The 144179-nt window shown below is 44.3% G+C and overlaps 2 protein-coding genes and 1 long non-coding RNA gene across 11 annotated transcripts; 2 read left to right on the top strand and 1 right to left on the bottom strand.

The window, feature by feature from the left end:
- Positions 1–32748: 32748 nt before the first annotated feature.
- On the top strand, positions 32749–34743 carry LOC309873931. Its single transcript, XR_014316760.1, has 3 exons — positions 32749–32850; positions 33800–33870; positions 34540–34743. It is a non-coding gene; the product is annotated as an uncharacterized lncRNA (long non-coding RNA).
- Positions 34744–42198: 7455 nt separating this feature from the next.
- Positions 42199–47022, top strand: LSM8 (LSM8 homolog, U6 small nuclear RNA associated). Its single transcript, XM_082751557.1, has 4 exons — positions 42199–42300; positions 42669–42709; positions 45017–45144; positions 46744–47022. Exons 1-4 carry the CDS (start codon positions 42270–42272, stop codon positions 46832–46834), a joined length of 291 nt encoding a protein of 96 aa, XP_082607683.1. The 5' UTR covers positions 42199–42269; the 3' UTR covers positions 46835–47022.
- A 6542-nt stretch (positions 47023–53564) lies between these two features.
- ANKRD26 (ankyrin repeat domain containing 26) lies at positions 53565–112421 on the bottom strand. 9 transcript variants are annotated; one of them, XM_082784896.1, is made up of 38 exons: positions 112157–112421; positions 110623–110737; positions 110238–110411; positions 110020–110126; positions 109406–109543; positions 104268–104416; positions 99316–99349; positions 99163–99235; positions 97832–97892; positions 96059–97077; positions 95213–95357; positions 94148–94209; positions 92874–92985; positions 91251–91279; positions 91076–91142; positions 90941–90985; positions 88549–88634; positions 85526–86521; positions 84459–84694; positions 83502–83657; positions 81899–81932; positions 81519–81657; positions 80143–80356; positions 79694–79877; positions 77982–78128; positions 75791–76747; positions 73856–74008; positions 72973–73148; positions 72678–72771; positions 70972–71049; positions 69453–69587; positions 68512–68624; positions 67950–68091; positions 66334–66615; positions 65396–65631; positions 64334–64580; positions 56309–56354; positions 53565–54881 (listed from the first exon to the last, which is right to left on the bottom strand). In XM_082784896.1, the coding sequence occupies exons 1-38, from the start codon at positions 112372–112374 to the stop codon at positions 54733–54735; spliced, it is 7548 nt and encodes a 2515-aa protein (XP_082641022.1). In that variant the 5' UTR covers positions 112375–112421; the 3' UTR covers positions 53565–54732. The 9 variants fall into 9 exon arrangements, with proteins under 9 accessions (XP_082641022.1, XP_082641024.1, XP_082641023.1 ...); XM_082784898.1 differs by having other exon boundaries at positions 85589–86521; XM_082784897.1 differs by having other exon boundaries at positions 99163–99232.
- Positions 112422–144179: the final 31758 nt, after the last annotated feature.

Raw genomic sequence — 144179 nt, 5'->3', positions numbered from 1 at the left:
GGGTCCTGCACCTAGGGAAGAATAACCCCAAGAACCAACACATGCTGGGGGCTGACCTGCTGGAGAGCAGCTCTGCAGAGAAGGACCTGGGAGTCCTTGTGGACTGCAGGCTGACCATGAGCCAACAATGTGCCTTTGTGGCCAAGAAGGCCAATGGTATCCTGGGATGCATTCAGAAAAGTGTTGCCACCAGGTCAAGGGAGGTGATCCTTCCCCTCTGCTCATCCCTGGTGAGGCCACACCTGGAGTATTGTGTCCAGTTCTGGGCTCCTCAGTACAAGGGGGACATTGAACTACTGGAGCAAGTCCAGAGGAGGGTTACTAAGATGATTAGAGGACTGGAGCACCTGTCATACAAGGACAGGCTGAGGGACCTGGGCCTGTTTAGCCTGGAAAAGAGAAGACTGAGGGGGGACCTTATTAATGTATATAAATATATGAGGTGAGGGTGTTGAGAGGATGGAGCCAGACTTTTCAGTTGTGCCCAGCAACAGGACAAGAGGCAATGGGCACAAACTGAAGCACAGGAGGTTCTGGTTGAATATGATAGGGCACTTCATTACTGTGAGGGTGAGAACACTGGAACAGGTTGTCCAGAGACGTTGTGGAGTCTCCTTCTCTGGAGATATTAAAAACCCACCTGGATGCCATCCTATGCAACATGCTTTTGGTGACCCTGCTCAGAAGGGGGGTTGGACTACATGATCTTCAGAGGTCCCTTCCAACCTCAGCCATTCTGTGATTCTGTCAACAGTGCTTGACACTGGTTGCTCATCCCCATTAGACACTTGTTAGTTTGTTTACCAGGTACAAAATATCTTTTCTGCGGTGCATCTTATGAATGCACCACTGAACTCATTTAGCAGTGAAGGAAAAGTATTTTTATCACACACCCCATCTCACTGACTACATTCTTTCCTAAATACCTCTGTGTATTCTGCTTTTCCCCATACAAGATACTACATATGTGATTCCTAGTCTTTATTGTCCATGTCTTCTTCACTTATTCTAGCCTACAGTATACTGGGCCTATCAGGAGCTGGCACTGCATCTGTAGAGAACATTCAAATTGTCATGCTGACAGTGTTAAAATAACCTATTCAATTTACACCATTTACTAGTCCTGGTGCTCTCATTCTAGACTTAGTTAAATGGAAATATTCTGTATAATTTTTCTTTACATAGTAATCTTAATGTAGGTTTTGTTCTCATTACAGTTTTTATCAGGCAGATAGAATTCTGATCCCTTTTTGTTCTCATTAAAATGTATTAGATAAATGGATTAATTGTGTGCAAGTGTCTAGTCTCTTAAGCTCTTTGTAGGAAGAATCAGCCAAAATCTCTCTGAATGAGAAAGGGTAAGCTGTTGTTGGGTATTATGGCTGTTTTTATTTATTTATTTATTTTTATAACTGCCTTCCTGAAGAATGGCAAGGTTTCTAAATAATGATCATTTTCCTCCAGGCAGTGTCTCCTTGAGGGCTGTGTCATATTTGTCTGTCACAGTCACCCTGTATTATTCCAGATGATGGAAAATTACATGACTGAGCAAAGGTGGTAGCATGTTACACAGGGATTTGGGGTAAAGAAACACTTCCTCTGGCTGTACTTAAGTAAAGCTCTTCCTGTCCCTTAGGTCTGAAGTATATGTTCCCTAGAAAGGAACTAGAGTCTAATATAAAAACAATAAAAACATAGGGATACACTAGTAGGTTCTGCAAATCTCTTTGCTCAAAGATTTTGGACCTATGAAATGAATAAAATATTCTTCCTTTTGTTCTTCTACAAGGTCTTGTTTTTGTTTTCTGTTCTTTTCTTTGTTTTTGAATTTAGAAACGTAACAGCTTTTATCTAAAGAATATAAAAAATACACTCACTGAAATGCAGACTTGGGAAAACAGGCAAGTAAGCACTTCAAAACCTTATTTTGTAAATAAACACAAAATCTAGGCACTCACCCATTTTCTTAACTTGAGTTAAACCATAAATACTGCAGTAGGGTTCAAGAAGTATTTGCACTGAATCATACTACCAGAGAAGAGGTAACAGATGGATGTCATCGTAACCTATATCTGAGTCAGACACTCAAGACTTCTTTGCTAGTAGAAATTCATCCCTCAGTAAAGCGTATCTTTAAAACAGGTCCAGTGATTCATGTTCTAGAAATGCCTACATCTCTTCTTGACTAGAAAGGAAGATCTAGAATAGCAGAAAGGTGTAGGTGAAATGGAGCTATTTATAAAGTTATGTGAGATGGATCCTATCACAGAGTATTACTATGACTTAAACTTATCCCAAAAAAGAAAAGGAAAATTTTAACTTCGCACACAATACCCATACACACATGGAAAACAAGGAGCCAAATTTAACCTCTTGTTCCTTTACTGAGCTTGGCACATACTAAAATGCTAGTTTCAGTGACAATGGTCTGGAGTTTTGTCAAACTGAAGAGAAAATGCTGAAAGCAAAGAGGGAAAAATACATTTTTCCATTTTTCTTCTGCATTTCTTCTGAAGGTAGACATCCTAGTTGGAGTTAAGCCTTAGCACACTGTTCATTTTAGAATAGGCAAGGCAAAGCTTACACCTAAATTAGAGCTTATATATAAATACTGCAAAGGAAAACCTTTGGTTTGGATTTGTATAAATTTAGTGATTAGAAAGAGCATCTATTCCCACAAAGCAACTCTCGGGGAAGTACTTTCCTATACAGGCTTGTGCCAGAGATATAAGCAATTTTAAAACTTTGAAATAAATATGTGCTGATCCTATTTAAGAGCCAGCATATACCTGTAACTTGTTTAATAGACCATTGTTTTCCATGTTCTTGCCAAAATCTCTACTCCATTTGCTTCCAAGCAAGCTTTCAAGTTTCCCCATCTACAAATACCTTATATGCTTAATTCTGGGAACACATTCAGACCTTGCAGCCATGTTGGTGTGTCACTGTCTTGAAGTCTGCATGGCTGTCAAGAGTCTGAATAGGATGTATCCTGGAATGTGTGTAAACATCCCTTTGATAACCTTGGAATTTGGTGTACAGCTCACCACCAAAGCAAAATAACTGCCTGCTGCAGGAGGAACCTGAGAACCTACCTACGAAAGGAGTTGTGGTGGGTCTAATTCCTTAGAAGAAGAACTCCTACAAGCAGCTCATAATTCAAAGATTCTTGCCTTCGCCAGCAAGAAAAGTGGTCACCAGTTAAATGTCTGAAATTATGCACCCTCCCAGGCCTCAACAAAGAACTATACGCTTCTTACTGTTTTCTCATGCAGCTCTGAGCAGCAGCCAGTTCCAGGGCTGCATGGCAGCACCCTATCAGTGCTCACCCTGAGCCAACTCAGCCAAACCTTGTGAGTGAAGGATGTAGTCAGGGCCCTGACAGCACAGTAATGAAGAACACCTCTTTCCATTTCCTTTCATATAGAAGTGCATCAGATTTGCACCCTGCTGTGAATACCTGTGTCCTGCACTTCACACAGTCCCCTGCTTTCCAGCTGCCACTTTCACGGGGTTACAGGAATAGAATCAGCCCCAGCACAAAGGTTGATGCCCTACACCTATGCATCCCCAGATCAGAGGAACAGAGAGAAGGTGTTCCCTGATAGACAGCAGAGTTGAGTCTGATGTCAGCACTGCAGAGGAAAAGCAAGAAGTGAGGAATAGTAAGGGAAAATTATTCCTGCCTAAAATTATTCCTGCCCCACCGTGAATCATGTCTAGACTGTATTCTCTAAGATTGCTTGATCTCAGTGATATACCTCATGATCCCATGAAATATGGAAGATGATGTAAAATAGGAATTTCATAAAGAGAAGCAACATTCCACTATGATTATAATCTTCAGCAATGTAGTAGACACAGTGTGTATATTGGGAATGAGTAGTATCATACTTTGTCTTAATACTGTCTACAGGCTGCCACTGAGTAATAATTAAATAAAATTAAAAAAAAAAAAAATGCCTTTGTGTAATGCTGGGGCTAATATTTTATATACAGATAAGTAGGAGTGAGGAAGGAACAGAATGATACTACTTGTCTGCTAAATCAGGCAAAATTGATCAATCCAGACTCTTTCATATGTAAAGAAAGAACATTTTGCTCACTAGAGGGTAAAAATAGGATTCATAGCATTAGAATACTAGAAATAACCTAATGTAGATCTTTTCACCATATAGTATTTTTGAAAAGTACATATAGTCTTGTTCTGTCCTAAGGAATTGTGTTGTTTTATTTACTGTTACAAGTGGGCACATGTTCCATGTTATGATCCTGTAGCTTCAAATAAACTGTATGGCTAATACTGCATAAAGCTATTTAACAAGATTCAAAACATTTAACTGCATCTATGTAAGAATCAGTCTCCATATAAGAATGCATTATCACAGAATCACAGAATTGTCTAGGTTGGAAGAGACCTCAAGATCAAGTCCAACCTCTGACCTAACACTAACAGTCCTCCACTAAACCACATCACTAAGTTAAACATCTAAATGTCTTTTAAAGACCTCCAGGGATGGTGACTCCACCACTTCCCTGGGCAGCCCATAAAACACCCCTGGCGCACCTTTAGCCCGTTCCCCCTCGTCCTTTCACCAGGCACATGGGAGAATAGACCAACCCCCACCTCACTACAGCCTCCTTTAATGTACTTGCTCTTTATGAGCAATAAGGTCACCCCTGAGCCTCCTTTTCTCCAGGCTGAACAAGCCCAGCTCCCTCAGCCGCTCCTCGTAGGACTTGTTCTCCAGACCCCTCACCAGCTTCGTCACCCTTCTCTGGACTCGCTCAAGCACCTCGATGTCCTTCTTGTAGTGAGGGGCCCAAAACTGAACACAGTACTTGAGGTGCGGCCTCACCAGAGCTGAGTACAGGGGGACAATCACTTCCCTAGACCTGCTGGTCTATTTATAATATTATGAATGTTATGAATCACTGTGGATATTAGCAAGTCTTAAAAAGTCTCTACTCTGCTAAATAAAATAAAATAAAATAAAATAAAATAAAATAAAATAAAATAAAATAAAATAAAATAAAATAAAATAAAATAAAATAAAATATTCTGAAAAGAAAACTTCCTTAAATTTCAGATGTCAGTATCTCATAGTCCCTGCATCTTCACGTGTACTTTCCTGACCTCTGCTAAAGCCAGTCTTCTGTCCAGTATCCACCAGTTATATTGAGAACTGTTCCAGTTTTATACTGCATCTGATAACAAGAGTGAATCCTCTTATGGGGTAACTACTGCAACCATCAGTTCAACATCCAAGCTCCTCAAGGTCTTAGCCTCTGTAGTGACGGGATTTTACATGTATGATACAATGGCAGCTTTCTTCCATACGGACATTTTGCTTTAAAAGTACCATAAATAGGTGAAGTCCTGGTTTGCTGTTTTTGTTGTTGTTTGTTTTTGTGTGTTGCATAGTATGTTTTTTCCTCAGGATTGTTTCATTCCATGATGGAGAGATATATGAAGGGCACTCTGTTCTAGAGGTAGGAGCCCTTTGACCTGCAGCTATTCTGCTACTTGTTTCTGTGTAGCTATTAAGTGAATTAAGTGATACTAATGTATGCTTCTTATTTCCCAGGAGTAAAAGAAAATACATCCTGAAACACTTACTTTCCTTAAATGAAAATTACAGCCTTGGAAGAGGCAATGTAACCCCTGCATTTCCAGCCCAACAGTGAAGGGGCTTCTCTTCTCAAATGGGGTTTTCTCCAAATGGAAAAGGGAGTAGTACAACACTCACACAGTATTGCAATGCTCTCACACCTCTTATGCTCTGCTAATGTGCAAATTACTAGCCAAATGGCATTTTGAGGAAGACACCTGTAATTACCATAGTCAAGGAAAGACAACATAGCTGCACTTATTTGAGCTTTGAACCAACAAGGTATTTAATCACAAAATGACTTTTCAGTGTGAGACCGGAACCATTATTTTCAAGTGAGAAGACAAGGAAATACTTAACCGTTTTTCTAGATCAGGACTATGAATTGCACTATAAATTACAGTGCTAAGGAGATAATCATGCCTTTCCACGTGATACTTCAAGAAAGGGAAAAATGATTGGTAGAGGAATGGGGCCTTACGGAAAAAAAAAAAAAAGAAAAAAAAAAAAAAAGTAGTGGAAAAAGGGAAGGGGTGGACTCTCTGTGGAAAAATATAGAAATATAGACAACTTAAATATGCAAGTAGTTGACTGTTCACTTCATACGACCCTTGCACAAAAGAAATCTCTGAAGGAGTATGAAGTAAAATACAAGGTTGCAATCCAGATGTAGCATTCCATATAGAGCCACTCATGATCTTGAAAACGTGCAGCCTTAGAGTATCACAGAATCATAGAATGGCTTAGATTGGAAATGACCTTAAAGATCATCTAGTTCCAACCCCCCTGCCTTAGGCAGGGATGGCACCCACTAGATCAGGTTGCCCAAAGCCCCATCCAGCCTGGTCTTGAACAGGATTGCAGGGATTGGGCATCCACAGCTTCTCTGGGCAATGTGTTCCAGTGCCTCACCATCCTCAGAGTGAAGAATTTTCTCTTAACTTCTAATCTAAATCTCCTCTCTTTTAGTTTAAAATCATTCCCCCTTGGCCTATCATTAACTGCCCAAACAAAAAGTTGCTCTCCATCTTCTAATAAGCCCCCTTTAAGTATTGAAAAGCCACAATAAGGTCTCTCTGAAGACTTCTCTTCCTCAGGCTGAACATCCCCAACTCAATCAGTCTTTCTTCACAGAGAGGTGCTCTAGCCCTCTGATTATCTTTGTGATCCTCCTCTGGACCTGCTGTAATAGATCCACATTCTTGTTTTGCTGAAGGATGTAGAATAGATCTTTCAGCTGATAAAATGATATGCTTCTGAAGCAGGATCAACTCACACCATCCACACAGGAATCTGTAGTGAGGGTTAATAAAGCTGGAGGAAACAGAGGAGAATATTACCACTACAACAGAAGAATTTGTTCCTAGAGATCTTTAATGTCAAAATCTTAAAGTAAGTTAGTTCTAAAAGCACTGATGGAATCTGGATGGGTAGATAAGTGGTAACACATACAGCAAGTAGATTTTAAATTAAATTTTAATTTAAATATAATAAATTTATATTACATTTAAATTTTAAATTAAATTTAAAAGAGAGAAACAAGATGAAAGAAAAAAAAAGAAAAAAGAAAAAAAAGAAAAGAAAAGAAAAAAGAAAAAAAGAAAAAAGAAAAAAAAAGGAGAAGAGAGAGAAGAGAAGAGAGAGAGAGAGAGAAGAGAAGAGAAGAGAAGAGAAGAGAAGAGAAGAGAAGAGAAGAGAAGAGAAGAGAAGAGAAGAGAAGAGAAGAGAGAAGGAGAGAGAGAAGGAAGAGAAGAGAAGAGAAGAGAAGAGAAGAGAAGAGAAGAGAAGAGAAGAGAGAAAAGAAAAGAAAAGAAAAGAAAAGAAAGAAAGAAAAGAAAAGAAAAGAAAAGAAAAGAAAAGAAAAGAAAAGAAAAGAAAGAAAAGAAAGAAAGAAAAGAAAAGAAAAGAAAAGAAAAGAAAAGAAAAGAAAAGAAAAGAGGAAGGGGAAGGGGAAGGGGAAGGGGAAGGGGAAGGGAAAAAGCTACACAGAGAGGAAGTGGCTTAAGGCAATGGGAAGTGCTGAAATATTTGTGTAAGAGATTACAATACCCTCAGGAGGTGTTTTTGATATTGTTATAAATGGCTCAGGATTCAAATTAGGATTAAATAAATAAATAGGATTTATTGAAAGAATATAAAGGAATAGAGGTAAGCAAACAGTGCTGGGTGCACCGGGAGTCTCTCCGCTCCACCAGGACGCACACCAGTTACATCAAGCAGCTGATTTTTATGCTTCTAGACTAATACATATTCATTACTACTTCTAAAAAAATAGATTATTAAAATTAGCTTCCGGGGTGCAGTCCCTCCTACTGGAGCATGTGCAGTCTCCTCTGGGGTCTCTTCTGGGGGTCTCTAGGGGTCTTTCATGCTGAAGGCTCGTAGTCTTCCTCTCCCCCTTTGTACTTACTGGGCACCATGCCAAGTTTATAGAACATCCTCTTCAAGTCTTGTCTCCCAGCCGTCCTTCAGCTTCTTTCTCCTTCCTCTTTATCTCTCGGCCCCCCCTAACCAGATACCAAAGATCCACATAGTATCCCATAACAGTCACTAGTTGTTATCAGTTGTTCTGAAACTCCCAGACACATGAGTAATTAAAACATTCTTCCCCAGCCATTCACAGACACATCTATAGCAGTGTTAGAAATAGAAGTCCGGAATAACAAAAGCAAACAGGTTCATAAATTTAAGAAGTGATAAATTGACTAGAATGAGGGGGAGACTGGGACACACTGCATCTGTGGTTCAAGAATTAAATTGCCAGTGCAGGGCCCAGAGGCAGACAGGATTCAAACAGAATTGTTCTTTATGGACACGAATTGTTAAAACATTCCTCACAATATTACCAAAGTTAATAAGTAATTCAAGAGCTTCGCTCCCAAAGCTGCTGGAAAAAAGACTGAATATCTAAAGAACTGAATTCTAATCAGCATTCTTATACTGTCAAAGAATTTGGTATTGTCTTCTCTGTGCACCCAAATTGCTTACAGCATCAGAAATACTAGCACAAGAACCTTCATTGTCATCTTAATTTTTTTTTAGTACCCAAGAATTATGGAGTTTTTTGAAAACTGTAATGGAATGTACCTGGAAGAGGGGAAAAGAATCAAAAAAATAATAATAATAATTCCTTGTTAGAGGTCAATCTCTAATATCCAGGCAGCCTGGTCTTGTAAAAGAGAGAGGTAGAGAGAAGTCATGCTTATCTTCTGTTCTTCTGTCTCAATATCCATATATCACCTGTGCTGAAGTAATACAACTACACTTCTTAATGATTTAACAGACAAGAAAAAAAAAATCCACTCCCACTCATGTTATCTATGGTATAAAGCCTGCATATCATTGTGTTTTGACATATAAAGAAGAAATTATATCCTATATTTATTATGAATGCTGGGTTTGGTGATATTCTGGTGATACTCTTCTCTAAAAGTGGATTTTATTCTGTTAATATTATTCTCTAAAAGTGGAATGTCAATATTGCTGAAAATGTGGTAAGAGTATTGCTGAAAATATCCTGTAGTAGTTAACAAATAATAAATATTTAAAATTTCTCACTGACATTTTGGAACAGCAAAATCTCGGTAATCTACATGAATGATCAGGGGATCAAATTATTGAAGAAATATATGAACAAAGCAAAGTGATTTATAACCCAAAGTTATTTATTTATTTGTTGATAACAGTTTTGCTCCTTATACAACAATTTGTGATAAAGAAGTAGAATTTTATTTATTTTATCTATTTATTTTATTTTATTTATTATTTTATTTATTTATTTATTTTGGCAGAATATATTCTGTTATATATGTTCATCTGATTCGTGTCAGTATGGAACAGTACTAGGGCTGCATGGTATGATGAATGTGACCTTCTGTCTTACATACCCTTGTATAACCACAAGTCTAAGAAAAACAGAATGGTTAATGTATATAGTTCTTGTACCTTGACTTTGGTTTCTTCCCTTTCCTCCCAGTGTCCCAGTCTCCCCCTCATTATAGTCAAATTATCAAATCTCCCGAAATATTCCTCAAATCCATGAGCCTATTTGCTTTTGTTATTCCGAACTCTTATTTCTAACAGTTGCAGCCTTATTTGTCTTCTTTGTGGTTGATTTAGCACTGCTATAGATGTGACTGGAGTGTCCCTGTGAATGGCCTGTGAGGAATGTTTTAACTACTCGTGAAGTGTCAATAAGAGAGCTATTTGTGTTTGTATGTTCTTTCTTTGAAGTCTTTGATGCCTGGGGGGTTCAGAACACCTGCTAACAACTAGTGACTGTTATGGCTTCTGAATAGGACACTATGCAAGCCTCTGGTATCTGGCCAGGTGGCCAGGAGATTAAGAAGAAGAAGAAAAAAAAGAAGCTGGAGGACGGCTAGGAGACAAGACCTGCAGGGGATGCTGTGTAAACTTGACACACTGCCAAGGAGTACAAAGGGGAAGGACAAGAAAAAAACTTGGAGAGGAAGACTACGAGCCTTCAGCATGAAAGACCCCTAGAGACCCCCAGAGGGACCACCGGAGACTGATGCGCATGCCCCAGTAGGAGGGACTGCACCCCGGAAGCTAATTATAATAACCCATTTTTTTTAGAAGTAGTAATGAATATGTATTAGTCTAGGAGCATAAAAATCAGCTACTTGATGTAACTGGTGTGTGTCCTGGTAGAGCAGAGACTCCCGGTGCACCCAGCACTGTTTGCTTACCTCTATTCTTTTAATAAATCCTATTTTTTATTTAATTCTACTTTGGGACTGAGCGAATTTATAACAATCTGGGGGCTCGTCTGGGATGGCTATGGTTCCTGAATTCTGATTTGATCTAGGAGTGGTGCCCCACCATTTGGTGGCTCCTTTTTGAGTCAGGTTGGGACGAATGCCATCTTGAACCTGAATAAAGGTAAGCAAAGAATTTGATTTTTTGAGCTCCCTTGCCAGCGGCAGCATTGTTGGTTTTTTTTGCCCGTATTTCTGCACGCGAAGATCCGGACGAAGACGACGATGATTGCTAATCTGGCATGACAATGAAGAGGCAAAATTTAGATTGTATGTGTGAAAATAGTAAGACAGAATATGATAATTAAATACAAATGTTGAGCTGCTATGATCATTGTGTAGAATAGCTGCACTGCTGAACCTATCTGCTCTTTTAGCGGGTCTACCATAAACCTGTGCTGATTCACAAATAAATAAATAAAAAGGAAATTGGCTGTGGAAGTTGTGCCTATGGAAATTGAGCAGGAAGCTAACTGGGGGATGCCTACACTGATGAACAGGGACTGACCGTGGCTTCTCTCTGCTCTGCCTTAGCACAGGAAGCAAACAGCCATACCTGTACAACGCAGTGCTGCAGTGAGTGGGAGCAGACAGAGTTGTGCCACTCTGGCAGACAGGGGTGGGGTGTTTCACCCTCATCTATCCTGGAAAGTGATGCAAAAAAACTTACCTCTGTCTGCACCCATGCATATGGGTCTGCCTATTTCCTCATCTAAAGAGACATGGGAAGAGCTTGCTACCTCCTAGGAAATGTGGTCGCAGCCCAGATCGACTCATGCTGGCAGCAGACTCTGGGAGGGGTTTCTGGGCCAGATGACAACTCCACATCAGCCAAGCTGTGGGCTCCCAGGCAGCACAGCAGGACTTCACAGCCTGAGGAAAGAGCTCCTGTGCATGGCAGGGCTTCACAGGTCTCAAACAGAGAGGAATTAGCATGCTTTAACCTCGCCCCCCTCTCTTCTTTATTAAATAGACATATACATGGACTGTAAATAAAAGAATTCACCAGGGAAATTACTTTCTGTGTCACTAGCTTTTCTATAGACTCTCTTTCCAAAGGCCTGAAAAGACTAATACTGAGCAAACAGGCAAAAATAATTAACCTCTTTGCCCTTCCAATTGATCAGCTGTGACCATCCTCCCTTTTCTTTGGCTAGTCATTTTTGAAATGACTTTCTTATAGTTTACTGCTGGTTGCTGCATGGGAAATAATGAGAACTACTGATGTATAAACAGCTTATAATTAATGATCTGAGATCTTCAAAAAGCCAAGCCAAAGAGTCAGAGATGCAATCTCAGTCCTTAGCACACGTCCAGTAAAAGTGACCAGCTCAGGGACAGAGCCCAGCATCCCACTTGGCAACAATCTGCTCTGGCAGGATTAAACCCTTAATCATAAAATATTTTGCATGCAGAAAAACAGTTCTTATGCTAAAATTAAACAGTTTGAACAAATATAGGTTTGTGTTTCTAGTGACCCAGCTGCATAGCTTTGTAGATATTCACAGGTAACATATAATGTACTTCTGCCTGTACTGTATACCCCTTTTAAAACTGCTTATTAAAGTGGGGGTGGAGCTAGTTCTAACCTTGTGTTAAAAATAAACCTCTCAAGATGCCACAGATCTCTCAGGAATCTCTCAGTATTCAAAAAAAAAAAAAAAAAAAAAAAAAAAAAAGACATTTTAATTCCATAATCTTCTTCTGAAGATTTTAACCAATGAATTGTGGAAAAGGTTGGAAAGTATTTTATAATAATTGTTTCATATGAAATTTAATGCTCTTTCACTGATGGTTATGTGCTGTGGCCTAGGCTGATCTGCTGTGTATCATCTTAATTAAAAAACCTACATGCTCCATTCTTCCAATACCACCTTGACAGTTCACAGAAATATTCTGCATCCAGTTTCTAGCCAGAGTAAAGGCAGAAGAAATCAGAGGTCATACAGACATCTGTGATGACAGCAGGGTTTTGCTTGGTGATGTCCCACATCTCACAGATGGTGATGGCACTAAGCATTTTGGAGTGTAAGGGCTGCTGAAGTGAGGAGGGAAATGGAGCCTTGCTTAGGTTCACGGGCAATGCTACTTTCTGGAAGCAGAAGGGGTAACCATGGCAAGCAAGAAGGTTAGCATGACCATGGAAATTGCTTTCCTGAGAGTGTATCACAGGTCCTATCTTCAGATCTGATGAAAATGGTCTTGGAGAAAAGAGACAAGGGGAGTGTAGATTTGGATGATTTGTTATCTAGGTTGTGTGGATTTCCAATGCTTTGGAAATGTTTGACAGGTGAGCACCTTGTCACCTGGCTGCTCCAGTGCTGGGACACCGGAGCCAATAGTCTGGAATTAGAGGGCAGGGAAGCCAGGTGGCTGGGATCCCTTGCTAGAGATGCAGGTATTGACAAAGCAATTGGAAATGGAGCACCAGGCTACAGCCTCTGGAGGTGTCTCCTGTCAGCTGTGAAGGAAAGGTATCCCTTCAAGGAAGAACTTGTATGTCTACCAGGCAAGTGGACCACTATGAAGAAGGGAATACAGTACCTGAGGGAATTAGCCATATGAGAGGTGATTTATAGGGACCTAGACAATGAACAAATATCCACAGATCCAGATAAAGTCAAGTGTACAAGACCCATGTGGCGGAAGTTTGTGCGGAGTGCACTATCATCATATGCCAGCTCATTGGCCATAAGGATCCGGAAAGACCATGAGGAACCCACGGTGGATGAATTGGCTAAACAACTCTGGCAGTACGAAGAAAGTCTCTCCTTTACCCTACAGGCCTGCATCTCAGCTGTGGAGAAACTTTCTAAAGAGGTCCAACAACTCAAAAAGAATTTATCTTCCTCCGACCTGTGCAAACCAGTGTCTCAGCTATCAGGGGTAGGCATCCTTCTGTGCAAGGAAGACAATATAGTGGGTACAAAACCCATGCCACCCTGTGGTTTTACCTATGTGATCATGGAGAGGACATGAGAAAATGGGATGAAAAACATACCTCGACCCTACAGGCACAGGTACGTGAGCTGCAGGGGAAAACGATCGGAAAAAAGGTGTTCTCTGAGAAACTTGCTGCTCCAACTTCCAGCAGGCAGTCCTTTAAACACAGAAACGAAGATTCTGACCAGGACTAGAGGGACCCTGCCTCCAGCCAGGGGGAGGAAACGGAAAATCAAGTTTATTGGACTGTGTGGATTCAATGGCCTGGCACATCAGATGCACAGAAGTATAAGGCTTTAGTAGACACCTGTGCACAGTATACTGTAATGCCATCAAGCTATAGAGGGCCAGAACCCATCTGTATTTATGGGGTGATGAGGGCTTCCCAGCAGTTAACTGTATCGGAAACTGAAGTGAGTCTAACTGGGAATGAGTGGCAAAAGCATCGTATTGTGACTGGCCCGGATGCTCTACGCACCCTTGGCATAGACTGTCTCAGGATAGGATATTTCAAGGACCCAAAAGGGTTCCACTGGGCTTTTGGCATAGCTGCCTTAAAGACAGAGGACACTAAATAGTTGCCTATCTTGCCTGGTCTCTTGGAGGACCCTTCTGTTGCAGGGTTGCTGGTTGTCGAAGAACAGCAGGTGCCACAACTACAACTACAACTAGCACTACCACAACTGTGCACCAGCAGCAATATCACACCAACCGAGACTCCCTGATTCCCATCCATAAGCTAATTCATCAACTGGAGAGCCAAGGAGTGATCAGCAAGACTCATTCACCTTTTAATAGTCCTATATGGCCAGTGCGAAAGTCTAATAGTGAGTGGAGACTAACAGTGGACTATCGTGGCCTGAATGAAATCACGCCACTGCTGAATGCAGCAGTGCTGGAACACTCTAGAACTCCAGTACAAACTAGAATCAAAGGCAGCCAAGTGATATGCCACAGTTGATATCACTAATGCATTTTTCTCCATCCCTTTAGCAGCAGCAGTGCTGGACACAGTTTGCCTTTACTTTGAGGGGTGTCCAATACACCTGGAATAGATTGCCCCAGTGGTGGAAACACAGCCCTACCACTTGCCATGGACTGATCCAGTCTGCACTGGTGTAGGGGGAAGCTCCTGAACACCTGCAGTACATCAATAACATCATTGTGTGGGGTGACACAACAGAGAAATTTTTTGAGAAAGGGAAGAAAATAGTCCAAATCCTTCTAAAGGCTGGTTTTGCCGTAAAACAAAGTCAAAGGACCTGTACAAGAGATACAGTTTTTAGGAATAAAATGGCAAGACGGACGTCATCAAATCATCTTTTTTGCCTATGTCCCTCTTTGTGAGGTGACCCCTCTCATCAAGTAAAGGACCAATGTTTTCTCAAGTCCTCCTTTTGCTGTTAACATATTAAAATATATATATATATATATATATATTGTCTTCCATAGTACTAGCCAGCTTCACCTCTAATTGAGTTTTGGCCACATGAATTTTCTTCCTACAAAGGTGAAGAGCATCTCTATAGCCCTCCAATGTCACCTGACCTCACTTCCTGCAGCCATACACTTTCTTTTTCCACCTAAGTTCTAGAAGATCCCTAATCAGCCTGCTTGACTTCCAACAATTTGGAATTGCCCTAACCTTTGCTCTTAAGAGGTGGTACTTGAAAAGTGACCAGTACTCATGGACCTTCAAAAACAGGTTTCTTGGGGACTTTACTAACTAGTTCTCTGAGTAGCCTGAACTCTACTCTCCCCAATGCATTGACTTTTTGGTGTCAGCTTTCCTGCTTTAAATTCAACTACTTCATGGTCACTATGGCCAAGACAGCCAACATTTTATATAAGCCTAACATTTTATGTATACATGCTTATTCAACTATATATGCACATATGTGTGTGTGTAAAGAAAGCAACAAATAGAATCATAGAATACTGCCTTGCAATAGAATACTTGCCAGGGCAGTATTCTATGTAGGTAATAGTATAGCATTAGTAATAGTAGGTAATAATGTAGTATTCTATGTAAGGTCCTTTACAGGGGACCACTGTATTTTGAAATACATAGAAAAGAAGCTCCAATCTTTGAAACTGAGAAAAACATGACTGATTTGGGATTATTCCCTTAAAAACGTCCCTAGTGGAAACTAAACAGACAAAAAAGTAAATATATGGCATAATGCGTAACAGTGGCACCCAGAGATGGAACAAAGAAATGCATACAATTATTTCATATAATTTAAATGTTATTCTTCGTAGATTATTAATATTTTTATTACCAAAACTAATCCTTTCATTAGGTCATGTAAGATTCATACCCCATATTTATTTTTTTTCTTTAGCATAACATTTTTCTGAGTCATCTGCAACTACAGAAATCAATACTTTTAAACACCTAATGCTGCAAAACATATTTAACCTACACTTTCCAGTCTTTATATTGCATGGATGATTATTTGCTTACCTGCCTTTTAATTACATTAAAAATGCATTCACCAATTGTAATCCTGCATTTTAGGGAGATGTTGCAATTTCATTAAACACCTTAGTATTTATTGCTTATTTGCCTCTTACTGTAGTTACTGAAAAGATAGTTGTTCTTCAATAATTACTGGTAGGCCAATAAAAGCCTGTTTTTCCTCTACTTATGGATCAAAGTTTTATACAGAAAATAAAAAATAAAATTAAAAAAAATAATAAAAACAAAGTTATATATGCAGTACAGCACTCCCTGCCTTTTGCAGAAAGATCTGTACTGCAAGTCAATTTGATATTTAAATGTGAGGTGAGAAACAAGTGCTTGTAACAACTGCCAGGTGCCAGAATGGGGAAGGGTGGTAACAAACAGCTAACTGCATTCAGCAAACTGTTCAATACTAACCCCATCTACTCACCACCACAAAAAAAAAAAAAAAAAAAAAAAAAAAAAAAAAAAAGGAGTAACTGGCTTGCTGTGTAAACAACAGATGCAGCCAGAGCCAGTCAACCACCAGCCATGGAGAAAGAAGTGTTACCTCACTATTTCTAGCTATTCATTTTAATTAGTTATAAAAATGCCTCACTTATGCCTCACTTCAAGAGAATAATTTCTTTAGGTCACTCTTTTTTATGTCACTCTTATAGCTACCTGGAAGTTTCTCAGCTTCTCTCAGATGTTTAAAGGACCATTATTACAGACAATAGCAATAACCACTACAAGGCTTAATTATTAAATGAGTCTTTTACTTTCATTCTATGATACTAAAATTTTAAACTAAGCACACTGAAAATTATTTGTAAGTGAAGATGGTCTTAAGAGTACTGGAAACCACAATCCTTGGACCCAAGACACAACTGAATTTCAAACCCTCCCACCCTCAGCAAATTAAAACAAAACAAAACAAAACAAAACAACAACAAAAACAAACAAACAAACAGACTGTTGTTCCTTAATAATATTAGACCACTTTAAGATAAGGAAAGGGTTCTGTCACCAGCTTGGCACAGTACATAACCCTGTTCTGCAGTAAAAAGTAGGTAAAATGGGGTTCATGAGATGTTGCAGGGAATCTGACTTACTTACTGGGACTACTTATGTGGGTTTACATGTATCATTTATATTTGTTGGACTCATTATATATTAGCAAATTAACTCTTCAATTTATTATGATTCTATGATTATGAAAGATTTAGTACCTTAGTAATAAAATATACAGTCAGATTATCTTTGTTATTAGAAACCTTTTTCTTCCTCTCTTTTCTAGCTTTGTAAGAATTCAAATTTAGTTCTTGCCTGGGAGCAATAGATTTTTAGAAATAAAATGCATACCCCAAGAAGGAGCACAGAAAAGACACAAAATTCTTCGTGTTGTATTTCATTCAGGCTATGACTATTCACTCCTCTTGGATTCTACTGGAGTGATGAAGACTTGCCACTTTCAATTTCTGGTTACTGACTCTATCTCAGAATTACTATCCTACAGCTCCATGTAACCAGAGAGTACTTTTGCAAACAACAGCCAAGTATCTCCATCTAAAGATATTACAGAGTATATGAATTGTTTTGTGTAGTGTTTCCTCATCAGCTTCAGGCAAAAAAAAAGCAGCTGATCACTTTAAAAGGTAAAACCCATCAGAGAATGCTTAGATTAAACTCAGAAGTGAAAGCCAGCCCCTTCTAGTCTAAGTAGAAGGCAGTAACAAGCAGCTGGTGGCAAGATCATCCTAAATCACCATAGTTGCTTACTAAATAAACATATATCAACTAGACATCTGGAAGTGGTGTAGCAATTGGGCAGCCACCATCTGTGAATTTTCCATGAGGGGAAAGCAATTTAGCAGGTTTCACACATGTTCTATGAGAGAGGTGAGCCACTGGAGCTCGGTGAGGAAACTGCTCTGTAGACACAACAAATGAGGTGGGGGGTTAAGGGTCTGTTCTTATGGCATATTTATGAATAGGGTGAAAATACTGCTAAACGAGCTCACTTCCTTATAAGAGCAAATCTAGCTATGGGAACATAATCTAATTGCGCTAAGAAAGCGGTACTACCATGCACGCTAGTACCTTTGTTCGTTATCTCAAAAGAAGTGCTACTATGAGCTGGGATTTTAATAGCGCCTCTGACTAGACTGTCTACTGCACAGTGTTTATATACCTTGGGAAACAAAACCTGCTATTTTCTTAGAAAAATGCATTACCAGAAAAGCCTGATTATCAAAGGTAAGCATTGCATAGCATTTCATCAGATGCTATAACCTACTGGAGAATATTTGACTATTTCAGTGCTGTTCTGCAAGATTGCTCCTGAGGGTTGCCTCATTAAAGCTGCTTTGACAAAAGACTGCTCTGAGGTAACTTTTTCAGGAAATCAGGACATTTCTGAAACACTCCATGAATATATATACTTTATGGCATGTCTACTCCTGTGTGTGAAATCAGTCCCACTTAGGACATGTGTGCCTTTTAGCACATACCACCCATGCTGATACTTACTAATGGGAGGATCATAACATTTTTCTGATGTGAGGTGACCTACATCAGGCATCTGATTTATGGATACAAAAAGACACCTTTCATAGCCTCACAACACAAGCTAGACAGACTAATTTCCAAGGTATATATACAGTTTCAATAGTGGGTGAAAGCTCAGGAAGGTGGCTACATATGATCCTCTAAAACTACCTGAAAGAAAGTTGTAGCAAGATGGATGTCTCTCTTCTCAGGTAACAAGTGATAGGGTAGAAGGAAGTAGCCTCAAGTTGCACCAGGGGAAAATTAGATTGGGTATTAGAAAGAACTTCTTCATGGAAATGGTGGTTAGGCATTGGAATGGGCAGACCAGGGAAGTTGTGACGTCCCTGTCTCTGGAGGTATTTAAGAGATTTGTGAATATGATGCTTAGGGGCATTGCATAGAGGTAGACTTGGTAGTGTTATGTGATGGTTTGAGTTGATGATTTTAGAGGTCTTTTCCAACCGAAATGATTCCATGCCAGGAAGATTGGAACTAGATGATCACTAAGGTCCCTTCCACCCAAAGCGATTTTTATGGATTTTATGAATCTCTTAAATTCTTCTAAAGCAATTTGACATCAGTTCCCTGGAGCTGGTTTAGCTACCTGCACAACACAGCTGCTGCATTTCACAGATGCAGCATACCTAGCTGTTCTGGGGCTCATCTGTGGAATAAACAATCCCATCAAAATGTGACTTTTTATTTTAGATATTCCCCCAAAATTCTTTTTCAGATTCATCTCCAAATAAGGAACAAGGGTGATCATATAACGTGTACTTGCTTAAATAACACAAAACTCTACTAAGCTTAATAAAAGCACAGATTTTAAGTATCCCTGTAGTTTTGACAGAGGATATTTCCCCAGACTGACTGTTCAAGAAAACCTAGTCTCCTGAACCCTTCTTCATAGCAGTACAGTTAGTAGCCCGAATGGATAGCTGCACCTTGCTGCGTGATGAAGGACTCCAACAGCAGGGACAGATTGTTTTTTATTGTATAAACAAGGTGTAATCTTTAGAGGCAAATGGTCCAGCAACATGATGCGCCACTAGGTGGCAAAATGTGCACATGGAAAGCAGCAACACGTTTCTGAGAGGACTACTTTTTACTGAAAGGAATTCATTCCTTCTTGGGCAGCGCAGGCTGGAAGGAAACAGGGCAGTGTGAAAGTCCTGTCCAAGTATAAACTGGTCTGTTGAAAAAGTTCTACCTAATTATGCACCTCTCTCTGCACAGAGCTGGGTTTCTCTTGACTAAAGACCTTTCTCTAATCTTAAAAGAAACATTGAACGTGGGAAGTATAAAAAAAATTAAACAATTCATTTTGTAAAACTGTCTACCACAAAAGTTTAAAAAAGCCTGCAGTTGGACCCACAACAGAGGTCATGGTGAAGCTTCAAGGAGAGGGCACAGCCGAGATAGGGAAACTATAAGAGACTGTGAACCTCTACAGAGGGAGTAAAAGAAGGGGGCGGGGGGAACTTCTCATCCACTGTGAAGGATTCACATTGCAAGACTCCTTGTTGGCCTATGCAGTGACTGTGGGACACACCTCTGTGGTGGTTTTACTCCGGTGGGCAGCTGAGCTCCACCACAACCGCTTGCTCACTGCCCCTCCTCAAAGGGAAAAAGGGGATAAAATATGATGGAAAGGGCTCAAGGGTTGAGACAAGAACGGGGAGATCACTCAACAATTATTGTGAAGGGCAAAACAAACTCAGAGTATGGAAATTAATAAAACCTACTGGCTATTATTAACAAGCTACAGAAGTTAGAAACAAAAGAAAGAAACCAAAACCACCTTCCTCCCATCCACCCTCTTCCACCTTCTTACCCCAAAGAGCATGGGGGAATGAGTGCTGCGGTCAGTCCCTGATGCTTTTGTCTCCACCGCTCCTTCACGGTCACCCTCTGCCCCTGCTCCACATGGGGTCCCTCCCGCGAGATGCCTCGGACAGAGCCTGCGGGGGCTGCCCACAGGCAGCAGCTCTTCAAGCACTGCTCCCACATGGCTCGGTACCACAGGGTCCATCCTCCAGGAGCAAACTGCTCCAGCACGGGTCCCCCACGGGCATCAGCATCCCCCAGACCCCCTGCTCCTGCGTGGGCTCCTCTCCATGGGCTGCAGCTCCGGCCCGGGGCCTGCTCCTGCGGGGGCTCTCCATGGGCCGCAGCCTCCTCCAGGCCACAGCCACCTGCTCCACCGGGGGCTCCTCCACCCATGGGGGGGCTGCAGTGTGGAGATCTGCTCCGTGTGGGACCCATGGGCTGCAGGGGGACAGGCTGCTCCACCAGGGGCCTCTCCACAGGCCGCAGGGGAACTGCTGCTGCGTGCCTGGAGCACCTCCTGCCCTCCCGCTGCACTGAGCATGGGGGCTGCTGTGGGATTATTCTGGGTTGTGCCTGCGTGCACGAGGGGAAGGGTCTGGGGTGCCTGCGAGCACAGTGGGAGGGGTCCTGGGTTCCTGGGTGGGACGCTTTGACACTATATAAAATAATGTCACGCAGCAATAAATTGGCTTACGGCACAAAACGCTGGTCGTTGTGTCAGTTTGTCCCAGGGCTTTCGGTTGGGTTATCCGACAGCTGCAGGGCTGGTTCTCACTCCTCACTCTCCCAGCTGCAGTTGTGTCACTGTGTGGTTTGTTTGTTTTCCCTTTCTTAAACATGCTCTCACGGATGCACAAAGAGCAATTTTTAGCTCATCTCTGGCCAGCACCAGGTCCCTTTGGAGCCAACGGAATCTGGCCCTTATCTAACATGGGGCTCCTTCTGGACTCTTCTCACAGAGGCTACCCCTGCAGCGCCCTGCAGATAAAACCTGGCTATGTAAACCCAATACTCCTATAGGAAGAGATCTTCTGCCATTCCTCTGGCAAATCTGGGGAGGGCCATCTGCACCCAGACGGTCTGGAGCACGGGAACACCTTCAGCCACTGTCACCAATGCAGCAGCACCACTGTGGCAGCACAAGTGAAGAATGGCCCCGCAGGAGCTGGATGTCAGGGGGGGACTGTCCCTGCATGTGGGCACGGTGCTGCCCTGTGCCTGGGAGAGTGCGGGGGTGAGCTAGGACAGCTGGCAGATCAACCGCAGCCATGGATGGGGAAGTAATGCTGTGCCCCTGCCAGCGGCAGGAATTAGAGGGAACGGTCAAATGAGTAGGGGAGGGGAGAAGCAAAGCCCAGAAGGGAGAAGGGAAGAAGACAAAGACCCGCACTACATGACATGGTTTATTAAATGCCAAGGTAGGCGACAGCACTTGGAATTACAGGCAGGCTGTTATCTGCACAGAACCGCTGCGTTCTTGCCAGCATGGTGGGGGCAATGGCTGCTCTTGCTCACTGCCTGGAAACTGCCCGAATTAGGGGGCTGAAGGCAAGTGTTGGCAGACTTCTTCCACTTTGGTAGAACCATGCCTTGTTTTCTGGACTGGGACGTCCTCTGCTCCACCTTCATCTGATCTGTAATAATGTTCAGCTGTGAAAACAGGGAAAGGCACAATAAGAGGGAAATGCTTAAGGAAGGAATGCATGTTTTCACCTCCAACTACAAGCATTTCAGAAGTTAGTGAAAGAAATTCCACAGGCTCCACGCAGAACATCTAAAGGGAACCTGCAAAGGACTATTGTACACCAGAGTTGTTAGCCTTAGTCCTCTGCAGCCCACTTCATCCTCAAGTGTCCCTACTCCCTAAGCATTCAAACTGGGCATTCTTTGGAAAACTACTCCTAAAATACAGCTAAAACTACTCCTAAAATACAGAAGGCCCTGCAGAGTGACCTGGACGGGATGCTTCGATGGGCAGAGGCCAATGGCATGACATTCAACATGGCTAAGTGCCGGGTCCTGCACTTTGGCCACAACAATCTCACGCAGCGCCACAGGCCTGGGGGAGAGTGGCTCAAGAGCTGTGCAGAGGAAAAGGATCTGGGCGTGTTGGTCGATGCTGGCCTGAACATGAGCCAGCAGTGTGCCCAGGTGTCCAAGAAGACCAATGGCATCCTGGCTAGTATCAGGAACAGCGTAGCCGGCAGGAACAGGGAGGTGATTTTTCCTCTGTACTCTGCTCTGGTGAGGCTGCACCTTGAGTACTGTGTTCAGCTTTGGGCTCCTCAGTGCCAGAAGGACATCGAGGCCCTGGAACGTGTCCAGAAAAGGGCTGCGAAGCTGGTGAGGGGCCTGGAACACAAGTCCTGTGAGGAGCGGCTGAGGCAATTGGGGTTGTTTAGTCTGGAGGAGGCTCAGGGGAGACTTCATTGCTGTCTACAGCTACCTGAAAGGAAGGTGTGGCGAGCTGGGGGTCCACCTCTTCTCTCAGGTAGCTAGTGGCAGGATTGGAGGGAATGGCCTCAAGCTGCACCAGGGGAGGATAAGCTTATAAATTAGGAGACATTTCTTCTCAGAAAGAGCAGTCGGGCATTGCAGCGGGTTGCCCAGGGAGGTGGTGGCATCACTGCGTCACTGTCCCTGGGGGTGTTCAAGGAAAGGTTGGACCTGGCGCTTAGGGACGTGGGTTAGTGAGTGACATTGGTAGTAGGGTGATGGTTGGACCAGATGATCCTGAAGGCAACTTCCAGCCTTAATGATTCTGTACAAGTGCAGAGAACAACCCTGTATGGGCTGCTGCAGGGCATGTTAGCTCCATCCCAGCCAGACCCAGTACAACTGGGGCAGGTGCCAGCTCAACCATGGCCCCAGGGAAGTAATGCAGTGCCCTTGCCAGCCAGGCATGTTCTCGATGCCTCCTGAGGAGCCCAGCCCCGTCGCATGGCCCGAGATCTCCATCCACGCTGCGGAAGAACGTCAACTGAGGCACAAAGAGCTCTGAAGGCAGGAGCCAGAAACTGCCGCAGTCACTGCAGGACTGTGGGGGCGTGTGGCCCTCCAACCTAAGGCCACACCTAGTGACGCCCATTGTGACACCTAGTGACACCCCTGATGACGTCCATTGTGACATCATGTGACGTAATGCTGAGACACAGTATATATGCACCCCTGCCCCCAGCAGTGCTCAGTGCTGTTGCCTCTGCTGTGGGAGCAAGAGCACTGCCCTGGCTGGGAGTCTCGGTGCGTCCCTGCCCTGCCTGGGAGCGCCAGGCCACAGCCGCTGCTCGGGGCTCGGCTCCCCTGCCCCTGCGCCTGTCCGTGTCGGACCCAAGCAGGGCCCGCAGGGCTCCAGTGGCCCCAGGTGGGCTTGTGCCCACATCCTTGCTGCAGCATGGAGAGGCTCCTGGGGCACCAGGAGCATCCGATGCCCAGCAGCACTTTGCTGTCCAGAGACAGCGATGCCCACCAGCTGCCAGAGGAGGGCCTGCATGGGCTGCACCGCGCGGCTGCCCGTGGCGACCTGGCCCGGCTGAGACAGCACTGGTGGCTGAAGAAACTACGCAAAAACCGTCTGGACCAGGCAAAGAGGTGAGGGGCTGGGGGGCATCTTAAAGGCTTGGGCTGGGACCGCTCTCCCGTGGCGTGCGAGCTTCAGCCTGGTGCCACTGCGTACGCGGCTCTGGCACCAACCCTCCTTCTGCAGCAGGTGTCAGCAAGAGCTGAGGCAATGGAGGGCTGAGACTGGGCCTTGTCCGGCCAGGCAGTCACTGGCACTGGCCATAGTCAGGAGAACGTGCTCCTAGCAGCCCTTGGCAAAGCCTTCAGCCCTGCGCGGAGAGACGGCTGAAGTGCAGGGCAGAGTCAGGAGCACGGCAGCAAGGGCACCACCTCCCCTGGAAGCCTGGGTCAGGGCTGATCACTGCGAGGGCTTTTCCCTCTCATCTGGCAGAGGGGAAAAATCCAGCTTTGCTTGGAATTGCTGGGGCGGCTCGAGCGCTGCTCGAAGGGTGTGCCGCCGACCGCCACCGCCCTGTCCTCTCCCTGTGGGGTTGTTTAGCAGCCGCTCGGGCATTAGCAGTTCTCTCCTGTCTGGTGGGTGATCAGCGTCGCGGCGTTCACCGCCCTTCTGCCGCTTTTGTGCCGTTTTGATCGTGGAAAAACTCGGAGGCTTACACAGACTTCACAGTCTTCATGGAGTTCCACAGCCTCCAAAGCTTACGTTCCGCTTGGCATTGGCAAGTGGAGACTTGTGGCCCTGCGCGTGTTCCAGAGCCGGGAGTGATTTCGGGCACTGCCTGCCTGTGGAAAGCTAATTTATTTTGGTTTTAGGACACCTCTGCACCTTGCTTGTGCGAACGGCCATGCAGATGTTGTTCGATTCCTGGTGCAAGAGAAGTGCCTGCTGAACCTTTGCGACAACACTGGCAGAACGCCACTGATGAAGGTATGTGGAACACGTTACTCTGCTCTAAGTGGGGCTTTATCGATTGTGCTTCAAGTGACAAGTGTCTTGCTGCATTCTTCACACCAACCTGTAGAGAAACCTGAAAGTTGTAATCGGCACGTAATAGGCGTACACGAGCTCGTCTTGGAAGACGCTCTTATCTTCCAGCACTGGGAAGCTGCTGTAGCTGTGACAGAGTGAAACATGGCACAAGTCCTTCCTTTTCTTTGTGTTGTTTGCAGGCAGTGGAGAGCCAGCATGAAGAATGCGTGGCGATTCTGCTAGAGCACCATGCCGACCCAAACCTGGAAGGTTACAGAGGCAACTCTGCCCTTCACCTGGCTGCCGCAGCTCCTAACACATCTCTAGCAGAGATGTTGGTTGAGCATGGTGCACGCCTTGAAGCAAAGAACTGGGTAAGTTTTCGATTTGGGTAGCGCTGCTCTTTGGGAAAGGCACCTAATTCATCTGGGCTCTTCTGAGTGGGGTTCTTTATCCTTTCAGGAGGGAAATACCCCGCTTCTCCTTGCCATCTCCAGCAATCATGAAGAGATGGTAAACTTTCTTCTTCAAAAAGGAGCGACTGTGTGTGATAAAAATGACTTTGGAAGGTGAGGCATTGCTCCAAAGTGCATGCGGGTCTCCTTAGCATTGTCACTGGAAGGATCAGGAGAAAGAGAGTCAGTGTTGTCCGAGAGACAATGGGCATTAAGTGAAACAAGAGGCCTTCCCAGAGCTGCTTAGGAGAAACCCTCTCGGCATGAGGAAGGTTAATCAGGGGAGCAGGTGGTGCCAGGGGTTTGAGCAGCCTCCATCCTTGGAGGCTTTGAAGAGCAGCGTGGAAGAAGCCTTGAGCAACGTGGTCTGGACTCGTGGTGTGGGCTGAGTCTGTTCTGGGGAGGCGGTTGGCCAGGAGGCGTCCCAAGGTGCCTTCCAGCCTCAGTCCTGTAACACTCCCCTGTGTGTGGCTTTGCTTTCCCTGAGCTTGTAGGAATCGGGGAGGGAATTGTTTGGGGAGTAGACAGGGGGTAGAATAATAACAACACAGAGCCTGCAAATGCTGCTATGTTTCATAAATCATCTTTTGGATGCTTTAGGACTGCTCTTATGCTTGCCGCTTCTGTTGGGGAAATGGATGTAGTAGAGCTACTTCTTTCCTACGGTGCTACCATTGCTTGCAAAGATGTTGCTGGCTACACGGCTGTGGATTATGCTCTCCACTCGGGACACATTGGGTGAGTGTTTTGTACGTCGCTGTCAGAGCGGCTGAGTTGTCAGAGTGTCTGTGCTGATTTGTCACCCTCTGTGGTAGATGCACAAAGTTTAATGAAAAGAAAATTAGAAATCCCGCTTGCGTTACTAAGCCCAGTTCCACTCCACTGGCCATGAAAGAGGCACTCTTTCTTTCAGTGTTGAGTCACTGTCAGAGCAGCTAACAGAGTTGTCAGAGTGTCTGTGCTGATTTGTCACCCTTAGTGGTAGATGCACGAAGGCTTAATGATATCTTCAGACCATTCTTGAAGCTGGGCTCAGTGATGTCTTCTCATAAGTCTCCTTCCCAAGTCAAGAGAGGATTTGGAAGTAGAGGAGAACTTCCACCCACAAGGCTCTCCTAGAAATCCCGCTTGTGTTGCTAAGCCCAGTTCCACTCCACTGAGCAGGGAAGAGGCGCCTGTTCTTTCAGTGGGGATCTTACCAATGTCCCTTCAGATAAACCCTCAAAGAGATCCCTGGTGGCGTAGCAGGTCCACCATCATGGGGAGACTGACACCGCACACAGACAGTTCTGAACCGGTTCCAAGTCAGTTGCTGTCCTCGGCAAGAGCAAGGATCCTGAGCAAGGATGTTTTGGATCTGACTGCCTGTACGTTCTCTCTTTCTACGCGTAGCATTGCCAGGAAACTGGTAGAACGCGCACACTGTGAAAAGACGGGAGAAGCTTCTGCTGATGCTGCGCAAGACACAGTAGTCCCCAGCAGATTTTGCCCTCTGACGACTGAGCGTTTTCTATTTCACACACGTGCTTTGGATGGAGAAGGTAGGATCCTGTAGTGTGGAAGAGCTGATGAGGACTGTGGCCTGATGTCAGACCCTTTCCCGTATTTGGGGTCAGGGCTTGACTGGCAGGGAAACGCAGAGTGCCAGGAATGCTCACACTGTCTTGCTTTGTCCGTCCCTTGTAGGCGCCCTGCCAGCTGTAGGAGCAGAGCAGGAGGAAGAGGCTGAATTGCCCACGGATCACGAGGTACTTTCTGTGAAGGGCCCACTGGCTGCTACTTGGCTCGCTTACTTTGGGGCAAGTTTACCTCTGGGCTCGCTTCCCTCTGTTGCTGCCTCTGCCACATGTTTGTGACTGGGGGCCCTTGAACTGCTTGTGCTCCAGCCCAGCTCTTCAGTTTGCACTGAGCTGGTGAAACTGCTAGGAGACCTGGGTCCTGCTGCAGCCGGCCTTTCAGTTACAGTTCCAGTCGAGGGGAAGCATATTCTACATAATGAAGCAGCAAAGGTTCTTCCTGCTGCTTGAAATCTTCTGAGCTTCTCAAAAGAACAGGCCATAAGTGGATTATTGCTTTTGACCGTACGCCACCAGCACTAAAATAACCTTTAGATGGACAAGTTTTAGGCCAACAACCAACGGATAGCAGAGCATGGCTCATACAGAGAGCTGCTGATAGTTGAAGCTAAGAAAGATGGAGAGAGGTTCCCAGCTGCGCAGATGCCTGGTGCTTGTGTGCGTCTGACCCTTCATTTCACTCAGAAGACTAACCTAATAGTAGAACGAAGAGTAAAAGCACGGCTCATATTCCCATGTTCTCACTGACTTTGTCATGCTCACGGAACCCCATTTCTTTAGGATCGAGACAGACAGCTGCAGCTGGAGCTTCCTGTTGCTCTTCAAAGACTATTAAGGTTACAAGAAGCCGCACGGGAATATACTGAGAGCCAGCGCAGTGACATGGAGAAAGGCATACAGTGCTTGCGAGCGCAACTGAACGTATTTCAAGCTGAGGTATGGAAAGGCTGCACTATAGGGATAAATCTGAGAGCGGTTGTGCTTTCTCTTCCCTTCTTCCCCCCCTTCTGCTGGTGACCAACACAACGGGCCTTTGGAGGAGCTTTTCATAAGCTGGAGGTGCAAGGCAGTGTGTTAGGAGCCACCTCCTTGTGAGCAGACGGCATCAGAGAATGATAGAATATCCGAGTTGGAAGGGACCCACAAGGATCACGGAGACCATTTAACATTTTTGTTGCCCTCCATTGGACGCTCACTCGCAGCTTTATATCTTTCTTAAACTGTGGCGCGCAGAACTGTACCCAGTGCTCTACGTGAAGCCGCATCAGCGCAGAGAAGAGCAGGACATTCACTTCCCTTGACTGGCTAGCCAGGCCGTTCTTGATGTGCCCCAGGATACGGTTGGCCTTCCTGGCCGCCAAGGCACCCTGCTGGCTCACGCTCAGCTTGCTGTTGATGAAAACCCCAACAGCCCTTTCTGCGGGACTGCCTCCCGGCATCTCTTCCCCGGTCTGTACGTGTAGCCAGGGTTGCCCCTTCCCAAGTGCAGAATCCAGTGCTTGCTCTTGTTTAACTTCACATTGTTGATGATTGCCCAGCTCTCTAATTTCTCCAGATCTCTCTGCAAGGCCTCACCACACTTAACAGTTCCACCCAATTTGGTATCATCCGCAAACTTGCTCAGAAAGCCTTCAAGTCCTTCATCCAAATCATTTATGAAAACATTGAAGAGGACTCTTCATAAAATGGAGCCCTGTGGAACCTCACTAGTAACAGATCTCCAGCCTGATTATGCAATGTATCTCTTCTGTTTTGAAAGTGTCAGTGTGAGAGAAGGAAAGAGAAGAAGCAGGTCGAGCTGAAAAGCCCAGTCGAAGTGCGTCTCGAGCAGGAAATGAAAAGGAACAGTGAACTGCAGAGAGAATGTGACAGGTATGGCTTGTTAGCACTTTAAAGAGAGATCCCATAGAGTAGAAATCAAGCTTCATGGAGGCTGATTGTAAAAGTAGGTGAGGGTAACTGTCTGTGAGCAAATTCAAGCCTCACGCTAGGCCTTACAAGGCTCTTCTGTAAGCGTGCCTATGCTTTTACAGAGCTGCCAAAAGAACTTCAAATGCAGGTTGCCCTGCAAGTCTCCTGGGAGGGAAGGAAGTCCCTTCTCCATCTGTTCCTCCGTTGAGGCGCAAGGTGGACCCTCCAAGTGATCTGTGGCACTGGAATGCTGGTTTTTCTCAGTAACTCCTTGTCTGTCAAGCGTTTTAAAGAAGAAGCAAGCCACCTCTATGCTGTTTATGTCTGAGAATGTGAAACAGGCTGGTAGTTCCTTCACCTCATTGTTTTCTTGACTAACTTGCTGCGCAGGTTAAGGAGGCATCTGGACGCAGCTCTGCAGAGACTAAGCAAATATGAGGCCAGAGAAAGAGAGACTCAGTTTAATACTGCAGAAGACATGACGAGCAGCTGCTCTGAGGGGGCCCGTGAAGTTGATAAATTAACAGCAAAGGTGAGCTCTGGATTCTGCAGGATTTTGTGATTTCTTTTTTTTTTTTTTTGTCTGTTAATGTTTGTACCTGTGTTGTTCTTTTCTATACTGCTTCTCGTATTGTGAGTTGTCTGTTCTCTCCTCGGTGCTCCTTCTGTTGTCAAACATAGCAGGTAGTGTAGAACGAGTCAAGTGCCCTTGTGGTGGCTCATTGAAGAATTCTGTTAAATGATAGTGAATGGCATCATGTCTAGGAAGTGTAAAATGAAGATTAAGTTCCCGTTTTGTCTTTTGTTTGTTTGTTTGTTACTCCTTTGTTTCTTTTGTGAGGGTTTTGGTTTCGCTTTCTGTGTATTTATAAAAGGCAGGAACCTCCTAAGTGTATTTTTAGTAGGTATAAAAAAGGGTCTATTTCTGGAGGAGGAGGGCAAGACAGCACCGCAGCTGACCTTTGGGACTTAATGGAACATCTGCTATATCCTCCGTATCCTTGCACCCACACATCAGCTTTGACCAGGAGAGAAAAGGCCTTCCTCCAGCAGCTCTGCCAAAATGGCCTCCTGAGGCACTGTTTGCAAAGCTTTCAGAGTAACGGCAGGAAGAGCATTGGTTGCTCGTGCCTACTCCGTTCTGCACTGCAGCGCTTCCCCCCCAACACACACAATAGGCGTTCTTTCTGGTGTCTGGGTAGAGGCGTGTTTGATGTCCCATGAGCAGAGGAGCATTTCGGGCAAGAGCGTCCCTAGCACCTTTCAGGCCAGTCTCCCTGCAGAAGAACCGAGGAAAGATGGAAACTTGGGGAATCCTGTCAGCAGTGACCTAAAAGCTGTTCTGTTAAAAGACGAGCCTGCCTTTACTTTGCTTTCAATACCAAGTCAGAAGGTGACAAACACCATCTTGACGCCCTACCCCTTTGTGCTTTGCTCTCCACAGCTCAAAGAACTTTCGCAGCAGCTGGAGATGGAGTCTGAAAAATGCAGGCAGCTAGAAGCACAAAACTGTGACCTGCAAGACGAGCTGTCTGCTCTGTGTGACTCTCAGGAAAAACTGGAGAAGACCAATGGCCAGCTGCAAGAAGAGGTGGCATACATCAAAGATCTTCTGGAGACGTCCAAGGTGGGTCACGAGCAAAAGCAACAGCATGAGACAGAGATAAGAAAGGGCCTGACAAGGAACAAGTGCTCATACCAGAAGTCGCAGGACATATTTGTATTTGGGGTCTTGCCCCTCTTTCTTTCTGTGAGGCATTGTTCTCCACTGGTGCAGAAGTCCCCGCAAATTGTGTATGGAGCCTTTGGAAAAGGCTTACAAGCAGAGCACTGTCTTACAGAGGCAAAATGTCTTAGTACTAGCTCTGAGGTAAAAACAGAGTGCTGAGAACTGGTGTCGACCAGATTAAAATGAACGGTTGACCTGGGGCAGTTTCTGGGTTCTGCCTTGACAACTGGTGGTAGTGAGGAGGCAGAGTGGCCTCACCTTAGTGAGGCTGAGCCCTTGAAACTGGCTATGTGATAGGTAAACATGAGCTCTGGATTCTGCAGGATTTTGTGATTTTTTCTTTTGTCTGTTAATGTTCATGCCTGTGATGTTCTTTTCCATGCTGCTTCTTGTATTGTGAGTTGTCTGTTCTCTCCTTGGTGCTCCTTCTGTTGTCATCCATAGCAGGTGAACGCAGATGCAGTTGTCATTATGAGTCAAAATGAACGTGCAGAGCAGTATCTGTGAGGGCACTCTGAGGGCAGGCTGCTCTGTGGAGGAAGGACGAGCTGAGAGTCACAGCAAGGCTGGCGGGCTCAGTGGCTTCACAGGCCATGGCACAGGCCCACAGCACTTTTCAGGTCTGGCAGGAGCAACTCCACCTGTCTGAAGTTGGCTCTGCCCAAGATCACTTCTGGAGCCCTGTCTTAGGAGTTGAGCCAGTGACGCTTTTGTAACTTGCCGCTCACCAGCCGCTGTCTCAGCCCGTCTTTCCCTAGCCAGGGGCACCCTGATGTCGAGGACCAAGAAGTGCTTTTGAGCTGCCGTGGGTGTCTTGTTCAGTTGCATGGAACCCTTTAGCTACCTTTCCCCTCGTTACTGAGAGGTGCTGCTAAGGCACACGTGTGCTTTAGAAGGTTCTGTAGAAGGCCTCAAGTGCCCTTGTGGTGGCCCATTCTTAGTCCAAAGGCTCGTAGCATTCTCGTGGCTTCACTGCCATTCGAAGAGTTCTGTTATTTGAAAGGAAATAGCATTGTGTGTAGGCACTGTAGAATGAAGATTATTTTTTTTTTATTTTATTTTTTTGTTTGTTTCCTGAGGGTTTCTGCTATTGTTGTTGCTGTTCTTGTTTGTTTGTTTGTTTGTTTGTTTCTATCTATTTATAAAAGGCAGGAACCTCCTGAGTGTATTTTTAGTAGGTATAAAAAAGGGTCTATTTCTGGAGGAGGAGGGCAAGACAGCACCACAGCTGACCTTTGGGACTTAATGGAACATCTGCTATATCCTCCATATCCTTGCACCCACACATCAGCTTTGACCAGGAGAGAAAAGGCCTTCCTCCAGCAGCTCTGCCAAAATGGCCTCCTGAGGCACTGTTTGCAAAGCTTTCAGAGTAACGGCAGGAAGAGCATTGGTTGCTCGTGCCTACTCCGTTCTGCACTGCAGCGCTTCCCCCCCAACACACACAATAGGCGTTCTTTCTGGTGTCTGGGTAGAGGCGTGTTTGATGTCCCATGAGCAGAGGAGCATTTCGGGCAAGAGCGTCCCTAGCACCTTTCAGGCCAGTCTCCCTGCAGAAGAACCGAGGAAAGATGGAAACTTGGGGAATCCTGTCAGCAGTGACCTAAAAGCTGTTCTGTTAAAAGACAAGCCCGCCTTTACTTTGCTTTCAATACCAAGTCAGAAGGTGACAAACACCATCTTGACGCCCTACCCCTTTGTGCTTTGCTCTCCACAGCTCAAAGAACTTTCGCAGCAGCTGGAGATGGAGTCTGAAAAACGCAGGCAGCTAGAAGCACAAAATTGCGACCTGCAAGAAGAGCTGTCTGCTCTGCGTGACTCTCAGGAAAAACTGGAGAAGACCAATGGCCAGCTGCAAGAAGAGGTGGCATACATCAAAGATCTTCTGGAGACGTCCAAGGTGGGTCACGAGCAAAAGCAACAGCATGAGACAGAGATAAGAAAGGGCCTGACAAGGAACAAGTGCTCATACCAGAAGTCGCAGGACATATTTGTATTTGGGGTCTTGCCCCTCTTTCCTTCTGTGAGGCGTTGTTCTCCACTGGCGCAGAAGTCACTGAACTGAACAGAATTATGTATGGAGCCTTTGGAAAAGGCTTACTTTCTCCTCCTGAGAAATAGGATCGTTGACCTGTGGTAGTTTCCGTGTTCTGCCTTGACTGCTGGTGGTAGTGAGGAGGCAAGTGCCCTGCCCTTAGTGAGGCTGGGCCCTTGAAACTGGCTATGTGCGACTGATGGGGGGATGGTTCTCTTCTTCTTTGTGGTGATGGAAATTTCATTATCTGCTTCAGACACGGGCAGCCTCCCCAGACATGCAAGAACTGTTAAGATCTCCTCCTTGTGCTTCTCCGAGCAAGAAGCCAATGCACAGAAGCAGAGATGCTGAGTCTGAAGAGGAGGATGGAGGGAGAAAGACACCGCAAGAGCATACTTTTCCAAATGAGTCCGTTGAGGCAAAACTGGAAAGGCACAAGCACTACTATCGGGAGGAACGAAAGCTCAGAAGACTTCGAGAAAATGACCTGCAAAGGTATGTCCAGACTGCTTTTTGGAATGAGAGCAAGATGCTGCTTTTTCATTGTTCGTTCTCCTCCTAAGAACCCTCTTGTATGTCTGGTCAACATGATGTCAGTAAATATGCCTACAATTGCACAGTCCCTCTCTGCGCCTGCTCCACGTGGGGTCCCTCTCACGGGATGCCGTCCTTCCTGAACTGAGCCTGCGGGGGCTGTCCAGTGCTCTTCAAGCACTGCTCCCACATGGCTCCGTACCACGGGGTCCATCCCCCAGGAGCAAACTGCTCCAGCACGGGTCCCCCACGGGTGGCAGCTCACCCTAGCCCCCCTGCTCCTGCATGGGCTCCTCTCCACGGGCTGCAGCTCCGGCCCGGGGCCTGCTCCCGTGGGAGCTCTCCATGAGCCACAGCCTCCTCCAGGCCACAGCCACCTGCTCCACCGGGGGCTCCTCCACCCATGGGGGGGCTGCAGCTCGGAGATCCTTCTCACAGAGGCCATCTCTGCAGCCCCTTGCAACCCAAACCTTGCCATGCACACCCAATACAGCGATGTAAGGCAGAAAAGAGGAACTGCATGTCCTATTGTCATGGCAACAAACTAAGAATGCTTAAAGAAGTATGAGCCTTCTAGAGAGCAGAACCTGATTCTGTGAAGTCTATGGCTTTGGCTGCCATTTCGGCAGCAAGTCTGAGATTGGAGTTTTCCTTAGGCAGGGGAGGATATCCCTGACTCTTTATGCAGGTGATGCATCTTCCAGAAGAAGCCACATAAATCCACAGCATCGGCGATACTTCTGCACCATGGATGCAGGCTCTCCAAAAACCTCAAATCAAATGATGTTTTTGTGTTTAGACGCCATTAATCCCTTCCACTCTCAGAAGTCAAACGTTTGTCAAAGACCTGGAGAGTAGCTTTGCCAAACTGTAACCAAATATAATTCTTGCATGCATCTGACTTTTTCAGAGCTCGTCAGAGTCTAGACAAAAGCAACGCTAAGCTCCACCGGAAGCACCACTGAAGCCTGCGTGGCTAAGGTCAGCATTCATAAATGTTATTCTCAACCTCTCGGAAAGAATATCTGTGAGCAAGCTTATGCTTCTGAGCCTCAAGTTAGAATCCCTTTGTGGGTCCAAAACACACCGTCTTTATGCTAAAACAACTGCTAAGCATCAGAAGAGTACACAACTGTATGGGGGAGGGCTGAAGACCTCTGGTCATGGCGGGGGTGCAGAATACAGAGTGCCCTTCTTCTTCTGCAAAGCCATAAGGGAAAGAGTGAACGGAAAGGGAGAATAGATAAAAATGACCGTACAAATGGTAATGAGAGAACAGGCACCAGACAAAGACATGCCACACCGAAGGCTGCGGTAGGGCCAGGTGGCAGCACGAAGATGTTTGCCTTTTCAAAGGCAGATCCTTTTCAACGTTTTCAAGGTGAATGCGGAAGCTGCATTTTAGGAGTAGTGTTCCAAAGAATGCCCAGTTTGAGTGCTTAGGGAGTAGGGACACTCGAGGATGAAGAGGGCTGCAGAGGACTAAGGCTAACACTGCTAAGCAAGAGTCATTTGCAGGTTCCCTTCAGATGTTCCGTGTGTAGCTTCTGGAATTTCCTTCACTAATTTTTCACATACTGGTAATTGGAGGTGAAAACATGTGTTCCTGCCTTGTGCATTTCCTTATTTTGCATTTCCCTGTTTTCACAGCTGAACATTATTACAGATCAGATGAAGGTGGAGCAGAGGACGTCCCAGTCCAGAAAACAAGGCGTGGTTCTACCAAGGTGGAAGAAGTCTGCCAACACTTGCCTTCAGCCCCCTAATTTGGGCAGTTTCCAGGCAGTGAGCAAGAGCAGCCGTTGCCCCCACCATGCTGGCAAGAACGCAGCGGTTCTGTGCAGATAACAGCCTGCCTGTAATTCCAAGTGCTGTCGCCCACCTTGGCATGTAATAAACCATGTCTTGTAGTGGGGGTCTTTGTCTTCTTCCCTTCTCCCTTCTGGGCTTTGCTTCTCCTTTCCAATGGCCATGTGACCATTCCCTCTGATTCCTTCTGCTTGTCTCCCTTGCTGACCAGGAGCATCCTGTGAACAGCAAATGTGTTATTTCCGTTGTGAGAATCAGACCAAGCCTTTTGCAGATGTGTCTTGTGAGTTTCACAGTACCAAGGGAAACTCAGGGGCAAGCTAGGGACAAGGGCTTGGGATGGCAAAAGGGAGAATACACAAAGACAGAGGTGTCATTTGCCTCCTGTGGCTAGAAATGGTTCCCTTGCAAAAGGGATAGCCCACGACAAGCGGGGGACCTCAACCACACTGTCCATGAGGCTGGCAGAGAGCTTTAATGCTGTGGCCAGATTTCTGAATGCAGGGCAAATGATTTGTAGGCTTCAAACCAGCATCCTCTGAGCAAGGTGTTCTCCTGGGAAGGAGACTCGGGCTCTCCCATATAAAGAGATCTTCTGACACTCATCTGGCAAATTCGGGGAGGGCTGAAGGGATAGAGGAAAACACCACCTGCGTGCCCACTGCATCCAGCAATTCCCTCTATCCCCTGAAGTCCCTTTTGGAAGCCTCCAGGCTTCTCTCAGCAATTTCGTCACTGCCAGCCTGAATTCTCACCAATGGGGAAAAATCGGAGGGGCTAACAAGGTCAGGAAGTTTCCTGGGAATGGCCTTGACCCGAGCCCCAGGTAGGCTTCAGACTTCCCTATGGGTAGGGTCTACCTGACATACGGGGCCCTCTGTTCCCTTCAGAAGGGAGTCGCCTACAAGCATTACCCTTCTTTCCTTCTGGCTGGAGGAAGTCTTGAAGCATGGAGTCGACTTGCCAGGTCCTTGTGGCTCCCTCGCCTGCCTCCAGTGACCTAGATGAGGAAAAGCGCCTTGCCACCGTGATCCCCTGCTCCGTCACAGCACGCGACTGCCTCGGACTGTGAACCTCTACAGAGGGAGAAAGAGAAGGGAGCAGGGGGAGCTTCTCATCCACTGTGAAGGATTCACATTGCAAGACTCCTTGTTGGCCTATGCAGTGACTGTGGGACACACCTCTGTGGTGGTTTTACTCCGGTGGGCAGCTGAGCTCCACCACAACCGCTCGCTCAATGCCCCTCCTCAAAGAGAGGAAAGGGCTCAAGGGTTGAGACAAGAACGGGGAGATCACTCAACAATTATTGTGAAGGGCAAAACAAACTCAGAGTATGGAAATTAATAAAACCTACTGGCTATTACTAACAAGCTACAGAAGTTAGAAACAAAGGAAAGAAACCAAAACCACCTTCCTCCCATCCACCCTCTTCCACCTTCTTACCCCAAAGAGCATGGGGGAATGAGTGCTGCGGTCAGTCCCTGATGCTTTTGTCTCCACCGCTCCTTCACGGTCACCCTCTGCCCCTGCTCCACATGGGGTCCCTCCCGCGAGATGCCTCGGACAGAGCCTGCGGGGGCTGCCCACAGGCAGCAGCTCTTCAAGCACTGCTCCCACATGGCTCGGTACCACAGGGTCCATCCTCCAGGAGCAAACTGCTCCAGCACGGGTCCCCCACGGGCATCAGCATCCCCCAGACCCCCTGCTCCTGCGTGGGCTCCTCTCCACGGGCTGCAGCTCCGGCCCGGGGCCTGCTCCTGCGGGGGCTCTCCATGGGCCGCAGCCTCCTCCAGGCCACAGCCACCTGCTCCACCGGGGGCTCCTCCACCCATGGGGGGGCTGCAGTGTGGAGATCTGCTCCGTGTGGGACCCATGGGCTGCAGGGGGACAGGCTGCTCCACCAGGGGCCTCTCCACAGGCCGCAGGGGAACTGCTGCTGCGTGCCTGGAGCACCTCCTGCCCTCCCGCTGCACTGAGCATGGGGGCTGCTGTGGGATTATTCTGGGTTGTGCCTGCGTGCACGAGGGGAAGGGTCTGGGGTGCCTGCGAGCACAGTGGGAGGGGTCCTGGGTTCCTGGGTGGGACGCTTTGACACTATATAAAATAATGTCACGCAGCAATAAATTGGCTTACGGCACAAAACGCTGGTCGTTGTGTCAGTTTGTCCCAGGGCTTTCGGTTGGGTTATCCGACAGCTGCAGGGCTGGTTCTCACTCCTCACTCTCCCAGCTGCAGTTGTGTCACTGTGTGGTTTGTTTGTTTTCCCTTTCTTAAACATGCTCTCACGGATGCACAAAGAGCAATTTTTAGCTCATCTCTGGCCAGCATCAGGTCCCTTTGGAGCCAACGGAATCTGGCCCTTATCTAACATGGGGCTCCTTCTGGACTCTTCTCACAGAGGCTACCCCTGCAGCGCCCTGCAGATAAAACCTGGCTATGTAAACCCAATACTCCTATAGGAAGAGATCTTCTGCCATTCCTCTGGCAAATCTGGGGAGGGCCATCTGCACCCAGACGGTCTGGAGCACGGGAACACCTTCAGCCACTGTCACCAATGCAGCAGCACCACTGTGGCAGCACAAGTGAAGAATGGCCCCGCAGGAGCTGGATGTCAGGGGGGGACTGTCCCTGCATGTGGGCACGGTGCTGCCCTGTGCCTGGGAGAGTGCGGGGGTGAGCTAGGACAGCTGGCAGATCAACCGCAGCCATGGATGGGGAAGTAATGCTGTGCCCCTGCCAGCGGCAGGAATTAGAGGGAACGGTCAAATGAGTAGGGGAGGGGAGAAGCAAAGCCCAGAAGGGAGAAGAGAAGACGACAAAGACCCGCACTACATGACATGGTTTATTAAATGCCAAGGTAGGCGACAGCACTTGGAATTACAGGCAGGCTGTTATCTGCACAGAACCGCTGCGTTCTTGCCAGCATGGTGGGGGCAATGGCTGCTCTTGCTCACTGCCTGGAAACTGCCCGAATTAGGGGGCTGAAGGCAAGTGTTGGCAGACTTCTTCCACTTTGGTAGAACCATGCCTTGTTTTCTGGACTGGGACGTCCTCTGCTCCACCTTCATCTGATCTGTAATAATGTTCAGCTGTGAAAACAGGGAAAGGCACAATAAGAGGGAAATGCTTAAGGAAGGAACGCATGTTTTCACCTCCAACTACAAGCATTTCAGAAGTTAGAATCATAGAATCATAGAATCATAGAATATCCTGAGTTGGAAGGGACCCTTAAGGATCATCACGTCCAACTCTTGACACCGCACAGGTCTACCCAAAAGTTCAGACCATGTGACTAAGTGCACACTCTTCTTAAATTCAGACAGGCTCGGTGCAGTGACCACTTCCCTGGGGAGCCTGTTCCAGTGTGCAACCACCCTCTCTGTGAAGAACCCCCTCCTGATGTCAAGCCTAAATTTCCCCTGCCTCAGCTTAACCCCGTTCCCGCGGGTCCTGTCACTGGTGTTAATGGAGAAAAGGTCTCCTGCCTCTCGACACCCCCTTACGAGGAAGTTGTAGACTGTGATGAGGTCTCCCCTAAGCCTCCTCTTCTCCAGGCTGAACAGGCCCAGTGACCTCAGCCGTTCTTTGTACGTCTTCCCCTCCAGGCCTTTCACCATCTTCGTAGCCCTCCTCTGGACACTTTCCAACAGTTTCACGTCCTTTTTATACTGTGGTGCCCAGAACTGCACACAGTACTCGAGGTGAGGCCGCACCAGCGCAGAGTAGAGCGGGACAATCACCTCCCTTGACCTACTAGCGATGCCGTGCTTGATGCACCCCAGGACACGGTTGGCCCTCCTGGCTGCCAGGGCACGCTGCTGGCTCATATTCAATTTGCTGTCTGCCACGACCCCCAGATCCCTCTCTTCTAGGCTGCTCTCCAGCGTCTCATCACCCAGTCTGTACGTGCAGCCAGGGTTTCCCCGTCCCAGGTGCAGGATCCGGCACTTGCTCTTATTGATCTTCATGCGGTTGGTGATCGCCCTGCTCTCCAACCTATCCAGATCCCTCTGCAAGGCCTTTACACCCTCATTCGAGTCCACAACTCCTCCAAGTTTGGTGTCATCAGCAAACTTGCTCAAAATACCTTCTATTCCTACATCCAGATCGTTTATAAAAATATTGAAAAGTACCGGCCCTAAAATGGAGCCTTGAGGGACCCCACTGGTGACCGCCCGCCAGCCTGACGCAGCCCCATTTACCATAACCCTTTGGGCCCTGCCCGTTAGCCAATTGCTCACCCATCGTATGATGTTTTTATTTAGCTGTATGGTGGACATTTTGTCCAGTAGGATCCTATGGGAAACCGTGTCAAAAGCCTTGCTGAAGTCCAAAAAAATCACATCAGCTGGTTTCCCTTGGTCCACCATACGGGTGATCTTATCATAAAAGGAAATCAGGTTACTTAGGCAGGACCTACCCTTCACAAACCCATGCTGGCTGGGACCAGTGACTGCTTTGTCCCCCAGGTGCGCCTCAATAAGTTCGAGAACCATCTTCTCCATGATTTTACCAGGCACTGACATGAGACTGACAGGCCTGTAATTGCTAGGGTCTTTTTTCTGACCCTTCTTGAAAATCAGCACAACATTTGCCAGCTTCCAGTCTACCGGGAACTCTCCAAATTCCCAGGATCGTTGAAAAATAATTGAGAGAGGTTCTGCAATGACGTCCGCCAGCTCTTTCAGCACCCGGGGATGGATCCCATCCGGACCCATGGACTTGTAGGGATCCAGGTGGAGTAGCAAATCCCGCACACGTTCAGGGTCGGTTGGGAGTTTGTAATCCCCACCGTCCCGGTCCTCCAGCTCAGGGCACCCTGGGTCCCGAAGCCCATCATTGGCATTGAAGACAGAGGCAAAGAAGGCATTAAGCGTCTCTGCTTTGCCTATGTCATTGTCTGTGAGGAGACCTTCCCTATCAAGGAGCGGCCCTATGTATTCTTTAGTTCTCCTTTTTCCATTCACATATCTAAAAAAAACCTTTTTATTTTCTCTCACAGACACAGCCAGCTTCAACTCTAGTTGGGCTTTGGCCACACGAACTTTCTCCCTACAAACACGAACAGCATCCCTATATTCTTTCCATGACACCTGGCCCTCCTTCCAGTAGCGAAACACTCTCTGTTTCCGCCTAATCTCCATTAGAACATGCCTGGTCAGCCACGCCGGCCTCCTGCCCCGCCTGCCTGACTTGCGATATTTAGGAATTGCCTGATCTTGTGCTTCTAGGAGGCATCGCTTAAAGAGTGACCAGCACTGGTGGACATCGAGGCCTTCAAGAGCAGTTTCCCAGGGGACCTTGCTGACTAGTTCCCTGAGCAGCCTGAAGTCCGCTTTCCCCATATCTAGGGATGAGGTTTTGGTGGCACTTTTCCTTCTGTCACCGTAAATTTTGAACTCAACCACTTCATGGTCGCTATGGCCGAGGCGGCCACCAATCACCACATCTCCCACCAGACCCTCTCTGTTTTCTAGCAACAGGTCTAGGAGGGCACCTTTCCTAGTTGGCTCCGTTAGCACCTGCACCAAGAAGTTATCATCTAGGTGCTTCATGAACCTCCTGGACTTGCTCACGTCAGCCGTGTGGCACTCCCAGTTAACGTCTGGCAAGTTGAAGTCCCCCATAAGGACAAGGGGAGTTAATCTCGAGGCCTCTCTTAGTTCTGTAAAGAATAATTTATCGGCACTATCGTCCTGGCCAGGCGGTCTGTAATAGACTCCCACAACGACATCCCCTTTATTCGTTCGTCCCTTGATCCTTACCCAGAGGCTCTCAACTTTGCCATTGCCGACCTGAAGTTCCACACAGTCCAGCCCCTGCTTCACATACATCACCACCCCACCACCTCGCCTACCCTGCCTGTCCCTCCTGAAGAGCCTGTAACCATCTATCGCAACACCCCAGTCACAGGACTCATCCTACCAGGTTTCGCTTATGCCGATGATGTCGTAGTTGCGGGACTGGGCCAGGACTTCTAGCTCATCCATTTTATTCCTCATACTGCGTGCGTTCGTGTAAAAGCACTTCAGGTGCGTCTCCTTACACTCAGCACCTTGTGGATCTGACCGAAGGACCTCACTGGCACACAGCCCCTCTGATTCTAGCGTACCATCCCTTAGGTCTTCACCGGCGCGCCTGGTTTTAGCCCCTTCCCCCTTCGACTCTAGTTTAAAGCCCTATCTATCAGCCCTGCCAACTCCTGACCAAAGATCCTTACTCCTCTCCGAGAGAGGCGCATCCCATCCGGTGCCATCAGGCCCGGTGTAGCATAGACCTTCCCGTGATCAAAGAACCCAAAATTATGCCGGTCACACCAGTCTCGAAGCCACGAGTTTATGTGAACAGCAAAGAACTGTTGCACTCCAGTGTTGTTAGCCTTAGTCCTCTGCAGCCCACTTCATCCTCAAGTGTCCCTACTCCCTAAGCATTCAAACTGGGCATTCTTTGGAAAACTACTCCTAAAATACAGCTAAAACTACTCCTAAAATACAGAAGGCCCTGCAGAGTGACCTGGACGGGATGCTTCGATGGGCAGAGGCCAATGGCATGACATTCAACATGGCTAAGTGCCGGGTCCTGCACTTTGGCCACAACAATCTCACGCAGCGCCACAGGCCTGGGGGAGAGTGGCTCAAGAGCTGTGCAGAGGAAAAGGATCTGGGCGTGTTGGTCGATGCTGGCCTGAACATGAGCCAGCAGTGTGCCCAGGTGTCCAAGAAGACCAATGGCATCCTGGCTAGTATCAGGAACAGCGTAGCCGGCAGGAACAGGGAGGTGATTTTTCCTCTGTACTCTGCTCTGGTGAGGCTGCACCTTGAGTACTGTGTTCAGCTTTGGGCTCCTCAGTGCCAGAAGGACATCGAGGCCCTGGAACGTGTCCAGAAAAGGGCTGCGAAGCTGGTGAGGGGCCTGGAACACAAGTCCTGTGAGGAGCGGCTGAGGCAATTGGGGTTGTTTAGTCTGGAGAAGAGGAGGCTCAGGGGAGACCTCATTGCTGTCTACAGCTACCTGAAAGGAAGGTGTGGCGAGCTGGGGGTCCACCTCTTCTCTCAGGTAGCTAGTGGCAGGATTGGAGGGAATGGCCTCAAGCTGCACCAGGGGAGGATAAGCTTATAAATTAGGAGACATTTCTTCTCAGAGAGAGCAGTCGGGCATTGCAGCGGGTTGCCCAGGGAGGTGGTGGCATCACTGCGTCACTGTCCCTGGGGGTGTTCAAGGAAAGGTTGGACCTGGCGCTTAGGGACGTGGGTTAGTGAGTGACATTGGTAGCAGGGTATTGTATTGATGTTATTGTAGGCCTTTTCCAGCCGTAGTTGCTCTGTGATTCCATTCAGTGACATAGGGCACTTCTTAAAACCTGCAGAAATGTCAGGGCCGCGAACCACAGCGCTCCCCGGCCGGGGCCATGTGCTGGGCAATGGGGCAGCGGCGCCCCGCCCCGCGGCACCCGTGTCGCTCGTTGTGTCTCATCGCGGCCCCTCAGCGGGCGCCTCGCGTCGTCGGTGCGCGCCGGAAGGGGCGGGCGGCGGCTGCGGCAGGCGGGAGGCGCTGAGGCAGCAGCGGCCGCCATGACGTCCGCGCTGGAGGGCTACATCAACCGCATCCGGGGGGCCGGGGGCGCCTGGCTCGGGGTTGCCGCTTGTCCATGCGGGGGGCTCGGCAGCGCGGGGCGAAGCGCGGCCGGGCGGGGGCGGTGGCGGCAGAGGGGGGCGGCCGGGGCGCGGGGCTGAGCGGCGGCCGGCGGGAACGGCACGGAGATGGGGGGGGGGGGGGGGGGGGTCAGGCTTTAAGGCAGGCCGCCGGAACGTGCCGCCAGGGTTCCTTAGCAGCGCTGCTGCCTTTTGATTTCAGAAGGGCCTTGAGAAGCTGTTCCGGCTCTTCTCAAGGCTTATTGCGTGGGGGTGTTACCGGGAGCGTTCATAGTGCTGCTTCAGACGTCTCTGAGCGTTTCCTTAATGAGCTACCAGGTACTGTCGCAGTGATAACTTCTGATGGAAGAATGATTGTGGTGAGACTCACGTTTTTTTTCTCACATCTCTTTTACCCCTTGCCTGTCAGCCTTGTCCGTTGCTAAACTCACACACACAAATACGCTAGGTTTTTGCCAAGCAGCCATTTCTGCACCACAAAGTGCATTTATTTTTCTGTTCAGCTCTTTGGTTCCTCTCGAAAATGTCCTTGTTCAGCAAGCTCTTCAACTTTCGTGTTAAAAAGCGCTTCTTCCGTACAGCTACAGAAAAAATGAGCCCATAATTGTTGAAGAATTGTAGTGAGATTGTGTTTAAGCCTGAAAAGCTGAGAACTCACAAACTGTTCTATGCTAGACTGTCTAATGTCCTGGTTTTGTTGTTTCTATATTATTTATGTTCTTGTATTCTTTTTTTCCCCCTTATTTTGATCCTTTTCTACTTTCAGTTTAACTTAGTGGTGTGATCATTGCACAAGGATTGGGTCTTCCTGTCTGTCTGTATTAGCTTAGAGTGGCCTCTGGAAAGGGGAAACAGTATTTTTAGTAAAAATGTAATAGCTTCACCAAAAGTCATAGAATTACAGAATGGTTTGGGTTGGAAGGGACCTCAAAGACCACCCAGTTCCACCCCCCTGCCATGGGCAGGGACACCTCCCACTAGATCAGGTTGCCCAAAGCCCCATCCAGCGTGTCCTTGAGCACCTTCAGGGATGGGGTACCCACAGCTTCTCTGGGCAGCCTGTGCCAGTGCCTCACCACCCTCTGAGTGAAGAATTTCTTCCTAATGTCTAATCTAAACCTACCCTCTTTTAGTTTAAATCCATTTCCCCTTGCCCTATCACTAAACAACCTGACACAGAGTCCCTCCCCAGCTTTCCTGCAGGCCCCCTTTACGTACTGGGAGGCTGCTGTAAGGTCCCCCCAGAGCCTTCTGTTCTCCAGGCTGAACCGCCCCAACTCCCTCTGTCTGTCTTCATAGGAGAGGTGCTCCAGCCTCTGATTATCCTTGTGACCCTCCTCTGGACATGATCCAGCAGGCCCATGTCCTTATGCTGGAGGCCCTGGAGCTGTACACAGTGCCCCAGGTGGGGTCTCACAAGAGCAGAGGGGCAGAATTGCCTCCCTCACCCTGCTGGCCACGCTGCTTTTGGTGCAGCCCAGGACACAGTTGGCTTTCTGCAGTGCAGGCGCACATTGCTGCCTCATGTCGAGTTTCTCATTAGCCAGGACCCCCAGGTCATTTTCTCTGGGCTGCTCTCAATCCATTCTCTGCACAGCCTGTATTTGTGCTTGGGATTGCTCTGACTCGGGTGCAGAACCTTGCACCTGGCCTTGAACTCCGTGAGGTTTGCACAGCCTCACCTCTCAAGCCTGTCTAGGTCCCTCTGGATGGCATCGCTTCCCTCCAGCATGTCTGGCTGGAGTCTGGTTAAATTTGTGATACAATGCAAGATACTTTCTACCACAAAGACTTGAATGGAATTAGTGTATGACTTACTTCTGTGTGGGTAGATGGTGTGTTTATTATTACTGTCTGAGTTATGGTGTCTTACCTGAGTGTGGTGGTTTCACAGAGAGCTGAGCTCCACCAAATCCATCTCTCGCTCCCCCTCTTGAAATGAAGATGGGGAGAATATAAGATGAAAAAAGGCTTATGAGTTAAAACAAGGGGGAAAAGAAGAAAACAATTAATATATATATATATATATATATATTCTCAGTATAGTGAGTTTAAATTTCTTAATTACTAGTGATAAATTATATGTATCAATTATGCTTCCATTTTCCCAAACTCTTGTTGAAGTAGCACAGAAATTTTTCCTTTTGTGTGTTTTACATTTTTGTTGAGTGATGTTGTGGAACCCAGCTAACCTCCTTTAAAGAGATGTCACTTAAAATCCCATATTAGAAATGGTTTCAATACTGGTTAATGTAAGAATCTAACTTTTATGTTCCTTGCCTTTATTTTTCTCATTTGATTTCTTGACGCTTCACTACAAGGAAGACAAAAACAGTGTAGAAATAGTAAAATTATAAGTTTAGAGGACCTCATTGGTATGAGGGAAACTTTGTTTTTTTTTCTAATACTAAATAATGTAGCTGTTAGCATGGCTACGCAGTAAATAAAGATACCTTTTCCTGAAATTAATTACCGTTTTCAAACTTTAGTTCTCCATCTATTTGTGTTTAAACCTATTAATAAGACCCAAGTAGAGCAGCTGCTCTCCAGTACCTTAGTATTGCCACTTTGCTGTTTAAGAAATCATTGGGAGCAAGGATGTAAATTTAAAAGGCAATTGGAGTGCTTTATGTTTGTGTGCTTTTTTCTTTTTCTTTTATTCTTAGGGAACCCTCAAAGGTTTTGATCAGACCATTAACTTGATTTTGGATGAGAGCCATGAACGAGTGTTCAGTTCTTCACAAGGAGTTGAGCAAGTAGTGCTGGGATTATACATTGTACGAGGTGATAATGTGTAAGTATAGCATTTCTTTGTTTAATTCAATTTAAAAGAAAGTATGCATGTCTATATATTTACGTGCATGTGTCTATATATACATATGCAGTTGTGTCTGTATACATCTGGATCTTACATCCTTGTGTAGCAGTACTGATAGAGAGCTAGCAAAGCTGAGGCACATTAAGCAGCAAAATATCTGCTGCTGTTGTAAAAGTGTCTGCATTTTAAAGTTAAGGTGTTGTTAGCCGAGAATTTCTGAGCTCTAAGTTAACCAGGTCACATACTGATAGCAGCGTGGAAAAAGGGTTGGTATGAAGCTCAGCATTTCCCTTTCTTGAGCCTAGGCATTGTGCGTGTGCGTGTTCTTTATTCCTACCTGTGAATGGCAGGGTCTGTCGAGAGAGGAAAAAGACAGAAGAAACAAACAAGTGGCACAACAACTTGTGTGTGGTTGTGTGTAGTAGTAGGTCAGTGATCTGGTATACAAGGTTAACTTCAGTGGGATTTTTTTAGGCACGCTAAGGGAGAGTTAAGATGAGATGTTCGCAGAGAACACTCGATAATCTGGAAAATGCTGGAAGGTTCTGTCTTGATGATGTAACAACCGGACAGTCAAAGCTGCTGAAGTAACAGATCAAGGTGGCAGTTGATATTTTATGTCAAATGATATGACAGAATGAGAGCAAAACTCACCAAATGCAGTGTGATGCCCCAAAGAGATAGGGAGGTTACAAGAGCAGTGGAAAGAAGGCCTGGTAAATGGGCCTGCTAGGAAGATTGTTAGGAGGAAGATGACTTCAGTTTTAGAAGCATTTGTTGAACTAGGAAAAATAAAAAAAGGCTTTAGTACTAAGCAGTTGTGTGTAAAACAGTAGTAAAGACTGTGAAGAAAAGCTGGTTAAAGAGATAAACCTCTTAAATACATGTGTTTTTGTGGTATCAGAAGCAGAAAGCAGAAATCGGGTTTCATGCTGGTCCATACTTGAATATTCAGTTAGCATAAGCAGTGTGTTTGTGTTGTGAAAGCTGCCAGCTCAGTGAGGATCTAATCAGTGGTGGAACTAAGAAAGCTGCTCAGCTGGCCAGGCTTCTGTTTCAAGGCAAGTCAAATTCCTCAGTCTCCACTGATGATCACGGGAACCTAGGTGCCAGTATTGGGATGTCTTACTCTCGAAACTCAGTTGCTACCCTCATCTCTAGCAGCTTCTTCATAAATGCCGATTCACCAGGGAGAAAAAATATTGGGGATCACTGGAAAGAAAATTAAAACCGCAAACAGCGTGTCATTGCATAAACACCTGGTATGCCAGTACTGTCAAGAGGGATGCAGTAGGAAAATGCACAAAGAGCAGAAGGCAGAATAGCTAGAGGTACAAAATGTTTTCAGTCAAGGAAAGTCTGAATGGAGAGGGGCTTTTCAGCTAGGAAAAGGCACAGCAATAGAGGTGACTGATTGCTGTGAAGTCAGGAATGGTATAAGGAAATGGGGGGGATGCCATCAAAATTTGAAGTTCAAATGATAGAGCTCTACAATTAAACTTAAAAAATAAAAACGGTCTTGGCTTTCCTGACTTGTATCTGGGGATTTTAACAAACGATAACTTTTTTTTTCAGTGCTGTCATTGGTGAGATTGACGAAGAGACAGATTCAGCTCTTGATTTGGGGAACATTCGAGCAGAACCTTTAAATTCAGTTGTGCATTGAAAAGAAGAGAATGCACAGGGACTTTGTAAATCTTCGGTTGTACAGACCTATTTAACAACGTTGACAGTTTTTACAAATTGTGTGTAACTTTAGTCACCAGTTTTTTATTAGGAATATGTTGTAGTTTCGCATGTAAATTAAAGTTTCTACGTTTTACTAAAGATTTTTTCATTGAATTTATTTTGGATTTTAATGCTGAATAATTTAAAGTGTGTTGGTAAATTCAAGCAGTATCAGTGATAGTCCTGACATGGTGTATAACTACTTTGTTCCCGAAGTGGAGAACTCGTTCCTGAAGGTAAACCAAAGCTTTTTTTGTGAACTCAGGTTTAGTTGGAGAAAGGTTGTGTAACAGTGAGCGACCTCCGCTCTTGTGTTCACTCCTTCTGGACCTGTGAAACTGTGTGTACAGGATGGAGGCTACAGTGTAGAGCTTAAAGAAGGAAAGAGGTGTCTCCACTCACAGGCTGACCTAAATGTAGTTGTTAGGGCATTCTTTGAGAGAGTGAGAAAGATCAGTTTAAACTATCTTTCAGAAAAAGGGTACTTGGGAGAACTGGCAGCACAAAGCCCAAGTATAGGTTGACATGCTCTGCATTGTTAAACTGAACCTTCTGTGAGGAAGGCAAAAAATGGCCTGCTCACACATCTGGTTAGTATTCCAGACAGCAACTCTTCCCTGTAAGAAGGAGCCTGCTGAGAAGCAAACTTCTGCCTAAAAACTGGCAGCTGTGGAGTTTGGTTACCTTCATGCTTAGATCTCAGCAATGCTAAACTGCTTTTTAATTTTTGGCCTACATTCAAATTGGTTTGAATTTCTGTTTCAACATCAGATTTTACTTTAATTTGATGCTGTTGTTTTTGGTCTGGAGTTGTCCAAAGCCTGTTCTGGGTGTGTTGGTGAAAGAAGCAAGGCCGGGAGAGATAGTCAGAAGGGGATTCTTGAACTCAAAGCTAGGGCCCAATATATTTCTAAAAGATGAATATAGCCTTGTAAACTTGTGAACACTCTGTGGTGGATAGCAAGGTCCCTGTAACTATATATGGTAGAGAGAAAGCACTGAAGAAAGCTGTATTTGATGCAGGAGGTTGAATTGTAACCAGTCTGAAACTTTTTTATTTAATCAAAGCTCTATTGCAAGGAAGTTAAAAAGTAGGTCACCAGTAGGTCAATAATTAAATTATTAATTTTCATAAAATGAATCAGTGGCAAAAATAAACAGGATTGAAACCAGAAAGTGAACATAGAAAATTGGCCTTGTATTCGTTATTCTAAAAAGAGAGCTAGAGAATGCTAGTCCCCGGAGGAGGCATCTAGGGTAGAGGTTTAAGTACGAAGGTTGTGCGTGTCTGAACTCCAGGTAAAAGCACAGCACAGCTAATGTAGCAAAGCTGTTGTAGGTACTGAAGAAATAAAAGAAGAACTGAAGAACAGCTGAATTTTGAGGGAAGAGTTATGCTCTCAATGTTTAGGTGGTATGAAAGAGGACTGTAATGGAAAAAAAGAACCAGAAACCATTACTGTGTTGGATAGGGCTATGTCAGCTGGAGTGTGCCAGTTGGTTTCCCAATGCATGTACAGATGAGGCAAAGGAAATGTTTCCTAGGAGATGTGGGGTGGTATTTTCTGGGAAGGGGTGGATTTTGTTTATTTATTTATTTTCTGGAGGGAAAAGTATTCAGAAAGAAGAATCCCCTTCTCGGACGTGAAGGTACTCTCACTGAATTCTGACTGCTGTGGCCAAGTGACTGTCAGCTGGTTCCTCAGGGTACATGGAGAGCTCTGCTGAGGTAGGAAAAAGGTGTCAGTCCATAGTGTGCTTGGAACCTAACTTTTCCTGCCATGAGCGTAAAACAAATACCTGATAAATAACAGGTGACATTTAGTAAAATACAGCATGTCCTTGCAGGTTAATGAACTGATTTTACAAAAATGAGCAGGGGAGGGAAAGATGATGCTGAGGAAGTTACGCTGAATTGGAGGTAATCATCATATTCCATTAAGTTTCCTGCATTGCCTGACGTTGGTCACTTCCTCCTTTTGTTTATTTAATAGAGATCTTGGAGTGAAAGGACAAGTCTTGGCTAGTACTGGAAGAGGATAGCTCAGTCATTTCTCTGGAGACGGCTTATGAAAAAACGAGTTGAAGTCAGTTGGAGTGTATGAAGCAAAGCAGAAGCCATCTTCTGTGGTCCAAGAGCAACTTACCTACTTGCAGTCCATGTGCAGTGCCTCACTGTCAATTTACAAGCAAATTTCTTCAAATATCACATGGTGTACAAGCCAGTTACTGGTTTGGAAGAACGTGGATTCTGTTTTGAGGACTTGTTCTGAAAATGCAGACTTTATGTACCCTCATGGTTAACTATGGCCTGTTACCCTTAGTACCTGGAGTTAGTCATTATCTTTCAACCCATTTTATAGGATATCAAACAGAATGTGCTGGAGCTGGTGATGAAACAGGTGGTTTGAATGATACATCTATCACAATTTAATCAGCATACTATTTTCGTAGGAAACATAGTGGTTCTGTATGTTTGAATGTTTCTTTGTCCCTGTGGCAACATAATTCCACCTGTTAGCCTCTGCTGGCTCTAAGTGCACTCCACTGAGAATTTTCTTCTACAGGTTCACACAGAAACAATCCTAAATACCAGGTTGGTGTTCCCAGGGAATTGGTGAGAGGGGATTTAGTTTATTCCACAGTTAACAATCTGTGGCTTGGTGTTTGTCATTTAACCCCTAAAGGAGCGTGACAATGACCATGAAGGTAGGTCTCAACAAAGTAAAAGCCTCAGTTGAAGAGAGTCAGAAACACCAAATGTGAGTAACACTAGTGAAACGTTAAGATGGTTTGTGCTTGCTAAATTTATTTGTTCTATGGTACTTTTGAAAACACCTTTCTCTTTTGCATCTTTCAAGCCGTGGGTTTCAGGAGCCACGATGCCAACCAAAGAAAGCACAAGACAAGGAGACAGACAAAATGCCAGCTCCATTTCCGGCACTAGTGTTTGCAAATTTGCTCATATTTGCTACTTGTGTTTTTATTCCTGCTTTCCAGTTGAGTATACTGCAGTTCAGAGATTAGAAGCAGGAAAATAAACTTGTAGATTATATAACTAAACAATTATTTTTAAGTGGGAGGGATTTCTTCAGGCTCAATAAAGATTCAGAAAGTGAAGTCATAGCAGTCTTAGAGTTATAGAGTCAAGTGGTTGTGGTGTCAGGCAGTCTCAGTTGCCCTGTTGTTTAAATAATTTTAAATAATAAGGCATACTTAATGTATCAAGTATTCACAGGCAAAAAACAAACAAACAAAAAACATAAAAGCCAGATGTATCAGAAGGTGGTGTCTGTACAGACCAAGCCTTGAGCTGAGGGATGGAAACTTGCCCCAGGCTTATTTTAACTGCATATGATAGAAGCTAATAACAAGCTGGGTGTTTGCCCTGAAAATCTTGTACCTGCTAGTGTCGTACAGCATAGGATATTTTGGTTTAGGGGATTTTTTTTTTTTTTTTTACATTATTTTTTTTACAGTCATTGCAGAAATACTGAGGGAAGTAAAAGCCTTACTGATGGAAGTAGCAATCAAAGCTGAAAACAAAATAGCATTCAGACTTCTGCCAAGAACTACTTGTTGGTGCTAAAAGCCTGACCTTATCTAGACGGTAATATCTTCCTTCCTGGAGCCTTGCAGCACGTTCCAGGAACTCAGGGACTTGTGCTGGACAACGTGTTGCTGCTGTTAGGCTTACATCAGTAACACTGACAGAGAATGGATGCCAACAAATTTCGCTCCGCACTGAACTTGTTTCCTGCTACTTGTGCTTTTAGATAAAAAGTGTTTATTACGTAAGGGGGCACAAGTGCATGAAGAGGCCCTGTGTATGTACAACTTCTGTCCTCTCAAACACCATTAATGGTTATTTACCCTATTTCCCATCACTATCGTTTTGTTTTACAATGTAGTTTTACCTCGTTTTGATATCAGTGTATATTTTGCCAGGATGATGATTGCAACACATTCCATAGAAACTGAAGTGGAAATTGTACAGGTGGAGATATCCAAAAGTTAGAATTGAAGTAATGAAGCCCATCAAAAAAAAAAAGACGCAGGATAGCAACCTGTTAAATGTGGACGAAAGTTGTCATAGCTAAATTCTCTTGAATGCAGATAAAATTACTGTGCATGTTATAGAAACACTGGGGAACTGTGAGAAAACCTGCTCTGATCGGGAATTCTTTAAGGCATTAGAATGTTAAATGGAAGCTTTCTTTCCTGAAACACTTTTATTGTTATTATTATTATTATGGTTCTTGCTTCAATAATTTTGTGTTTAAATGCTTGGGAATTCTTACTCCTGTAAGTTCAAACTTCAGCTCTGCTTACGATGCAGAGGGAAACCTGTGTGCAGTTGAGCTCTGTGGTGTTTCTGGAGATGGTCCGATCAGAGCTCCTGCTGGTTTATGGTAAACAGTTGCACTGACTGAATGTGCAGATGATGCAGTGACCTCATCTACAGGGGGCAGGTTCTCAAAATTCTTCTCAAAGCAATATGCAAACAAACAAAAAAAACAGCAAAACCCACACAACTATAAAACCAAAACATAGCTATTTACAACTATTTCATATGCAGTTCATAGCATTCCGAATAAACACAAAATCTTTTCTACTGCAACTTCAGCACCATTTTATCCATGCCATTGCATCTACATGTGTCAGATTCATGGGAGCTCTGTTTTGCAGTGAGGTGCAGTGCTGAACAGATGCCAAAGCAGGAAGTGATTACAGCTGAGGAGTGGGTGCTGATTGAAAATGTGTGATGCTGCAGGGGAAGTATCACACAATAGAACTTCACTTAGCTTGGAACTGGATTTCCAAAACAGGGCACATTAAGATGTAAACAGTCAATAGGACTGGGACTCGCCTTCCTCCTAACAATCACATCATTAGCAGTAAATGCTAAAACAGGACGACTTCCATGATTATACTGCAAGCACAATGTGCGTGGCAGCGTGTGCTCATCAAGTGAACGGAAGCAGCCTTCTTGCTTGCCACCATGTTGCTTCTACCGCTTGTCCCAACTCATCCTGGATATACGTGTCAGGCATAAATGCAGCTTAATTTTAAGAAGTGCAAAAGCTCGAGGTGGTTGAAAAGGCAGGTTTAAGTTTATTTCAAGTAAAATATTTAGGATCAGAGTGAAAACAGTCTCTGATGTGAAGAAGAGACTATGCATTAAGCCACATCTGACAGCGTTGCCCAAATGCTTCTTGAATGCTGTGCTCAATCCATTGCTCAGACATTGTCATGTTGCCCCTTGGCTTGTCACCAGCAGATATCCATCTCCCAATTTGTCTCCACTAAATTCTGAGCAAAAACACTGCACCCACTCTGAGAAAGGCGCACTTTGTCACCCTCAGCAGCCCTGGTTTTTGTGGAGCAGACCACCCATCCCATGATCTGGGGATCAGCCAGCAGCTGCTGCTCGGGCCCCTGACGGGTGTCTGCAGAGCAGGGTAAGGCCTGGCAGCAGCCCGCCCAGGCTCTGCCCCCTGCCCACCAGCGCTGCCCTCGCTCAGCCCTCAGATTTCGCACAGCTTCTCCTCACCCCAGCCCTCAGCATGCTCCCAGCAGCACAGCCCCTGCCCAGCCACCGCAGCAGGGCTGAGGGGAGAAGGACGGTACCTGAGGCCCTGGGAGCAAGCAAGGTGCCCACCTGGGTGGGCAGGGGTGGAGAGGGAGGCACAGAGCTCTGGAGGCCTCAGCACTGCCACAGGCTGCCCTAGGAGGGCCCCCAGGGGCTGGGGCTTGCCAGCGATCCTCACAACTGCCTCTCAAAAGGTGGCCTGAGTGTGTGCCAAGTACAGCTGGCCCTGCTGCAGGCATCTGAACACCCTCATCCCTTCCTGAACCAGTTGAAGACAGCACAAGGGCAGAGACTTTTTCAGCAGAGGTTTCTTCAAGAGGGAGAGGTGTTAACCTGCTGCCAAAAAGACCCCAAATAGCCCTGCACACGGCTAGATTTACACCACAGACTTTACCCATGGTTTCCTGTTAGAGTATCACCCCTGAGGACCAGCAAGCCTTTCATTAAATGTTCGTTAAGATCACACCTCTCCACACAATTTTCCCCTCTCACTGACAGCCAACAGCACAGAAGCAGGTTAGGAAGAAACTTAAAAGAAGTCATACCTGAGTTTGTTAAAATTACAACACAAAGTGAAGGCCGAGACTTTCTGCTCTTGCTTTCTCTTTGGTACTTTCCAGCATCTCTCCAACAATGTGAACTCCTCTTTGACCACTGTGCTGAAGGCCAGAGGAATTTCTTAACACCTTTCCTCTTGGCAGGCTACAAACTGATCAGCTCCTCATGGGATCCAAAGCTGTGGGATCTGACAACCTTTCATGCCTACCAGAAGCTCATCTGCTTTGGACCACAAGCAGAATTGCTCTAAAAAGTAGCCTGGAAAGTGGTTAGTACCAATACTTCAATTTTAGTCCCTGATCTTTACACAAATGTGCTTCAAGCCTCAAGTGGAAGAAAAGGACAGGGACGCGTGCCTATTTTCAGCAATTTACCTGCTCTCAGGCCAGGCTGAAGGCACAGCCATGAACAGAGCTGAAGAGAGCAGAGGACAGCTCTAGCAAGTCATACAGGCAAGGAAGGAGGTTGAAAACAAAATCAAGAAGGGGAATATAATAAAACAAAGACGTATTAGATTTTAAATTTTATTAAATACCAAGTTGAAACAATGCCTGGAATTAAATACAGTGTATTAGCTTCACAAAACTGTTGTATTCATACAAAAAGGAGCAGAGAGACATAGCAGCATTCACTGCTTTTCCTCACTGCCTGTTAACTCAAGTTATTGAATTAATGAGTAAAAAAAACATTATTTTTTTTTCCAGTCTTCATTTATCTCAATACAACCATTTTTATTTCTCCAGAATCTGGACTTCATTTGTTCTATAATCTTCTAATTGCCAGCAAGTTTGGTAGACGTGAAATGAAGATTGCTGATCTTCAGTAGCAGATAACTCCCTGAAATAAGTAAAACTGCTTCTTTTATTGACACAAACGTCCCACAATACTGCCCTTCACCTGGGCTGCAGCCACTGTATCATCAGCTGTTAGCAGCAACAAAAAGCTGTTCTATCACACAAATAGTGTTACGTACCAAGCAGACCAAAGTTTGCAATGTTAATATTCCTTTTTCCCTATGTGGACTGTTTCAGGTTCACCACAGGTGTTCATCTAGCAACTGCAAATGTCTAAAGCTGAAGCAAGTTTTAATACAAAAACCAACATGGATACCAAAACAAACATATCACATAAAAGCTTTCTTGGCACTACTGTACATTCACAGTATTTTTAAGCCTAGTGGACATAAAAGTGATAGCAATATAAAGTGCCCTGTTTTCCAGCTTAAACACTGGTAAAACTTTCACTAAATCAACAAATATTCACTGCATCAGGACTGAAGCAGCAGACAAAAAGCCAACCAAATGATATCCTAAGCATTAAAATAACACTGGAAACACTAAAACACATAGAATGGAAGTATTAAACAGAACAAAAGAAATGCTTTTGTTAAAACACTGAACAAGAGGGGAACAAAATATTTCAACTAACTTTAATCAGAAACATTTTGAGAGTTCTGTAAAGTTCATGAATCAAGATTAAGTCATTCTGCTACTCAGAAAAAACAGATATGGTTCTTATATTGAGTGCAAAATAAACCAACCATACATCAAAAAACAAGTGACACCTATTTAATAGAATTTATGTTCAAACTGCAATGAAGATATTTTTGCTTCTGAGCCATGGGATGGGAAACCACAGATATGTTATGTAAACAAAATTTCTAGTGCCTTTCCCTTGCATTTTGTTCAGATCAAATAATTCTTGGTTAAAACATCACGGTACTCCTGTATTGCCTTGCAAAGGGGATCCTGGTCAACGTTGAAATTTTTTGAAGATCCATCAGTAGATACCATGGGAGAAGCTCCAGCAGATCCAGTTTCAAGTTCAGCAGTGGCTGGGGAGAAAAGAAACAAGATTCATGATGCTACTTTTACAGTAGACTAACTCAAATAAGTCATATTATGGGCAACTGGACAGGCTAAAATCTGGAGAGTGATTTAAAAACTTCTAAGAAAATGAAAAAGGAACAGGCACAAAGGAAGAAACACTGTTTTCCACATTTAATTATCAGTCAACAGTACTTCTAAAACTAGTGACAGAAATTTCAGAAGCTACACACAGAACACCTTCAGGGAATCTGCAAACAACTCTTGCACCAGTTTACAGCTTACCAGCTTACACCAGTGCTAAATTTAGCTCCCTGCAGATCTTGGAACACTACCCCTTAAAAACAGCTTCCGTATTCATTGTGACCAATCTGTAAAAGATCTGCCTTTGAAAATGGAAGCACCTCGTACTGCAATCCAAGCAGGACAAGTCTCCCCAGCCTGGAACTAATGCAGCCTTTGCTGTGGGGTGTCTTTATAACTTGCCCTGGCAAACCCCTCTTTCCTCCATGGAAACACACATGCAACGAGAGCAGAAAAACAAAGCTCTGCTGTGTTTCCATCCATCCACCTTCTTGAGGCAAGGTCCCCTCAAACAAAACTATGACTCCTAGCATACACATCACTACATTTGAAAATGCCAGTGGATACAAAGCAATGGGTTTGTGTCCATGCAAGCAAATGTAAAGAGCTGTAAAGCAACAGCTGGACTCACTATACATAAATGAAGCACACTGGAACAGAAGGCAATGCTCTCGGGGTTTGTTGCTTCAAAATAGCTCCAGGCACAGCAGCAGTGACTCTGGCAGTACAATTATCATGAAAGAGGTGCAATTTCTCTCTGGAGACCTGGCCTCATATTCCAGAACATGTTTTTTACTACATGTTGCGAGCAACCACCTCATACTGTATTTGCCTCAACATTACTGAATGAACTTTTCCTAAAGAAAGGATGCATTTTGTCACTGATTCTTCTTGCTCATCCGAAGACTGCAATGTATAAACTACAAATACAAGCAGTGAATAAGAGACAGCAAAAACCTAGAACTAACACCAGAAAATGTGTCATGGTATGCTTCAGTGCTAAATGCAATGAGTGTATGCAGAAAGAGACGTGATGGCTGAAGTCTATAAAAATCTTATTTCAGGGCTTCTTTTATGTTTGATATTTGTGTCTGAGGACTAGAGATACCTTTAGCTTAAGTCAAGTGCACCTGTGTGGGGGAGGTAGTTTAGTTTCCTTTGCTTTTTCTCAAGTAACTGCAGAACATTCTGTGCAGTATTTTGGTAAGCAGGAAATTTTCCACATAAAACTCTAAATCAGACAGTTAGCAGAAAACAGGTGTGCCCTTGACAGCTTTCAAGTCAGTATTTCCAAAAATTAGGAACAATCATCATCTTCCTTAAAAACACTGCTAACAGAATTACACATTACCTTGTTCAAGTTCTTTAGTGATTTTTTCATCCAGTTCCTGCCGTATCTAGAGTTACAGGTAAAATATATAGTTAAAATTTCAAGAGTTATATTTTTGCAATAAAAAAATAAAACAGTTTTGAAAACCATGTATAATGTGTGTCAAACACTGAAAACATCATCCTAAATAGAGACGTCTTCGTTTGGGGGTTGATTTTTTTACAAAAAGAAACTCTTGGTCAGCCAGGCCATAGCATTCTCATTGCTGAGCAACATTAACTTTAGCACAACAAAATCGGTAACTCACCATCTGGAACATAACTGAGCATAAAAAAGTAGAGGAAGAAAGCACAGTGGTTTTATAAAAGTGTGTGTATGGTTGATGGCCATCTTCAAATACACGAGCAGAACGTCAGCCAAACAATAAGATGTGCACAAACGCCATCACGGGGCCCGTTTTGGTTGAGGCCTACTTCTGCGACTTCGTAAGAGAACAGCTGCAACAGCAGCTGCTGAAGGACCGATACATTCCATTGTGGACAAAAAAGCGCGCATCAATATTCTTCTTTTTTTCCACCTTAAGATGGAAAATTGGAAGAGCTGCTATAGATCATGCCAGTATTTTTCCTTATTGTTATTACACATGTGAAAAACATAAAACCACATTATTTTATTGTTACCTATCTACTGAGAAGCTATGAGCAGCAGCTGCAGGTTCTGCAAAACAAATGCTGTGGGTTTTACTATGGAACTGAAATCGGCTTGGATCACTAGGAAGCAGCCTTTACCCCTCTCACCCCTAGAAGCTGGTTCTTGCTGCCAACTAGTTAAGTTACTGCCCTGTATTCTGACTGCAAAGTCTTCATAGTGAGAAATCAGACCTTTCAAAGAGCCACAGCCTGAACACTACATGCTGTTGTGTACATTTGATGATACTCGTGACTCCTGTATTATCTTCCATCAAGTCTGTGACACAGAGAAGTGACTGTCGAAACAGACAGCATACAGACAGCTTCCAGACTTGTGTCATTAGCAAATATGAAGGCCATGAATATAATTAGGTGCCTGGAGCACGTGACTTCTGCGGATGGGCTGGGAGAGCAGGGACTGTTCAGCTTGGAGGCTCAGGGGGTTTTATCCATGGGCGTAACTATCTGATTTGTGGGTGGAGTATAAAGAAGACAGGGCCAGACTCTTCTCAGTGGTGCCAAGTGAAAGAACAATAGGCAGAAGTAGAAATAGAGGAAAATCAATTCAAACATAAGGATTTTTGTATTACTATTTTAGCAAGTATGGTCAAACACTGAACACTTTGCCAGGAAATGTTGTGGAGTGTCTGTCCTTGGAGATGCTCAAAAACTGGCTGGACATGACCCTAAGCAAACTGCTGCGGCTGACCTGCTCTGAGCAGGGGTGTGGTTAGACTAGGTGATCTCCAGAAGTCCCTGCCAACCTCACCCATTCAGTCATTCTCTGACTTCAGTGCTGAATCCCTGGGGGAACAGGGATTTATTTTATAAAATGAGTAGGCTTGCCTAGCAACATATCAAAGATAAGAACTGAAAAACTGTTTGGCGTACTCAACAGGCCAGGGAAAGCAAGAATCTCTGGAAGGGAAGAACTGTGCAAACCCTCACAAGAGGAGCCATAACAGGCCACTGTGAGGGCCAAAGAAGTGGGGCTACAAACCAGCAGCGAGGAGGGAAGGGCATTCTCTCCAGGACCACAGGGATAGCTGCAACCAAATTCACCATCTCCACCTGAAGAAGAATCACTCAGTGATATTTCTTGGTACCTTCACAGGTAGAAGAAGGGAACAAGGAGCTGAAAGAAGGAAGGAAGAGGATCCCCCAGATCCTTCAACCTCTAGTTATTTACAAGCAGGGGAAAGAAGCAGAAGGGAGCCTAATGCACAGAGACACTGCTAACAAAAAGATGAAGGAAACCAAGTACCTAGACTAAAAGCTAACTCAGAAACAAGACCAATCCTAAGCAGAGCAGTAGTAGTTCAGAAGGAGAAACCACTTCCACTGGTTTCTGGAGCCTCCGCAGTGATCAGAAGGCCCACCAAATCCTCCCCAACAAGTACAGATGAATCAAGAAAATAGGAAGTTCTTCTTTTCTTATATACTCTGTTAACATCTTTGTGATCCTTATGAAAGTCTGAGGAAAGAGGAGTAGGTGAAAAATAAGCTGGCACGCTCATTTCCAAAAGAGGGAATGAAATGCCAGGCAAAATACACACTTGAAGATAATAACTTGTGCCTTTACTGTTGTTTTCCTTCCCTTATCCCCCTGGAAAAGGCAACACAGCTGACTATCCTGAACCTCCTGAGCAATAAGGTGACAACTTCACATTCCAGAAAAACTTTTGCCAGACAACAGTAACAGAACTGGAAAACTGATTAATGATCTCTGATCTGTTCTGCACCAAGTTCTGCCCAGAGGTACTTCTCATCCCACTGCACATCTCTTCAGGCAGTAGCACCCTGGGTTGCAGTCACCTTGCCCTGCAGCAGTCACCTTCTCGAAAACTCTTTTTCAGAGAGCAGTTTTGACTTACTACTTACCCACACAGGTTGCTTGAGCAGAGTAACTTGGATCCTGTGAGACTCCATGAAATGATACTCACAGTTGAGGAAGTCAGAACAGTACTGGCACTTCGTATATGAATTGCTGTTACTACCAAGAACTTTCTGAATATCAGAACTGGCAAGGAGGATATCTTATAGACAGTTAACTACCACGAAAACCGTAACATACATTAAAGCACAAAAGCGCTCTGCAGAGGTGATCCTGTCTCTTGGACAAACTAACAAGTTTAAAATATTTGCAGTAATAGGAAAATGTGAATGCATCTGTAAAAGTTTTAATCAAAACCTAACAGCATATATAGACAAAAACATTTCTAGTATATAATACCACCCAACATGAAACAATACTGGCTACAAACCTTGTCATGTATCTGGCTGCAGAGAAGAGAAAGAACAGATTTTTGATTAAGGAATTGAAGAAGAAAGAACAATGGCCTTAAGTTTAAAAGTCTTCAGTAAGAACTAAGAACATGACCTACATGTAAATAAAACAACTAAATTGGCTAACGATACAAAGACTGCTACAATACAGGAGTGCAGGCAGGAAACAAAAACAGAAAGGGAACAGAAACTGAGAGACAGAGTAGGAGGAGGGCATTCCTGCTCTCACGTTACCAGTAGAAAAGCTGATTTCATATATCCGCTAACCACACTTGTTGCATCTAGCAGCGTTCACTATTATTTTCTGTGCCAATGCACTCACATTCATTTTCACCATGCCTTTGGCACAGCTGTTAAGGTTTAAGCTTGATGTTTGTTGAACCTATTAACAGGACTCTTGCTTCCGAAACTCCTTGCAGCAGAAATTCCCTGCCTTTATCTAAGGCCTAAAGCAGCAGTTCCCAAATTATGGTAAGAAGACCACTAAAAGAACCTTGCATGTGTGTTTCATCTGCTTGGTTCAGTCTAATTCTAGACAGTGATAGGCCAATGTGTGAGCAGTTTGGGAGTCAGCAGACCAAATCATAAACTGAAAAACAGAACTCATCAAAGATCTCTTTACTCCTGTAACGGAAATACAGACACACTTTTCCAAATGGCACAAGTCCTACTATGAAACCAACTTCAGCCAACATTATTCCAGAACGTAATGAATTGCTTGTTAGTTCCTACAGCTACTGTTTGTAGTGACTTACATGGAATTTTTCAAGTACTTGTAGTTTACTCCTCACTCCTGGAGTTCTAATAATAATAAAAGATTATAATAACAATAAAAATATAATAATAAAACAGACATTTACATGTGATTTGATCTTTTTGGTTAATTAGCATGTGTCAGTATGAACTTTTTTGGATTTTTCAAGATGCTTTTGCATGTCCATTTCAAGGTCATTGATTTCTGCAGCATATACGCTGGTATGGGGAAAGGGGCTGTACTGTAATGGAACATCCATTTCTTTATAATTGTTGAGAGTAGGATGTTCATTTTTGGCTGAGTCTGCAACATGACTGTCTTCAAAATGTAAGGCTAAATGCATCATCAGTGATATTAGCCTTCTAATGTTAAACAGTAGTTTATAAAAACTGAAATCTTTCATGCCTTGAAACTCCAAATTTGTCATGTCATGTCTACATTAAGCTCTAAATTCCCTAAGTACATCCTCTTGTTTGGAACAGCACAATTTACCTTCTACCAGTTGCATGGACAAAGGAATTGATACCAGCATTTTGAGTAATGGCAGTGTGAAATACTTTCAGCTTCTTGTCCTTGAAGCTGTTTCAAAGCTTTTGCACAAAGCAAAGTCAAAATCTGTATAAGCTTCCTCTTTCAAGGAGAGGCATGTCCTGTACTTCAAATAACCTTCCTCACTTTGAGGAAGGTACAGAGAGAAGCACCAAATCTCCACCAATAGCTTTGATTTAAAAAAAAAAAAAAAAAAAAAAAAAAAAAAAAAAAAAAAAGGTGCAAGACAACTACCTGAGGCACACTGAGATTTAAGCTCTTTAACTCCCTGTCTTTTTAAGCTTTACTGTCAGGAGCGCTTGTAATCTCTTTCACCCAATAAGGCAGCACTCGGCTTGAATTTAAAGGCAATACAAATTCAGAGGGCTTTTTTTTTTTTTTTTTTTTTCCCAGTAGAAAGGAACCAGGTTACCGGAAATATCTGAGGTGTAACTGAAGTTAAGCCTTTTCTTCACCTCACTGTTAGTCTGAGAAACTTCTGCGTCTTTAACTTTAACTTTAACTTGTCTGGTGACAAGTTAGGCAGAGTCTTAAGTAGCACAACTGGTAAAATAGTTCAAAATAGATTAAAACTTCTAATTCAAATCTTTTACACATGCACCTGTCAGGAATCCCATGCTTTCAGTTCCTCAGGTATGTGGTGTCTCTTCAAATACCAGTTCTAGTGAAATATATGCTGAGATACATATCCTCTAGCAACTACTGCACCTGAGAACCCTGCTTCTTTTTCTGAAGGACTGAAAACACAAGATTAGGTTTTAAGATTCTTCTGAATATATTTAACATTGAGTGACTTGAGTCTACAGACATTGCCATTACAAGTAGTCTCAGTTGTTCCCAAACTGTTGGATTTGGTGAAAAGAAGGATAAATTCACACCAGTAATTCTAAGTCCCAGAGACCAGCCTTCTGCTTGATTGAGGGGAAAACAGGCAAGCTAAGAGTTCTGGGTTTTTCTTAAAGGGATGTGGCAAAAATTGTAAAAGAATGGGTAAGTTATCTGAGGATTTACCTTCATTCAGAAAAACAAACAAACAAACTTTATAATGTCATATTATTTTAGAATTTAAAGCTAATCCTAAGAAACACGTATATAAAGCATGTATAGTATGAACCAATTATCCTCAGCTTCTCTACTGAAAAAGTTTTTGTAGGTTGTAAACAAGATCAGAGAAAACTTCAGGGGACTAGGTCCCACGAGAGAAATTTAGAACCCAGCCCCCTTCAAATAACAAACAGAAAACCTCACCTAACATGTAATTCAAGATGGAGAAATATAATGTATCATAGAATCACAGAATATCACAAGTTGGAAGGGACCCATAAGGATCATCAAGTCCAACTCCTGGCACCGTACAGGTCTACCCAAAAGTTTAGACCACGTGGCTAAGAGCACAGTCCAGTCACTTTTTAAATTCAGACAGGCTCGGTGCAGTGACTACGTCCCTGGGGAGCCTGTTCCAGTGTGCAACCACCCTCTTGGTGGAGAACCTCTTCCTGATGTCCAGCCTAAACTTCCCCTGCCTCAGCTTAACACTGTTCCTGCGGGTCCTATCACTGGTGTTTGCAGAGAATAGGTCACCTGCCTCTCCACTCCCCCTCGCAAGGAAGTTGTAGACCACAATGAGGTCCCCCCTCAGCCTCCTCTTCTCCAGGCTGAACAGGCCCAGTGCCCTCAGCTGCTCCTCATTCGTCTTCCCCTCCAGGCCCTTCACCATCTTCATCGCCCGCCTCTGGACACTCTCCAATAGTTTAATATCCTTCTTGTACTGTGGTGCCCAGAACTGCACGCAGTACTCCAGGTGAGGCCGGACTGTATAACTCAATATTTTCTCACATTTCCTTGTGAGTCTGCTCAAGGCTGATGGTTGTTTTTTTTTGTTGTTGTTGTTTTTTAAACCTTGCAAGTGAAGCCTCAAAAAACAGTACCAAAATCTAAAAGCCTTCCCCATAACACCAATCCCTTGCAAAATGCAAGAGTCATACAATCGGAAAAAAAGAAAAAAAACAACTTTACGGGTGCCACTGAAGTCAGGATATTGACTGAGAACAGTATCACCATTCACAGATCTAATGCACACGTTTCTTGGAATCAGCTCAAGTATTGTTTTTCACAAGCAGGTTTGTGAATCATTTTTCACAACCTGTTGAAGCAGCCCATATAAAAGCTAGGAATAAATATTATCAACTGCATAAAAACGAACTATGAAATAACATTTGAAATATTTAATTTCTATAACATGTTTAAGGGAACCAGTGAAATATAGACCTTGGTATTGACCAAACTTTAAGAAGCCCAAAGAGTTCCAAGTTCTTCTGGAAAATTAAAATGGAAAGGACTATATGAAGAATTTTGCTGTAATTCAGTTAGGAAATAGTCCTACGTACTCCCACTTTCTTTCCCTTCACTGTCTTTTTACTCTTTCTTCAAAGAAAAAAAGAACAGCTGTTAACCTTTTCTCTTCTCCTAGAAATAGGATGGTTTCCTTCTTTTTCTTTTAATACCTTGCTCCCATCTCTGTATTCTTCCCTTACTAGTTCCTTGCTCCCTTTCCCTCATTCCCTTGTCCTGGCATTTTCTTTATTTCACTTTTGCATGGGTCCCTGAATTGCATCCTGTTCACACTACTTGCATGATACAAGTAAGCCACATTGACAGTAAATCAGAAAAGTTCATCTTTGTAACTGACACTACTACGTGTTACTTACGCTCCTCTGTCCATTAAAAAACAACAAAAACTAAACAAAACAAACAAACAAACAAAAAGATGTAATATGTAGACATGTTGTTTAAATGGGATCCTTGGGATCCTTCCCATGTGGGTAGGACCACTGAACTGAGATGGACTTGCAGGTGAATTAATAGCTTTTCACATTCATTCAACAACAGAATACATGAGCAATAAAACACACTGTCTGAACAGAGAAGCTTATCCATGCTTTAATCCTGTGCCAAGTGGAGCACTGATCACAACCTACTGACATCTGGCTTCCAGATCTCCTGATATAACGCTCACCGTTCTGTTAGGGCTGTACTATTTTATGCTACTTTTTACAAAGCTATTGTAGAGGTTGCAGCATTGCTGTAAAATTAGAAAGCTGTGAAGACTTCCTGAAGAATAATTTATTTTATTTAGGTATTATTATTTCAGGTAATAATACTCAGCAGGAACCACAAAGAGAGATGCCTCCTAGGCACAGCATGCATCCCACAATATAGTAAGAAGTTAAGCAATCATGCTGCTATCATCCTAGTTTTGAAGCATCCTTTGTTGGTATTAATGTACTCAAACATGTTCCAGCAAAGAAAGTATTAAAATGAAAATCAGCAAGGAAAGAAAAAGTGTCTTGAGTAAAGATGTCTGATGGGATTTTGCATTCAAAGTTATCCATTTTAAAGATGTCATACAGTTATCTACACGCTGTACATTAAAATTTAATGAATAGCTTAGCTGGGAACTTCTTCCACAGCGTTCTTTATCACATTTTCTCTTGTTAATAAATAGACACGTATTAGTTAATAGTAGTTCATTATTTAGATGCCAGTATTTTTGGTCTCTGAGCACTCTTGGAATTTTGTACAATCCCAATGACAGAAAGCCTTCATCCCTGCCACACAGATGTGTAATGTTTTGATGATCAGCTGTTGGTTTAGCATATTAGACTATGGTTTCAAACTATAGATAGATTCTAACTGTACACTAAGAATCATAACTTTGCTTACAAATATTCTTCAACAGTAGCTAGAAGAGCATTTCACAATGCTTACCTTAGCCACATAGGCTTCAACCCTGTTTCTCGACGATAATGCATTCCCAGTTGGGCCAAGGAAGCTTCCTCCTAGACTAAGACTTCTGTTCAGTGCCAAATTGTTGCCAAGATGTCCCAGTTCAGTTGAATATAGAACTGGACTTGCAGCCAGACCTCCACCGACAATGCTGCTTGCAATTAAAGATTTGCTTCTATGGCGCTCTTGAAGGAGCTTAGCATTGGCTTCTGCTAGTCTCTCATTAGCTCTGAAACATTTAAAACCATGCAAAGAATTATATTTGTAGTATTTTTGCAAATTCACTTTCCAGGTCTTTTGACTTTAATTTAACTTCTGAAAATAAAGAGATTAAAAGAATTCAAAATGAGAGTGTAAACCAATATGAAGATTTTGGAGAACCTACTTCTGGGAAGTTATACTACCTGTAGAAAGCAGCAAGTTAGTAACACTTTAGCACTGAATACATTTGAAGCATTAGGACTTGAAAGCATGCCATATATTTACACAGCTTCTTCTCAAAGGTGCATCACCTGCAGAAGAACTCCGGGATACTCTCCGCCACCCAAGGAAAGCACAAACCTCACACATACTGCCAAAATGGCAGCCAAAAAGATTGTTTTGTGTCACAGAATCAAGAGTCCACCCCCTGGAAAGTCTATCTTTATGCATTCCTAGTTTGCAGACAGTGGGACAGGACATTCAGTCACTCTTTTCTGCCTTACACAGAAGAAGAAGAGGAGGACATTATTAGAAGGGGCCAAAAGGATGCCTGTTAAAATGCTGTTAACTTCAAAAATACTCTAATAATAGGATGACCAGTGGCAGCACTGCTGGAACACTGACATGAAATGAAGGCAGTTCTTAAAAAGGGGAAGGGTCGTAGAGGACTCTTTTTATAAAATTAAAAAATTGAAATTTGTAATATGCCATCTTATGCACATTTACTGACATAATGCTGACCAGAAGTAGAAGAGGGATTTCAGGAGGAAATTGTACAATGTTTTTCATACAACTTGCTACCACTTCACATCTTGCTAACACTCCAAAAAAGCACGGACTTACCTTTCCAGCTTATTTGCTAGACATCTTCTAATTTTCACTTCTTCCAGATACAGTTCTTTGTATTTTTCCACTTCTGCTTGTGTGGATTCTTTTTGAAAAATACTGTCTTGTTGCGTATTTTTTATCCTGTCCAACTCACATTCAAGATCTTTAATTCTGTGTTTTAGTTGGTTTCTCAGCGAAGCATGGTGACTGGCTCTGATTTGTTCTAACCTGTCTTGGGAGGCTGCCTGTGTCTGAAGCAGATAATGCAATTTCAACCACCATAAAGAAAAAGAGAACTGTCTCTCTCCCCCCCCCCCCCAACATACTCAATTTCAAGGGCCCAAACTTACAAAGTTGAGGCAACTGTGCCTCCTCACTACCATCAGCAATCAAGACAGAACTCTGGAACTACCACATTAAATAATTAATTCAGAGCGGTATCTGCTCTTAGCACTATTATTCAAATATAGTACCAAAAGAACATTATCTCTGCAGCACAGGTCAGGCAGAAAAAGATTCTATAAAGAAACTATGAGGGTACTATCCCACCCTCCTGCCCCCTTCACAAAAGTCCGTGTAACTTAAGTGACTTCTTTCCTGAGCACTTTACCCCACAGAATGATAAAGCAAGACCTGGATGTCTGGCCAAACTATCTAAGTTACAATGCTCATTCGACGATGAACAGAGAGAACAAGATCACTAGACAGCTATATCCTCTAAGAACTGCAAAACCAAGTCTGCCATGGGCAGACTACAGACTTGGGATCCTGCAGGCACGTCACACACACAAAAACGTTTTAGCCCAACCATTTTCCCTTCTCCCACTTCCCTTCTGGGAAGACAGAAGCACAGCACTAACATACAGAATGAGGCACCATAAATAAAATACTAAAAATGACAGAAAAAATATAATGTAATAAAGACTGAAGGCAAAAATGACTACTTAATATACCTGCAAAAACAAATTGACTTCTTGTAGCTTTTGTCTGATTTCTTGTCCAGCTCGTTCTTCCATCTCTCTTTTATATTGCTCTATTTGGCTGTGATCCACCATATTAGTTTCCAAACGATGTCTGAGGTTTGCCACCTCTTCCTTCAGCTGGCATTTACTCTTCTCCAGTATTTCATGATTCCCACGCAGAGCAGACAGCTCTTCTCGCAAATCCTGATTTTGTGATTCCAGCTGCATGCATTTTTTCGACTCCAGCTCCAGCTGCCGGGAAAGTTCACTAACCTGTAGACAGCAATAAAATAAAGGTAGACGGGTCAAAAAACATTAAATTCAGTGAAAATTCATATAGGAAGGCCACCAATACTGTATTTGTTATCTTCTGACACAGTATTAAGACCAAAGTAAAGCTAGGCTTGTATTTTAAAAGAAGAACAGCTTTAACATCATTACCAACAGGATTCCCAAGCTCCCATCCTTCCTTAGTTCTTCTGAAGCAGGTCACACACCACAAAGAGGTACTAAACCAGCAGCATTTCCCTTGTGGGACTGGGATGAAAGGTGCTAGGGACGCTCTTGCCCGAAATGCTCCTCTGCTCATGGGACATCAAACACGCCTCTACCCAGACACCAGAAAGAACGCCTATTGTGTGTGTTGGGGGGGAAGCGCTGCAGTGCAGAACGGAGTAGGCACGAGCAACCAATGCTCTTCCTGCCGTTACTCTGAAAGCTTTGCAAACAGTGCCTCAGGAGGCCATTTTGGCAGAGCTGCTGGAGGAAGGCCTTTTCTCTCTAGGTCAAAGCTGATGTGTGGGTGCAAGGATATGGAGGATATAGCAGATGTCCCATTAAGTCCCAAAGGTCAGCTGCGGTGCTGTCTTGCTCTCCTCCTCCAGAAATATACCCTTTTTTATACCTACTAAAAATACACTCAGGAGGTTCCTGCCTTTTATAAATAGATAGAAAAAACAAACAAACAAACAAATAAACAACCAACGACAAAAAAAAAAAAAAAAAACAGAAACCCTCAGGAAACAAAAATAAAATAAAATAAAATAAAATAAAATAAAATAAAATAAAATAAAATAAAATAAAATAAAATAAAATAAAATAAAATAAAATAAAATAAAATAAAATAAAATAAAATAAAATAAAATAAAAAATAATCTTCATTTTACAGTGCCTACACACAATGCTATTTCCTTTCAAATAACAGAACTCTTCGAATGGCAGTGAAGCCACGAGAATGCTACGAGCCTTTGGACTAAGAATGGGCCACCACAAGGGCACTTGAGGCCTTCTACAGAACCTTCTAAAGCACACGTGTGCCTTAGCAGCACCTCTCAGTAACGAGGGGAAAGGTAGCTAAAGGGTTCCATGCAACTGAACAAGACACCCACGGCAGCTCAAAAGCACTTCTTGGTCCTCGACATCAGGGTGCCCATGGCTAGGGAAAGACGGGCTGAGACAACTGCTGGTAAGTTAGAAAACTTCTTCATCCCTTCACTGCATCCTGCCCTGGGAGCCAACAACACCATTTAGAGAAGCAAGTATATGAGAATAATATTACAGATTTCCAGAAAATAATGCCATATATAAACAAACAATCCAGAACTCACCTTTGTTCTCAATCTGCCAACTTCATTGACCATTTCAGAATACCTGTTCTTCATTTCTCCCTGGAAATTAAACTGAGACTCTCTTTCTCTGGCCTCATACATCCTGATTTTCTTCATAGCTCTGTTTAGAAGCCTCTTGCACCTGAGTGGCAAATTAGTCAAGAAAACAATGAGGTGAAGGAACTACCAGCCTGTTTCACATTCTCAGACATAAACAGCATAAAGATGGTTTTAACACACTCGACAGACCAGGAGTTACTGAGAAAAACCAGCATTCCAGTGCCACAGATCACTTGGAGGGTCCACCTTGCGCCTCAACGGAGGAACAAATGGAGAAGGGACTTCCTTCCAACCCAGGAGACTTGCAGGGCAACCTGCATTTGAAGTTCTTTTGGCAGCTCTGAAAAACCATAGGCACGCGTACAGAAGAGCCTTGTAAGGCCTAGCGTGAGGCTTGAATTTGCTCACAGACAGTTACCCTCACCTATTTTTACACTCGAGTCCCATAAAGTTTGATTTCTGCTGTATGGGATCTCCCTTTAAAGTACTAATCAAGCCATACCTGTGACATTCTTTTTGCAGTTCAATGTTTCTTTTCATTTCCTGGTCCAGACGCACCTCAACTGGGCGTTTCAACTCTATCAACTTCTTCACTTTCTTTCTCTCACTCTCGCACTTTCAAAACAGAAAAGATACATGGCACAACCAGCACAGGGACAGCATCTACATGTGGTATGCGCAGGTGGCGTTCTCCACAAAGAAGCTGCAGTACACCCCTTTCAGAGTTCAACAGAACACTAGGGTCCCTGCAAACATTTCTGCAGGAAATCACTTCAGGTTCCACACAGAGGGGCCAATACTGAGAGACAGAAAGAGATGTCCCCACTGAAGCAAAGGCCACCTCTCCTAGGGCTTCATAGTGAGAGGGTGGCAAAGACCTTCTCATTGAACCTTCAACAAGGAGGAGAAGGTGGCTCTTCTGGAGCTGGTCAATGTTTCATTCACCTCTGCCATTCCCTCTGCATGTTCTTTGTCAGTGTTTACTAATTCAGTCATTGTTCTTTCTTTTGGTGTCTTCTCAGGCAAAACAGAAGGGATCTGGCAGTTTTTCTTGCACTTTGTACTTGCTCCTTATTTTTCTGCAAGAATTTTAAGCTCCTGCTATTCTGAAAACCTGTAGCAGCTCCTCCATACACTGTACTGGAAGCATCAAGTGTTTTAACCCTGTCCCAAAGTCAAGGGACTATATGACCAGAAGGAATTTAAATGAAGAACTGGGGAACTTCAGTTTTGCAAAATGTGCTCAAACCACACTGTTTTCCCAGCAGAACCACTCCAGCATTTACAGAGACATACTCCATGAGCTTTTATTCAATTCCTGCATAACCCCCAAATCAACAGTTACTTGTGGTCCGAATAGCAAGAAGAGAAAAGGCTGAGTATGTAAAAAGTCAGCAAAAATGTGAACATAACTCTGGATACTGAGTAGGTGTTAGGGCTCACCTGTTCTAGGAGCTCGGCCTTTTCCCTGCCAAGCTGAGCAAGACGATCTTCAAGATGGGTTCTTGACTTCAATTCCTCCTCCCACATACTGCGTGAGTCTTTTGATGTCAGAGGCAGCAAATTCTGCTTTTGCATCTGTGGAAGTAACAACGGCAAAGAAAAAAAACAACATAACTAGAAAGCCAACACTGCTATATGAAGTAGTAACTTAACTGGAAGCAGGGTTACGCTCTCCTCTCATCTACAGTGAATATTAATACAAAGTGTAAAACACAGCTCAGGAACACAACCAAGAACAGCACTTAAAGCTAGTGGAAAGAGTCAGTGCTCTGTATGTGACAAAATGAGGTTACAACTCTAGGAGTAAGACGACACTCAAAATTTCCCTACCACTTTCTTCACAAGTTCCTCTTGATTTCATAATGATACATAATTGATTAAGTTCATATTGATTTGTCTATCCTACATTCACTGCTTGTGTAATAACTACATATCTTCTCAGAGCAAGAAAATGTTTTCAAATCAGCAATATTCTCCTTTTACACAAAGCAACAAAGATTTGAGTCACAGATGTATTTATGTGGAAATGAGCTTGTTTATTCAGTTCACATGTATAGAATAAAAGTTAACTAGATGTGTTGAGTAGCATATTTAAAAACAAAACATCCACTAATCTACAGAAAGACAAAAACTTTGCACAAAGGTTTAGGTGTAAATTTACAATTTTGTAAAGCTTTCTCATGTGTCCTTACAGAGTAGGTCAAATCCTGGGTCCTAATGCACAACAATGTAGAGGTAAGATAAATAAATGTTAAAAAACAGTGTATGTATGCCTGAAACCTGATGATTGCTTCTAATTAGTATGACACCAAAAGAGGAAGAAAGAAAAGAAGGCTAGAAAAGAGCTCAGACTTCACTGGGACAGAAAACCAACAGCTTTTTACTTCCAGCAGATCCCTGCAACAGTTTCATTTCCCAACAACAGAGTCCTTTAAGAATACTCCAGGGTTTCACAAGATGCTAGACCATGCACATACACCAGCTGCCAGCCACTGCACAGCATCACCTCACTTAATTACTTTTTCCTTACCTCAGCCCCTCATGTAGCAGGACAGCACCAGAATCTATTCACATGTGGGAAAAGAAGCTAACGAGCTCATGTGGAAGCTGTGACAAAGTGCTGAAGATAACACAGATCTCCCAAGTCCAGTCTCCCTTCTCAGCCTTCAACCACACATCTCCCTCCTGCCCACATCATCCATCATATCCATCAAAAGAATCATGCCAATGAACACAAGTATCCACATACCACCACACAGATACAAAATGCAGCAGCAGCAGAGGAATGCAGAAATTTACAGCCTTTACCCTTGAAGGTGCCTTGCCCTGAAACCAGAAGGGTATTTGTCAGCTCATCTGTACTTTACAACGTACCCAATCTTTCCATTAATTACCTGCATACAAAACAAAACAAAACAAAAAAGACTAAACCAGTTATTTGCAGAAGCCATTAAGGTACCTGCTGATGTTGGTACTCTTCTGCAGTTGTCTGTGTTGTCCGCAAGCCAGTTATCAAGTCCTCTAGGCGATTATGAACCTAAGGAAGTGTTAAAAAAAAAAAAAAAAAGACAACAATGACTTTCTAGACCGAAGTTCACACTTCAGTACCAGAAATAAATATTACACACATCTTTCCATCTCTTCATAGTTTTAATTTTTATCCCTACCACCAACAATCCAAACTACCTTAGTCTGATGCTATCATAAAATTCATAGCAATCATCACCTCTGCCATTTGCTCCAGGGAGAGAACCATGTAGAATACAAAGAATCTTCGATGAATGGGAAAATATCCTTGGTGTGTTCACAGTACATTTGAAAGTCATGTTATCTTAACTAAGGGGGAAGTGTAAGCACTGTGACTGCCTTCCCTCCTCTTTTGCCAGTGTCAGCACAGCATGCAAAGTTCAACTTTCAGGTACAATTATTTTTGAAACCTCTTCAACATTAATTAACTACAGGTGTAACAATGACCCTAGTGTATCAGTTAGAATATAAAAATTATTTACTTCATATAAGCCGCAGATGAAACCACCTTATTTATGCTAATATTAACCACTGAGTTGGGGCACTGAGAAATTCCAAGCCTTGCAACAAGTTCTGCAAATGATACCATGAAAATTCCTCTTTACTGTTTCATGAAAACACACACCAAGCCACCAAGGGCAAAGCAATTCTGCACAGCAAAATCACTGGGGAATATAATCCTTGTCCCGGTCTGATCAGAGAATCGTTAAGGCTGGAAAAAGCCTCCAAGATCATTTGGTCCAACCATCCCCCTACACCATGTCCCTAAGCACCAGGTCCAACCTTCCCTTAAACACCCCCAGGGACGGTGACTCCACCACCTCCCTGGGCAACCCGTCCCAATGCCTGACTGCTCTTTCTGAAAAGAAATGTCTCCTCATTTCTAACCTGAACCTCTCCTGGTGCAACGTGAGGCCATTCCCTCTGGTCCTATCACTAGTTACCTGTGAGAAGAGGCCAACCCCCAGCTCCCCACAACTTTCTTTCAGGCAGTTGTAGAGAGCAACAAGGTCTCCCCTGCGTCTCCTCTTCTCCAGACTAAACAACCCCAATTCCCTCAGTTGTTCCTCCAGTCAGGCTTCTGGCATAAAGCTCTTGGCACCAATATCAGTTGTGGAATTTCCCTGGGGTAACTTGCTGAAAATCTTTCAAGATGCACATACTGATATGTGTCTGAAGCAGCATCTGATGTCATGACAGGTATAAAACGGAAAATATTTAAACCGGCACTTGAGCATCAAAACCTTACCTTAGACAGCATTAAGTAGGGCTTGCTATAATATTACAAGAAAACTCTCAAAACTGGGAATCTGGGGAAGCACCCAGCAGGATTTTCAGAGCCGCCTATCGTCAGCAGAATTTAGGAACTGATCTCCCCTACACTGTCCAGAAAAATCCCATCTTATAGCTTTCTCACAGAAAATACATTACTATGCTCAGAAGCTCACAAAAAAAAAAAAAAAAAAAAAAAAAAAAAAAAAAAAAGGAAAGTTTATTCCTCAGTAAGCTGACTAGGTTATACAGTTTATACAGTTAAGTATACAGGTTATACAGTAAGCTGACTCAGGTTATACAGTTTATTCCTCAGTAAGCTGACTAGCTTACTGAGGAATAAACTGTATAACCTGACTAGCTTACTGAGGCAGAAGTTTGCAGATCTTTCTGAAGTGCTTCAATCCTGTTGGTTTGTTGTTTGGCCGTGGCTTCCAATCTGGCATTTTCAATTTCAAGCCTGAAAGAGAAATACAGGTCTTATGACAGAAATTCACATGAGTACAAGTTCTGAAAGAACAGTGTGAAAGAACATATCTAATCTAATGCAAAAGCTTCTTTTAAAACCCTATAGTAATATCCTGTGATGCAACAAAACAATCCTGTTGTTTTCATATAATCACAGAAAGGAAAATCTTGTTTCACTATGTTATCTTCTTACCTTTGCACGTGCTCTTCCAGTTGTTTTATAGTAGTATTAGTTCCAGAAGATGATAACAGAATGTCTTGCAGTTTCTGGGAAGAAGCTACTAATTCTCTTTCCTTATTATCTAAGACAGTCTTTAAGTCGTGAACACAATGTTCAGACTGAATACGCTGTTGTTCTGATTCCTGCAACTGAAAAAGTTCACAGTAAAAATCCATACTAGCCAGGTTAGTTTCTCTCTAGAGAAGTCAATGGGTGCTAAAGAATTTGAGTACTGCATGTATCTGCACATATAATCTACTCAAACTACTGTAATCACCTGAAATACATTTGAACCTTCACTTCTCTTAGCAAATGAATAGAAATCGTGTTACTTCATATTATACCGGCCTCTCCCATCCTTATATTGAATTTCTATAGCACTCATCTAAGCACTGACACCACCACTCCTACCCTTTTAGTTACTCATGACATGGAATCCGCTTGCTTGCTAGACCACTGAAAATTATTAATTAATAATTAATTTCAGTGAACTGAAAATTTTCAGTTCATCTTTCTCCTAAAGTGACCTCACAGCTCCAAAATAATTAGATTCTCATGACTTATATTTCAGGAAAAGAAAAGCATAGGCAACTATCATGGTTTTGTCTGGTACAGATTAATTTTCTTCAGAGGCTCACACAATGTAGCATTTTGGATTTTTGATGAAAACTGTGGTGAAAACACACCAATGTAGACAACACAAATGTCATAGAGCAGTGTGTACATAGAGCCAAGGACTTTTCAGCTCCTCATGCTGCCCTGCCAGCGAGGAGGCTAGGGGTGCACAAGAAGCTGGGAGGGGACACAGCTGGGACAGCTGACCCACACCGGCCAGAGGGGTATTTCATTTCTATACCTTGGTTTTAACCTTGTCCAACTCCTTTTGCAAGCGCAATTTGTCTTCCTCCAGGTCACTGCGGTGGTGCGTAGTAACTTCAAGTGCGGCTTCTGACATAGACTGCTTTTTAAGAGCATCAGCAAGTTCCTGCTGCAGCTGTCTGACCATACCCTAAAAAAAAACAGTAAGATGAGCATGAAGAATAGCATATGAAACATGCCTCTGCTTCTTTACTTAAACTTACTAGATCATATAATTCAGTGTTCGCAATAAATTCAAAGGTGTGAAATTTTGCGTGCCACCAGCAGGCACCTGCACGTCTCTTCTCAACTGCACACATACAAACTATGAGACACTCTTTATGAGAGTTTCTGTTTCTAAATAATAATAAAAAAAAAAAGGCTTAAGTCATATTCTTCTTGGAACAACACAAGCACAACACACTGTAGTCATGTATTCATTTTCTAAAAAACACAAATCTGTTTTGATGTAAGAGCTAAAGATATTGCACTTATAATCAAAGGTGGGACTTTGTCTTAGGTCTCTCCTTGTGCTATTCCTCCACTATGCAAATATAATTAAACTCTTTTGAAGCTTTAAGTACATGTTAAATCACATCATCTTAGAGTCTTCTTACTGAATTCATTTTGGATTAACATTATATATCTATTAAATTTGTAAGGTAGTAGGAAAAATATGAAGCAATTTACAGGTTAAGTTGACTGACAACACTGCTGCACTACTCTCCCCATGTCCCACCTTTCAAAGTAAACAAAAATTAAGGTGGTTATCAGACACATTCAAGTACTTAACTCACTCAAAGATTCTGAGTTTGTTACGAAGAAGGAAAAGTAATTTTAGATCACCATTCAAATCATTAAAGGACATGAACCTCACAGCAGAGAGTCTAAACACAGAACGTGATTATTTCCTATTTCTAGACAGGAAAGATTAAACAAAATGGTTAAGGCAACTTTTTAATCATTATTCTACCTGGAATTGAGAGTACTCTACCTATTACAATAACATACATAACTACACATTTTCCCATCCCAGCTTTTTCAGCTGTCTAGCTATTCCTTGCTTCTACCTCCATCGTAATTTTCAGTTCCATCCATTTTATTGACAAAAGTCATCTACAATTGGGAGCAACACTTGTTTCATGCATATTTGAGACATACAAAGTTATGCTAGCACTCTGCAAAGCAGCACATTTCATACTCATGCATTGTATCAATTTGCAGAAAGTTTAACTGATTTCCTAATTAGCCTTTCTTCTGTGTGGCTAAGTAGCCTTTCACAGAGGCACAAAGAAATGAAGTATTTAAATATGGCTATACAACAAAAAAAATAGAGAAGACTAAACTTAGGTCAGTGTTCAAAATCAAATTATTGAGGAACTGACACGTACTTTAGAACTCCCAAAACACATACAAAAATTAACACCTGGACAATACTAATGGTCTTCAATTTTATCGCATCTTACAGAGAAGCATCTTTATTTCTTCTGTAGTAATATACTATAAACACTTCCCCCCTTCTTTCCCCCCCAATCACTTCACTTACCTGCATCTTCATTTCTCAACCCTTGCATACTGGATGGTTCTTCTTTATGTGTTTGTGTGTGTGTCATAAGTGCATTAGGTATATCAAACCACCCCTCTACACGGCACAAAAAGGACTAAGGAAAAGGGATGAAAAAAGTTCTAAGGAAGAACTTCCTCCTTCATCAAACCCCACATTTGGATACCTTTTTCTGTTTTCTCTGATGAGATCTTGGCATTGACATCCGATTTGCCAAAATCTTTCACAGTTCCAGGAGAAACACAACAAACCAGAAAAGAATCAGCATGATTTGGTCCTATGCATATAACATAAGCATGATTTGTTTCAGAAATATAAAACAATTTCAAGAAATAATAAATTTTAAATTGTTCTGAATGTATAATTTACCTCTCTTTCTACTTTGTCAGCCTCATATTTGAAGACTTGTTCTCTTAAATCTGTACACTTGGTTTTTAATTCCTTGTTTCTCTCTTCCATCAGGTAAACTTGCTTTTCAGTATCAGCTCTGAGTTTGTTGAAAATATCATTAAATCTGTCCTGGACATCATTCACAACTTTTTCTTTGATGATCCCCTTGTTCTGCATATCTTCCAACTGCTGACGGAGTAAAAGATTTTCACTTTGGAGCTGGGCCAATCGCTCCTGCATGGATTCCTGCTTTATCATAAACTTGCTTACTTGATCTTTCTCAAGTTGCCGAGCATGATCACTTTCCTTTGCCTGACACTGGGCTTGACTTAATTCCTTTTGTGTCATTTCTAAAAGTAGTGTTTTTTCTCTAAGTGTTTGTTTCAGCTGGTGAAGCTCATTTTCTAGAGTATTAGCTTTGCTTTCAGCTTTACTCAGCTGCTGAGACAAGCTGTTGTTGGTTTCTCGCACATCAGAGAGGTCATGGTGGAGCTTGTCTTGCAACCGAAGCCATTCATCACGTTCTCTCTGAAATGTTCGTTCGACATCACTTTTTGATGTCTGATGACGTTCAAGATCTTGAACAGCAGCATTCAGGCGAGAACGAAATGATTCAATCTCTGTCTCCAGTCTGTCTTTGCTTTCTTTAGTCTGCTCAAGTTTGGAAGTTAGCACTGCGGATTCTGTCTTCAGTAAATTCAGCTGTCCATTGTACTGAAATACTGTTTGTGTTAAGGCTTCCTCATTCAGTTTAAGTTCCTTTTTAAGATCTTCATTCTTTTCTTTCAAAGTTTCGTTTTCCTCTAAATATTTTCCTTCATCCTCCTGGTGCCTAAGTTTTACTTGGTCAAGTTCTAGTCTTAGCATAGCAATCTCATCTTGCAGTAACTGATTTTTGTACAACAGGTCCTTTTCCCTTTCATTAGTGTCAGATTCCTGAGCGACAGGGAAAATGAATAAATAGCCAGTCGGGAAATTAATCTGCAAAATACACTTTCAAACTATGTTTTAGCATTTGTAATACTGAAGCATGACTGCTAAGATGAGAGAGAAGTTTCAGGTGATACATAAGCTACTGTACAATGCATGTGTACAAGTGCATGCACTGGAATTTTACCAAACCCTTAAAAGCTGTATGAACATCCCAAACATATGCCTTCCACCCCCCGGCCTTGAAGCAGCAACTCAATAATAATTTATATTTGGGATATTTTAAATACAATTTTTTCAAGTGTCAATGTTTTCTTGTAACCACATACCTTTGAGTTATAAATCTAGTAGAAACAGAGATATAAAAAGGTTATTTTCCTTTTCTAACATGAAGCTGAATTGCAACAACTATAAATGCTACCTCTCCTCTTGTATCAGCCCTCAAATGACTCAAGGCCTAGCTTTTTTTCTTTATTACTGAAAGCAAACTATACGACTCCAGCAATCATCCCTTAAATGCAGTACTCTTACGTGTTTTCTGCTCATAACATACATAAATTATTTCCACATTAATGTAAAAATCCCATGTTCTTTGAAAAGTACAACAAAGAACAAATAATTACTTGAAGCACTGGATGTTCTTAGCAAATTCAGTAAACCCTTGGCAGGTTTGAGGTTATTTTTCCTCCTCCTCCCCCCCCCCCCCAGTAGAGCTTTGCTTTTTCTCTCCTCCAATTATTTGATCTCCTAGATAAATTTCATTAATTCTTCATATTCTTTTATAAAATTTTAGAATGTGAAGGTGGAAGAAGGCATACTTCAAAGTAAACAGATTTGATGATGGTATAACTAATCCAAAAGCCAAGCAATAGGATTGCAAACAGCGTTAAAAAACTTCTTTCCTGGTCAGCCTTGAGGTAACTGTGTGTCTGATTGCTAGCAACATTAAAAATTATGTTAAAAATTATGTTAAAAATTAACATCCATAAAATGAAAAATAGCAGATAGCTTAAGAAATTGGATAAACAGTGTAGTATTTTATATTGGCTATTTCCACATACAATTCAGGGAAATTCATGGAACTGATGCTGCTTTCCCAAACTTTTGAAGACATCAGTAACATAGTTGGGTTATATTGACAACTGTAGATAATCCAGCAAAAAGCACAAAAAGTTACTTAAGATTTATAATAATTTTAGAATGAGAGCAGTGAAATTTAATTAGAAACAGAACTGCTTACCTCTGATTTTTTTCCTATGGTTATTCTTGTCTCTTCTTCTAGTTCCTTCTGTCTCCACAGGTGGCTGTTCAAAATTCCTTCTTGTAGGGCTCTGGCACTCTTTTCCTGAGAGAGCTGTCTCTGTGTTTCATCACGCTCTTCTTCAACCTACAGTAATATAATTGAACTTCTGAATCTTGAGCAAAATCAGAGCTATCAATATCTTCCCAGTTCATTCTTCTTTGTATTTCATGCACTTTTGCTTCCTCAAGAGTTACAATATTCCAACTTGCTAAACTAGATTTAATATTGTTTCCAAAATATCTCCTTTGAATGGCAACTTTTTTGTTTTGTTTTGTTTTGTTTTTGTTTTTGTTTTGTACTGGTTTCAGTTTCTGTGGCAGGGGACAAACACATACTCTGACATAATGTGGGTTGCGTAGATCTGGCTTCTTGCCTGTTTATGTTCCTGGCTGTTTATTCTATGCAAGAGAAAGTATTCCTAATGTTACAAATCTGACAACTTACGTGAACCCAAAAGCAGAATCCAGGTATTAGCCAGCTGACTACATATTTAGGAAGATGCAACTGCCCTTTAGGGCAGACCGTACAGAATTTTAGTAAGCTGCTTCATCTTGTCCTAGACAAACAATACAGATTGATGGCAAGCATCCCACAGGCTAACCCTACTAGAGCAAATGATTTAGACTGCTCTGAATTTAAATGTATTATAATTATTACTAAGCACAGACTTACAGATCCATTTTCAGTATTTGAAAACAAGCATGTTTAGATTTCTGAATTAATAAAAAAAAATGTATGAACAGCACATGTCCAAGTTTAGCTTGCACAATCAGCATTATAAAAGTTTTATACTTAATGAATCACTCTCTATACCAAAAATAAATAAATAAATGTAAGAAAGCTATTATTCTTGGTAACATATTCCATACAGAGCTTAAGCAGAAACCCAAGTCAAATTACTAACACAATATACGTACTCACTTAAAACAGGAATGGACATTCATATGCTTAAAGTCAAAGATACGAGAACACCCATACATCAGTTTTAGCACTAACATTAAGAGCAACATAAACTGAATAAATAACATTTCTAAAAGCACATCATTTCCATTGACTGTACCCTACTGCAATGTCCTAAGCAGAAACTGTGTAGAACCATGGCAGATATACTTAAAAGTATGTAAAGACCAGTGAAAAGATCCACAAAACCATTTGTAAGAATTTCATCATCTCAATCACAGGAAATAAAGTACTAAAGCTGTAATAAAAATACAGGCGAGAGAGGTTTACCTGGATTTAGTCCCCTGACTGTGGGCAACAGAAGTAGTGTACAGAATCTCAGGTAAATGCTACCATTTGGGCCTGAATTTAAATCCCTGTTACTATACCTGCCCTGCAAGAATATTATTTTTTTTTTTCAGAAGGAAAATAAATTTTAAGAAAAAAAATACAATGTTTTGTGTTAATTAGGAAAAATAACTCCAAGTGAGGCTTTGCCTGAAATATGAATAAAACCTTGATTCTGAAAAAGGAGAAAATGAATCTTGCCTGTAAACCTGCCTGTGAACCAACAGTTTTCTACTGTCCTCAAAATGTGGCGATATAGTTATTTAATGCCTCTTCCATTAACCTCTTTTTCTGAACATACTAGAATGCAATGTCAATTAAAACAAACAGAAAAGAGATGTTTACCTTAGTATTTAATATACCTGTTTTAAGAGCTTTCTCAATGTTATTATCTCTGTTTGTAAATTCCCTGAGTGCAACTCAAGTTGTTGTTTCTTCTCCATCTCTTTACAGTATTGATCCTCTTTCCTTCTTAGCTGTTCTCTTGTTTTCTCATACAGCATTTCAACTCTGAGCCTCTTTTCTTCTTCTTGTTTCAAAGAAAATCTGTGATTTAACAGAGATTATCTGAGGAACTAACTGCTGATATAAAAAGTAAATATGCCATGTTAAGAACTTTCAGAGGCAACTTAAACCGTAAAAATGTCACATCTTTTCAAATACAGTTTTAGACTTTTAAAATAATTGTAATTTTATTCCATTAGTGGTGGAAGACATCTTGTGCATCAGCTGTACAAACACACAAATAAACTATTACGCAACGTGAATACTGACGAGATAACACCTATGATCAGAATAAAGGATTACATACTTAAGGCTTTGGATATCACTTTTCCATTCCACTTCTTGGTGAGCCAATATGGATTTCAAATCTTGAGTCTCTTCTGCTATTAATTGTGACTCTTCTTTTTCACTTTCCAATTTCCTGACTTCTCTACTAAGAGCTGCATACCGACTTTTTTCGCGTTCTATTATCTGTTCATATTGAAGAAGTATGTTCTGAATTTTCAGCAGAATAACAGAACCTATTTGGAGATAGAAAATAGACAAAATTGCACATACACACAAATACTTTCCAATGTATAACCTATTTAATACTTAGCTGTATTGAGTTTAGGTGGCAAGGCTTTGGTAGCGGGAAATCTCTGTGAAAAGGACAGGGGCTGCCTATGCCAGACACAGATGAAGCAGACCCACCACAGGACACAGCTCAGCCCATCAGCCAAGCTTGTGGCATCTCCAGGAAAACGTATTTTGGAAAGGGCAAAAAACACCACACAGGCAGAGGAGGAGAAGGGAAAAAAAAAAGCATGAGTAAGAGCAAACATCAAGGTCTGATGAAGGTTGGGGAGGAGGTGCCCCGGATGCTTATGCAGATTCCCCTACAGTCTGTGGAGAGCACCATAATGGAGCAGGCATTTCCCTGCAACCCCTGAAGAGGACCATGCTGGAGTGTGTATCCACACCGCAGCCCATGGAGGGCCCCACATTTCCTAAAGAACGTGTAGTCAATGAAGAGCCCGCACTGGAACAGATCTTCATGACAAGAAATGCAGCACATGCAGAGCCCATCCTGGAGCAGGTTTATCCTGAAGCACCACAGCCTGTGGAAGGTCCCATGCTTGAGCAGGGAAAGGTGTGAAGAGGAAGGAGAGGCACTGCTTTGCACAGACTGCAAACCCACCATCCTACCCGCACTGCTCAGGTGGTGGGACTGAAGTGAAGTTAAGCCTGAGAAAGGGGTGTGAGGAAGGTGTTGTTTTAATAGTTTTTTTATTATTATTATTATTATTCGGTCTTTCTCACCACCCAAATCTATTTTAAATAGCAAACAAATTAATTTTCCCCAAGTGGAGTGTTTTGCCCATGACAGTAATTGGTAAGGGATGTCCCTGTCTTTATCTCACTCGTTGATTTTTTTCATCCTATTTTCCCCCACTGTCCTGTTGACTAGACTAGAGACATAAGTAAGATGCATTTGCTGATGATACAGATAGACATAAAAGATAAGGTGAGATGAATTCCACACTCAGTGCTGAAGAAGTTCATACTTCTCTAGGGTGTGGGCAGGAGTTGTCTCTCATCGCAAACTTCAGATCAAAATAGAAAACTGAAAAATTAGGTATACAAAGAGATCATGTTTTAAAAGAGGAACTTGTAACAGAAAACAGTGATTTGAAAACTTACCTGCATGATCCACACTAAGCTGTTCTAACAGCAACATAGCTTCTTTGTAGGTTGGAGTTGGTGATTCAACATCTTCTGTAGTTGTGTCAGATGACTGCGTTAAATCAAGGTTATCCATAACATCCATTTGTACGCTGACCTAAAAAAGATATATAAAAGATACAATATTTTCTGCATACAACAACACATTATTATAGATCATTACAGATGCAAGAACAATTCATTCTCTCATTTGCAGCCCATAGATTTGGCTCATATAGTGTGAAGTTGCACACTAGCAGAAATTTGTGCATCTGGTGGACCACTACATAAAGGCTGTTCCTATCTAACTGATTAAAAACCGATACAGAATAATTATCAAGAAACTAATTTTACATTACCTTGTTCTTTTCACTCCCTGTTTTTGCTGCAGGTCTGGAAAACAGAAATACATTTCATTACTGGAATGCTTATTCTGCATCACAAGCAATATCTGAAGTTGCTCTGAAAACTATTTCATAAGTGAATTAAACTAAAATTTAATATAAGAATTTTGAACATCTAGTTGAAGACCGATAAAAAAAGTCTTAAGTGTACAGGAAAGCTATCTTTCCCACAAGATACTAAGAATAATATCACAGAACAACCCAGTTTGAAAGGGACCTCAAAAGATCATCAGGTCCAACCTCTAATGCTATTGCCTGTGAGCTCTGGTAGGTTAAGCCCAGCTAGCCACTAAGCACTCACTAGCTGCTTGCTCACTCCCCCTGTGGGGGAGAGAATCAGAAAACCAAAAGCAAGAAAAACTCATGGGAAGAAATAGAAACAGGGATAACTAAATGAAAAGAAGAAAAAAAAAAAAAAAAGATGCAAAACACTCACTACCACCCAACAGCAAACCAGTGCCCAGACAGTCTCTGAGCAAGACTACACCCTAGTTTTAGTGGTGAGCACGATGAAGCTACATGGTATGGAATATCCCTTTGGTCATTTTAGGTCAGCTGCCCTGGCTGTGTCCTTTCCCAGTCTCTAGCCCATACCCAACCTACTTGCTGTGATGGCAAAGTCAGAAACAGAGAATGCACTAGCACTGTGAAACCACTGCTCAGGAGCAGCTAAACCACTGATTTGTTATCAATACTGTTTTAGTCATGTATCTAAAAAACACAGCACTGTGTGGGCTGCCAGGAAGAAAACTAACTCCATCCCATCCAGACTCAGGACATCTAGGCATGATGGTGTCACTCTCAGTTTGAGGACTGCTCGTTCAGTCAAACTTATTTAGTCATTACAATTATTTTTGTACAAAAGACGTCCTGAGTTCACTACTTTCCACTTGAGGTAGTTTCAGGCCAGCAAAACATCAACTTTTTTTTTTTTTTTTAAACAAAAGTTCATTAATGAGGGAAAACTGCTCTTCAGCAAGAACTATGTGCCTGCAACCTGTACTGATAAGCTCTGTGCAGTTTCTCCTTGATGCTTCATGCATCTGAGACAGCTTGATGGCATGCCAAATACACTGAATTAGTTCTAGAAAAACTGTTATTCACACTCTACAGCACAGTGGATTATAGAGATACTAGAGCAACATCCAAAGCTTATACAGCTGTCTTTGTGCTGTACTACAAAGGAGGTAATATTTCTCTTTTTGGGCAGGCAAAGAAAAGAAAAAAATAGAGAAACCTGTAGTGTACAAGCAACTTTGCCTTTTATTAGTCTCCCATCTCCCTTAAAAAATGTATTAAAAAAATGTATGTTTGTGCACATATAAATGTGTGCACACATTCAAGTAGTTCAGAATTTGTGCTCATTTTCCCCTATCATTAGCTTGACTAATATGTTCAAAGCATTCTAAGTAAGTGATTTTGAACATAAAAGGCATTAGATTAAATTGTCACATGAAAGAAGAATCATTGTATGCATTCTATATACAAAACTTATTTTTAGCTTTCAGGTCAATTTTTATAACAAAATTTTATTTATAATATTCCTTATATTCAGTACCTTTCTTCATCTTGAGATGTTTCACTGAAAGTGCTGTCATCCAGTACTTGAAAATGATTTCCACTGGAGGAACTCATCCTCTGATTAGCCTTCTGCTTTGAAGATTGTCTTTTACTCTCATTTTTCTTTACATCTTTTGCTTTCAGGAAAGATTTACTACATTAAACAGAAAGAAAAAAAAAAAAAAACACCAACTCACCAAGTATCTTACATAAAATATGAAGCATATGCTCCAGAAACAAGTCCTGAAACAACCAAGACTAAACACATCTGTGACAAACCACAAGCTTGATTCCCAAGATTCTAGAATACACTCAATTATTAAAACATTTTCCTCTAGAACTGAGGAAGAATGGTAGAATCTGAGGAAAATTCAGGTAAGGTAGAACATCCCTATCCCCATCAGAAGAAGTACATAGAGCAGAGATTCCCCTCAGAGGAACAGTAAAAAATGCTTGAGGTTACGTAAAAGCATCTGCAACTTCTTCAAACTTTTTAGATAAGTTTGCTAATACTATCTTTCCCTTTTTCCTGACAGAGGCAATCTAAGCTTAATGAAAAGGAAAACAGCTGCATGAGGATTACTAAAGTCTCCTAGAAAAGGGAGAAAGCAAATAAGTCCCTACTTTTCTGTGTGGCTATTTCCTAAGACAATAACTCTTTCTTCCAGTCTTATGGCCCTGGTTTTGAAAACATGCTTAGCCTCAGTATTGACAATTAAATTCACAAGATCTCTCTCTCACCCCCCACTGCAATAAATCTGAACTTCTGTTATGAACTTAGCTCTTCCTGAAAATATTATTTTTCTTAAATGCTTGAGACGCAATGGACTATTCAGTGTGGCTTTCAGCACTGAGGAAACTACTTCAACTACTATAAGATTAAAAAAAAAAAAAATCCTAAAGCTACTTAATATTACAAATAAGAATTAGAGAGATTTTTTTTCAATCTCTTTACCTTTTTATTGGCATTTCATTTACATTTGAAGTCTCCTCAGATGAAAAATCCTTTTTGTGCTTTTCTTCTATTATTTTATCATCCTCAGTTTTCAAACATTCATTCTTCCTGAGATTAAGCTTTTGTTTTATTTGCTGATTTGCATTGCCTGCTGGTGCATTTAATTTATCAAGATCTTCTTGTTTCTCCACTGCCTGCATTTTGAAACATCTCTGCTTCCTTTTTTCCTTCTCAACCTATGAAAAGAAAGATCAGCTCCATATATTTCTATTTTTCTACAGGAGAGAAATACCATATCCATGATCAAGTAATTCAAGCTTTACTTCTGAAATCAAATAAAATAAGACCATTTCAATTCATATAGGGAAATACTTTCATAAAAATTACACTACAAAGTATACAGTCAATGAAAGTATGCTGAATCCATCTGTGATTTAAAGCATAACAAAAACATAGCCTTTAGAAAGAAAACAATGATTTATCTTAAAACATGAACAACAGAAAAGAAAGCATTACTGGAGGACGAGAAATTGGAAGGACTACACACAGTTAGTTGTAAATACACAGAGAATACAAGTGGAAGTATGCTCGGCTACCTCCTTAATGGGGGGGAGCAAGGGGAATCTCAAACCCACAAGCAGAAATGGTTTCACAGCAAACAGGAATTTTAGTGAAGGGCAATGAAGGCACGCCATGCACAATTCACAGCAAAAGAAGAGATTAGCCAAGACCCTGTTCAGAAGCTATTTTCATTCTTTGATTGAGAATCAGCACTGGTATAGCTGTGTGCGTTTCTTTTTACAGCAATGAAGTGATAACCACTTACACTGGAACTGACTGTCACCTATTATTAAACTGAAACAATAATACATTCTATTTTCTCAAAACCTAATCAAGTAATGCGGAGGACAACTCTCCACTGCTCTCTGTATTCATAAGTAATGAAACATTAAAACAAAGAAACAAATTGCACAAAGCACCTTCCATTGATGATGAATAGCTAATGTGAACAGGACCATTGAAACGCAGAAAGGCTAAAGAATAAGGAGTAGCAGGTGAACTTCTACCTCTTTTTGTAGCTGTACCTTCTCTTTCTCCAAAGACAGGAATACCATTTGCAGCATTCCTACCTTACTCTTAAATCTTTCCACATCTTGTTCTAGTTCTTCATCCAGATTCCTTTCCAGAGTGCCACAAGGTTGCTGAGTATTTGCAAAAATACGTTCAATTTCTGCTTCTCCTATTTTATTGTTTTTGATAAGGTAGTCTCTGGAAATATTGTCACTAAGACAGAAGTCTCTTCCCAATTTCTGTTCTGCTACAAAAAATGCATTTTCATCATCTGTAGAAGCAGGTCTTAAATTAGGACATATATTAGAAATGTCATCCAAAATATTTGTTTTTAAACAGTGTCTCAGGGAGTATTCAGGATTTCCCTCTGCATTTCTACCACTTCCATACTTGTTCTCTTCCATTTCCGTAGTAGGCACTTTATTTTCCTCTTCTTTTGTTAGAGGCACTTTTGTATTATCTGCATCATTAGTGCAAACTCTTTCATTTGTACTCCAGGTATCTTCCATGTTTGCATTTAAGTTGTTTCTATCAGGAAGAACACCAAGCCTTGGAATTACAATTTCTATTTTGGGTTCTTTTAGGTCTGCATTAAGTTTAGTATCTCCAAATTCACTTTTACTTTCTAACTTGTTGTTTGATTCTGTCATGCCAGATGAAGCAACGTGAAAACTCTTCAGTTCTTCATTAAAGTTGTCTTCTGACATTTCTTCCACAAAGGAAGTAGTTTTCACAGGTTCACAAACTTCACCAAACAGCTGCTTCAGCTCTGCTGTAATGTTTTTAAAGTTTGTTTTCAATTCCCTTTTCTCATTTTCAACCCACATTCTTTCATACCTTTCTTCCCAAGGTATTGGGCTTAACTGCTTGTCAGCACTGTGGGAATCCTCATTTTCTGCTAGGGCTTCCTGATGTGAAATTTCTGCTTTGTCAGCCTGATTTTCATGTGCTGTTTTTTCTATCAAGTTGGTAGTTTCTAAAATATATTTTTCCTTGAGTAAGCAGGTACAGACAGAAAGATTACCAAAAGAAAGGAAGTTACAGTTAATCCACGTAATTTGTGCTGCAAGCTTATCCATCATACAACAGAAATAAAGATACTGAATCGCTTTTATTTTCTTCAATTTTTCCTTTTTTTTTTTTTTCCTTTAAAATAAAAGGACTTACTTTAGAAATACTTTTTCTTCAGTTAGATTTCTCTGGACCTAAGGATTGCTTTTACCTTTTAGCCTGCCTTCTCTCTACAATTGGTGTCACTAAGTAGCTTATTTTTTTCATATTTGATTACTTTACTTAAAAACAAACAAACAAACAAAAAAAAAAAACATAACACAATAAACAAATAAAACACAATTGCCTGAATTTTCCCACCCTCCTTCCTTCATCACTTTCTACTGTTTGGCATTTTACAATTTCCTGCCAGCTGAGCTAATATAGTGCAAGTGACCATAAAAAGCTTATTATCCACCATAGGGAGAACTGGCTACGTTACAACAATTCCCCGCCCCAATCAGAAATGTTAAATTCCATTCCAAGCTCTGAAGAAAAATATTTATTAGGAAAGCCTGTCCATTCCTTCCCTCAACCCCAAAACAGGAACCCAAACTTCTATCAAACCTGTACAATGCCTCAACCCCTCCACCGGCTCCTCTCTCCAGTATCCTCAGATCCCTGACCCCACCCACACTTTGTTCCTCAACGTTTCTGACTGCTCACATGCATCACGCTCCCCTCAATAAGTTCCCTCCCTGTGTGGCTCCTCAGCTTGTGCTCTCTTCTAACTAGGGCCTGCAGCCTTGGTGTCCAAGCTTCTCACTCCTTCTATTTATTATAGACAGGCCCTTTTCTCCCTTTTAACTCTGCAGAAATTCCTCCTGTCACAATGGGGAGCAGCATCTCAGCCAGCCACCACCAGTCTTGGCCACTCCATTTCCAAGCTCCGTTCTCTTTGCTCAACTTTCGCCACCTTCCAAATGCCTCGAGCTCGGTGCTCTGCTGTGGGAGTATCGTCATGGGGGTCTACAAGCCCCATGCTTGGTGATAACATCGGACTCATGAGGATGAAGCCATGAGGAATGTAAAGTGAGAAGGAACAAAGAAGTGGTGATTCACAGGATGCCTTGCTGTCTCAAACTGCTTGTTCTCCAGCCGTTAAGATATGGAAGTTGCTAAATGTTCGCTGTTGCTGGGCAAAGTTGTGAACCAATGAACAGCGAGTGGGAAAGTACCGCTTGTAGAGCTAATGGTATAAGAAGGGAGCCTGTCCTCAATAAAGTTGTTGAAGTTATTGATCCTTAAACATACCCTGGTGCTTGTGTGGTTATTACGCCACACTCTGCCTGTTGAAATTATGACCCTCTTTCAGGGTGCCTGGGTGCGGGGTCAAAATTACTTGCTCCACTGTCCCTTGAATGTTACAGCAGATTCCAGACACTGGAATCTCACCGGAGACCCCTAAGCAGCCCTGTCCTGTATGCCTAATATAAAAAGAATGCCTGTTATATACCCCTCTAAAAGGCCCTCTAAAAATTCTTTTCAAACACTTATTGACTTGATAAACCAAGGGACATCTTGTATGAGCAAAGAAAGCATCTGGCAGATCATCTCACCAGATTTTTGCTTGACCTTTCTCTTACAAAGAGGAATATCTGTCATGTTTTGTCCAACAGGTTAGGAGATGATAGAAAAATCTTTCTCCCCCCTTGAATATGCATTTTGCATAGGAAAAATGAACACATTTGTCTGCACTGTTCCTCAGCACCACACACTCAAAGAAAAACAGTGGTCAATGTTTAAGCAAATCAGCTGGAAACAAATCAGGATAATCAATGTCAAACACCCATCATAATGGTAAGCATTTTACACAAACATAAGATTGTATCCAACTTTACTTCAGATAATACAGCCTTCAAGTACAGGACGCTTTCTTCAGCACCATTAACTAACTGGTAAGCTTTCTTTTACTTTAACATATAATACAGTTTACAGAATGTAATTCAAGATACTTGGTTTCACATACCTGCCTCCCATAGCTTTCAATGGCATCCTTGATCGCTTCTTTTTCACCTGATGATGACACGTGAAAAGTAGAGTCTGAGCACTCACCTACAGTGAAAACATCACATTTTTATATCCAACATGACTTAATACAAATTATTTATAGCTAGAGCACATCCAGAATCATTGTATTTATGAGGAAAATCTTAACACAAACTAACATATCCCCTCAAATGCATGATTTACGATTTAGAGAAAATACTGCAATGCAGATTTAAGACATATCTTTGTGAACTTCTGTTTTTTTCCAGGGCACTTTTTTTTTTAATGTATAAGGGAAATTTGCTGAAAATTAATATAAGTGGTCACAAACACACCTTTAAGAAACAGGAATGGTTTATGTATATATAAATTTATATACGTGGCACACTCTGTGCCATACAGTAACTAGCTACATTCCTCCAGCTATTTTCATTTCGCTTTGTGCAGAGAAATCCATGAACAAAATCTCATGCTCAAAGTCTTCAGGGTCCCAGGTTTACTCTGTACAAGAAAGAAAGATGCCTCTAGACATGGATCTAGACTGAGCATTTCAGTAATCATAATGCTTTGTTGAAATAAATCCAAACACAAAAGTTAGAGAGAAATTTTCACATATACTTCTTAATACCTTATCTTCAGGATAACACATGGGAGAAAAAAGACATATGAATAAAGATACACAGGAAGAACTGCTGACATGAAATGAACTATGAAAAGACTGCCTTTCCTTTCTGTGTTTGCAATGTTATACTGTTCCATTATGGGGCTACCGGTGAGTGAGCCAATTAGGGACTGTTGCCAAACTGCTTTCCATCATTTATCAGCAGTCCTGGCTATCAGGAGAGGCCTTTGTCCACTGGCAGCTAGGAAATGAGATGCCTATCTACAAGAAGGCCTGAAAGGAGGATGTGGGAGACTACAGGCCTGTCAGCCTGACATCAGAGCTGGGAAAACTTATGGAGGAGATTATCCTGAGAGCCATCACGTAGCACTTACAGGACAACCAGGTGATCAGGCCCAGTCAGCATGGGTGTATCAAAGGCAGGTCCTGCTTGACAAATCTAACCTCCTCCTAGGAGGAGGTGACGTGCTCAGCAGACTCGGGAAAGGCTCTGGATCCGGTCTACCTAAACCTCAGTAAGGCTTTTGACACCATTTCCCACAGCATTCTCCTGAAGAAGCTGGCTGCTTAAGGCTTGGACAGATGTACAATTCATTGGATTAAAAACTGGCTGGATGACCAGGTCCAAAGAGTTCTGGTGAATGGAGTTAAATCCAGTTGGAGGCCGGTCGCTAGTGGAGTCCCCCAGGGCTCAGTACTGGGGACAGTTCTCTTCAAAACCTTTACCAATGATCTGGACAAGAGGATAATGCGCACCCTGAGTAAGTTTGCAGATGACACCAAGTTAGGTGTGAGTGTTAATCTGCTTGAGGATAGGAGGGCACTGCAGAGCGACCTGCATAGGCTGGCCTTATGGGTGGAGGCCAACTGTATGAAGTTCAACAAGGTTAAGTGCCAGGTCCTACCTCGGGGCACAACAACTTCATGCAATGCTACAGGCTGGGGGAAGAGTGGCTGGAAAGCTGCCCAGCAAAAAGGAACCTGGGGGTATTGGTCAACAGCTGGCTGAATATGAGCCAGGAGTATGTTTAAGCAGCCAAGAAAGCCAACAGCATCCTGGCTTGTATCAGAAATAGTGTGGCCAGCAGGACTAGGGAAGTGATTGTCCCTCTGGACTCGGATCTGGTGAGGTCACACCTTGAGTACTGGTTCAGTTTTGGGCCCCTCACTACAAGAAGGACATCAAGGTGCTGGAGCACGTCCAAAGGACAACAAAACTAATGAAGTGTCTAGAGAATAAGTCCTATGAGCAGCTGAGGGTGCCGGGGTTGTATAACTTGGAGAAAAGGCTCAGGGGAAACCTTAGTATACTTTATAATTACCTTAAAGGAGGCTGTAATGAGGTAGGGATCAGACTCTTCTCCCAAGCACCAAGGGAAAAGAATAGGGGAAATGGCCTGAAGTTGCACCAGGGGAGGTTTAGGCTGGATATTAGGAGAAATTTCTTTAATGAAAGGGTTGTTAGGCATTGGAATAAGCTGCCCAGAGAAGTGATTGAATTACCATCTCTGGAGATCTTCAGGAGTGTGTAGATTTAGAACTTACTAGTAGTATGTTTTAGTGGTGGACTTTAGCACTAAGTGAAATGTTGTTTTAGATCTTAGAGGTCCATGGAACCTGAATGGTTCCATGGATTTCACTTAATTGTGTATTACAGACAAAACCAAAACTCTTAATTTATTACTGAGAAAGAATTTGAAGTACAATGTGTCTGCCCATAAAAGAACACAACAAAAAGACTTATGAATACCTTCAATATCCTCTGCATCTCCTAAACTAAATTCCTCCAATAGATCTGCAAAACAAATCAGATACTTAATTAAATATGCCTATCCAGAAAGATTATGAAGCTAAACCTAGAATAACAACATGATGTCATCTTTACCTGATTTCCGCCTTCCTCTTCTAGGAGATGTTTCATTCATTTCTAAAACTGACGTAGAAATCTTCAGCTATGAAAGACACAGTTCAGTGAACAAAAAAACACACCGCAAATTCGAAGTAACTACGTATTTTTTTAATGAACAGGACAAGTAGTCTGAAACAAAAGAACTGTTTACCTGCAAATTGCTGGGTTTCTCTGAAAAGCCTGGAGGTGAAAAAAGAAGTATTATTTTCTTTAATTGAAGGTATCTTTTACTCCATGCAATATCAGTTAGTTACAAGCATTATTTCATTGAGAGTACAATACCTAACATTCAATTACCTTATCATACAGCATTTGTATTAGCATACAAGAAATGCATAACACATTCTTTCCTACATGCACCTTGGAAGAAAAATAATCAAAAAAGTCACACAGCTAGAACGATTCATGTGAAGCAGTATGGTCATGCTTGTTAATTGAAGATCAAAATATTTTGTCCTTTTAGGAAGAAGCTGTATTCTACTTTCTAAAAGGACTATGTCAAAAGCCAAAGCTTATTACTGCTGTAATAATGATTATAAAACAATTCAACAGTACTAAGCATTTGATTATCCAACAAGTGTTTAACGTTGAGCTATTTTCCCTCTTTGATAGCACAGGGAGATTAAGGGCACAGAACAGAAAACTCATATAGGTGTCACTCAATAAGGTAAAATCAAGCTGGTTCTCAACAGATCATTTTGTTTTAGCTTGCAGGGAAGCAAATGAAACAAATGTTATTTGGCTGTAACGGTTGCAATGTTTATAGCATTGCTCCAAATATAATTCTCAAATAATTTTTGTCCAACATTAACATTAAAGTACTTCCAAACTCATACAATCTGTGGCCATTAATTTCTTGAATTCTCTGCTTTAGTCATCTTACAGTTTGAGTCCTCTCATGAAATAAATTTATGAAATGTTACAAAGAATGGCTCCCCAGAAGAATTCTCATATTAAAAAAAAATAATTAGAATAGTATTTGATTTCAGCAAACTTGGTGGTCCAGTAATATGGAAATACCTTAGAAAGATTACCATAATCACCTCTTAACCCCTTTTCATATTGATTTCAAATTTAACCTAGCAGAATCGTACAACTCTGACTTTCATGACAACTAATCAAGCTCATTTAAAGCTCTCATCTTGTAAAGTTCTGCTTCCAGCCTACTAAACTAAAATTGGCCTCTACAGCTAATTTATTACACCCATACTACAAGCTGGATTGACAAGTTTTTTTTTAAAGGAGAAAATCCTCAGAAAAGAATTTTACCCCAACAGCAAAACTTTTCTGTTCTACACTCAAGATGGTCAAAAGGCAAATTTCACAAGCTACAGGAAGAAATCGTGAGGAACAGAACCTGAACTTTTCATCACATTTTAGCTCCTAGACAAAGCACAACATAAACCTATCATAAATTAAGCTACAAAAAAAATGTGCTTGTCCAGGTGATATTTCTTCTGCTGCGTTATTATCCAAGAACGTCTAAGTGTTCTGACAGATCAGTCCCAAACTACACACACTTTTATTACTGTAAGCAACAACCTGAAACCAAAATATACATGTCCAAAGAACACACATAATGCACACAAGAAATTCCTTTACTAATCAAACAGGCCGTCAAGTGCTGCATTAACTGGTGTTAATTAACAAGTACCAAGCACTTCCTCATTGCTATGGCACGTAGCCACAGCATAACAGCACTCCTAAGGAAGACACTGGTAAAAGTTCACTTCAGTCTACAAATGCTTACAAACACAATCCACCAGAAAGTTACCATTGTTGCGCTCCACTGAAACACTCTGCAAGCATGCTCCATGTTCATCTGCAGCTGGGAGCAACACACCAGGCGACACTTTTCTCAGACTGTCAGAATCTGTCTGTATAATCTAGAACACATGCAAGACAATTGGTACAAACTTTTTTCCCCCCACTTATTTCCATGAAAAAAGCTGCCACTCAGCCAATGTGCATAACATGATATCAAGTGTATCAAAAGGTTTTTGTAATTGAAGTCTTGTAAAGGACACATCAATGCATAGCACACAATGGAAAAGTCACAGCAGTAGTGTGTATTTTCAGATCTTTGGCTAAACAAACCCACTTATAACTCATCTAAACTATCCTGTAACACTGATAATCCTTAAACAGAATGGCCACAAAAGAGAATTAACATTGGAAATCAAGATGTGGATTGCAAATGAGTAACTGCAGCTCTGAGGCGATCCAACATTTGTACCAAACTTGTGCCTGACATTCAAGTTGGAGCTTATGTTCCTGGAGCATGTATCCTGCAGTGGTGAGTGAGTTCACCACTATGCTGCAAAAATGAAGCAAAAATTTGGGTTGAATAAAGACTAACAAGGCAAAGTTAACAGAGATTAACATTATCTTAAAAACGTTAGTCTAATATTTTTTAAGGAAGGAGGTGGGGAGGAATTCATTTTTCCTCACAAGAAAAGCCAGAGGGGGTTAGCTACAGACCCTGCTCTTTTGTCTAGCCAATTACCACAGACAGAAGGGACACATACAGCCAGCTCATTTGGTATCTATTGAAAATGACTTTCTAAAAAGGATGAAGTATACCTAAAAAGATAAGGGTTCCCTACAGAAAAATCTAGGTGTCTAGGTTGCAGACAGTAGGGGCAACCGTTTAACACTGACTGGGGCAGCAGAATAGAGATGTATGGTAAACAAACAAACAAACAAAACAAAACAACAACAGAACAAATACAATCTTCACACCACCAGCCCTTTTGAGAAGCTCACAAGATTTTAAGTAGCAGAAAACTTCACTTTCTCGATATTGTACTAGACATCAAACTCAATGGCCAGCTACTAGAATGCCCACATCATTAGCTTGATCTACTTTTGTCCTGATTCTAACTAGAAAGCCTAGAGCACAAGCATTTCAAGGACCTCTAGTTACAAACATACAGCTGAAGCGACAAGAAGTAAACAAGCCTCATCAATGGCAGCGACAAATTCAAACACAAGCTCTGGATATGACCTTCCCCCCACTGGGACCACTACATCTTTCAGAGAAAGTACCTCAGAATCCCAGGGAGATTCAGCTTCCTCCTCTTGCTCTGCTCCTAGAACTGGCAAGGCACCTACAAAGGGTGGACAAAGAGAGATGCTGTGACATTTATTGCACTCCACTTTTCCCCATCAGTCAAACCCTGCATCTGAATGAGTAACAGTTCTTCTGCAGAGGAGAAAATAAGAAATGAGTTATATTCAATGGTATCTTCATACACAGTCACATCACAGTGTTCTCTTTACTCCTCGTATTTCCTTTCAAGCAGAAGATGCTTAAGCATGACAGCTGACAAAGCTACAAACTATGCCTCGCACGTATTTGGGAAATGTTCAGGAACTGCAGGATGCAGAGCTTGGGTCTTCTCTCTTACCTACAGGTCCGGAGTTTCACATTTAGGCACACCACCTTCAGAGCATTAGCTTCTGCCAGGTCCTCTGTGTAGAACCTGATCAGCAGTTACACATGCTCTGAAAACATCTACTGCATCAAGTTATGCTCAGGAGACAGACAATGGAACCAGTGTCTTCTCCTGCTCCAAAACCCTGAGGTGAGCACTCTGTATAAGCTGGTAATGCTCTCAAGCACACAAAGGATTGGCACTGGGAGACCTCCTATATTTTTAAAACTGAACAAGGTGAAGCACTGTAGCAGAACAATTTTCTCACAGCTTGACTCCAAAGTCTTTCCCAGGCTTCAGCCAAGAGCAATCACAGCTTTTCAACATGGTAGTACAGGCCAGAAAGGGAAATAACTATTGTCACACCCAAGACACACCAGTTTCTCTCTACTTGTCTTATTCAGACCACTTCAGGGAGAATACAGCAACAAAAGCAAGAACAGCACTTGCTTCCTATAGAATTAATTTGGAATCCAACACCATGTTTTGTGCTCTGTAAGAATGAATGAAAAGGATAACAAGCTGCTGCCTTCCTCTGCCACTGCCCACTAGAAATCACAACCAACAAGAGAATTTATCACCTCTGAAAGTCGATCACCAAATCACCATTTCAGTTCATTTACGGCACGTTAATACTTAGAGAGGAACAACTGGGATCAATATTTAATTAACTCACTTTTCTCAGCAGCTGTGTCTTCTGAAGCATTATGGTCTTGATGGGTATTGCTATGAACAGAATTTTTCACACCCTCAATAGCTGCAGTTTGTACCTCTCCACAAGCATCTTCCTTCTCCTCTTCTTCCCACTTAAGTAACTCTTCCTAAAAGAGACAGACCAAAACAGCTGGAAAGAACAGAAACAAGCATCTTCTTCAACATCCACTGACAACTTGGAAAATGTTTTTCTTGTGTAAGACAAAAGTAAAGCAAAGCTCAAAAGTCTCCAAAAGGCCTTCAGGTTTCTAGTGGGAATGTGCATGATTAAACAGCAATGCCTCGTGTCATAAACTTCATCTCTAGTTCTGAAAAGCCTCTGAAAAGCACTTCCTCATGTCAGTCCAACCCCAGCTTTATTTAAATCCTATTATTCAGGAACACATTCCTTCTTTCCCCCGGCTTGCTCCCCAGAAAATGACTAGCTTCCTACTCTCAATTTCATTGTTTTGTTTTCTTAGTTGCAGTCAACATGCTGTGAACTTTACTAAATGGCAGTAACACTTCACAAACAACATCTGTTCTCAGTTATATAAGAGAGAAATTTCACGAATTTCAGATAAATGAAGTTTCTTGTCTTTCTCCTTCAAGATCATTGTAATCACACAAAAAATATTGAAAATAATGTCTGGCATTATTCTTATACCTAAGAAATTAGTTTGGCTAGAAGTAACACTTTTTAGTATCAAAAGATGATCACTGAAATACAGATATATGCAGTAAGTATCTGTAGGAATACAGCTTACTGTTTCTTACCTGTACTACCCTTAAAAATACACTTGTGATTCAATCATCCCCGTATACTTACCTTTGTGCTTGAGGAGAACACTGCCCTTGTGTTTTCTTCACATCTATTTAAGTGCATGTTTTCACTTTCTTGTTTCAGTGCTTCACAGACTTTCTTATCTACTTCTTCATACTCTTCTTCAGCATCTTCCTCACCCACATATTCAAAAATATCTGATTTTGGTCTTTGACTTTCAAGTCTTGTGTTTTCTGCTGCTGACTGAGAACCATTAATACTTTTAAAGCCATCACCAAAAGCTGACTTTTTCTCCATAAGACCACAACTGTCGGAGAGAGGCTGGGGGATCTCTTTTTTCCAGTCTGTTGTTTCTGAGTCTACAGAAGAGAAGTTACCCTTTTGGTGTAACTTCTCCTGAATCACGCTTTTTTTGTTCAAAGTTTCTTGTCTAGTTTGTAAATTATTTACATTTTGTAGGACAGCTTGTTTTGGTGTGGATTCATAAGATAATTCATTGTTCATTACCTTTGGAGATATCACTGTTATATTTTCTTGCAACCTTTCATAACACCCAGCTATAAAAGATACAGGAGCATCAACAGATCCCTCCATCTTTTCATCAAGTTCTTTACGTATTTTCTGATCATCACCAAAAACATTTCCAGTCCCACACTGAGTTTCCCCTTCATACTTAACATTTCTAAAGCACCCCAATTCCTGATTAACTTTTCCTTTAGGTTCTATTTCACGCCCCTGCTCCTCCTCCATTATGCTGTTAGACTGAGTTTCTTCATCTTCCAGATCTTCCTCCTCCTTTTCACCTTGAATAAGATCTCCCTCTTCTTCCTCTTCATACTCTTCATCATCATCTCCATCGTCATTTTCATCTTCTTCCTCCTCTTCTTCCTCCTCTTCTTCTTCCTCGTCCAATTCCTCTTCTTCCAGGTTGCTTGCATCTGAAACATCTTGGTTCAACAGTTCACCACACTTTCCTTTGTTCAGATTTGCATCCGATGGTGTTCTATGTTTGAGGTTTTTCTTCTGTGACTTAGGACTTTCAATTCTAGAACCATCACCATCATCTTAAAGCATGAGAAAAGGAAAAAGGCATATGAACCAAATGAGTTACAAAAATAGCAACAGGCCTATTACCTGCTTAAAGCATAGAAGAGGAGTCATCTGGGAATGTCTGGAAAAGGAGCCAGGTAAGGGATTGTCCTGGGTCTGGCTGGGATGTTAACTTTCCCTGCAGCAGCCCATAGGCTACGTGCGTTGAGGCCCTGCTTCAAGGACGTGGTCAAGCATCGCTCATTTGTGGGAAGTAGAGAGTAATTTATTTCCTGTGCACTTCCACAAACCCTTTGCTTGTTGTTTGTCCCCCCTTGCCCCTTCTTTCCCTTTCCGTTTTTTTCCCTTTAGCTAAATTGTTTAATTAATAATTTTTCCTTAATAATTATTTTTTCCTTTAATTAAATTATCCTATCCTTATCTCAACCCGTGAGTTGTTTCTTTCCTTTTCTTCTTCCGCTCCTCTTCTAAGGAGGGGAAGTGAGAGAGCGGTTGTGGTGGAGTTCAGCTGCCTAGCAAGGTAAAACCACCTAATATTTCTGTGGATAAGCAGGATGGTAGGAAGGACTTTATCAGGCACAAAGGCTTAGGAAGGGACTCAATATTTTCATTTTCATGATCTCACTTATTTTGCCCTACAATGACTATGTGCTCTGTTCTTATACTACTACTTTTCTCACTTTCTATAGTCTAAAGGGGGAAAAAAATTACTCAGCTAGTTTACTTTTGTATCACATTATATCATGCAGTCTTTTCTAAATAGCTTACTGTTTTTCTTGAACTGCTGGGAAGCATTCATTAACAGAGTCAAGTTTGGCTTCTGTGGCTTCTGTAAATAAAAATATATTTGAAGAGAATTATTTGATCTATTTTTTGCTATCTTGTTTTTAAAAACAAATCATTTACTTAAATCAAATCTTGAACAGTAAATGCAACTGGGCTGTCCTTTTGACAGTTCTCAGGTGCTTGCTGCATCCTATGGGTCTAATTACACAAACTCTCACACATATGCAAGTCAGTGACTATTTTACCTCAAAAAAACCTCCTCAGGTACCCTTCAGCAAATTCTTTCTGAAACTGTATTTACATGCATAACAAGTCTAAAAATCTGTTTTTGAATTAATGTTTGTAATATGTAGGATGCTTACTCTTAAGTGTGTATAACTTGAGTAACTCTTAAAGTTCCTTAGACTTAACACACAAATTAGTCACTGCAAGTTCACCTACCAAAAGATCCCTAAATTTCAAAATCATTATTTGAAAAATACATCACTTCCATTTAAATCAATGTAAGAAAATGAAATAATGTTTAAACTACACACGCTTGAATCTCCGGCATCACAGAGTGTGTTGAACCCCACCAGTTCACCACCATCATACACCTCTTCCTCATTACTGCAGAATGCCACCGCAAAAGACCAGATGCTCCAGATATCACTGGAGAAACTGATAATCCTTCATAATACTAGCAAAAACAGTAGGAGATAACACATGTGGCTGATAAGAGAGTACCACCCGAGCATTCAAAAAATAAAAACACACAGTGTGAGAACTATACAATGTCATTCCAAATAAGAAGGGAAAAAAAGAAAGGAAGGGGGAAAAAAAGACTAATTTGAGCAAGTCATTCATTGAGCACTGGAGGAACCTGAAGAGAAGGAATGGAGAACCAGGTGCTGAACAGTTTCAGTAGACATTTTCAGTTAATAAACGCTCTTTTTCATTATCAGTTAGAATTCTATCACATAAATTAGGGGAAACAATAGCGACATTTGGAGAAGAATAGGTTATATAGTAACTTATAAACTTTCAGGGTCTGCAAATCTGACTCAAATGAACCAGAACAACTAAAATAATGTCGTTGCTTATCTTTTCACCTACTGCTGTTTTGCCCCAAACAACAATTTTACAGCATGCTCTGCCACAGCTACAATTCTTTCACAAAAAAACATACCTCACAGCAGCAAAAAAAATAAATAAAAAAAAATGCTGTCAGACCAGAGACTGCTATTAAAGAGAAAACAATATTGGCTGGAAAAAGTTTCTTTGCTTTCAAATCACTTATTCTACAGAACAATTTTCCTGTAAAGGCACCATACCTTTGGGGTAAAATCAAGTTCTTCTTCCTCAGAAGTATGCCAACTGTCGTCATTCCCCTCTTTCTCAGAGCTTCTTAAAAAGCAAAGCAAAATGAATAGCAGCTCCTTCATATCATTCTTCAAGTAAGCATTAGATATTTTTGGAAGTCTCACCTTATTGAGTCTCCTTGGGAAAAGTCATCTATTGCTGTTCAAATATTAATTAACATGTTGATATTAGATTTGGCATGCTAAAAATTAATCAATACAAACAAACATTTTACATGGACAACACTACAAATCGTAACAGAATGAAACTGGGGCCAATTTAATACAAGGCAGCATGAATGAAAGCATTTCCAAAGCACCTGCTTTTTCAAATAATATGGAATTTAAAAAATAATAATAATAATAATAAAGAAGATTGGTGATACCTTCTTTGGGCTCTTACATTGAAGAAATATCTCTAAACTAAAGAACAGCATAGCGTGACTATGCTAAGCTTGTGAACAGTTAACAAATGGTGGTGGTTTATGAAGACAGTAAGTAGATGAACCTTCAAAGTACTCATACTACACACACATTCACGCACCACAAGCAGAGTAAACATTAAGTGCTTTACACTGTCATACAATACACTTTATTTTCTACTTTACTCAACTATGGATTATTTTGAAAATTTAAAGAAAAATGAAAATGCATAGTCAAGACCTAAAGCTTATCTCTAGGTAAAAGGATCACCAGCAGGTCTCTATAACACACCAAAAAAGAGTATACAATAGACAAAAGCAGCATTACCAGGACATATTATACTATACTTCAAACTTTCTTTGGTGAAACGAAGGCAACTCTCACTTAGGATCATAGGATAAGTCAGGTCAAAAGGGACCTCAGGAAGTCTCTTAGCCAACTGCTTCCTCAAAGCCAGTCCAGATTTGAGGTCAGGCCAAGGAGGAAAGCCGAACAACCTCCCTGTTTTAACTGTCCTCATCATGGCAACGCTTCTAACATAGTTAGAAACTTTCCTGCTTCCACTTATACCTCTTGTCATGTACCACAAGGAAGCTCCTGGCTTTGTCTTCTCATATATATTGGAAGCTGCTGTTAGGTCCCCTTTGAAGCTGCCTCTTCTTCAGGCTGACCAAGCCCTGTTTTCTCAGCCCCTCCTCACAGGGCATGTATTCCTGCCCCTAACGAATCTGATGGCTCCCCGCTGAACGATCAACCTCTTCTGTACTGGGGGCTCAAAATTATAACCCAGGATCAAGATAGTGTAACAAGTCCCAAGTAGGGGCAGAGAATCACTTTCCCTAGTCTCCTGGCTGGGCTGCTCTTAACACAGCCCAAGATGCTGTCGACCTCAGCAGCCAGGGCACCCTGAGGGCAAGGCTCATGCTCAGCTTGCTCGCTGCCAAGACTCTCTGGGCCTTCCCAGCAAAACTGCTCCCCTGCCAGGCAGTCCCATCACGTTTTGTAGCAAGGAGCTATTCCTTGCCAGGGGCACAACTTGGCGTTTGCCTTTGCTGAATTTCTTAAGATGCCTGTCAGTCCACTTCCCCAGCTCGTCAAGGTCCCTCCAAATGGCAGCTCTGTGCTGAAGCACATCCCTCAGATTTCACATCTTTTGAAGACTTGATGAGAGCGTACTATAGCACATGCTTCAGGTCACTGAGGTACTAATAAATCTGCACTCTAGGGAGACAGTTTGAGAAGTGCTACAACCTCTCAACTATTAACAACTAAGACAAAATAAAAGGATTCTGATTCCCAACACAAAAAGGAAAAAACAAGCACATATAATCTCCTAATCTCCACACAGAAGCTATGTCAGCATTCATGAAGTTCTTTAACCAATTGCTAACTATCATAAGTTTTTTGTTGTTGTTGTTTGTTTGTTTGTTGTTGTTGTTTTTTTAATAAACAGGACACTGGGACCTTCCATAAAATCATATGATGGCAAGTAAACCAAAGTCTTGGACAAAATTATTAAAGGGAAAACAAACCCAACAACCAAGAAACATCACACCTGAAGACATCTCCACTACCAGTAGCCCATAAATGAATGTACAAGTTCTGTCTTTCCTAACGACAGAGTTTAGGTGAGAACTCTGAAGAGCATGTCTCCTGATCTGAATAGAACTTATTGGCAATGCAATACAGCTGAAAAGAAACGTGCCTCATAGAAATAGTTAGGGTGGAACAGTTATAAGCTTTGAACAGGTGACTTCAGTGTTTTCCATTAGTACTGTTACAGTTAATCAAAGCAGCTCAATAAATTATCTGAACTTTTGCTTCTGATGTATAATAAATATAGTCAATGATCAAAACCAGGTCACACAATCCTTTAGAAGGCAAGAAGTTCATGACATAGCTTTCAGTCAGACCTAAACCAAGGCTCTGATGCCCTGACACAGAAATAGGATCTAGAAAACCAGTCTCTGGGGACTGCTTGTTTTAACCATTGAAGCCCATTTCAAAGCACCATGAGAACAAATGTAAATAAATAAAAAGATATACTATCACTGGTGACAAAAGCAAACATTGAATTCAGTAATAAAAGACTCGCACAAAAAACATGCAAACGAAAACACCCCAAGCCAACTCTTAAAATCTAACTTATAGATCTCAAATCATCGAAGCATGGATCTCCAAGACGGTAAGTATGTATGATGTATAGGTGTTTGTGAATTATACAACACGTTCCATACTTAAAATGCTACAGAATACCTTTCCTTGATTCTCCTGTTCTTGGTGCCTGGTTAGGAGACTGTTGCATTCCTATATCCATTTAGGAAAAGGCATGGAAAGGACAGACGAAACAATTACATCAGAATAAATTTGAAATCTCAGAAACATGAGAAGCACATAGACATAGCTATAGCAGTGGGAGAATGCACTGTGACTATGAGTATATGTTTGTCTGTACTGCAAAACAGAAGTTTTGGAATACAAAATCACTGTCCATTTGCTCTATCCAACCCACCTACAAATAAATTTTAAATTTTAGGTAACTGAACAATGCGGTTCTGTTATTGCAGCTGCCTTAAGCCAAATTCTTTCATGACAAAGCTATAGGTATTGTTTTGTAGCAGAAGGGTGTCCTACTTATATTGATTTTATCACAAATGCATGCAATGATGTAACAAAATGACTACTATCAAAATCATACAACAGTTAAGAAACGATTTCAAGATGTTTTCTCATCCCTTCTGCCTCTCTCTGTTTCCTTAAGAGGAGATACAGAAGATACTTTTCCTGACCTCAGGAGATGTAAAACACACTGGTGTGCTCATTTATTTTTCAAGAACTTTACCCTGCAGAAACAATTTAACTACTCATGGAAACACTGAAGGAACAACAGAGTAGTACGTGCTGCAGTAGTTAAAAAAGCTGTCATCGCAGACATACTAGAAATATGGATTGTGTAATTATTGTTTCCCCCAAAGAAATTCCAACTTAAAATCTAAAATCTCCGTCACTTGATACACTATTGCTGGAAGTCATTCATTTGGAGGTTTTTGCAAACCCGTCTGTGATTAATAAAAACATTCACGTTCTGACATTCCGATAAGCAAGTGAGCTTAAAAATGCTGACTTGTTCAACATTCTACACAATTTCCTCTTCCGATTAGGAAGTGCAAAAGCAGCAAAAAGAATAAAGGTTAACATTGAAAATCCCAGAAATTTGATCAAAGAACCTGTATTTGATCAAAGAACCTGTATTTCTCTGCACATATGCCAGCTTTGGAATTACACAATACTAGTCCTCTTTTAAGCCACATATTTTAAAATAATACAGGCCTGTCAGACATTACAATGTGCCAACTACATGTGGAAACATTGTTTCCAAAACAATGTGGAAAGTAGGAACAGAGTTTTTGGGGTGAAAACAGTATTTTGTTGATTAAACTACCTGTATCAAGCCCTGCTGAAAAAAAAACAAAGTTAAAAAAAAACAAAAACAGCCTGTGAAGAAACTTCAAATCTCTGACTAGATCAAAGGAACTGTTCCTAAGTCAAAGGCAAAGGTCGGCCCTAAATTCAGTTCTCCTTCCTGTGAAAAGTCCAGAAGAAAAAAAGAAGCCACACTTTTTGTACATATTTTTTGACACATTGTCAAAATAAAAAAGAGCAATTGCATTTGAACACTGTCTGCTTCCCCTTGGACACATCATTCTAACATAAAGCCCTTAAAAATACAGAATGAATAAACCCTCCTACTGATGGGTGAGAAACAAAGTATAAAGCAAACAATTTTATCTGTATTAAAATATATATTTTTTTTAAGATTCCTTTAGCACTATCTGAGCTCATAAGCATTGACTGGATTTTACAAACTCACTGAAAGAGTTTCTTTCTTTTAATCACAAGGCAATTTAATTGTTTTTCTGGATCACAAAGTTATATGAACTTTTAACTTTTTTTTTTGGTATAAAACTAATCAAAGTGGAAGAAAGGCCTCTTTATTATAAATCAGACTATGTCCAAGAAGATACAGTATACATAGACACTGAATTGTTGATAATGAAGTTACTCTTCCAAGACAATTTTTCCTAAGTGTCTCCACAGCACCTAAACAAAAGCAATTCTAACTGAAGATGAGAAATAATGTGACTCACTAAAATGAGCTTAGTACAAGTGAAACTATTAAAACAAACAGACATACAAATTCAGTGGAAATCAACAAGCCATTCATCTTTCTAACTCAGCTGCTGTTTCCCTACTACAGAAACGTGAGCCAACTGCCCAGGATGAACCTACAGCACAATCTGAAAGAGCATCTCTAAGCGTCTACCTGAAAAACAAAGCCAAGTTCCTTACTTGTCCTCCTTTCTTCCCGCACATCCCACCGCAAGGAAAACCTGTATAAATGGGCGATCTGATGGGCTGAAGGTGACAACCATATGAATTGATGTTAAATACACAAATCACAATTGTCCTCAGGGCTGGTAAGATGCACTTCAAACTAGCAAGAAACAAGCACATTCACAAAACTTCTTGTGATACTCCATCTGATGCCTCCACTAAAGTCAACACTGAGCACAAGAAGCTTGAACAATATAAAACACCTAAAGTAAAGGCCACTTATTTTTTCTCATTAGGTCCACCACAGTTAAATATCCTACCTCCTCTGTCCACAGCAGGTGCACCCAACGTAAAGCCAGCAGCTCCTGCTCTGTGAGGAGTCGAAAGTACTGGGATGCTTTGTTTACCGCCTGCAGAAGCTTCTCCTGTGTTCTCCCAGTCTGTGTATTCTGCCAGTTGTTTGCTAAGACTATATACAGAAAGAGAGGAAATGCATTTGGTAAGAATAACCACATACCTGCATACACCACTTAATGGAATAGTATCAGCCACTCGCTATCCAACCTAGATATATCCAAAGCCATGAAAATATGAATATTTTCATATGAATGTTTCATATGAAAATATGAATTAATTCATATTTTCACTCAAAGCAGCCAAGGGAGCTGCCAGGACCCAGCAGCCCTCGTAGGGCACGAGCAACCAGGATGGGCAAACAGGGGGAGGCGCAGCAGTTCGCGCAGGCAGGGCGAGTAGGGGGGCGCCTTCACCGCTCTTTCACAGCAGTCTTTCCCATTGGTACTCGTAACCTGCTTGCAAAGAGCCTGGCCATGGTATCAACCATGCAGAAAACCATGGCCTCCACATCTCTTGCGGCCTCTCCAGCCACAGTCACTGATGTGGCTACTCAGACAGAGGGCTCGGGGAAACACACTGCCCTCCAGGTCTTGGGCTGCAGGGTGTGCCCAAGTCTCCTGTCTGTGTCTGACAGCAGCAGTGAGGGGTATGCCTGTGGGAGGTGTGCCCAGGTTGAAGAGCTGCTCAGCCAGGTAGCAGAGCTTCAGGAGGAGGTGAGCAGGCTCAGGAGCATCAGGGAGTCAGAGAGGGAAATTGACTGGTGGAGGTGTACTCTACCCTCTCTGAGACACTCACAAGCCTGCCACAGCACAAGTGTCTCCTGCTACACAGAAGACAAAAGTCCCCTCATCTTGCCAGGCTGCAGGAGGAGGCCTAGGCCAAAGGGGGGAATGGAGGCAGGTTCCTGTTTCGGGTGGTAGGCGAGCCCTGTCCCTGCCCACCTTCCCATCTACCCTTATGTAACAGGTACGAGGCTCTACAACACGACCGTCAGAACAATGAAGTAGACAAAAGCCCATCCCAGTTGGAGAGGGTGCCTAAGGCAAGGCAACATACCCCCGGCATCGCTACATCGTCTGTCAAAAAAGAAAGAAGGGTTATCGTCATGGGGGACTCCCTTTTGAAAGGGACAGAGTGCCCAATATGCCAATAGGACCCCACCCACAGGGAAGTCTGTTGTCTCCCCAGGGCGTGGGTGAGAGACTTCACTAAGAAAGTCAAGTGCCTGGTACTGCCCACCGACTGCTACCCGCTGCTGGTAATGATGAGGTAGCAATGAGAAGTCCAAGAGCAATCAAAAGGCACTCTAGGGTGACTACTTAAAGGATCAGGGGCACAGATTGTGTTTGCCTCTATCCTTCCGATAAGGGGGATCGATGCTGACAAGCAGGCTCACCACATTAACACGTGGCTTCAGGACTCGTACAACCGGTAGAACTTTGGGTTTTTCAATCACGGGAAGGTCTACGTGACGCGAGGCCTGCTGGCCTCTCTCAGACAGGGGTAAGGATTTTGGCTCAGGGTTTGGCAGGGCTGATAGACAGGGCCTTAAACTAGAGTCGGAGGGGGAAGGGGATAAAACCAGGCACGCTGGTGATGAGCTACAGGATGGTGCGCTACAATCAGAGGGACTGTGTGCCAGTGAGGTCCTGTGCAAGGTGCTGTGTGTAGGGAGGCACATTTGAAGTGCTTCTACACAAACTCACACAGTATGAGGAATAAAATGGATGAGCTAGAAGTCTTGGCCCAGTCCCACAGCTACAACATCATCGGCATAAGTGAAACCTGGTAGGATGAGTCCTGGCTGGAGTGCTGCGATAGATGGTTACAGGCCCTTCTGGAGGGACAGGCAGGGTAGGCGAGGTGGCGATGTATGTGAAGCAGGGGCTGGACTGTGTGGAACTTCAAGTTGGTGATGGCAAAGTTGAGAGCCTCTGGGTAAGGATTAAGGGACAAACAAATAAAGGGGATGGCATAGTGGGAGTCTATTACAGACCACCCGGCCAGGACGACAACGTCAATGCAGAACTAAGAGATGCCTTGAAATCAACTCCCCTTGTCCTTATGGGGGATTATCAACTTGCCAGACATCAAATGGGATTACCACACCGCTGACACAATCAAGTCCAGGAGGTTCATAAAGCACTTAGAGGATAACTTCTTGGTGCAGGTGCTAAGGGAGCCAACTAGGAAAGGTGCCCTCCTAGATCTGTTGCTGGAGAACAGAGAGGGTCTTGTGGGAGACGTGGCAATTGGCGGCCATCTCAGTCATAGTGACCATGAAGTGGTTGAGTTTAGAATTTATGGTGACAGAAGGAAAACTTCCACCAAAACTTCAGCCTTGGATATATGGAAAGCAGACTTCAGGCTGCCTAGGGAACTAGTCAGCAAGGTCCCCTAGTAAACCGCTTTTGAAGGCACTGGCGTCCATCAGTGCTGGTCAATCTTTAAGCACTGCCTCCTAGAAGCACAAGATCAGGCGATTCCAAAATATCGAAAGTCAGGCAGGTGGGGCAGAAGGCTGGCCTGGCTGACCAGGGATCTTCTACTGGAGCTTAGGTGAAAAAATAAAGCGTGCAGCTCCTGGAAGGAGGGTCAGACAACAAGGAAGGAATACAGAGATGCTGTTCGTGTTTGTAGGGAGAAAATTCGTGGGGTCAAAGCCCAACTAGAGTTGAAGCTGGCCATGTTTGTGGGAGACAATAAAAAGTTTTTTTTTTTTAAGATATGTGAACAGAAAAAGGAGAAACAAAGAAAACATAGGTCTGCTACTTGATGGGGAAGGTCTCACAGACAATGACACAGGCATAGCAGAGATGTTTAATGTCTTCTTCGCCTCTGTCTTCAACACTGATGATGGGCTTCGGGACCCTGGGTGCCCTGAGCGGGAGGTCCGTGACAGTGGGAATGACAAACTCCCAACCGACCCTGAACGTGTGCGGGATTTGCTGCTCCACCTGGATCCGTACAAGTCCATGGGCCTGGATGGGATCCATCCCAGGGTGCTTAAAGAGCTGGCTGATGTCATCGCAGGACCTCTCTCAATTATTTTTCAACAATCTTGGGAATCTGGAGAGGTCCTAGTAGACTGGAAGCTGGCAAATGTCCCAATTTTCAAGAAGGGTAAGAAAGAAGACCCTAGCAATTACAGGTCTGTCAGTCTCATATCGGTGCCTGGTAAAATTGTGAAGATGATTCTTGAAGTTATTGAAGCACACTTGGGGGACAATGCAGTCATTGGTCCCAGCCAACATGGGTTCATGAGGGGTAGGTCCTGCCTAACAAATTTGATTTCCTTTTATGATAAGATCACCCACCTAGTCAACCAAGGGAAACCAGCCAATATGATCTTTTTGGACTTCAGCAAGGCTTTTGACATGGTTTCCTATAGGATCCTACTGGACAAAATGCATACAACTTAAAAAAAAAAAAAAAAAAAAAAAGCATACAACTTAATAAAAACATCATACGATGGATGAGCAATTGGTTGACAGGCAGGGCTCAAATGTGGTAAATGTGGTAAATGGGGCCACATCTGGCTGGCAGATGGTCACTAGTGGGGTCCCTCAAGGCTCCATTTTAGGGCCAGTCCTCTTCAATGTCTTTATAAATGATTTGGATGTAGGACTAGAAGGTCCTACATCCTCTTTGATTTTTTTGAGCAAATTTGCTGACGACACCAAACTTGGAGGAGTTGTGGACTCTGTTGAGGGTGGAAAGGCCTTGCAGAGAGATCTGGACAGATTGGAGAGCTGGGCGATCACCAACCACATGAAGTTTAACAAAGGCAAGTGCTGGGTCCTGCACCTGGGATAGGGCAACCCTGGCTATACGTACAGACTGGGCGATGAGACACTGGAGAGCAGCCCCACAGAGAGGGATCTGGGGGCTGTAGTTGACAGCAAGTTGAATATGAGCCAGCAGTGTGCCCTGGCAGCCAGGAAGGCCAACCGTATCCTGGGGTGCATCAAGCACAGCATTGCTAGTCGATCGGAGGTGATTGTCCCGCTCTACTCTGCGCTGGTCCAGCCTCTCCTGGAGTTCTGTGTGCAGATCTGGGCACCACAGTACAAGAAGGACATTAAACTGTTGAAGAGTGTCCAGAGGAGGGCAACAAAGATGGTGAAGGGCCTAGAGGGGAAGACGTATGAGGAGCAACTGAGGGCACTGGGCCTGTTCAGCCTGGAGAAGAGGAGGCTGAGGGGGGACCTCATTGCGGTCTACAACTTCCTCGCGAGGGGGACTGGGGAGGCAGGTGACCTATTCTCTGCAAACACCAGTGATAGGACCCACGAGAATGGTGTTAAGCTGAGGTTGGTTTAAACTTTTGGGTAGACCTGTACGGTGCCAGGAGTTGGACTTGATGATCCTTATGGGTCCGTTCCAACTCAGGATATTCTATGACTCTATGATATATTCACTAAGGTTAATGCATGCTCTACTTACTGCATTGCTTATTACATACCCAAATACTACAGTCATGTTTATTATACAGATGCGTATTTGTATCAATGAAATTCACTCCTGCTTGGTACACTTTTTCAGCATAGTTTAAGCACACATAACTGCCATTAAGAATGAACACCCATGGTTGTAACACTTAAATGTAACAGCAGCAAGATTGTTTAGTAAATTAACAGAAGTGGAGATCGCTGGATCTCCTCTGAAACAAAAGGTGTGTGGTTCCTGGTAAGAGGATTGAAATACAGTAACAATAGTGCTGGTTTGGGGAAAGAGTTTACAACCTCTTTTTTACAACAGGATTTACAGATCCAGTTTGTCAAGCAAGGATTTACAAATACAGTTTGTCAAGCTCCATATCTAGATAACAGCAGGTTACAGAAACTTAAGAGTTTATAATGGCCAGGTATGAGCTTAGCGACACAAACTAGAAATTTAACATAATTTGGTGTGGAAGTGTTCTTCAACTTCCAAATTAGCAGTAGACAGGGGAGCAATAAATTCTAGAAAACTGAAGCTGTGCTCAGTGACAGAGTTGTCCCAAGATACCATTAAACCTTGGTACTGTTAGCAGAAAAGTCCAAAGCCAACATTGATAACTGACAACTTAACAATTCTAATAATAAAGTTAAAAGTTTACCTAGAATATCCATGAATAATAGCATAATCCTCAGCTGTCCACCCTTTAGTGTCTTTATGGGAAAGATCAGCACCATAGCGAAGAAGAACTTTTATCAAGTTAAGCTCCCCACCAGATGCAGCAGTCATAAGCGGGGTTCTGAAGCATCCAAAATATAATAAGAAATAAATCATTTTACACAGACATTGCAATTAGTTTAATTCTTATTTGCTTACTCTCTCTCTCAAAAAAAAAATTCTCGTTAGTTTAAAATGAACAAGAGAAAATGTATTTTAGCTACAATAAAATGTGAGAGGGAATAAAAAAATTGTTTGATCCTCAGACAAAGCTCCTACATTGACATATGAACTATTCCTCAATTTGAAAAAGCATTTCCTTCATAACAGCAATGCTCCTAACAAGTCTCCTGCCACGGTGGCCACCACAAACAATGCTTTCCTGCAATCTTCAATGCAGAAAACATGCAATGATGCATGTCGGTGGCCTTCTGTAGACCTGCTTCCAGCAGTCACACAGGAAACTCCTGTGTGGCTCTTTCTATGTCAGTGTTCATTTTCCTGTGCCTCTCATCAGTCCAACCTGAAGACGACTAAGGCAATCCACCAACATCTCACCTTTCACACTGATCTCGAGCATGCACATCAGCTCCTTTTTTAAGGAGAAATTCTACCATCTCTTCATGATGTTCCAAAACAGCAAGAATAAGGGGGGTATATCCCTCCTGAAAGGGCAGAAAAATCATTCAAGTTAAAAATCTAAACCAAAAAACTCTTCAATAGAAATATTAATGCAACTCTTTGGAAGAACTTCCCTAACAAATCTCAAAATTTACCTTATTTTGAGCATCGATATGGGCATTATGCTCAAGTAACATCTCTGCTAGAGATGCATTCGGAGCTGCGGCAGCCAAGTGAAGGGCAGTGTTGCCACTAGCATCTGCCAGGTTTGGATCAGCACCGTGCTCCAGCAAGATAGCCACACATTTTTCTTTCTGGCATTGTACTGCCTGGAAATGATACAAGGAAAAAAAATTGCAACAGTCACATTTCACTCTACCAATGAATACCGCAAATTCCCAATGCTGGGAAGCCTCTTCCAAGAGTAGCTATAATACACCTGTTTCTACACAGATTTACGTAAAGAATTCAGCAAGATAGCCATCATTTAACATATAATAAATAAGCCCCACTTTGAGTAGGATAACACATTCCACATACCTTCATCAGTGGCGATCTGTTATCATTGTCAAAAAGATTTAGCTTACACTTGTTTTCTACTAGGTATGTAACGACATCCACATGTCCATTTGCGCAAGCAAGATGCAGCGGTGTCCTAAAAAAATAGACATATTAAATTCACACTGACAGATGAAGAAATGATTTCAGTCTGTGGTACACAGATAGGGCAAATTTCATGTCTCAAAATATCGAAACAGAACAAATACCCAAGCTCATTCCATTGCCAGTAACAGTAGTTGCACATCCAAAGCCTGAAGCTGGCTAGGAAAACCCCTCCACAGCATTTGCTTAGTAAGATGACATTTTCTCCGCTGTATAACTGAATCTGCACAAACAGATTCCTGTGTCCAGACTCTGGTCACTGCCTCCAGCACAACTGCACCCATGACACAGCACGGAAGACCAAGGCCTGGGAATCTGAGGTCTAAAGCAAGTAAACCTCTAAGTCCTCACAGGGTCATTCACATGCCAGAAGCATATCAGAGATCTAGGAGATGGGTTTTTAGCAAGAATATTGATATTTTGCTTTGCTTTTTGAAAACACCTGCTTTTGCTTTTTGCTAGCTTGGTTACTACTGCAAACATGAAACTCACATAGGCATCAAAGCACCTTTGGTAATCTCTAGCAAAACAGACACAACACCGTAATCCTGACTACAGGAAAGTAGTATGTCGCCATTCTGACATTTATAACTGTCATACAAATGGAATACCACAGAAGAAGATTGTGCAACAAAAATCCTGCAGTTCCTCAAGAACTGCGAGAGAAAGAGTCCACTGTTTTTTGAACTCCATCGCTGTGGGTAAGATCTTTCTCTGCATTTAGGAAGCCTCAAGTAACTTTGGAAAAAAACAACTGTTGGGGTATTTTGTTGAGAGACAGGAGCACAACCGCTCTCAGGCTAGTTGGGAACAGAAAAGGAGAGGTGCACAAACACCGTGATGTGATGCAGAAACAGCAATTTTTAATGCAGATACTTCTCTTCCCTTCACAGGGCAGCTAACAAGCCTCCTATACAAAAAAAAAAAAAAAAAAAAAAAAATAGCTTCTGCCAAGGCAAAAAGGATGAAGACAAGTAAATCGCACAAAACTTCGGAGAACCTGTCATGTCTCGCTACAGACAGGGAACAGCAGCAGCCACTTGAGAGCGACTATTTCCACTTTTTGGAGCAACTCCCGTAGGAGCGTGCAGGACCCTTCAGCTCTGAAGGTCTGACCGTGATCCCCTGAAAGCCGCCCAGCACAGCACGACAGCAGCGGAGTGTGCAGACCTCAGGTGGGCAACCGATAACCACAACGCTGAAGGAGCCTGTGATCGCCTCCAAGCTGCTAGCACCAAGCGCCGGGAAACGCGCTGATCCTAAAGAAGCCACCGCTGGCTTCGCAAGCAAGAAAACCTTCGGGCAAGCTGCAGCCCTCTCGCCGCCCTCCGACAACGCCCCAGGGGCGTGTTTTGGGGAGCGAGGGGGGGGGTCCTGCGGGTTACAGGGACCCCTCCCGCCCCACCCTTACCGCTGCGCCTTGTCCCGCTGGTCGATGCCGTGTTTCCTCAGCCCCTGCCGCACCTGGGCCAGGTCGCCGCTGGCGGCCGCGCGGTGCAGCTTGCCCAGCTCCTTCTGGCGGAGCTCGTAGGTACCGCTGGGACAGGGCGAGGCGGCGGCGGCGTCGCCACCACCGGGAGGCGGCGGCTGCCCCTTCCTCTTCCTCCCGAAGCCGAAAATCTTCTTCATGCCGAGGCACGGCGGGGGTGGCTCAGGGACAGGCAGCCGGCGGCGCTTCCCCCGGCCCCGGCCCCGCTCGCTGCCCGCCCGCCCGGCGCGGGGCGGCTCTCCGCATGCGCAGCCCGCCCGCGGCCGCCTCCATTTTCTGAGAGCGCCGCGGGGGCTGCGCTCAACGGTTGCAGCGGCAGCGGCGTGCGGGGGGGGGGTGCGCTGATTGCGGGGCGGCTGATGAGCCCACACTCATTAGTGTGCCACAGCGTGAGGTGAGGGGGTCGGGGGGTCTCCTTTAGTAATAGGAGAGAGTAGCGAAAACCTTGCGGTAAGAAAGCGTAAATTGTGAGTAGCGGGGTCGCACGGTTTGCGCGACAGCCACGTGCCTCGTGGGACGTGTCTGCCGGCAGCCCTCCCTGTGGTTACGAGCCGCTTCGTGCGTCTGAGTTTGTGAAAAATGAAGAGATGGCAATCAAAACCTAATTATAGCGGGGATACTTTCTTACCATTAGCGCTGAGAATATTTAGTATAGTATAGTACCGCTTTCAGGGGAGGAGATACAGTCCTCTGAAATACTTTCTTCTCTTTCATCACTAATAAGAGTACAGCTATTAAAACCTTAATTTTTCTTTCTAGGATGAGTCCTCACGGCTTTATCAAGCCTGTTTGCATCTGGCAGTGTTGCTCCCTGACCAAACTGGTTGATGTACCCAGCCACTGCTGTCAGTTGCTTATTGGTATATTGGCAGTTCTTCGTTGTTTCACACCTCATCTTTAGAAGGAAGAGCTAAAATAATAATAATAAAAATGCCCTTTTGTTGAAACTTCAGCCAAGTAAATCCAGCTTGTAAAACGTGAATTCTATGAGCAGCTATTTCCAGAGCATCTCCCTAATTAGCACAACCATTTAATGGAGAAACAGAGAAAAAAATGCATTTTTAGCTAGGTGTATCTCTTTTCTTCCAGATACCGTAGAAGAATTGGTAGGATTTTATTTATGAGACAGTAATACAGAGTAAGCATAATTCATCCCTGGAGAAAGTGTTTTCTCTCAAGTTATTTTTCAAGTGGCAGCATGCTCAGCCACAAAAGCATCTGGATTGCAGCAGAGACAGAGGCACTATGCTCCCTGCCAAATATCATAGGTTTCAGAGTGGGATCAGTAAAAACTGATTAGAGAGGCAGCTGTAATTGGTAAGGACCGTGGTAGGTAGTTGGGCTGAAATTTACAGTTTTATGCTTTGAAGTTAAAGTCTTCTGATGGGACCTGTGAATACAGATAGCCATTTAAGCACTGAGCTACTGAGAGCCAGCGCAGGGACGATGAGAAAGACGCAGAGCGCTTGCGAGACGAATTGGAGACGGCTAAAGCTGAGGTATGGAAAGGCTGCACTATAGGGATAAATCTGAGAGCAGTTGTGCTTTCTCTTCCCTTCTTCCACCCTTTCTGCTGGTGACCAACACAACACGCCTTTGCAGGAGGAGAGCAAGACAGCACCGCAGTTGACCTTTGGGACTTAATGGAACATCTGCTATATCCTCCGTATCCTTGCACCCACACATCAGCTTTGACCAGGAGAGAAAAGGCCTTCCTCCAGCAGCTCTGCCAAAATGGCCTCCTGAGGCACTGTTTGCAAAGCTTTCAGAGTAACGGCAGGAAGAGCATTGGTTGCTCGTGCCTACTCCGTTCTGCACTGCAGCGCTTCCCCCCCAACACACACAATAGGCGTTCTTTCTGGTGTCTGGGTAGAGGCGTGTTTGATGTCCCATGAGCAGAGGAGCATTTCGGGCAAGAGCGTCCCTAGCACCTTTCAGGCCAGTCTCCCTGCAGAAGAACCGAGGAAGGATGGAAACTTGGGGAATCCTGTCAGCAGTGACCTAAAAGCTGTTCTGTTAAAAGACGAGCCTGCCTTTACTTTGCTTTCAATACCAAGTCAGAAGGTGACAAACACCATCTTGACGCCTTACCCCTTTGTGCTTTGCTCTCCACAGCTCAAAGAACTTCCTCAGCAGCTGGAAATGGAGTCTGAAAAACGCAGGCAGCTAGAAGCACAAAATTGCGACCTGCAAGAAGAGCTGTCTGCTCTGCGTGACTCTCAGGAAAAACTGGAGAAGACCAATGGCCAGCTGAGAGAAGAGGTGGCATACATCAAAGATCTTCTGGAGACGTCCAAGGTGGGTCACGAGCAAAAGCAACAGCATGAGACAGAGATAAGAAAGGGCCTGACAAGGAACAAGTGCTCATACCAGAAGTCGCAGGACATATTTGTATTTGGGGTCTTGCCCCTCTTTCCTTCTGTGAGGCGTTGTTCTCCACTGGCGCAGAAGTCACTGAACTGAGCAGAATTATGTATGGAGCCCTTGGAAAATGAGTCCTACAATTGCACAGTCCCTCTCTGCGCCTGCTCTTCGCAACTTGTGAAACTCACAAGACACATCTGCAAAAGGCTTGGTCTGATTCTCACAATGGAAATAACACATTTGCTGTTCACAGGATGCTCCTGGTCAGCAAGGGAGACAAGCAGAAGGAATCAGAGGGAATGGTCACATGGCCATTGGAAAGGAGAAGCAAAGCCCATAAGGGAAAAGAGAAGACGACAAAGACCCGCACTACATGACATGGTTTATTAAATGCCAAGATGGGCGACAGAACTTGGAATTAATGGCAGGCTGTTATCTGCACAGAACCGCTGCGTTCTTGCCAGCATGGTGGGGGCAACGGCTGCTCTTGCTCACTACCCGAATTAGGGGGCTGAAGGCAAGTGTTGGCAGACTTCTTCCACCTTGGTAGAACCACGCCTTGTTTTCTGGACTGGGACGTCCTCTGCTCCACCTTCATCTGATCTGTAATAATGTTCAGCTGTGAAAACAGGGAAATGCAAAATAAGGAAATGCATGAGGCAGGAACACATGTTTTCACCTCCAATTACCAGTATGTGAAAAGTTAGTGAAGGAAATTCCAGAAGCTACACACGGAACGTTGTGAGCTAACCTGCAAATGACTCTTGCTTAGCAGTGTTAGCCTTAGTCCTCTGCAGCCCTCTTCATCCTCAAGTGTCCCTACTCCCTAAGCACTCAAACTGGGCATTCTTTGGAACACTACTCCTAAAATGCAGCTTCCGCATTCACCTTGAAAACGTTGAAAAGGATCTGCCTTTGAAAAGGCAAACATCTTCGTGCTGCCACCTGGCCCTACCGCAGCCTTCGGTGTGGCATGTCTTTTTCTGGTGCCTGTTCTCTCATTACCATTTGTACGGTCATTTTTATCTATTCTCCCTTTCTTTCCCTTCACTCTTTCCCTTATGGCTTTGCAGAAGAAGAAGGGCACTCTGTATTCTGCACCCCCGCCATGACCAGAGGTCTTCAGCCCTCCCCCATACAGTTGTGTACTCTTCTGATGCTTAGCAGTTGTTTTAGCATAAAGACGGTGTGTTTTGGACCCACAAAGGGATTCTAACTTGAGGCTCAGAAGCATAAGCTTGCTCACAGATATTCTTTCCGAGAGGTTGAGAATAACATTTATGAATGCTGACCTTAGCCACGCAGGCTTCAGTGGTGCTTCCGGTGGAGCTTAGCGTTGCTTTTGTCTAGACTCTGACGAGCTCTGAAAAAGTCAGATGCATGCAAGAATTATATTTGGTTACAGTTTGGCAAAGCTACTCTCCAGGTCTTTGACCAGCGTTTGACTTCTGAGAGTGGAAGGGATTAATGGCGTCTAAACACAAAAACATCATTTGATTTGAGGTTTTTGGAGAGCCTGCATCCATGGTGCAGAAGTATCGCCGATGCTGTGGATTTATGTGGCTTCTTCTGGAAGATGCATCACCTGCATAAAGAGTCAGGGATATCCTCCCCTGCCTAAGGAAAACTCCAATCTCAGACTTGCTGCCGAAATGGCAGCCAAAGCCATAGACTTCACAGAATCAGGTTCTGCTCTCTAGAAGGCTCATACTTCTTTAAGCATTCTTAGTTTGTTGCCACGACAATAGGACATGCAGTTCCTCTTTTCTGCCTTACATCGCTGTATTGGGTGTGCATGGCAAGGTTTGGGTTGCAAGGGGCTGCAGAGATGGCCTCTGTGAGAAGGATCTCCGAGCTGCAGCCCCCCCATGGGTGGAGGAGCCCCCGGTGGAGCAGGTGGCTGTGGCCTGGAGGAGGCTGTGGCTCATGGAGAGCTCCCACGGGAGCAGGCCCCGGGCCGGAGCTGCAGCCCGTGGAGAGGAGCCCATGCAGGAGCAGGGGGGCTAGGGTGAGCTGCCACCCGTGGGGGACCCGTGCTGGAGCAGTTTGCTCCTGGGGGATGGACCCCGTGGTACGGAGCCATGTGGGAGCAGTGCTTGAAGAGCACTGGACAGCCCCCGCAGGCTCAGTTCAGGAAGGACGGCATCCCGTGAGAGGGACCCCACGTGGAGCAGGCGCAGAGAGGGACTGTGCAATTGTAGGCATATTTACTGACATCATGTTGACCAGACATACAAGAGGGTTCTTAGGAGGAGAACGAACAATGAAAAAGCAGCATCTTGCTCTCACTCCAAAAAGCAGTCTAGACATACCTTTGCAGGTCATTTTCTCGAAGTCTTCTGAGCTTTCGTTCCTCCCGATAGTAGTGCTTGTACCTTTCCAGTTTTGCCTCAACGGACTCATTTGGAAAAGTATGCTCTTGCGGTGTCTTTCTCCCTCCATCCTCCTCTTCAGACTCAGCATCTCTGCTTCTGTGCGTTGGCTTCTTGCTCGGAGAAGCACAAGGAGGAGATCTTGACAGCTCTTGCATGTCTGGGGAGGCTGCCGGTGTCTGAAGCAGATAATGAAATTTCCATCACCACAAAGAAGAAGAGAACCATCCCCCCATCAGTCGCACATAGCCAGTTTCAAGGGCCCAGCCTCACTAAGGGCAGGGCACTTGCCTCCTCACTACCACCAGCAGTCAAGGCAGAACACGGAAACTACCACAGGTCAACGATCCTATTTCTCAGGAGGAGAAAGTAAGCCTTTTCCAAAGGCTCCATACATAATTCTGTTCAGTTCAGTGACTTCTGCGCCAGTGGAGAACAACGCCTCACAGAAGGAAAGAGGGGCAAGACCCCAAATACAAATATGTCCTGCGACTTCTGGTATGAGCACTTGTTCCTTGTCAGGCCCTTTCTTATCTCTGTCTCATGCTGTTGCTTTTGCTCGTGACCCACCTTGGACGTCTCCAGAAGATCTTTGATGTATGCCACCTCTTCTCTCAGCTGGCTATTGGTCTTCTCCAGTTTTTCCTGAGAGTCACGCAGAGCAGACAGCTCTTCTTGCAGGTCGCAATTTTGTGCTTCTAGCTGCCTGCGTTTTTCAGACTCCATTTCCAGCTGCTGCGGAAGTTCTTTGAGCTGTGGAGAGCAAAGCACAAAGGGGTAAGGCGTCAAGATGGTGTTTGTCACCTTCTGACTTGGTATTGAAAGCAAAGTAAAGGCGGGCTCGTCTTTTAACAGAACAGCTTTTAGGTCACTGCTGACAGGATTCCCCAAGTTTCCATCCTTCCTCGGTTCTTCTGCAGGGAGACTGGCCTGAAAGGTGCTAGGGACGCTCTTGCCCGAAATGCTCCTCTGCTCATGGGACATCAAACACGCCTCTACCCAGACACCAGAAAGAACGCCTATTGTGTGTGTTGGGGGGGAAGCGCTGCAGTGCAGAACGGAGTAGGCACGAGCAACCAATGCTCTTCCTGCCGTTACTCTGAAAGCTTTGCAAACAGTGCCTCAGGAGGCCATTTTGGCAGAGCTGCTGGAGGAAGGCCTTTTCTCTCCTGGTCAAAGCTGATGTGTGGGTGCAAGGATACGGAGGATATAGCAGATGTTCCATTAAGTCCCAAAGGTCAACTGCGGTGCTGTCTTGCCCTCATCCTCCAGAAATAGACCCTTTTTTATACCTACTAAAAATACACTTAGGAGGTTCCTGCCTTTTATAAATAGAAAAACAAATATCAGAAAAATAAAAAAAAATCAAAAACAAAATTAATCTTCATATTATAGTGCCTACACACAATGCTATTTCCTTTCAAATAACAGAACTCTTCGAATGGCAGTGAAGCCACGAGAATGCTACGAGCCTTTGGACTAAGAATGGGCCACCACAAGGGCACTTGAGGCCTTCTACAGAACCTTCTAAAGCACACGTGTGCCTTAGCAGCACCTCTCAGTAACGAGGGGAAAGGTAGCTAAAGGGTTCCATGCAACTGAACAAGACACCCACGGCAGCTCAAAAGCACTTCTTGGTCCTCGACATCAGGGTGCCCCTGGCTAGGGAAAGACGGGCTGAGACAGCAGCTGGTGAGCGGCAAGTTACAAAAGCGTCACTGGCTCAACTCCTAAGACAGGGCTCCAGAAGTGATCTTGGGCAGAGCCAACTTCAGACAGGTGGAGTTGCTCCTGCCAGACCTGAAAAGTGCTGTGGGCCTGTGCCATGGCCTGTGAAGCCACTGAGCCCGCCAGCCTTGCTGTGACTCTCAGCTCGTCCTTCCTCCACAGAGCAGCCTGCCCTCAGAGTGCCCTCACAGATACTGCTCTGCACGTTCATTTTGACTCATAACGACAACTGCATCTGCGTTCACCTGCTATGGATGACAACAGAAGGAGCACCAAGGAGAGAACAGACAACTCACAATACAAGAAGCAGCATGGAAAAGAACATCACAGGCATGAACATTAACAGACAAAAGAAAAAATCACAAAATCCTGCAGAATCCAGAGCTCATGTTTACCTATCACATAGCCAGTTTCAAGGGCTCAGCCTCACTAAGGTGAGGCCACTCTGCCTCCTCACTACCACCAGTTGTCAAGGCAGAACCCAGAAACTGCCCCAGGTCAACCGTTCATTTTAATCTGGTCGACACCAGTTCTCAGCACTCTGTTTTTACCTCAGAGCTAGTACTAAGACATTTTGCCTCTGTAAGACAGTGCTCTGCTTGTAAGCCTTTTCCAAAGGCTCCATACACAATTTGCGGGGACTTCTGCACCAGTGGAGAACAATGCCTCACAGAAAGAAAGAGGGGCAAGACCCCAAATACAAATATGTCCTGCGACTTCTGGTATGAGCACTTGTTCCTTGTCAGGCCCTTTCTTATCTCTGTCTCATGCTGTTGCTTTTGCTCGTGACCCACCTTGGACGTCTCCAGAAGATCTTTGATGTATGCCACCTCTTCTTGCAGCTGGCCATTGGTCTTCTCCAGTTTTTCCTGAGAGTCACACAGAGCAGACAGCTCGTCTTGCAGGTCACAGTTTTGTGCTTCTAGCTGCCTGCATTTTTCAGACTCCATCTCCAGCTGCTGCGAAAGTTCTTTGAGCTGTGGAGAGCAAAGCACAAAGGGGTAGGGCGTCAAGATGGTGTTTGTCACCTTCTGACTTGGTATTGAAAGCAAAGTAAAGGCGGGCTCGTCTTTTAACAGAACAGCTTTTAGGTCACTGCTGACAGGATTCCCCAAGTTTCCATCTTTCCTCGGTTCTTCTGCAGGGAGACTGGCCTGAAAGGTGCTAGGGACGCTCTTGCCCGAAATGCTCCTCTGCTCATGGGACATCAAACACGCCTCTACCCAGACACCAGAAAGAACGCCTATTGTGTGTGTTGGGGGGGAAGCGCTGCAGTGCAGAACGGAGTAGGCACGAGCAACCAATGCTCTTCCTGCCGTTACTCTGAAAGCTTTGCAAACAGTGCCTCAGGAGGCCATTTTGGCAGAGCTGCTGGAGGAAGGCCTTTTCTCTCCTGGTCAAAGCTGATGTGTGGGTGCAAGGATACGGAGGATATAGCAGATGTTCCATTAAGTCCCAAAGGTCAGCTGTGGTGCTGTCTTGCCCTCATCCTCCAGAAATAGACCCTTTTTTATACCTACTAAAAATACACTCGGGAGGTTCCTTCCTTTTATAAATAGACAGAAAGCGAAACCAAAACCCTCACAAAAGAAACAAAGGAGTAACAAACAAACAAACAAAAGACAAAACGGGAACTTAATCTTCATTTTACACTTCCTAGACATGATGCCATTCACTATCATTTAACAGAATTCTTCAATGATCCACCACAAGGGCACTTGACTCGTTCTACACTACCTGCTATGTTTGATAACAGAAGGAGCACCGAGGAGAGAACAGACAACTCACAATACGAGAAGCAGTATAGAAAAGAACAACACAGGTACAAACATTAACAGACAAAAAAAAAAAGAAATCACAAAATCCTGCAGAATCCAGAGCTCACCTTTGCTGTTAATTTATCAACTTCACGGGCCCCCTCAGAGCAGCTGCTCGTCATGTCTTCTGCAGTATTAAACTGAGTCTCTCTTTCTCTGGCCTCATATTTGCTTAGTCTCTGCAGAGCTGCGTCCAGATGCCTCCTTAACCTGCGCAGCAAGTTAGTCAAGAAAACAATGAGGTGAAGGAACTACCAGCCTGTTTCACATTCTCAGACATAAACAGCATAGAGGTGGCTTGCTTCTTCTTTAACACGCTTGACAGACCAGGAGTTACTGAGAAAAACCAGCATTCCAGTGCCACAGATCACTTGGAGGGTCCACCTTGCGCCTCAACGGAGGAACAAATGGAGAAGGGACTTCCTTCCCTCCCAGGAGACTTGCAGGGCAACCTGCATTTGAAGTTCTTTTGGCAGCTCTGTAAAAGCATAGGCACGCTTACAGAAGAGCCTTGTAAGGCCTAGCGTGAGGCTTGAATTTGCTCACAGACAGTTACCCTCACCTACTTTTACAATCAGCCTCCATGAAGCTTGATTTCTACTCTATGGGATCTCTCTTTAAAGTGCTAACAAGCCATACCTGTCACATTCTCTCTGCAGTTCACTGTTCCTTTTCATTTCCTGCTCGAGACGCACTTCGACTGGGCTTTTCAACTCGACCTGCTTCTTCTCTTTCCTTCTCTCACACTGACACTTTCAAAACAGAAGAGATACATTGCATAATCAGGCTGGAGATCTGTTACTAGTGAGGTTCCACAGGGCTCCATTTTATGAAGAGTCCTCTTCAATGTTTTCATAAATGATTTGGATGAAGGACTTGAAGGCTTTCTGAGCAAGTTTGCGGATGATACCAAATTGGGTGGAACTGTTAAGTGTGGTGAGGCCTTGCGGAGAGATCTGGAGAAATTAGAGAGCTGGGCAATCATCAACAATGTGAAGTTGAACAAGAGCAAGCACTGGATTCTGCACTTGGGAAGGGGCAACCCTGGCTACACGTACAGACCGGGGAAGAGATGCCGGGAGGCAGTCCCGCAGAAAGGGCTGTTGGGGTTTTCATCAACAGCAAGCTGAGCGTGAGCCAGCAGGGTGCCTTGGCGGCCAGGAAGGCCAACCGTATCCTGGGGCACATCAAGAACGGCCTGGCTAGCCAGTCAAGGGAAGTGAATGTCCTGCTCTTCTCTGCGCTGATGCGGCTTCACGTAGAGCACTGGGTGCAGTTCTGCGCGCCACAGTTTAAGAAAGATATAAAGCTGTGAGTGAGCGTCCAATGGAGGGCAACAAAAATGGTAAATGGTCTCCATGATCCTTGTGGGTCCCTTCCAACTTGGATATTCTATCATTCTCTGATGCCGTCTGCTCACAAGGAGGTGGCTCCTAACGCACTGCCTTGCACCTCCAGCTTATGAAAAGCTCCTCCAAAGGCCCGTTGTGTTGGTCACCAGCAGAAGGGGGGGAAGAAGGGAAGAGAAAGCACAACCGCTCTCAGATTTATCCCTATAGTGCAGCCTTTCCATACCTCAGCTTGAAATACGTTCAGTTGCGCTCGCAAGCACTGTATGCCTTTCTCCATGTCACTGCGCTGGCTCTCAGTATATTCCCGTGCGGCTTCTTGTAACCTTAATAGTCTTTGAAGAGCAACAGGAAGCTCCAGCTGCAGCTGTCTGTCTTGATCCTAAAGAAATGGGGTTCCGTGAGCATGACAAAGTCAGTGAGAACATGGGAATATGAGCCGTGCTGTTACTCTTCGTTCTACTATTAGGTTAGTCTTCTGAGTGAAATGAAGGGTCAGACGCACACAAGCACCAGGCATCTGCGCAGCTGGGAACCTCTCTCCATCTTTCTTAGCTTCAACTATCAGCAGCTCTCTGTATGAGCCATGCTCTGCTATCCGTTGGTTGTTGGCCTAAAACTTGTCCATCTAAAGGTTATTTTAGTGCTGGTGGCGTACGGTCAAAAGCAATAATCCACTTATGGCCTGTTCTTTTGAGAAGCTCAGAAGATTTCAAGCAGCAGGAAGAACTTTTGCTGCTTCATTATGTAGAATATGCTTCCCCTCGACTGGAACTGTAACTGAAAGGCCGGCTGCAGCAGGACCCAGGTCTCCTAGCAGTTTCACCAGCTCAGTGCAAACTGAAGAGCTGGGCTGGAGCACAAGAAGTTCAAGGGCCCCCAGTCACAAACATGTGGCAGAGGCAGCAACAGAGGGAAGCGAGCCCAGAGGTAAACTTGCCCCAAAGTAAGCGAGCCAAGTGGCAGCCAGTGGGCCCTTCACAGAAAGTACCTTGTGATCCGTGGGCAATTCAGCCTCTTCCTCCTGCTCTGCTCCTGCAGCTGGCAGGGCGCCTACAAGGGACAGACAAAGCAAGACAGTGTGAGCATTCCTGGCACTCTGCGTTTCCCTGCCAGTCAAGCCCTGACCCAAATACGGGAAAGGGTCTGACATCAGGCCACATTACTTATCCTCATCAGCTCTTCCACACTACAGGATCCTACCTTCTCCATCCAAAGCACGTATGTGAAATAGAAAACGCTCAGTCGTCAGAGGGCAAAATCTGCTGGGGACTACTGTGTCTTGTGCAGCATCAGCAGAAGCTTCTCCCGTCTTTTCACAGCGTGCGCGTTCTACCAGTTTCCTGGCAATGCTACGCGTAGAAAGAGAGAACGTACAGGCAGTCAGATCCAAAACATCCTTTCTCAGGATCCTTGCTCTTGCCGAGGACAGCAACTGACTTGGAACCGGTTCAGAACTGTGTGTGCGGTGTCAGTCTCCCCATGATGGTGGACCTGCTACGCCACCAGGGATCTCTTTGAGGGTTTATCTGAAGGGACACTGGTAAGATCCCCACTGAAAGAACAGGCGCCTCTTCCCTGCTCAGTGGAGTGGAACTGGGCTTAGCAACACAAACGGTATTTCTAGGAGAGCCTTGTGGGTGGAAGTTCTCCTCTACTTCCAAATCCTCTCTTGACTTGGGAAGGAGACTTATGAGAAGACATCACTGAGCCCAGCTTCAAGAATGGTCTGAAGATATCATTAAGCCTTCGTGCATCTACCACTAAGGGTGACAAATCAGCACAGACACTCTGACAACTCTGTTAGCTGCTCTGACAGTGACTCAACACTGAAAGAAAGAGTGCCTCTTTCATGGCCAGTGGAGTGGAACTGGGCTTAGTAACGCAAGCGGGATTTCTAATTTTCTTTTCATTAAACTTTGTGCATCTACCACAGAGGGTGACAAATCAGCATGGACACTCTGACAACTCAGCCGCTCTGACAGCGACGTACAAAACACTCACCCAATGTGTCCCGAGTGGAGAGCATAATCCACAGCCGTGTAGCCAGCAACATCTTTGCAAGCAATGGTAGCACCGTAGGAAAGAAGTAGCTCTACTACATCCATTTCCCCAACAGAAGCAGCAAGCATAAGAGCAGTCCTAAAGCATCCAAAAGATGATTTATGAAACATAGCAGCATTTGCAGGCTCTGTGTTGTTGTTATTGTAATCCCTGTCTACTCCCCAAACAATTCCCTCCCCAATTCCTGCAAGCTCAGGGAAAGCAAAGCCACACACAGGGGAGTGTTGCAGGACTGAGGCTGGAAGGCACCTCGGGACGCCTCCTGGCCAACTGCCTCCCCAGAACAGACTCAGCCCAGACCACGAGTCCAGACCACGTTGCTCAAGGCTTCTTCCACGCTGCTCTTCAAAGCCTCCAAGGATGGAGGCTGCTCAAACCCCTGGCACCACCTGCTCCCCTGATTAACCTTCCTCATGCCGAGAGGGTTTCTCCTAAGCAGCTCTGGGAAGGCCTCTTGTTTCACTTAATGCCCATTGTCTCTCGGACAACAATGACTCTCTTTCTCCTGATCCTTCCAGTGACAATGCTAAGGAGACCCGCATGCACTTTGGAGCAATGCCTCACCTTCCAAAGTCATTTTTATCACACACAGTCGCTCCTTTTTGAAGAAGAAAGTTTACCATCTCTTCATGATTGCTGGAGATGGCAAGGAGAAGCGGGGTATTTCCCTCCTGAAAGGATAAAGAATCCCAGTCAGAACAGCCCAGATGAATTAGGTGCCTTTCCCAAAGAGCAGCGCTACCCAAATTGAAAACTTACCCAGTTCTTTGCTTCAAGGTGTGCACCATGCTCAACCAACATCTCTGCTAGAGATGTGTTAGGAGCTGCGGCAGCCAGGTGAAGGGCAGAGTTGCCTCTGTAACCTTCCAGGTTTGGGTTGGCATGGTGCTCTAGCAGAATCGCCACGCATTCTTCATGCTGGCTCTCCACTGCCTGCAAACAACACAAAGAAAAGGAAGGACTTGTGCCATGTTTCACTCTGTCACAGCTACAGCAGCTTCCCAGTGCTGGAAGATAAGAGCATCTTCCAAGACGAGCTCGTGTACGCCTATTACGTGCCGATTACAACTTTCAGGTTTCTCTACAGGTTGGTGTGAAGAATGCAGCAAGACACTTGTCACTTGAAGCACAATCGATAAAGCCCCACTTAGAGCAGAGTAACGTGTTCCACATACCTTCATCAGTGGCGTTCTGCCAGTGTTGTCGCAAAGGTTCAGCAGGCACTTCTCTTGCACCAGGAATCGAACAACATCTGCATGGCCGTTCGCACAAGCAAGGTGCAGAGGTGTCCTAAAACCAAAATAAATTAGCTTTCCACAGGCAGGCAGTGCCCGAAATCACTCCCGGCTCTGGAACACGCGCAGGGCCACAAGTCTCCACTTGCCAATGCCAAGCGGAACGTAAGCTTTGGAGGCTGTGGAACTCCATGAAGACTGTGAAGTCTGTGTAAGCCTCCGAGTTTTTCCACGATCAAAACGGCACAAAAGCGGCAGAAGGGCGGTGAACGCCGCGACGCTGATCACCCACCAGACAGGAGAGAACTGCTAATGCCCGAGCGGCTGCTAAACAACCCCACAGGGAGAGGACAGGGCGGTGGCGGTCGGCGGCACACCCTTCGAGCAGCGCTCGAGCCGCCCCAGCGATTCCAAGCAAAGCTGGATTTTTCCCCTCTGCCAGATGAGAGGGAAAAGCCCTCGCAGTGATCAGCCCTGACCCAGGCTTCCAGGGGAGGTGGTGCCCTTGCTGCCGTGCTCCTGACTCTGCCCTGCACTTCAGCCGTCTCTCCGCGCAGGGCTGAAGGCTTTGCCAAGGGCTGCTAGGAGCACGTTCTCCTGACTATGGCCAGTGCCAGTGACTGCCTGGCCGGACAAGGCCCAGTCTCAGCCCTCCATCGCCTCAGCTCTTGCTGACACCTGCTGCAGAAGGAGGGTTGGTGCCAGAGCCGCGTACGCAGTGGCACCAGGCTGAAGCTCGCACGCCACGGGAGAGCGGTCCCAGCCCAAGCCTTTAAGATGCCCCCCAGCCCCTCACCTCTTTGCCTGGTCCAGACGGTTTTTGCGTAGTTTCTTCAGCCACCAGTGCTGTCTCAGCCGGGCCAGGTCGCCACGGGCAGCCGCGCGGTGCAGCCCATGCAGGCCCTCCTCTGGCAGCTGGTGGGCATCGCTGTCTCTGGACAGCAAAGTGCTGCTGGGCATCGGATGCTCCTGGTGCCCCAGGAGCCTCTCCATGCTGCAGCAAGGATGTGGGCACAAGCCCACCTGGGGCCACTGGAGCCCTGCGGGCCCTGCTTGGGTCCGACACGGACAGGCGCAGGGGCAGGGGAGCCGAGCCCCGAGCAGCGGCTGTGGCCTGGCGCTCCCAGGCAGGGCAGGGACGCACCGAGACTCCCAGCCAGGGCAGTGCTCTTGCTCCCACAGCAGAGGCAACAGCACTGAGCACTGCTGGGGGCAGGGGTGCATATATACTGTGTCTCAGCATTACGTCACATGATGTCACAATGGACGTCATCAGGGGTGTCACTAGGTGTCACAATGGGCGTCACTAGGTGTGGCCTTAGGTTGGAGGGCCACACGCCCCCACAGTCCTGCAGTGACTGCGGCAGTTTCTGGCTCCTGCCTTCAGAGCTCTTTGTGCCTCAGTTGACGTTCTTCCGCAGCGTGGATGGAGATCTCGGGCCATGCGACGGGGCTGGGCTCCTCAGGAGGCATCGAGAACATGCCTGGCTGGCAAGGGCACTGCATTACTTCCCTGGGGCCATGGTTGAGCTGGCACCTGCCCCAGTTGTACTGGGTCTGGCTGGGATGGAGCTAACATGCCCTGCAGCAGCCCATACAGGGTTGTTCTCTGCACTTGTACAGAATCGTTAAGGCTGGAAGTTGCCTTCAGGATCATCTGGTCCAACCATCACCCTACTACCAATGTCACTCACTAACCCACGTCCCTAAGCGCCAGGTCCAACCTTTCCTTGAACACCCCCAGGGACAGTGACGCCACCACCTCCCTGGGCAACCCGCTCCAATGCCCGACTGCTCTTTCTGAGAAGAAATGTCTCCTAATTTATAAGCTTATCCTCCCCTGGTGCGGCTTGAGGCCATTCCCTCCAATCCTGCCACTAGCTACCTGAGAGAAGAGGTGGACCCCCAGCTCGCCACACCTTCCTTTCAGGTAGCTGTAGACAGCAATGAGGTCTCCCCTGAGCCTCCTCTTCTCCAGACTAAACAACCCCAATTGCCTCAGCCGCTCCTCACAGGACTTGTGTTCCAGGCCCCTCACCAGCTTTGCAGCCCTTTTCTGGACACGTTCCAGGGCCTCGATGTCCTTCTGGCACTGAGGAGCCCAAAGCTGAACACAGTACTCAAGGTGCAGCCTCACCAGAGCAGAGTACAGAGGAAAAATCACCTCCCTGTTCGTGCCGGCTACGCTGTTCCTCATACTAGCCAGGATGCCATTGGTCTTCTTGGACACCTGGGCACACTGCTGGCTCATGGTCAGGCCAGCATCGACCAACACGCCCAGATCCTTTTCCTCTGCACAGCTCTTGAGCCACTCTCCCCCAGGCCTGTGGCGCTGCGTGAGATTGTTGTGGCCAAAGTGCAGGACCCGGCACTTAGCCATGTTGAATGTCATGCCATTGGCCTCTGCCCATCGAAGCATCCCGTCCAGGTCACTCTGCAGGGCCTTCTGTATTTTAGGAGTAGTTTTAGCTGTATTTTAGGAGTAGTTTTCCAAAGAATGCCCAGTTTGAATGCTTAGGGAGTAGGGACACTTGAGGATGAAGCGGGCTGCACAGGACTAAGGCTAACAACACTGGTGTGCAATAGTCCTTTGCAGGTTCCCTTCAGATGTTCTGCGTGGAGCCTGTGGAATTTCTTTCACTAACTTCTGAAATGCTTGTAGTTGGAGGTGAAAACATGCATTCCTTCCTTAAGCATTTCCCTCTTATTGTGTCTTTCCCTGTTTTCACAGCTGAACATTGTTACAGATCAGATGAAGGTGGAGCAGAGGACGTCCCAGTCCAGAAAACAAGGCATAGTTCTACCAAGGTGGAAGAAGACTGCCAACACTTGCCTTCAGCCCCCTAATTTGGGCAGTTTCCAGGCAGTGAGCAAGAGCAGCCGTTGCCCCCACCATGCTGGCAAGAACGCAGCGGTTCTGTGCAGATAACAGCCTGCCTGTAATTCCAAGTGCTGTCGCCTACCTTGGCATTTAATAAACCATGTCATGTAGTGCGGGTCTTTGTCGTCTTCTCTTCTCCCTTCTGGGCTTTGCTTCTCCCCTCCCCTACTCATTTGACCGTTCCCTCTAATTCCTGCCGCTGGCAGGGGCACAGCATTACTTCCCCATCCATGGCTGCGGTTGATCTGCCAGTTGTCCTAGCTCACCCCCGCACTCTCCCAGGCACAGGGCAGCACCGTGCCCACATGCAGGGACAGTCCCCCCCTGACGTCCAGCTCCTGCGGGGCCATTCTTCACTTGTGCTGCCACAGTGGTGCTGCTGCATTGGTGACAGTGGCTGAAGGTGTTCCCGTGCTCCAGACCGTCTGGGTGCAGATGGCCCTCCCCAGATTTGCCAGAGGAATGGCAGAAGATCTCTTCCTATAGGAGTATTGGGTTTACATAGCCAGGTTTTATCTGCAGGGCGCTGCAGGGGTAGCCTCTGTGAGAAGAGTCCAGAAGGAGCCCCATGTTAGATAAGGGCCAGATTCCGTTGGCTCCAAAGGGACCTGATGCTGGCCAGAGATGAGCTAAAAATTGCTCTTTGTGCATCCGTGAGAGCATGTTTAAGAAAGGGAAAACAAACAAACCACACAGTGACACAACTGCAGCTGGGAGAGTGAGGAGTGAGAACCAGCCCTGCAGCTGTCGGATAACCCAACCGAAAGCCCTGGGACAAACTGACACAACGACCAGCGTTTTGTGCCGTAAGCCAATTTATTGCTGCGTGACATTATTTTATATAGTGTCAAAGCGTCCCACCCAGGAACCCAGGACCCCTCCCACTGTGCTCGCAGGCACCCCAGACCCTTCCCCTCGTGCACGCAGGCACAACCCAGAATAATCCCACAGCAGCCCCCATGCTCAGTGCAGCGGGAGGGCAGGAGGTGCTCCAGGCACGCAGCAGCAGTTCCCCTGCGGCCTGTGGAGAGGCCCCTGGTGGAGCAGGCTGTCCCCCTGCAGCCCATGGGTCCCACACAGAGCAGATCTCCACGCTGCAGCCCCCCCATGGGTGGAGGAGCCCCCGCTGGAGCAGGTGGCTGTGGCCTGGAGGAGGCTGCGGCCCATGGAGAGCCCCCGCAGGAGCAGGCCCCAATGAGAGAATCTTATTAAGAGTTAGGAGAATCTTATTAAGTAGAGATAGAGCACTTACGGCATTAAACTGGATGCTACTTGGTGTCTTTGCTAAGTGTGGTGCATATTGCAAATTAACTAAAGCAAGAAGCCTTGGGCCCCTTACCAAGGTCGGTCTCCTAATAGGAGTGTAAGTCAATTTACGAAACTGGTAGAAACTGGTCCTGCAGATGGACAAGAGCCAAGGAACAACTGAGTCTGCGCAAAGACAAGAGGTCAACTAGCGGTGACGCGGAAGAGTCATCAATCTTCATCTGCTCGACCCCCGATTACCACCACCAGAATATGGGATGAGTTTATGGAAATAACTCCTTGGAACTAATTTTAATATGAAGCAGAGACAGATTATGAATATGTATAGGCGTATTGTGAAACTTCATGCGTATGTAATTCTTTACTGCATACAACCAAGGCAAGTTGCCGCATCATGTGCACATGACTTTGGTGGGACTACCCCCGTGCTGCCCAGCACTGAATAAATATACCTACTGTACAATCATTCTGATTGTTGAGTCCGTTTCTAGAAGTCTTCTGAGCTTTCGTTCCTCCCGATAGTAGTGCTTTTACCTTTCCAGTTTTGCCTCAATGGGCTCATTTGGAAAAGTATGCTCTTGCGGTGTCTTTCTCCCTCCATCCTCCTCTTCAGACTCAGCATCTCTGCTACTGTGCATTGGCTTCTTGCTTGGAGAAGCACAAGGAGGAGATCTTGACAGCTCTTGCATGTCTGGGGAGGCTGCCCGTGTCTGAAGCATATAATTAAATTTCCCTTGGGAATTGAAATCACTTCTCAACACATTCCAATCCCACTTCTAGCAAACGTTTTTCACTTTCTTATAGTTTATAATTTGTAAACAGTTGAATTAAAGGAAGGAAACATTTTTTTTTTTATAAGCACACTTAAGAGTCCTTTTTGATAATTTTATATAGATGTAATATGTACAGGCCTGCCTGAGTTTTTTCTAAACTGTTGTTAATACAATCAATACATGTAGTTCTGAATATGCTAGGGTCTTCCGTTACACAAAAAATCTCTTACTGTATTGAAAGCAAAGAAACATTTCTTGTTCCTCACTTAGAGGAAGCGTAAAGACATCCATTCTGCTTTGTCAACAGTATGCTAGCTGTTAATCCTAGTGAGGATTAACAGACTGTGTGCATGGGATACAGTGTACCGGTGTTAGACTGGACTCAGAACAAGCAAAGCTGCTGCTGCACTCAGCATATCCACGGGCTACGCAGGGTTCTCTCTACAAGTGGCACAGCAGAAGCAGCACCACAGCTCCAGCTCTGCATCTAGACAGCGCTGAAGCTGTTACCGTCTCTACCTGCAGCATGCATGTAGCTACCTAGTTCTCTTCGAAGACCCAGGGCATGCAATGCAGAAAAACACAAACTGCCCAGATAGCTTTTCTGACTTGTACCCCCCTCCTATAAACTCAGGAGTTGCAAAGCAGATGTAGCAAATCACCAGATGATGAGCAGCATATAGTTAGCAGCCCAGCAAGTCTTTACTGCAGTTTTTACTTGTTGCTACACAAAATACACAGTCATTGTGTATTGGGGGAGGATAAAGATTGGAAACAAAGAATTAGACTGCCATTATGTACCTCAGATCTACGCAAGACTGTGAGCTAAATTATCTAGCTGTAGTGAATCACGTCAAAGGAAAGTTAGTCATTCAGAGGGCTAACTCAAACACCAAAGCTTACACAACACTTATGCCCTATTTGGAAATCTTCCTGTGGTACATGGATCTTGTACTGGATATCAGAACAGGAATGAATCGCCTCATGCAGCCAAGAATAGAAACAGCATTTACTAGATGGTGCTCAGAGAAAGCTACAGATTAGCTAAGTAGAACACATTGGAAGGGTGAAGAAATACATCAGGAAATACCAATATCTAATAAATAAATAAATAGAATTATGTAAAAGAAATTAAAAACAGAAACAGAATGAAACTAATTTTAAAATTAGTATCTTCAACATCATCCATACAAAAAGACTAAAGAAGTAATATTAACAAAAACCTGGTAGTTGGTTTAGTAACAGCTTCTAGTTAGAAGTAACAGCTTCTAGTAGAACAGGGAGATCACTCAACAATTATTGTGAAGGGCAAAACAAACTCAGAGTATGGAAATTAATAAAACCTACTGGCTATTAGTAACAAGCTACAGAAGTTAGAAACAAAGGAAAGAAACCAAAACCACCTTCCTCCCATTCACCCTCTTCCACCTTCTTACCGCAAAGAGCATGGGGGAATGGGTGCTGCGGTCAGTCCCTGATGCTTTTGTCTCCACCGCTCCTTCACGGTCACCCTCTGCCCCTGCTCCACGTGGGGTCCCTCCCGCGAGATGCCCCGGACACAGCCTGCGGGGGCTGCCCACAGGCAGCAGCTCTTCAAGCACTGCTCCCACATGGCTTGGTACCACGGGGTTGTAATAAATGACTAAGTCCCAAATAGGGTTACAATCAAAGTTTACAATTTATTAAATGTATAGAGGTAAGCAAACAGTGCTGGGTGCACCGGGAGTCTCTGCTCCACCAAGATGCACACAAGTTACATCAGGCGGCTGGTTTTTATGCTCCTAGGCTAACACATATTCATCATCACTTTTGGAAAAGGCAGGGTTATTATAATTAGTTTCCCGGGACCTGAACCATCCCACAGATACATGTGTATCAGTCTCTGGTGGTCCCACTGGGGATCGCTCATACTGAAGGCTCGTAGTCTTCCTCCCAGTCTTTGTCCTTTGGTCGTTCTTCAGCTTCCCCCCTCTCCTTATTTAGTAGTCTCTGGGCCAGATGTTAGAAAGTTGTGTCTCATGCAATAGTCAGCAGTTATCTCAAAAAACTCCCCCCTATTCTCTTATCTCCCAAACCCAAGTCTCACGGTTTACCCTCCAAACTCTCTATCAACACGAACTGCTAGAGCAGTCTTTTGCAAGATACAAGAACTATATACACTAATCACTCTGTTTCTCTTGGAATTGTGGTTCTTTATAAAGGGTATGTAAGACAGGTCACATTATATTATGAGGCCCAAACATTGTTCCACATTGACACGAATCAGATGAACGTGTTTCACAGGGTCCATCCCGCAGGAGCAAACTGCTCCAGCACAGGTCCCTCATGGGTGGGCGGCAGCAGCCCCCAGACCCCCTGCTCCTGCGCGGGTGTCCTGGTTTCAGTTAGAACAGAATTAATTTTCTTCCTAGTAGCTGGTGGAATGCTGTGTTTTGGCTTAGGATGAGAAGAGTGCTGATAACACCCCGATGTTTTAATTGTTGCAGAGCAGTGCTTATACCAAGCCAAGGACATCTCAGCCTTTTGCTCTGTCCTGCCAACAGGCAGGCTGGGGGTGCAGTAAGAGCTGGGAGGGGACAGACCCAGGACAGGTGACCCAAACTAGCCAAAGGGGTATTCCATACCATCTGACGTCATGCTAAACAATATATAGGGGTGGCTAGCCGGGGGGAGGGGGCCGGACTGCTCGGGGTTAGGCTGGGCATCGGTCAGCGGGTGGTGAGCAATTGCATTGTGCATCACTTGTTTGTACATATTATTATTACTTTCCTATTATCACCATTGTAACATTATTATTATTATTGTTATTATTATTTTGTTATTATTATTTTCCTGTCTTATTAAACTGTCTTTATCTCAACTCACGGGCTTCACTTTCCATTTCTCTCCCCCGTCCCAGAGAGGGAGGGGGGAGGGTGAGCGAATGGCTGCGTGGTATTTAGCTGCCAGCCGGGTTAAACCACGACAGCGGGCTCCTCTCCATGGGCTGCAGCTCCGGCCCGGGGCCTGCTCCCGTGGGAGCTCTCCATGAGCCACAGCCTCCTCCAGGCCACAGCCACCTGCTCCACCGGGGGCTCCTCCACCCATGGGGGGGCTGCAGCTCGGAGATCCTTCTCACAGAGGCCATCTCTGCAGCCCCTTGCAACCCAAACCTTGCCATGCACACCCAATACAGCGATGTAAGGCAGAAAAGAGGAACTGCATGTCCTATTGTCGTGGCAACAAACTAAGAATGCTTAAAGAAGTATGAGCCTTCTAGAGAGCAGAACCTGATTCTGTGAAGTCTATGGCTTTGGCTGCCATTTCGGCAGCAAGTCTGAGATTGGAGTTTTCCTTAGGCAGGGGAGGATATCCCTGACTCTTTATGCAGGTGATGCATCTTCCAGAAGAAGCCACATAAATCCACAGCATCGGCGATACTTCTGCACCATGGATGCAGGCTCTCCAAAAACCTCAAATCAAATGATGTTTTTGTGTTTAGACGCCATTAATCCCTTCCACTCTCAGAAGTCAAACGCTGGTCAAAGACCTGGAGAGTAGCTTTGCCAAACTGTAACCAAATATAATTCTTGCATGCATCTGACTTTTTCAGAGCTCGTCAGAGTCTAGACAAAAGCAACGCTAAGCTCCACCGGAAGCACCACTGAAGCCTGCGTGGCTAAGGTCAGCATTCATAAATGTTATTCTCAACCTCTCGGAAAGAATATCTGTGAGCAAGCTTATGCTTCTGAGCCTCAAGTTAGAATCCCTTTGTGGGTCCAAAACACACCGTCTTTATGCTAAAACAACTGCTAAGCATCAGAAGAGTACACAACTGTATGGGGGAGGGCTGAAGACCTCTGGTCATGGCGGGGGTGCAGAATACAGAGTGCCCTTCTTCTTCTGCAAAGCCATAAGGGAAAGAGTGAAGGGAAAGAAAGGGAGAATAGATAAAAATGACCGTACAAATGGTAATGAGAGAACAGGCACCAGAAAAAGACATGCCACACCGAAGGCTGCGGTAGGGCCAGGTGGCAGCACGAAGATGTTTGCCTTTTCAAAGGCAGATCCTTTTCAACGTTTTCAAGGTGAATGCGGAAGCTGCATTTTAGGAGTAGTGTTCCAAAGAATGCCCAGTTTGAGTGCTTAGGGAGTAGGGACACTTGAGGATGAAGAGGGCTGCAGAGGACTAAGGCTAACACTGCTAAGCAAGAGTCATTTGCAGGTTAGCTCACAACGTTCCGTGTGTAGCTTCTGGAATTTCCTTCACTAACTTTTCACATACTGGTAATTGGAGGTGAAAACATGTGTTCCTGCCTCATGCATTTCCTTATTTTGCATTTCCCTGTTTTCACAGCTGAACATTATTACAGATCAGATGAAGGTGGAGCAGAGGACGTCCCAGTCCAGAAAACAAGGCGTGGTTCTACCAAGGTGGAAGAAGTCTGCCAACACTTGCCTTCAGCCCCCTAATTCGGGTAGTGAGCAAGAGCAGCCGTTGCCCCCACCATGCTGGCAAGAACGCAGCGGTTCTGTGCAGATAACAGCCTGCCATTAATTCCAAGTTCTGTCGCCCATCTTGGCATTTAATAAACCATGTCATGTAGTGCGGGTCTTTGTCGTCTTCTCTTTTCCCTTATGGGCTTTGCTTCTCCTTTCCAATGGCCATGTGACCATTCCCTCTGATTCCATCTGCTCGTCTCCCTTGCTGACCAGGAGCATCCTGTGAACAGCAAATGTGTTATTTCCATTGTGAGAATCAGACCAAGCCTTTTGCAGATGTGTCTTGTGAGTTTCACAAGTTGCGAAGAGCAGGCGCAGAGAGGGACTGTGCAATTGTAGGCATATTTACTGACATCATGTTGACCAGACATACAAAAGGGTTTTTAGGAGGAGAACGTACAAGGAAAAAGCAGCATCTTGCTCTCACTCCAAAAAGCAGTCTAGACATACCTTTGCAGGTCATTTTCTAGAAGTCTTCTGAGCTTTCGTTCCTCCCGATAGTAGTGCTTGTACCTTTCCAGTTTTGCCTCAACGGACTCATTTGGAAAAGTATGCTCTTGCGGTGTCTTTCTCCCTCCATCCTCCTCTTCAGACTCAGCATCTCTGCTTCTGTGCGTTGGCTTCTTGCTCGGAGAAGCACAAGGAGGAGATCTTGATAGTTCTTTTATGTCTGGGGAGGCTGCCGGTGTCTGAAGCAGATAATGAAATTTCCATCACCACAAAGAAGAAGAGAACCATCCCCCCATCAGTCGCACATAGCCAGTTTCAAGGGCCCAGCCTCACTAAGGGCAGGGCACTTGCCTCCTCACTACCACCAGCAGTCAAGGCAGAACACGGAAACTACCACAGGTCAACGATCCTATTTCTCAGGAGGAGAAAGTAAGCCTTTTCCAAAGGCTCCATACATAATTCTGTTCAGTTCAGTGACTTCTGCGCCAGTGGAGAACAACGCCTCACAGAAGGAAAGAGGGGCAAGACCCCAAATACAAATATGTCCTGCGACTTCTGGTATGAGCACTTGTTCCTTGTCAGGCCCTTTCTTATCTCTGTCTCATGCTGTTGCTTTTGCTCGTGACCCACCTTGGACATCTTCAGAAGATCTTTGATGTATGCCACCTCTTCTCTCAGCTGGCCATTGGTCTTCTCCAGTTTTTCCTGAGAGTCACGCAGAGCAGACAGCTCTTCTTGCAGGTCGCAATTTTGTGCTTCTAGCTGCCTGCGTTTTTCAGACTCCATCTCCAGCTGCTGAGGAAGTTCTTTGAGCTGTGGAGAGCAAAGCACAAAGGGGTAGGGCGTCAAGATGGTGTTTGTCACCTTCTGACTTGGTATTGAAAGCAAAGTAAAGGCGGGCTCGTCTTTTAACAGAACAGCTTTTAGGTCACTGCTGACAGGATTCCCCAAGTTTCCATCTTTCCTCGGTTCTTCTGCAGGGAGACTGGCCTGAAAGGTGCTAGGGACGCTCTTGCCCGAAATGCTCCTCTGCTCATGGGACATCAAACACGCCTCTACCCAGACACCAGAAAGAACGCCTATTGTGTGTGTTGGGGGGGAAGCGCTGCAGTGCAGAACGGAGTAGGCACGAGCAACCAATGCTCTTCCTGCCGTTACTCTGAAAGCTTTGCAAACAGTGCCTCAGGAGGCCATTTTGGCAGAGCTGCTGGAGGAAGGCCTTTTCTCTCCTGGTCAAAGCTGATGTGTGGGTGCAAGGATACGGAGGATATAGCAGATGTTCCATTAAGTCCCAAAGGTCAACTGCGGTGCTGTCTTGCCCTCATCCTCCAGAAATAGACCCTTTTTTATACCTACTAAAAATACACTTAGGAGGTTCCTGCCTTTTATAAATAGAAAAACAAATATCAGAAAAATAAAAAAAAATCAAAAACAAAATTAATCTTCATATTATAGTGCCTACACACAATGCTATTTCCTTTCAAATAACAGAACTCTTCGAATGGCAGTGAAGCCACGAGAATGCTACGAGCCTTTGGACTAAGAATGGGCCACCACAAGGGCACTTGAGGCCTTCTACAGAACCTTCTAAAGCACACGTGTGCCTTAGCAGCACCTCTCAGTAACGAGGGGAAAGGTAGCTAAAGGGTTCCATGCAACTGAACAAGACACCCACGGCAGCTCAAAAGCACTTCTTGGTCCTCGACATCAGGGTGCCCCTGGCTAGGGAAAGACGGGCTGAGACAGCAGCTGGTGAGCGGCAAGTTACAAAAGCGTCACTGGCTCAACTCCTAAGACAGGGCTCCAGAAGTGATCTTGGGCAGAGCCAACTTCAGACAGGTGGAGTTGCTCCTGCCAGACCTGAAAACTGCTGTGGGCCTGTGCCATGGCCTGTGAAGCCACTGAGCCCGCCAGCCTTGCTGTGACTCTCAGCTCGTCCTTCCTCCACAGAGCAGCCTGCCCTCAGAGTGCCCTCACAGATACTGCTCTGCACGTTCATTTTGACTCATAACGACAACTGCATCTGCGTTCACCTGCTATGGATGACAACAGAAGGAGCACCAAGGAGAGAACAGACAACTCACAATACAAGAAGCAGCATGGAAAAGAACATCACAGGCATGAACATTAACAGACAAAAGAAAAAATCACAAAATCCTGCAGAATCCAGAGCTCATGTTTACCTATCACATAGCCAGTTTCAAGGGCTCAGCCTCACTAAGGTGAGGCCACTCTGCCTCCTCACTACCACCAGCAGTCAAGGCAGAACACGGAAACTACCACAGGTCAACGATCCTATTTCTCAGGAGGAGAAAGTAAGCCTTTTCCAAAGGCTCCATACATAATTCTGTTCAGTTCAGTGACTTCTGCGCCAGTGGAGAACAACGCCTCACAGAAGGAAAGAGGGGCAAGACCCCAATTACAAATATGTCCTGCGACTTCTGGTATGAGCACTTGTTCCTTGTCAGGCCCTTTCTTATCTCTGTCTCATGCTGTTGCTTTTGCTCGTGACCCACCTTGGACGTCTCCAGAAGATCTTTGATGTATGCCACCTCTTCTTGCAGCTGGCCATTGGTCTTCTCCAGTTTTTCCTGAGAGTCACACAGAGCAGACAGCTCGTCTTGCAGGTCACAGTTTTGTGCTTCTAGCTGCCTGCATTTTTCAGACTCCATCTCCAGCTGCTGCGAAAGTTCTTTGAGCTGTGGAGAGCAAAGCACAAAGGGGTAGGGCGTCAAGATGGTGTTTGTCACCTTCTGACTTGGTATTGAAAGCAAAGTAAAGGCGGGCTCGTCTTTTAACAGAACAGCTTTTAGGTCACTGCTGACAGGATTCCCCAAGTTTCCATCTTTCCTCGGTTCTTCTGCAGGGAGACTGGCCTGAAAGGTGCTAGGGACGCTCTTGCCCGAAATGCTCCTCTGCTCATGGGACATCAAACACGCCTCTACCCAGACACCAGAAAGAACGCCTATTGTGTGTGTTGGGGGGGAAGCGCTGCAGTGCAGAACGGAGTAGGCACGAGCAACCAATGCTCTTCCTGCCGTTACTCTGAAAGCTTTGCAAACAGTGCCTCAGGAGGCCATTTTGGCAGAGCTGCTGGAGGAAGGCCTTTTCTCTCCTGGTCAAAGCTGATGTGTGGGTGCAAGGATACGGAGGATATAGCAGATGTTCCATTAAGTCCCAAAGGTCAGCTGTGGTGCTGTCTTGCCCTCATCCTCCAGAAATAGACCCTTTTTTATACCTACTAAAAATACACTTAGGAGGTTCCTGCCTTTTATAAATAGACAGAAAGCGAAACCAAAACCCTTACAAAAGAAACAAAGGAGTAACAAACAAACAAACAAAAGACAAAACGGGAACTTAATCTTCATTTTACACTTCCTAGACATGATGCCATTCACTATCATTTAACAGAATTCTTCAATGAGCCACCACAAGGGCACTTGACTCATTCTACACTACCTGCTATGTTTGACAACAGAAGGAGCACCGAGGAGAGAACAGACAACTCACAATACGAGAAGCAGTATAGAAAAGAACAACACAGGTACAAACATTAACAGACAAAAAAAAAAAAGAAATCACAAAATCCTGCAGAATCCAGAGCTCACCTTTGCTGTTAATTTATCAACTTCACGGGCCCCCTCAGAGCAGCTGCTCGTCATGTCTTCTGCAGTATTAAACTGAGTCTCTCTTTCTCTGGCCTCATATTTGCTTAGTCTCTGCAGAGCTGCGTCCAGATGCCTCCTTAACCTGCGCAGCAAGTTAGTCAAGAAAACAATGAGGTGAAGGAACTACCAGCCTGTTTCACATTCTCAGACATAAACAGCATAGAGGTGGCTTGCTTCTTCTTTAACATGCTTGACAGACCAGGAGTTACTGAGAAAAACCAGCATTCCAGTGCCACAGATCACTTGGAGGGTCCACCTTGCGCCTCAACGGAGGAACAGATGGAGAAGGGACTTCCTTCCCTCCCAGGAGACTTGCAGGGCAACCTGCATTTGAAGTTCTTTTGGCAGCTCTGTAAAAGCATAGGCACGCTTACAGAAGAGCCTTGTAAGGCCTAGCGTGAGGCTTGAATTTGCTCACAGACAGTTACCCTCACCTACTTTTACAATCAGCCTCCATGAAGCTTGATTTCTACTCTATGGGATCTCTCTTTAAAGTGCTAACAAGCCATACCTGTCACATTCTCTCTGCAGTTCACTGTTCCTTTTCATTTCCTGCTCGAGACGCACTTCGACTGGGCTTTTCAACTCGACCTGCTTCTTCTCTTTCCTTCTCTCACACTGACACTTTCAAAACAGAAGAGATACATTGCATAATCAGGCTGGAGATCTGTTACTAGTGAGGTTCCACAGGGCTCCATTTTATGAAGAGTCCTCTTCAATGTTTTCATAAATGATTTGGATGAAGGACTTGAAGGCTTTCTGAGCAAGTTTGTGGATGATACCAAATTGGGTGGAACTGTTAAGTGTGGTGAGGCCTTGCGGAGAGATCTGGAGAAATTAGAGAGCTGGGCAATCATCAACAATGTGAAGTTGAACAAGAGCAAGCACTGGATTCTGCACTTGGGAAGGGGCAACCCTGGCTACACGTACAGACCGGGGAAGAGATGCCGGGAGGCAGTCCCGCAGAAAGGGCTGTTGGGGTTTTCATCAACAGCAAGCTGAGCGTGAGCCAGCAGGGTGCCTTGGCGGCCAGGAAGGCCAACCGTATCCTGGGGCACATCAAGAACGGCCTGGCTAGCCAGTCAAGGGAAGTGAATGTCCTGCTCTTCTCTGCGCTGATGCGGCTTCACGTAGAGCACTGGGTGCAGTTCTGCGTGCCACAGTTTAAGAAAGATATAAAGCTGCGAGTGAGCGTCCAATGGAGGGCAACAAAAATGGTAAATGGTCTCCATGATCCTTGTGGGTCCCTTCCAACTCGGATATTCTATCATTCCCTGATGCCGTCTGCTCACAAGGAGGTGGCTCCTAACGCACTGCCTTGCACCTCCAGCTTATGAAAAGCTCCTCCAAAGGCCCGTTGTGTTGGTCACCAGCAGAAAGGGGGGAAGAAGGGAAGAGAAAGCACAACCGCTCTCAGATTTATCCCTATAGTGCAGCCTTTCCATACCTCAGCTTTAGCCGTCTCCAATTCCTCTCGCAAGTGCTCTGTGTCTTTCTCATCGTCCCTGCGCTGGCTCTCAGTAGCTTCAGGTGGGGCTTCTGATGCAGACAGACTTTCAGGAGCACCAGGAGGCTCCATCTGCAGCTGTCTGTCTCGATCCTAAAGAAATGGGGTTCCGTGAGCATGACAAAGTCAGTGAGAACATGGGAATATGAGCTGTGCTTTTACTCATTAGCTTCTACAACGAGGTCAGTCTTCTGACTGAAACAAAGCATTGGAAGCACGCCACCGCCGGGCATCTGCACAGCTGGGGACCTCTCTCCATCTTTCTTAGCCTCAACTACCAGCAGCTCTTTGTGAGGGTTTCTGTTTCTTAAAACACAGGGGAGGCTTAAGGTTTTTTCTCTTCTTGGAACATAGGCTGAGAGACTGGGCAGGGGCTTTCTGCCTACACAAAAAGGCGGGCAGCGGAGAATGGACTCTGCAGAACTGTTGTTGCCTCCAGGGGCATTTCAGCACTTGCAAAGCAGAGGCCAGACTTCTTCTGCCAGAGCTTAAGCATGGCCTGGAATCTCCCTGCAGCTTCTGAGAACATGCTCGCAACCAAGGAATGCACACTGAAAGCAGAGCTGCAAGCCCTCAGTGCTATTCTCTAGTATGTCTTCGTTGTTGGCCTTAAAAATTGCCACGTGAAGGTTACCAGAGCGCTGGTGAGGTATGGTGAAAAGCAACAGGCCACTCCCAGCCAGCCCCTTTGAGAAGCTCAGAAGATTTTAAGCAGCGGGAAGAACCTTTGCTGCTTCAATATGTAGAATATGCTTCCCCTCGACTGGAACTGTAACTGGAAGGCCAGCTGCAGTGAGACCCAGGTCTCCTAGCAGTTTCACCAGCTCAGTGCAAACTGAAGAGCTGGGCTGGAGCACAAGCAGTTCAAGAGCCCCCAGTCACAAACATGTGGCAGAGGCAGCAACAGAGGGAAGCGAGCCCAGAGGTAAACTTGCCCCAAAGTAAGCGAGCCAAGTGGCAGCCAGTGGGCCCTTCACAGAAAGTACCTTGTGATCCGTGGGCAATTCAGCCTCTTCCTCCTGCTCTGCTCCTACAGCTGGCAGGGCGCCTACAAGGGACGGACGAAGCAAGAAAGTGTGAGCATTCCTGGCACTCTGCATTTCCCTGCCAGTCAAGCCCTGACCCCAAATATGGGAAAGGGTCTGACATCAGGCCACATTACTTATCCTCATCAGCTCTTCCACACTACAGGATCCTACCTTCTCCATCCAAAGCACGTATGTGCAATAGAAAACGCTCAGTCCTCCGAGAGCAGATTTTGCTGGGGACTGCTGTGTCTTGTGCAGCATCAGCAGAAGCTTCTCCCGTCTTTTCACAGCGTGCGCGTTCTACCAGTTTCATGGCAATGCTACGCGTAGAAAGAGAGAACGTACAGGCAGTCAGATCCAAAACATCCTTGCCCAGGATCCTTGCTCTTGCTGAGGACAGCAACTGACTTGGAACCGGTTCAGAACTGTCTGTGTGCGGTGTCAGTCTCCCCATGATGGCGGACCTGCTACGCCACCAGGGATCTCTTTGAGGGTTTATCTGAAGGGACACTGGTAAGATCCCCACTGAAAGAACAGGCGCCTCTTCCCTGCTCAGTGGAGTGGAACTGGGCTTAGCAACACAAACGGGATTTCTAGGAGAGCCTTGTGGGTGGAAGTTCTCCTCTACTTCCAAATCCTCTCTTGACTTGGGAAGGAGACTTATGAGAAGACATCACTGAGCCCAGCTTCAAGAATGGTCTGAAGATATCATTAAGCCTTTGTGCATCTACCACAAAGAGCGACAAATCAGCACGGACAGTCTGACAACTCAGCGGCTCTGACAATGACGTACAAAACACTCACCCAACGTGTCCCGAGTGGAGTGCACAATCCACAGCTGTTTCGGGAGTGGTATCTTTGCAAGCAATCTTGGCACCATAGGAAAGTAGTAGCTCTATTACATCCATTTCCCCAACAGAAGCGGCAAACATAAGAGCAGTCCTAAAGCATCCAAAAGATGATTTATGAAACATAGCAGCATTTGCAGGCTCTGTGTTGTTATTATTCTACCCCCTGTCTACTCCCCAAACAATTCCCTCCCCGATTCCTACAAGCTCAGGGAAAGCAAAGCCACACACAGGGGAGTGTTGCAGGACTGAGGCTGGAAGGCACCTTGGGACGCCTCCTGGCCAACCGCCTCCCCAGAACAGACTCAGCCCACACCACGAGTCCAGACCACGTTGCTCAAGGCTTCTTCCACGCTGCTCTTCAAAGCCTCCAAGGATGGAGGCTGCTCAAACCCCTGGCACCACCTGCTCCCCTGATTAACCTTCCTCATGCCGAGAGGGTTTCTCCTAAGCAGCTCTGGGAAGGCCTCTTGTTTCACTTAATGCCCATTGTCTCTCGGACAACACTGACTCTCTTTCTCCTGATCCTTCCACTGACAATGCTAAGGAGACCGACATGTGGAATGGAGCAATGCCTCACCTTCCAAACAAATTTTTAGCACACGCATTCGCTCCTTTTTGAAGAAGAAAGTTTACCATCTCTTTATGATTGCTGGAGATGGCAAGAAGAAGCGGGGTATTTCCCTCCTGAAAGGATAAAGAATCCCAGTCAGAACAGCCCAGATGAATTAGGTGCCTTTCCCAAAGAGCAGTGCTACCCAAATTGAAAACTTACCCAGTCCTTTGCTTCAAGGTGTGCACCATGCTCAACCAACATCTCTGCTAGAGATGTGTTAGGAGCTGCGGCAGCCAGGTGAAGGGCAGAGTTGCCTCTGTAAACTTGGAAGTTTGGGTCGGCATGGTGCTCTAGCAGAATCGCCACGCATTCTTCATGCTGGCTCTCCACTGCCTGCAAACAACACAAAGAAAAGGAAGGACTTGTGCCATGTTTCACTCTGTCACAGCTACAGCAGCTTCCCAGTGCTGGAAGATAAGAGCGTCTTCCAAGACGAGCTCGTGTACGCCTATTACGTGCCGATTACAACTTTCAGGTTTCTCTACAGGTTGGTGTGAAGAATGCAGCAAGACACTTGTCACTTGAAGCACAATCGATAAAGCCCCACTTAGAGCAGAGTAACGTGTTCCACATACCTTCATCAGTGGCGTTCTGCCAGTGTTGTCGCAAAGGTTCAGCAGGCACTTCTCTTGCACCAGGAATCGAACAACATCTGCATGGCCGTTCGCACAAGCAAGGTGCAGAGGTGTCCTAAAACCAAAATAAATTAGCTTTCCACAGGCAGGCAGTGCCCGAAATCACTCCCGGCTCTGGAACACGCGCAGGGCCACAAGTCTCCACTTGCCAATGCCAAGCAGAACGTAAGCTTTGGAGGCTGTGGAACTCCATGAAGACTGTGAAGTCTGTGTAAGCCTCCGAGTTTTTCCACGATCAAAACGGCACAAAAGCGGCAGAAGGGCGGTGAACGCCGCGACGCTGATCACCCACCAGACAGGAGAGAACTGCTAATGCCCGAGCGGCTGCTAAACAACCCCACAGGGAGAGGACAGGGCGGTGGCGGTCGGCGGCACACCCTTCGAGCAGCGCTCGAGCCGCCCCAGCGATTCCAAGCAAAGCTGGATTTTTCCCCTCTGCCAGATGAGAGGGAAAAGCCCTCGCAGTGATCAGCCCTGACCCAGGCTTCCAGGGGAGGTGGTGCCCTTGCTGCCGTGCTCCTGACTCTGCCCTGCACTTCAGCCGTCTCTCCGCGCAGGGCTGAAGGCTTTGCCAAGGGCTGCTAGGAGCACGTTCTCCTGACTATGGCCAGTGCCAGTGACTGCCTGGCCGGACAAGGCCCAGTCTCAGCCCTCCATCGCCTCAGCTCTTGCTGACACCTGCTGCAGAAGGAGGGTTGGTGCCAGAGCCGCGTACGCAGTGGCACCAGGCTGAAGCTCGCACGCCACGGGAGAGCGGTCCCAGCCCAAGCCTTTAAGATGCCCCCCAGCCCCTCACCTCTTTGCCTGGTCCAGACGGTTTTTGCGTAGTTTCTTCAGCCACCAGTGCTGTCTCAGCCGGGCC

Source organism: Aythya marila, assembly GCF_965140915.1.
Source record: "Aythya marila genome assembly, chromosome: 1".
Taxonomy (NCBI): domain Eukaryota; kingdom Metazoa; phylum Chordata; class Aves; order Anseriformes; family Anatidae; genus Aythya; species Aythya marila.
The sequence above is the reverse complement of the archived record's forward strand: the minus strand, read 5'-3'. Positions and strand labels throughout refer to the sequence as shown.

Excerpts from the sequence above, each read along its gene's own strand:
- LSM8 (XM_082751557.1), top strand. The coding sequence starts at position 42,270 with ATGACGTCCGCGCTGGAGGGCTACATCAACC. Across the intron at positions 42,301-42,668 it reads GCTGGAGGGCTACATCAACC|GTACTGTCGCAGTGATAACT; the intron begins GCATCCGGGGGG and ends ATGAGCTACCAG. Across the intron at positions 45,145-46,743 it reads ATTGTACGAGGTGATAATGT|TGCTGTCATTGGTGAGATTG; the intron begins GTAAGTATAGCA and ends TTTTTTTTTCAG.
- ANKRD26 (XM_082784896.1), bottom strand. The coding sequence starts at position 112,374 with ATGAAGAAGATTTTCGGCTTCGGGAGGAAGAGGAAGGGGCAGCCGCCG. Across the intron at positions 97,893-99,162 it reads AACTTGATTTTACCCCAAAG|AAGCCACAGAAGCCAAACTT; the intron begins GTATGGTGCCTT and ends TTTTATTTACAG. Across the intron at positions 68,625-69,452 it reads AGGCCGAGCTCCTAGAACAG|TGCGAGAGTGAGAGAAAGAA; the intron begins GTGAGCCCTAAC and ends CTGTTTTGAAAG.